The following is a 120,067-nucleotide window of genomic DNA, read 5'->3' as shown; positions in this document are numbered from 1 at the left end:
AATCGGAATGTAATTTTGTAGTTCTTCAGGAGCTGAATGGATTGTTGCCAAAGTGGATTGTTGGTCATCTTCTATATTGAATAGTATTCCTAAATCAGAGTAATCTTGGGTCATATTATCTGGGTTGTCTTCCTTTATGTTTTCATCTGTTGTTTTTATCCTACTCAAAAAATCGGCCACCTTATTCTCCTTACCCTTCAAATATTCAATCTGAAAATCATATTCACCAAGTTTCAATAGCCACCTTTGATGACGTGGTGATAAATCCTTCCCCTTGTACTTTGTTTGTAAAAATTTTATGGGTTGATGATCCGTAAATATGGAAAACTTATTGCCATAGAGATATGGTCTGAAGTATTGGACAGACCACATTATAGCTAAGAATTCCTTATCGGTTGCTGAATAGTTTTGCTCATGCCGACTAAGGGTTCTCGACGCGTAGTAAACAGGATGACCATTTTGGGACAAAACGGCACCTATCGCATAATTAGAAGCGTCAGTGGTTAATTGAAAGGGTTTTCCGAACTCCGGGAATTTTAACACTGGATGTGTACTAATAATGGTTTTTAATTTTTCAAAAGATTCTATGAAATTTGGATCATTCGGATTAATTTTTGTGTTTTTGGTTAGGTATTTTGTCATGGGTTGGGCGATCTTTGCATAATCTTTGATAAACTTTCGGTAATAACCCGTTATTCCCAGAAAGCTCTTTACTTGCTTCTCAGTTTTTGGCAATGGCAAATTTTGAATTATCCTGATTTTTTCAGGGTTTGGTTTCAATCCCTCCTTTGTTATGACGTGTCCTAGGAAATTAGTTTCCCGTTGTACGAAATTACATTTGTCAATTTGCAATTTCAGACCATACTTTCTTAACACTTTGAAAATTTTTCTAATAGCTGCAAGATGCTCTTCCCAAGATGTGCTAAAAACCAAAATATCGTCAAGATATACTATACATATTATATTTATATATTTTCGTAGGACATGATTGATCAAACGTTGAAAGGTTCTAGGCGCGTTTTTCAAACCAAACGGCATTCTAACAAATTCGTAGAGACCTTGTGGAGTAATAAAAGCTGTCTTATGTCTATCTTGTTCCTTAACCGGAATCTGATAGTAACCTTTGGCTAAATCAAACACTGAAAAAAATTGTGCCCTCCCCAGTTTATCGAAAGCTGCTTCTATGTTGGGGATCGGGAATTGGTCATCTTCTGTGACTGCATTTAATGCTCGATAATCAATACATATACGATACTTTTTTTCTCCCGAATTGTCACTTTTCTTTGGTATTACTAATAAAGGGCTTGAATATTTTGACTTACTTTTTCTTATAATGCCCTGCCTTTCCATTTCCTCTATCTGCTTTTTCACTTCCAATTCATGCTTGGGCGGGTATCTATAAAGTTTAGCATTGATAGCTGCATCTGTGTTTGTCTTTATTTCATGCTCAATTTCTGTTGTGCATGTTAATATATCCCCTTCCTTGTAACACACATCCTGAAACTCCTGTACTAATTTCTCAATTTCCATCCGTTCTCCTTTGTTCAAATGATCTAGTTTTAATCTTTTAATATAATCCATTTTGGTTTCTTCTAACGTGCAAACTTCAGTTTCCTCATAAGGATTATTTATAAAAGGTATCCTTTCCCCATTCAATAATATAACTTTCTCCTCCAAGTCTATTACCGTATCTAAATTGCTTAATATATTAACACCAATAATGAAATCATACTTTCTTTTACTCAAATTTCTTACTTTCCATTTGATTTTCCCTTTCACATTTGAAGGCAATTTAATTTTAATTTCATCTGGTAAAGGCGTTTGTATTTCGTAATGAAATGCGTCTCTTCCTGTTATCGTAGTAAAATATATAGGATTTATCTTAATCTTCTCAAACTGATCGAAAGTATCCCTAACTATACTAAATGCAGACCCGGTATCGATTAATGCCACATATTTGGTACCAGTAATCGTGATATTAATTAGGGGTAGTTGTTCCTGGGCTGGTCCAAAAAAAAATTTTCATTATTTTCACTTTGTTTGTTTGATTCTAAATTATTCCTTTCATTTGTCTGTCTTTGGATATTATCCACCTCCATTGGCTCCTCTAAACCTTTTCTTCCTGATGCAACATATCTTCTACTTTGATCCGATGTGATATTATTCCTAAACTGTTGAGATCTGTTATTATTATTTCTATAATTTCCTGAACGGAAATTTTCCTGCCTCTTCTTTATGTGTCCATTGCTAAAATTTTGCTCTCTATTTTGATCGTCATACTGCCTATTGTCAAACTTCGTTTTGTTGTCGTAATTTTGTCTGTTTTCGTATTTCTGTGTTACATTTTGGCCATTTTTGCCATTTTCAATTCTAAACTTATTTAATTTGGGTTTTCTAAATTGCGGTCTGATACATGCATTTTCGAATCTTCTAATTCTCATAATTTTTATTATTTCTTCTAAATTTACTTTATCATAAATTTTATCTAAAAGGACTCCTTGAGTCATTTCTTTCGCAATGTTTACTAGTAAGGACTCGACATTAGATAAATCTATATACGTATCCCTATCATAAAAAATCATTAACTCGTCCTTTTTGCGTTTTAACTTCTGCAATTCACAGGCAAGTTCATTTACGTTATCTACTTTTAGATCATTAATTTTCTTATATATCTCAATCGGTTCAATATCAGGTTTATAAGTTAATTTTAATGTGGATTTTATCAGATCCCAATTGTCCGGCTCTGATAAATTTATAATGGCATCTTTAGCCTCACCTTGTATTTTCTCATAAAATATAATCTTCGTTGCCTCCTTTCTTAATTCCTCATCAACTAAAATATTTAAATAATATTCCACAGTACTCACAAATCCGTTGATTTTTACGTCTCCTTTTCCGGTGAAGGTACTTAAATACCTTGTCTCCTTCAGGACTCGATCCCTGATCGTCACGTGGTGGTTGACTTGCTGAATCTGTTGTTGCTGTTGTTGATAATTTTGCTCCCGTAAATTTACCTCTGCCAATAAGCTCGCCATCCGCTCAATCTGCGCATTTCTTTCCAATAGCTGCTGTTGTAACTCTCCTATTTGCTGTTCCATTTTTCCACTTTCCTCGATTTCTCTTCGATCTAACAATCTCTCGAATCGCCGATTTCTTCTCTCGTTCATTCACTTTACTTTTATTTTGCACTTTTTATTTTATTTGACACCGAATTCTTCTAAAATTCTGGATGTCTTGTTTTGGACTATGCAATACCCGTTTTTCACTGATTTTAGTTATACTAATGGTGTTTTGGTTTTAGCTGACTCACGAATTTTCGAGGTCAGAAGGGAATCTTCTTAAGATTCTCCTTTGGGCAATGCAATTCCCGTTTTGTTATTATTTATTTTCGCCTCCTTCGCGGTTCGCGAAAATTTTTAACAAGGTAAAACACCAAAAAAAACGTTAACCGACTGCGCCAGTTGTGGATTCGAGCGGCAAGTGGATTAAAAAAAAAAAAAAAAAACAAAGGAAAGACACAAGTTCTTACTTTTAAATCGTTTATTGCAACGTTACGTGTCTAATGGCTAATCACGGACTGAGCGAGATGGGCGGATCATGTTTCCCTTTTTATGTTAATTTGAAAAGGAATGAAGTAGAGAATAATGCTGACTATGCGTCTGGCATTGCTGGGTGTAGCATTTCGGTCACGTTGTGGATCAACGTGTTATAATCAACCGTGGGAATATGCGTAACTTGCATCCTTGAAGGCAATCAACTCAGGCTCTTAGCTCACATCAAATGCCATGAATTGGATTTTGGCTGTTGAAATCCGGTTTGTTTCCCCGCAGTTTGCATCTTTTAATGAGTCATTTTCGTGCTATTCCTATTCACTTTCCTCTCATTCAACACACTCACAGGTGCATGCATACTTTCCCGGCGCCAAACTCGTGCGCAGGTACGCCTTATAAACAATGCGCCCACATGCTGCGCCTATGTTGGCCGGCGCCTATTCCAACGGAAATAGTTTCATTGAGGGATGGACCTGCGCTAAGCACCCTGTCCCAGAAAGCCAACATTCTTCTTGCGAGTCAAACGGGCTCAGTTGATGAACTGCAGATTACTCTCATCAGATGCCACCAACGGAGAAGTGACGAGGATCATTCGCTTACATACAGTCCGCGACAAATATTTAAATTCAGTGATGCTCTGTTAGAAATAGTAAAATAATTTTTTTTTTCAATTTTTATAAACTACTGAATTTACAAATAATTTGTTTTCATTACGGAGAGAAACCTTTAGCTATTTTCAATTTTCACCCATATTTATTTGCGAATTACGTTTGCCTTATGTACAAAAATTGAGAAACAACATATATTCAGATAGGAAGTACAAGTAAAGAGGAAAATGTAAAACAAAATTAGCGCTCCATTTTGCTAGACAATGGTCGTTATAAGGGAGAGGGCAACCCATGGAGTTCATGAAAAAGAACGGTTTACGAGTTCCCATTGCATCGATAAAGCTAGAGCTGGGCAGTCGTCAAGGGAGTGCAAGGGCCGAGTCTGGCGGCATGGTCTTCTATTGGTCAGTGGGCAATGCACGTCGCTGTGATCCTATAACATCCGCATCTGTTTGGCTAATAGACTCATGTGTCCTGATTTCTTCTTATTTGATTTAGCACAAATAGTGAGCGTGTGGCACCTGAACTCGGCAACTGAGAAGTAGTGTCAGTCGATTCCATACCCCAAAATCGTCGGTTGGAAAAGACTGTGTCCGCCAGCGATCAGTCAAACAATGAAACTTGTTTTCGTCAGTTCGTCAACCTGCTCGTTCCCCTTTATATTCCTCTATCCGGATAGTTAAATTTTGCCGAGAAGTTGAATTTTACTTCACACGCCGATAAGTCACTCTTTTCGACAGAATATCAGCCTGGAAGATGCTGATATATACTGAAAGAATTTAGGAATCACATATTTTGCTCCAACCCCATAGCCCATTTTTGTTCCGTCGGTGGAAAATACGGTGTCATAATCTTACGGTATGTTGCTGATCTTCCGTCTTGGCTGGAAATTTCGCAGGAAAACCTAACCTAACAACTTGACTTTTACACTGTTTCACACTTCTGGCGACAGAAGGGCTTCGACTAGTTAGTACTGTTGAGCGCCCATTGTTGCCTTGTTTTCGCAATGGGCTTACTCGGTTACCATAACTTTGTAAAATTTTCTTCTTTTAATCTGGACTAGTTGCTATATGGTGTTTTTTTTTATTTTTTTTATTTCCTGATTTAGCTCTCGTGTTGATCTTTCGGTAGGTTAACGTGAATTTCTATGTTTGTTGATTTTTGAAGATTCCGGCACAGACCCACGCATCGGTTAAGGATACGTGCACTTTTGTTAAATGACACGTTAGAGCTTTCAACTTTCCAACTTGCCCGAGTGTTCCCTCTCCATATTTCCTCGTATAAACATATGTCAATATTGACGTCACCATCTAGTCCTTAGCTTCAAAATGAAGCTCCGTCGGACCAACTCCAACGCAGCGAAAAAATCAGCTAAGTTCATTTTCCGCAAAGCCAACTTCGACGCTCTCAACTTGGATGTGCTCTCAATCAAACTGCGATCGCGATAATCAAGCTCTCAGTACTCACAAAATATCTCTTTTGACTTCGTTTCCAGTTACGTCCCTTTTTCTTTCACATGTATATATTCTTATCCAATTTGATTCAGTACGGAGATTTATAAAAATATTTGTCTGAAACATACGCTCCATAAGAAGTTTCTGTCTCTATTAACATTGCTCATTTTAAAGTGCTGGGCTCCTCTGTGGAATCGATGATAAAAAATGCACAAAAGAGATACTTGACATACAATTCTCCCCACTTAACCTCCCCTCTTCCATCAATTTTGCTGATTAATCTGCCAATGCCATAAAACAATGCTGTGTCTTAATATATTTTTACTTTTGTCCGTGTTTACCTCATCGTCCCTTGCCTCTTCAAGGTACAGACTGTTTGGAGTCGCACACCCTTTTCCCTCTTTACTTCTTCCTCGGTTCCTTATTGATAAATCTGACACTAAAATCGGAGCTGGTCCCAATGGGTCTCCTAATCCTTTCCTAGTTAACTATAAACGCACAATTTTCATCAAAAGTATCAAAGAGTGCTACATTCCCCACCTTTGATAAAACGGCCTTATTCTCAAAAGCGATGACCCTACTATAACTGTAAACTACCGTCCAATCTCACTCTTTTCTCTTGCTACAAACGCCTCGAAAGAAATTACAACGATTGGTTGACTACACAATTGTGACTGCATCGCTCTTGACGCTGTACAACACAAATTTTCATACTTCATCTTTCATCTTTGTAGGGTTTTGTGTGAAAAAAAAATCTTATTAAAATCAATTCAATGTCTATCTGCTCGTTTGTCTGCCTGTCTGTCACACCCAATTTATTCGGAGACGTGTGAGGTATCAGACGAAAGGGTCCAATTGGTATTTTTCGAAAATGATCTTATTTCTGAAAAAATTTTATGATCTCTGATCTTATTTCTGAAAAAATCACAGTGATGCATCTATACAAAATCTAGGCCTCAAAATACATACATATCATTCAGATATCTGCTCAAATAAAGTTAATAGTAACATATTACTACATTTTAGAAATTGAACGGACAAACCTCGTTAAATTCATTCTAGAAGTACGAATTAGTATAAATGATAATATAAGACACAATTCTGGAAAGTTTGAATGCAATCCAACTATTACTAAGAAAATTATTGAGGGTCATTGAACTTCGACATGTGTGATGTCATCATCATACTTATAAACTGAACTCACATCACACGCCATCTACTGAATGGCGGCTGCACTAATTTGAGTAGTCTTCAGTAGATGGTGGGCTCCCGATCACTCATCACCTGAAAAGAGTCAGCGCTTTCGAACAATAATTAATATCCTTGTGGAGTTTTGAATTAAACAAAGTAGCCGGTTTCGATCATGGTGTTCTTCAGGGTGGAGGCACGAGACAACGTTTGATGATGTTGCCTCCACCCTGCAATTGAAACCGACCAGCCATAAAAACTTTTTGTGGTTAATGTTCCATACAGACAGTTGTATAGCTACGTTAGTACCAGCAATATTAAACTTTTGTACTTATATATGTAAATACATAACATATGTATGCTTTGGTGCATGCAGTAAAGTGGAAATATTCAATGTATGTTAGGTTCGTATAGAGATATATATGTCCACACCGGTATAGAGTAATAGACAATGTTTGTCTAGGATGAGCATAGTATTTATGTCTTTAATATGTACATATATCAGTTTGGAAATACATGTATGAAGGAATACTTTGAATTTGTAGCTATCTGCGAAAAGACACACTTGCCTAAGAAGTTTCTCACATAAGGTGAACATAAAACCTTTATACCTGGAGCGCTCAGCTTTCAGTATTCCGACTTGTTTGAAATGTATTCTATTTTTACCTGGAGCTGAGCTACAACGACTTAACTGTGGTCAAACCGGGGAGCGGAAATACACGTTCTCCTCGACTTACATGACTCACGACCGATCAGCTTCTCGGCATGCGCTTTGTGACAGCTTTCTTTGACTTTATAATCAACAAAAACCTACCGGTGTTTAACAGGGGCAGTACACCAACCTTATATTTCCACAGCTCTGTGGACTATGGCGGTTGGAAGTAGCTCTTTGCTTACACCCTACTAGCCGACAATGGGGCGTGTGCCCGTGTGTCTGACCAGAGATCCTTCTCTGTAGAAGTCTCCAACCCATACCAGGGCTGCTTGAAGGAGTACAAATCGGTTATCAAGACTACCAAGAAACGGTCCTGGTTGGAACGTTGTCAGAACATTGAAAGCACTAGCGAGTCATTCAGTAAGGTTCTGGCCAAAGAATATCGGAGCTTTTCTTTAAAAGACCTAGCCAGACTCTTCTAGTGAGACCCTAGAGCTGCTGTGTGGACACACGCACCTCCACGCCAAGGAGGAGGACTGTGGCTCACAACCTTGCTTGCAAACCGGTTATAATAGAGAGTAAAATCGGCTAAGCTGTAAACAGCTTCTCTCTTCTCGGATACGCACCACACTCCTGGAGACGCGCGCGTTGTTTTTATACCGAAAGCTAACGGCCGCGGTCATAAGTCCGCAGAGGACTTTCGCCCCATAAGACTCACCCCTTTGATGATAAATACCCTAGAATCCATGCAGAAGACGCTCTTCTCCAAAGCAAATCCACAGAAACCGCTTTTTACGAGGTTATTGGCACGGTTGAGTGGTCGCTACACTACATGCAATAAGCCCCAGCTGCCTTCTTGGATACAGAGGGAGCATTCAACAACATGTTAGTACCAAGGCCATCAAGGAATATCTAACCAGAATAGGATTGGAGGGGTGTCTTATGCATTGGAAAGTATCTATGCTAAGAACAAGGATAATCCAGCCTGATTTGGGAGATAGCTACTTAACCAAACTGTGAGCAGAGCGTCGTCTCGGATTGGTGCCATCTCTCTGACGCTCTGGTGGATAGTGATGAACGAAAATCTATGAATGTTGGACAGGAGCGAAGTTGGAAGTGAAGGTGGTGGCGTATACCGACGACTTGTCGACATTGGTGTTAGGGATGTTTCTTCCTTTTCCAAAGCTCAGATGCAATGTCGTCGCGTCCTGTGGCTTTCCCCAATTTCACTTGTCTTATTGCTTCCTCGACTTCAGTCGCGCTGCCAGGTGGCTCCAAATGTGGTCAATGCTTGTGGAAGGGAAGGATGAATAAATTCTTCCATTGCCGTCTGTTCGAAATATTCTCGCCACCTATCCGTAACGGTTCGTCGGCCGGTAAGCAAAGTACTGTTCTTGCCATTGACGCAACAGTAGTGTTCGATATTCTATGTGCGTTGATATTGACTTTTAATAAATCGATGAAGACCTTTCTCGCTATCCCGAGTGTCCAGTTTATCGTAAGGATCTTTGTAATGGACCGCTCGGGTGACAACGATCCCTTTCTTTGCTTCCCGGTTGGCATTCTTGTAAATTTGCCAATTGGCGAGCATTTTATCGTCGAGAAACCTGTGGTAGAGACGTTTCAGGCGAATCTTCATTTGAATATCGTCATTCCAAAACCAAGTACCTCCATTGATGAACTGCTGTATGGATCGTGTCTTTAACTTGATTCCACGATTCTTCGACATTCGTAATGGTTGGTAATTGCGTAAGTGAGACCACCTTTTTTCTTCTCACGAAATCGCCACAATTTAATGCGCGGCATTCCAGTGCGTTCCTTACGCTCTATTATCGGTTACTTGATTCGGAAGACGGCGATTAACGGTCGATGTTGGGGTACGATGGTCTCATAGGAAATTGCTTTGCTTTAAATCGTGCAAAATTGCACAATTTTGTGATTTTTTTTTTTGACGATTCAGTATATTAAGATATGATATTCGAAGAATATTGTGTAAAATTTTCGTGTAGAAATGTTAAAACATAAGGCAATGGCAGCAATTATTCGTAAGAGTCTCGGAAAAAGGTAGAATTGCGGTACTTTACATAACTCGGTGTTGGATTATCTGATATGAAAAAATCAAAGTCCTTTCATGAGAAGATCGCTTTTCCCAGGTAACGCAAGGAGGGCTTTTCAAAATTTAATTTCTTCACTTTTTCACAACAGATTTTTGCGGACAAAATTCGACTAATTTATTATTGCAAAATAAAAAATATTAACAAATTTGAAGAAACTCTTCAGCTTTATCTCATAATTATGTGCAGAAATAGTTTTCAAAATTTCAAAGGGATCGGCGCAGGAGTTATGAAGGGCACCGACTTTGAAAACGTGAGTTGTGGGAAAAATGTTTTGAAGTTTTTAATACTAAACATTTTGGAATAAAACATTCATAAGCGATAAACGATGCTAGATCCATAAAGGATGTCGCTATTACCCATGATGTTTAAAGCACATTTTTGCTCCTATGTACGACGACTTCTGTCTTCTTTAATCTATTTTTCTGCTCCCGGCTCCCTTCGGCTAATCGAGCCAATTCATGGGTTCAAAGGTCAAAGGTTACTGAAACAAAGAATCTTCATTGAACCTACAGGCTGGGACTTGAGCTGAAACCTTAACGATAGCAGAAGTTCCAATCAAGTGCTTTGGTGCGATTTTTTAAATAAGTTGGTTGTTCAGCTTGAAACCTTCGAAACGTCGCTCCAGGAGGCATTTTCGCTCAGATTTTCGTAGATAGGCTTGATGGCATCCAAAACATACTTGAGAAGAGGGCTATACGTGCGTTGAACCAATCTAATGCATTGGGAGTTGCCACTTTTTGCAATTTGAACCATGTATGAGGCGTAGTTGCTTAAACCGCCGCATCTTGCTTAGTTTTGCTCCAATTCATCTCAAACGCTCTCTCAATATTCTTGAAAGTTTCTCCATTTTGAAAATCAAATAAACAAAATTGCGAAAAAAATTTAAAGTGGCCTAACGGAAACCCTCAGAAATGGCAATGCCAACACCGTATTGGATGTGTGGGTTACCAAAATAGAGAAGTTTATAGCCATTTTCTTCGCTTTCGCGTTCGTAGTTTTTGGCGGGTTTCTTGTAGAGTGGAGATATCATTGCGCCTTTTGCAATGGGCTTTTACGAGTTCCTCAGTCTTTCGAGTAAAGGTGCCAATATCCAGCGTATGGACACGTATTTGTTTGGTCGGACTAATTTACTTACGTCCTGACATCAGTCAATTACCCTTGCCCATTTCTCGATAATCCCAGGGTCTGTCCAGCCACGTCGACTGAGGTGGACACCCTAGCTATTTTCCGAGGCTTTAGAAATTAACACCGTCATATTGTTTTTAACGACATTGGACGCATTTTCTTGGTCGGTTTGTCGCGGGCCCTGTCACCAAGCAAAATCAAGTAGGAGCTAGCATAGTGTAATAACTCCAACTATACTTTATTTTTCTGTTTCGTTAACTTAAATAGCTTTACTTGATTATTTCGTGTGATTCGTGAAATGCAGCAAGGCTTCATTTTCCATTGATTTTCTCTTTCTTTGTATCCAACAAACGGTATGTTACGTTCTTGTAGCAAGAACAAAGCATGTATAATTCCTTTTATCCCCTTTCTAAACCCTTATGTATTTCTTTCAACCGTGTCCGGATTTCAACTTTGTTTGTATATAAATTTTGGGGGGGGGGGGGGCAATAAAATAAAATATGACTCGAGTTTCGTATGCTTATTTATATAATTCAACGTTATTGAGTTAACATTTACAATTTAGGAATAATCAAATAAAACCCGACAATGCGGTGCATTTGATTCTAATTAGACCAAATCTGATGCCAAAATGCCAAAGATCATGCCAAGTTTCAATGATTCTAAGGATCTCCCGTTCTTAACGCAACATTTGAATTTTGTAAATCAGTTGGAATTACTCAAATCAGATCAAAACGCGGCATAACTTAGCTTCATTGACTTAACTGAACGAACCATCAACTGAACGAAAGCCCCAACAACTTTCGCGTAAAATTCACTTCGGGCAATACGATAGGTGTCAATTTTTTCGGCTGCCATGTTTTTAACTCGTCGCGATTACAGTGAAATAAATCGCGGGAAAAAGCAGTTCTCATTCTTTTAAGGTAAATCAATCAATTATTTTGTTAGTCCTAAGATATCAAGTGAAATGTCCGCCGCAATTGTGATGCGAAATCAAGCGATGTGATAGTCTGTTTTGTGGTGTAATCCGATGACAAAAGTTTGTCAGTGTCGGAGGGGGAAATTTTTCCCTCTGAATGGCGCAATCAATGCACCAACAGCCATTTTTCCTTCCGCGCTTTCTTGCCTTGTCTCTCCCGAAGGAATTAATGGGTGCATTGAAATGGGCGCGCTCAGCGCGCAAGGTTATTGTACTTCCAACCTGTGTTGTGCCTGGGACGCTCCGTCAGTTTCCCGCTTTTGGTAAAATCCGCGAAAATGAGTGAAAATGTTCTGGTCATGGAAAATTGACAATCGGAGATGGCCTTGTCGGACGATTTGCCATTGGGTTCGGGTGGCAGAAGAATTTGGCTCTTATTTATGGTCGATTGGTTTTACGGAGGCGTTTCGTTTCTGAAATCTGTTGATGCGTGATCGATTTTGTTTGGGGGAGTAAAACGCTTCGATGGGCAATGGGGGATTGTGCTTGGTGGTTTTTAATTTAGTCGCACGGGGAACCGAGTGAGCGAGTTTACATGACAACATTGTCAAGGCGACATGTCAAGTGATTTCTAACGTCAGTTCCTAACTCGCTTGGGGTGCTTCAAGGCGGATGCTTTCCCCGAGTCCAATGTCCAATTGCGGATAATGCCCCAGCGCAGGTTGTCGACAGCCGACTGTTCACTATTTGAACGAATAGTTGGTTTCCCACAATTACAATTTGAACTGCGCTATTAGCTTCGATGAAAACGCAAAAAATGTCACGCCAACCCGATCGTCTGCAATTGCCGAATAAAACCGCCTCTGATGCGAATGTCACGGGGGCGTTAACGTCAAATTTCCGCTTTGTCCTTTGCTGGAGTGGAAGCCGAAGTATATCTGAAGAAAATCCTGAGAGAAAAGATAATAACATGAAGTGATCGCAGTATTCAATTAGCCCAACTACGCAGGAATGCTGAGCTATTCGGCTCAAAGGAGAAGACATGACTGGCTAGGAGCTGCCGGGGTTGGGTTCGTCTGCACTGGCAAACCTCTTGTTACTGATAAGTTTACCAGGACGCATTTGACATTGTGGTTAGTTCTTTTATCGCTTAATTGGTTCCTGCTTTATTCTAATTTTGGCCTGGGTCATGTGACCGAGGTCCACATCTGGGTGAGAAAGCAAGTCGATGTTATCTACGCGATCGAGGTTTTATGCCGCATTTACGATGCGCATAATGAAGTGTCACTTAGCGTAAGGCACTTAACGTAGCATTTTACGTATACCATTAACGATTGCCGTAAAAACAAATAGTGACAGTGATTCTTTGATTCAAATCATAGTTCATGAAAGTTTGCGGAAAATAGAGATGGGGTGCGACATCGAATTTGCCTATCTACTGGCCCTGTCTGTGTCGTTTATGGGGACACCGCGAAAGAGAATGATGGAACAGTGCGGCAATAGAAATATTCCGTTTCAAAAATACATTTTCAATTATTCTTTAAGGATCTCACGGGATTAGCAGCCATTACGACTGTGGAAGACCCGAGCGGGTCATTACAAGAATCTTTACGACAAGCTGGCGAGAGAGATCTGTATCGACTTGCCAAAAGCCGAAAGGAACGCACACAGAATAGCGAACACTTCTGTTGCGTTAATGACAAGAACCGTACTTTGCTTACCAACCGTCCAGCCGCGACGGATAGATGGCGAGAACACTTTTCGATAGAAATATTTGCTCATCCTCCACTTCCACAATCATTGCCGACATTTGGACTCATCTGGACATTGGGGACTCATCTGAAGTGGTAATTGGCCACGAAACCTTACCAGGGGTATACTGGTACCATGGGAAACGGGATAGCTCCTGGACTCTCATACTTCGTTGTATGTGAGTACAGCTCGGCTATTTGCGGTAGGCCCCCTAGTGGGAGTTTTATGGGGGCTGTGGTTATGCTCAAGCGAGAAGGGACCTTCGGGCCTCGGCGTGGTGTTGCGTTTCAACACGGGTGTCGTACTCCTTAGTTCGGTAGAGATTTAGGTATGTCTTGCATCCACCAGTATGAATACTAAGTCATGCACTTGGTATAGACTGGTACCGTTGTTGCTTGTCACAGCGGGGCTCTGATTGTGGTCACAAAATCAAGCCATGTGTTAAGAAGACCGTAGGATTAAGTCTCCACCACAAGTACCTACGTAAAACACTCAAGGACTTAACTGTCAGCACAACTGAAGTCGAGGAGGCAATAAAATGTATGAAATCGGGGAAACCCACAGGACCTGGCAACATCGCATCTGAGCTCAGGAAAGAGGAGAGCTGGGAGCCAACACTGTGGCTCAGTGAATTCTTTATTCGGGTTATTCAGGAAGGGAGAACACCATTTGTTAGCAAGAAAGTACCACAGTTCCAATATGGAAAAAGAAAGGTAGTCCAGCAGAATATTCAAAATACCGTCCGATCCGATTACTGTCAGATATCATGATGATTTTTGGACGTATTCTTGACAACCGTATTCGCCAAATCGTTAAAATCAAGCCAGATTTGTCAAGAACTGTGAAACTACTGGCACAATACAAGCTGCGCGGTTGCTCATGGAGAAACACCATGAGAAGCATCTCCCTCTTTATATTGCATTTCTGGATCTATAGAAAGTGTTTGACCGTGTACCACACGAACTGATCTGGTATGCTCGAAGACAACACTTAGTTCCAGAAGAACTTATGCGCTGGGTTCACGATCTGAAAAGTAAAGTCTGAAGTGTGGCGGGTGCATCAAAACCGCTTCGTGTTTCTGTTGGTGTTCATCAAGGAAGCGCTCTCGCACCAGTCCTCTTTGTTCTTGTTATGGACACCGTCACACGAGACATCCAGCGCCCCATACACTGCTTTATGCAGTTGATGTTTTCCGAGCATCTAATAGCAAAAATGATCTCGAGCAACATATCCAAAAATGGAATGATCGCCTCATGCAACACGGTCTTAGATTGAATTTGAATAAAACTGAATTTTTGACGACCGATCCCCATGAAACAGGCACAATGACTGTCAGCGGCAGCCCAGAACTGTGCGATATCTCGGGTGAACGCAATCAGCCAATGGAGAACTGCGTTATGAAATTGCTTCATTGACGCAGCATGAAGTGGGGTTCCACACTTGGTGTTTTTTGTGATTGGCGTATTTACGAACGTCTCAAATCTTAAATTTACCGCTATGTCGTCCGTCCTGTCGCTCTTCATGGTTCTGAGTGTTGGCCGACTGTAAAAGTCAATGAACGGCGTCTTGCGGTAATGGAAACGAAGATGTTGCGTCGAACTAGTGGCGTGAGACGTTTAGATCACATCGGAAATGAGGATATCCGCGATCGATATGGAGTTTGCACGATCATGAAAAACTGCGAGAGAGGCGTCTTCAATGGTATGATCACGTAATTCGCGCTAACAATCGAAAGGCTGGCAGAAACAACGTTCAGACGCTGCATGGAGATTTAAAAGCCTCGAGATTGTATCTAGTTCAGGCATTTGATAGGGCCAAATGGAGAAACCGATCATGTCGAGCCGACCCCGCTTGTGAACAGGAAAAAGGCTGAAGAAATTTTCAATTATCCTTTACGGGGCGCTGAACGAATAATTGAAACTTTATATGAAAAACTGCAGGGTCAATATGAAACAGGTTAAGATAATTTTATGCAAACGTTAATTCATTTAAGATTCCAAAAAATGAAGCCAATTCGGAAAATCGATAAAAACACAGCACAGCTATCGTAACGGCTATGCGAATCCTAGAAATATTTTGAATTGCTGTATTTTTTAAACCAAAGTAGGATTTTTTGTAGAGGATCTTTAACATTGCATTAAAAGGTTTCAATTCTGTTCACTAAACAATTGTATGCGTACAACCATGTACACATTACTGCCTTGTTGTGATTGGCTGTTGAATTCACCTCTCTAAACGAAAATTTCACGTAGCGTAAAACCTTGCAATGTTCTACGCCATGCGGTGGACATCGTAATATGATGTAGTAGTTGCCAACGTCGGCTCATATTAAGTGCAATACATTAACTGATTGTGCACATCGCAAATGCGGCATTAGAGGAACGATACCGTTGTTCGTAGAACTTGCTTACTTTCTTCAAACAATGCTGACTAATGCTTGGCAATGATTAAAAGGAAATACATTTTCAATGATAATATGATTTGACGGCTTTTTTGGTTTTCAAATTTCTTTAAGATTTTGATTCGGCGGGTAATACATGAAGTATCTTCATAAATCTGCTTGTCATAAGCCTCTATGAGATGCTTAGCCAATTTACGCGGCATTACTGTCGGTTTGTGGTAATGTGTTCCAGCTCAAACATTGTTCGACAGGTTTAAAACATTGATCTACTGTTCTGCGCCTGGATACCATAGCCCATAATATGTGTCTTTCTCTTAGGATGGCACGTTGTCTAAAACCTTCTCGAAATCGATGAAGATCAGGTGAAGCAAAGATCTGATCTGCTGTTGTCCGGATAACTGAGTGGTTAGAGCGCAAGGCTGTCATACGGAAGGTCGCGGTTCAAATCTCGCTGGTGGCAATGGGATTTGTATCGTGATTTGACGTCGGACACCAGTCGACTCAGCTGTGAATGAGTACCTGAGTCAAATCAGGGTAATAATCTCGGTCGAATGCAATGCTGACTACATTGCCTCCTAGTGTATCCTTACGGTCTTGAATGAAGTGCTCTAAAACACTTCAAGGTCCTGATCCAACATGGATTGTTGCGCCAACGATTATTACTTTTATTAAAGATCTGAACTCCGCACGTCGCTCCAGGATGATGGTATGGAATGGGTGTTTAAGTGTTCAGTGCAGGAGCAACCGGAGCCGAAACCACACCGTTCTCTGTCGATAAAGATTTCAGCTTTCCCTCGCAAGAAGTGGAACTTTACTAATTTTTACACGGTTGGTTAAATATGCCTCACACGACAACGAAATTGGTATTATTTAATTATTTACGGCAGCCACTGTCTCGCTGACTAGGGCAGTAGCAACTTTTCTTTTTTCATCGCGTACACTACGCTGCACTTCCCGCGGTACTAAAGCTCAAACCAAGCCGTCTGCCCCTTCTTGCAGCGGTCAAAGGATTATTCAGAACTTTTTCAAAGTAGAGATGCGCGATTAGTAGATTATGTGATATCACATCGCGTTTGAGGGAAAGTATTATAAAGTAATATCGCAAACATTACCTTTACTACCCTAATCCTACACATGACATAACACCAATATCAAATATTAACCACTTGGCAGCCGATAAATATGTAATCGTTGGCCCAACAATCCATATTGAATCAGGGCCTTGAAGTATGTTAGAGCACTTCATTCAGAATCGTAACGGTACACTACAGAACACTGTAGGAGGCAATGTGTTCAGCATTACGCTCGCCCGAGATTATTACCCTGATTTTGGCTCAGGTACTCATTCACAGCTGAGTCGACTGGTATCCGACGTCAAATCACGATACAAATCCCACTGCCGCCAGCGAGATTTGAACCGCGACCTTCCGTACTACAGCCATGTGCTCTAACGATTCAGCTATCCGGACACGGATGATGTGATATTACACTTTAAAGTGATATCACTTTCCTGATATTAGCCAACTCTACTTGAAGGCGGCCATACACAATCCGGCAGGTCTATAAGATTACGCCTGAACAATCCACAGTCCATCCGGCCAACTATTGGACTGAAAACCCCATACACGTACTGGCCAGTGGAACGGCAACCATCAGTTCAACTCTGGTCGGGAAAAACTTTAAGATGTAAATTTGAAACTTTAAAGATGCGTTTGCAATTCTCGCTCACTACCTCGCCCGCCGATCGTCAGTCGGGCGTTTTAACCCACACACGTACCGGTTTGCCTCTCCACGATCTTGTTACCCTTTTGCGGCGCAGCTAGTTTTGTCAGAGGAAAGAGTATTTGTAATGACGGCCAAATGCTTATCAATATTTTCCAACGAGGTGTTCAAAATGTCAGCCAAACGGTCGGCTAAATAGTTTAACTTTTCGTTAGTATTATTATGGTCAGCAAGACCATTTTTCTCTAACGTATGCCCGAGAAAGGAGTTATCAGAGCTCATCTTGGCATTTATATCACCCATCATGATCACATTTGGGAAGTCTCTCCTGGACTGCATTGAGTTGCATATAGAAAGCCTTCTTTTTATCGGAAGCCTCCGTGCAACACTGCATTGAGATGTTGATTATTCTTTGTCGGAATATTCCAGTTAATACTCTGATATCCGTTCCAAAGACATGAGACACTTCTGCCCGGCTTGTCAAAATACAACAGCACAGTGGTGCAAGAGGGGGAGAGTTCCTGCCCAGAGTAGGAGCATCTTATCCCGCTTAGCGCCTTTTTCGAAGGGCTCTTGCGAGTTCCTCGGTCTTTCCAGTTAGGGTGCTAATATTTAACGTCCAGACACGTACTTGTTTGGCTCGGACTGACTCATGTCCTGACGCCGTCCATGCGTCAAGAACCCTTGTCCATTTTTTGACAGGACTGGGGCCCGTCCTGCCGCGTCGACTGAGGGGGACGTCCTAGCATTTTTCCGAGGCTTGTTGTTTTTAATGACATTGGATTCATTTTCGTGGTCGACTTGTCGCGGGACCTGTCACTGAAAGAGGTCATTTTATTTTTGCTTTAATGAGGATAGTGCAAAGTACGTTGCCTCAAACACTCCTCCTTTACATGGACTTGGGACCAGCATGCTATGTTAATAGTTATGTTATTGTTATATTAACAAAATTTACTGCGAATCCCTCTTTTTCTACCCAGTCCAGTTCCAGTGCGTAAAATTGCAGTATGATAAGTTTTAATAGGAAACATCATTCCTAGAAGTTTGTTGGAAATTCTATTATTATTAATAAAGTTACAGTAAGTCAAAGCTGCCGCTTTGCATCAAATGTCAGCACTACATCGAATTGAATTAAACTAGGGCGGAGGCGGTTTTCACTTGGATCTAATTATATATAAAAGAGTGACTAAAGAGTCTCATCTGCTCTGGGTGGAAACGTTACATACTGTATGTGTTTTTTCCCGAATGCTGTCCGTTGAAAGGAGACTTTTAGCCAGAATAGAAATTTGAAATAAAATAAATCCTATAGAACTAGGTCAGGGAATCGAAAGCGTCCTCTTATAAGAGGTACCCAGTTGGACGAGTTCCACTATTTTTTTCGCAATTCGCAATTGATATTTGGGGAAACCTATTCCCTTCATCAGTGCTGACTGTATCCTCTTCAAGTTGCGTCTTCATGAAGTTTTTAAAAAAACTCATCAGGTGACCGAATGCACTTTATGGCTGGATCCCATCTCTGGAGAAATGTTTTGTTTTCAGCTGCCATTTACTCATGACTATTATCTTGCCGCATCTTCGTCAAAATAATATATGAATTCCTTGCACAGAAATATCTACAAACGTAATGGCTACTGCCAGTGTCTTTCTAATTTATTATGTGTTATATACAACACAGATAACAGTGAAAAGGCAATCGCATGAGTTCTAGTCTAGTCTAGACGTTGCGTTGTAAAAAAATACACTAAAGCGCATTAATGCGTCACTTAGTTCGGTTTAATAACTGATTGCTCCAGTCCAAAATGTTTTCTGATTCACTTTTCCCCAATCTGCAACTGCGGGTGATGTAATTCTATAAGTATCTTGTGAGCATGATTTTGTTCCAATTCTTCGCGTACTTTTTCTAGTGCCATTTCTCTTACTTTTAGGGATAACGTTCAGTCGATACAATACCAGGAAATCCCCAAGCCTTAAGCTTTCTGGCCTAAGATTTTGTTGAAACAGAAGAACTTGTAACTTCGCCTAGCAGCTCCGATGTCAACAGGTTGAATTCACTTTCCAAGTGAACCGTACCGTTGTTCTCTGCAAATTGTTTATGGGTCTACGAAACCCTAACCGCTTCAAAAGCACATTAAATCGAAGTCCCTTTTGCAGCCTCTGTCCCACATTATATAATGGACCATCCACTTCTCGCCGGTCTAAGACAATAATCTCGGAAGTCGTAGAATCAATAGGATTTGAATTGAGACTGGCAACGCCTGTTTAGCGTACGAGTCCCGAGCGTAATCGGCGTGTCTTCACGATAAGAGAACGCGGACGTATTTACGTACGCTCGTACGAGAGCGAGCGTTTCGGCACGAGCGCGTGTTGTGATTGGTTGCCATTGTCCGAGTCATTTTTTAGCCTACTTTCGCTATCCAAGCAAACTACTCACACGTCCAAAGTACGGCTGGCGTGTGTTGTGTGACTATGTGTGTGGCGAAAACAAGCGAACAAGTGTGCGTGCGCGTGTACGGCGAGATGGCGTCAGTCAAGGATTTTGGGTACTGCTCGCTGTTGTACTGGAATGTATTCGAAATCACAACACTTTTTGCAATAAAATGTTTGGCGAAAAAGTTATTTTGAATAAATTGTTCGCAAATGTTTTTGTTTGGGGGAAGAGATTATTTCTTGGACAAAACAGTTGCAATGTCTGTCAGATTTTATAATTTTTTAACATTGACTTGAATTTCATGAAATCGATGTAAACAACGCTTAGTTTGGGAAATTGTCTAAAAAAAAATTAAGAAATCAGTGGGATGTTTTTACCTATTACGTCATACGTGGCGTTGTTTCGTCCCTGATTCACTCAACTCATTAAAATATGCAATCATCAACATTCGCCAATTTCCTCCTGTGCTTAAAAACCGCATACATATATATCTTCAGGTAGGGTAGGCATTAGAAGCCGCTCTGAGGAGCCCAAATAGCAATATGCTACGCTGTTTTAATGCCACAGCTCCTAAGGTCATGATTGCTGTAGGAAGAAGAAGCAAACTCCTGCCAGGCCTTCAGAACCAGCAATTAGCGTTTACGAAGGAGGCGAGTAGCTCTCCAACCTAGAATCAGATCTCTTTTGAGGTTCTCATAGAATTATTTACCTATTGCTCGCAACTACGCTCTAGCTAGAACTGGTCAATCGCAAAGGAAGTCCCTAAGGACTTCTTCCTCTTCTCCTCAATGCGAATAGACTCTCCGCCTTATTTTCACTAATGACGGATATCACTTCTATGGTGCAATCTAACAAAACTCTCGAAGACTGTTTTTGAAAAAAAAAGTCATCAGCACGCGTCGTGTTGTGTGGCGTCGCAACTCGAGCCAAGGAACTTGAGTAACCTGGCAACTGGCAGTTACTCATAAAAATATAAAACTAAAAATTAATTTCCCGCGTGAAATTCGGAGGACGATATTGTTTAGTGCCTTGCTGTACAAATAACTCCACAAAAACCCTGCAAAAAGCTGTTTTGGCTGTTCCGAAGGGAGATTTTCGGAAGAAGTGGATCGCCATCGGCCGATGGAATCCAGTTTCTTTGGAGTCAGGTTTAAATTGTGAGGACCATTTCAATGTGAGCTAACATTTTTTAAACTTTAACTACAATCTTAATTGATAATATACGATTGCGTTAGAATCTTGTGCCATTTCAAATTCTAATCAAGTCACAAGAGAAGAGATACTGTCGAATATCCAACGTGACCAAGGTTCGAATTCCGATCAGTGCAAATCCATTCCGTTCAGGGAAAAATGTCAGAATTTTCTATATAGCTTGTTACTATTGCTGCCAAAACGTAAAGTAACTTGAAGGATTGTCCATTCACGCATAAATTTTTCTAAAAACTGATTGATTACTTGAAAAACCCGATCCCTTCACGACGCCTTGTGAAAATTCAATTTTTAAATCATTAAACCATTTAAACCAAATGAACGTTCCGAAATGTTTTTTTAATGGATATGGTAATTTGGCAGGTGAAACTATTTCAGCCTAAAAAAACATAGTCATTTTCTAAAGAGGGGGAATCTATTGTCGGGTATACCAAGTCTGGCGGCACGATCTCCTATAGACCAGTGCTCCGTTCAAACCGTCGTACAGATTGTACGTATTTTTTACAGACCCAAGAGCTCGCAATCGGATATTGTTATAGGAGGCTCAGATCTTCATTGACTTATTGCAGGTAATGAGCATTCGCGATCTGCAGTTGGTGGCTATCAAAAGTGTGAGTAGATTCCCCCTTTCACAGCTTCCAGCGGTAAGCAAACTGCACCAATCAAGAGATTACCAAGAGCGGATAAGAGCGCCTGTTTCTATGACCGTGAATTCAGAGGAGGGTGACTTTGAGCGTATCGTCCTGACTTTTCAGCGCGTCCCTGCACTGCTCCCCAGCCTGGAGGATGTTGCTATTGGGTATTGGCGGTAATGGCCGCTTGGCTATGAGTCAGACTGACCATATTGCGCGGATTCGGATCTTAAGCGCCATGTACATCCTAGTATTACCAATACAATGGCGTCAGTATCACAGGGAACTTTTTCAAGGGTCAAGTTGGAAAAAATGCGTGGTAGAGCATATTCTTGCGTAAGACCATTATCGATAATGAAAGATCTCAAGAGTGATCTTGCTACTTTCAATTTTACCTTACACATTGGTTACAGTCTTCTAGGTTGATTCCCCTAAATCCCACTAATTTCATCGATACGCCAAATTTTTTCACGATCTTGTAAAGTTTTACCCTGGTTATACTTTCATATGGCGTTTTGAAGCCTACAAAAAGGCCATATTTCAACTGTTTTTCGTCGACTTGGTCGCCTCCATATTTAACCCGTTCGACTGTCACATTCTTGGCCTTGGCGGATTATAATTGTTAAGCTGATGCATTATATGGAGTGTTTCGCCCATGTTTGGTGATGGCAGTATTTGCCTATTGTCTTCAGTTGGCGGAACACGTAAGGTAATAGAGAATATCCTGCAAATGGTACTCAACAAGGTTATGCCTCTATAATTGTTGCACTGAGGAATGTCCCCTTTTTGTATAGGGTGCATAATGTCTAGTTGCAAATCATTAGACGTTCATGTGCTGCCTCAAACCTTGAAAATACGCTGATGAACTGGTTGGTGTAGTTATTTGACCAGTTCGGTTGTAATTTCATCGAATTCTGGCAATTTATTCTTGGTGATGGCAGCATTTGTCCATTATCTTAAGCTGGCGGGACCTCCAACTCGGCGATATTCTGGCTGTTGAGTAGTTCATTAAAATAACGTAACGCTGGAATATTCCCCCCTTTTGTCTCGGCAGGATGATCATCGAGGTGTATATAGCGTCATCCTGCTAACTTGTTGGTAAAATTTGTCTGGAAGGTTTAAATCAAATGCTTGTACGATCATTTCGTGTAATGCTGCTAATTGGATGATCTGTAATTCGTTGCCATTGGCACAGTTATGTAAACGGGCTGTGTCTTTACTTAGTTATTAGAATCTTCAAGTATAATTTTTACATCACACTTGGGGGTAGGTTTCGAGGATTCATTCCTTCGATTCTTTGATCTCCTCTGTAAGGCAGGAACGTTTATGTACATGGTGTTTCGAAATTGCATGCAGCTTTATATTGGGTCAGGAGGTCGTTTGACTTCTCATGGAAAAATGGGCATATCGTTCTCCAAGCATTCTAAGCTTCTTTTATGGCTTCGTGACATATAGTTTTCTCGGAATGAGTTGATACTTTTGTTCTGCATTATTTAACAGTTAAGCGATCGGTTTTTGGTCTGATTTGGAAGGTGGTTTTTTTAAAAACGCAGACAGTGAAAGATCCATTGCCTTTTCCTGAAAAAATCTAATCGTCGGCTTGTCTGTATCAGTTAATTTTAGACCGCCTTACTCATCGGTCAATTGAGTTCCACTACATAGCTTAGCAACGGAATCGTTCTTTTACGTAAATAAACTATTATCACTTCCGTTCTCTGATCAACTTATTCTTAGGTTTTTGATGTTTAAACTTATTAATGGCAGATGAGTAAAATTAAAGTCGGTGCCATTGGAGCGGGGACATCCGGCTATACGAAGTGTCCAAAGCCTTCAACATTACATTTATCAATGCGGCGATCAACCGACTAAAAGTCTCTGTTCTGTTGGGAAGACCCCAAGGTTCATAAACATCTAAGTGAAGTGATTGCCCTTAATCGTAGTATGTGCTAATGCCAATGGAAAATTGTCAACTTTTGTGTCGTTAGCACATGTTGATGATAAAAGCCAACAAATGGCCAACAAATAATTGTTAATATATGTTGACAATCGTGTTTTCATTTTAGGCGGTAAATATTAAAGAGGAACATGTATAATATAGATATTTATTATATTTATTTGCTCTTTTTATATTCTTGGTCATTTGGGAACTCCACGTGGAGTTGGGAGACTTTTCGCAAATTTAATTTTGGGTATATCCGATGAAAACCAATTTCCACGATTTCACAATACTGAGGAGGTGCAAACTTATTGAAGCTGCAAGAACTGCACAATTTCAGGCTTACCAACTTTATTCTTTCTTGAGCACATTGATATCCTTTATTTACAAGAAATACGCTGTTTTTTGGGCAGTGATACTTAAAATTCCTTCAAAATGTCCATGCCACAGTTGTAATTCATGTTTGCTTTTTTATTTATATGCTTTTGAATTTATTAGCCAATTATGTATTCTCTTCAGCAGTATATGTTACCGCACGCTGTTATTATTTCATACTTTATAAGTTGTTATCGGTCTTCCTCTGCTTGTTGTCAAATCATCAATTGAGGGATACCAATCGATTTTTTTTTACCATGTGACCTACATATTTTCATTTTCTTGTGGGTATTTTTTCAATTACTATATGTTAGGAAAATTTGTGTTTATTCGTAGTCATGTATCCTTCTTCTTAGGCTTCACGTCAATCGTTAGACGTAGAACCAATTATGAGATCCATCTTTTCCTTCCTCGTAGCGCTTATTGGGCTGAGTGTAGATCACTACATAGCGAAAACTGAAAGTGGTACGTTTTGAAGTACTTTCAAGTTGATGTGCAATGTCTTACAGCCACACGCTGAGGAAGAAACGAAACAAGATTCAGATGATTTATTTTTAGTTTTAGCATCGCTACGTCAATTGATTTCTTTTGGTCGATCCATAATAACCAACCATTTTTGAAATAATTTTAATCACAGGAAAATATTCAAAGACTTATTACCACCTACATTATTCTAAAAAAATCGATTTGTGATAATTTTGCATTATTTTGTGGCTGCCAGAATTGTGTGACGGTTTTATAGGTACCCTCTACATTTATCGGATTCTGAAACACTACTACGGCTTTTTTATCGTTATAAGTCCCACAGCATCGACTCCACCTTTTGTAACTACGACTTAACCACATAGCCAAATGAAATATTTCCGGAGTCGAGGCACCAATTTTGAACAAATCTTGAACATCCAATCGACCGTTTCTTTTAATGATAACAAACGGTGGAAGGCCTAATTTAGGGTTAATCCTTTTCTCAGCCGTTTCTATACAGTTTGTTTCTCTGAAAATTTAGACACTTCAATGCCAGCATTAAGTTGATGTTATTTCGCGCTAATCTTCTCTGTGTGCTTTTGTATGGATAGTGACTGCCATTGTTACTTGAAAGTTCCAAATTTTCTAACACCTATCTCCGCGGTGTCATCAGAGTACTTTGGGACGAAACAAACTCAAATGAAGAAGTGCAACGGTTGTTCAAAATCGCTTTCTTATTCGGCTCCGTAATAAATCTACCTTGCCGTTGTGCCCATCTTCATAGAATCAAATTTTTCTTCTTCCGACATAATTTTAATTTGATTTTCGTTGATTTTGCTATAAGGTATAACCTAAAAATAAAAGCTTTGAACTATGCTATAGAATACATACACTAAGTAGTACATCATAGCTTAACTGATACCCAAATAAAATGAGAGCGGTAATGAATGGAGCTAAAGGAAAGTATCTGCCAATTCTCTTTAGCCTTATCCCGTTCAATTGTGGTCGCCATTTCTCTTGGTGGCAGGTCTAGCCCGAGTGGAGTTGAGAGGCTCCTAAACTAATATCTACCGTATCAAGCCATCGCTGTTTTTGTCGTCCTTGGTCCGTTTCCCATCGACTTCGATGTTCAGACCTATTTTAGCTAGTGAGTTCTTACCAGGACGGATTGACTAATCATATTTTCTAAATAGCTCTATAATTTCTCTACGGTGAGTGCGACTGCATATCGATCGTCGATGATTCCATTTCGGATCATAGCATGTTATGTACCAGTTACGCTTCCTCAGCCAGGTTATACCGACCATGAAGTAACTTTATGGCACAGTTGACCTTTGGTCAAAAACTTGACTCTATTCATGACCCCAGTTTTGGGCGAGTTGCTCAAGATCAGCTTAGTGTGCAGGGCGCTTCCTTGATGGACATCGTTGGGAACACGACACGATTTTGGTATATCTGTTACATTTTAAAGTTCGGTCTTCAGATCGTCGTAGAGCAATTAGACGCAACGTGCAAACCCCTCTGGTATTAAGTGTTGTCGCAGTGCATACCAGGTGAATTTGCGTAAAACGCCATTTCAAGATCCAGAAATACAATATAGACAAAACGAAGCTTCTCACAAACCTTGACAAACCGGGCTTGGACATTTGAACGATGTCGCTAATGCGGGTTATCAAGAGTGCGCTCAAAAAAATCGAGCGATAATCTGAATATACCGTAGGACTTCCTTTACAGATCTCTCTCGCCTTCTTAAGTGTTCAGTTTATCGTAAAAAAATTTTGTTGTGGGCTGATCGGCTAGCGACCTAAGCTGTTCTTGCTTTACGGTTCGCGTTCTTATAAATTTGTTAAGTGTTCGTTTTCTCAACGAGAAACTTATAATAGAGGCGTTTCTTCTCATGACCTTCATTTGGAAATCGTCATTCCAAAGGCAAGTTGATGAATCACTTATTGTAATGGTCGCCAGTCACGTAAGTGAGATCATTCCTTTTCTTTTTTCACGAAATCGTAATCGAAATCGGTACGCTGTTTTTTTCTATAAAAATGCAATTTTATTGTGAAAAAAAACAGTTACATATTATTCAAAGTATTGCCCATAACTAGCTTCAACTTTTTTCCGTTTTCCCGGGAGAGATCGAATGCCGTTACGATAAAAGTGTTCGTCTCTTAAGGCTTTCCACAAATCAAGCCATTTCTCGGTGACTTCATATAATCGAGACTGCTGATCAGTCGGACCGTGTGTCATCGAAAGGAACAAGTAATGATCCCAAGGCGCATCATCTGGGGAATATAGCGGGTGAAGTAAGACTTCCCATGTAAGTGTCTCTATGTAAGTTTTAACGGGTTTGGCAAGATGAGGCCCAACGTTGTAATGTGGCTCATTTTCGCATATTGCTCGGCTCAGTCGCATCAGTTAAAGTCGATACCGTTCCTCAAAGATGGTTTTGTTCGGTTTCGACAGCTCATATTAGATAACACAGCCCTGGCCCCACCAACCACACAGCTTAACCTTCGCAGCGTTTATATTCGGCCGAACCGACGACGTAGAAACAGGGCCCAGCAGTTTTCATGACTTTCTTTTCTTTGGAGTGCTGTAATAAATTCATTTTTCGTCACCCGTCTCGATGCAATGAAGAAAACCCTCCCTTTTTCCGCTGGAGCAGTTGTTCACAGACGAAAAAACCACGCCCAGCCAGCCGCCCTTGGCTTCAAATCATAAGGAATTCAAGTTTCTTGGAACATTTCCAACACTTACAGTCGTTTGGAAATGGCTTGGCGGGTAACTCCTAATACTGAAGCAAACTATTCCTGCGTTTGGCGCGGATCCCCATTGAGCAATTTCGCGGCCTTCATCCACGTAGATATCACCATCGAAATCATCGTCTTTAAAGCGACGGAACCAATCATTGCGTGTGCTATACTCACATACCACTGATTGTATTCTGTTTTTCCGCTGACATGGCCATTGAGATCACCTGCAATGACGACATAGTCGTTGGGAACATTACGGGTTTTCATATCAAGTAGCTACCAAAAAGGTGTCTTTTTCGGCATTGGGTTGACCTGTCTATGGCGTGTAGGTAGTAAAGAGAGTAAGATCAACTGGTCGTTGATCATTCGTGGGTTGCAATTAATGTTTCCTAGCGGTCAAATGCCTTCAATCTCTGCACTAAACAAGCGTCATTAGATCAAGGAATCGGATATTCCTCACAGCACATCTTGGGTTAATATTCGGTTTCTATAAAAGAGGTTTTTTTGTGGAGTATAGCAGCAGCATACACAGTTCTTTCTTTCGTATTATTTTCTTTCCCATTCCATTTTTATTCCTGGTTACTAAGTTAAATTGAAGACTGGACATAAAACAAAGTTAAGAAGGACTGTATAGTTTTCTACGCCTGCAAGAAACGTTTGTAGGGGAATGAGGTCTTTGGCCGAGGATAGTTCTCTGGATGTACATAGCCGTGTTTCATCCCGCCCTAACGTATGGTTCTATTGTGTGGTGGATGGCGAGCATCAAATAAATTGGAACCAAGTTTAATAGAATTCAAAGAGCCGCGTGTGCAGTTGCTACTTGGGCTTTGCATTCCCGGCAGATGCCCTCAATGCACTCTTAAACCTTTCCATGGACTTCTACATTAAATATGCTGTAGCGTTCAGTGTTGTCAGGCTATGTGGATCCGGATACTGTACTTCGGGACTTCTGGGCATCCCCAGCGGATTGCAGCGGAAGACCCGCGAAGTGTTCCGAGGTTACAACACAGTATTCTTCATCAAAGAAGCTCTATGGTGTCGGTGCGTGAGGTTTCTCGGATACGGACAGTGACCAGCATATTCCAAGCGGAGGTACTGCCGACTCTGGAGACCTGTAGATGGCCGGGTCATGATTTGAGTCCCAAGCGTAATATAGTCATTTCGATCGATAGCCTAGCGACCATAAGGGATTTATACTTAGTGGCTACAGACTGGTCGAGGAGTGTAGTGACGGCACTGAACAGATTGGGCTGCTCGTTCAGAGTCACCCTCTTCTGTGTTTCCTTTCAGAGGAACATAGAGGGGAAGGCGCGGGTCGATGGACTGGCCAGGCGGAGCTCAACTATTGGCAGCTCATGTGTGTCCTGCTAGCGACTGCGAAGGATGGAATCTACTCAATCGAGCTCATTATCTGTGTTAAGTTAAGGAGAATCTCGCCTTCCTACAACAAAATCCGATCGAGGGAGCTTTTGGGCTAGATGCGTGCACAAAGGCTTACAGGATTATGGTGGTTTGCTACTGTATTGGCCTATAGGGAAGCTACATCATCAGAGTTGGCATAACCTAAAATTTGCACTGCCGAAATTGTGGAGAGGGAGGAGAAACTTTCAGGCACTTTCTTTGCCATTGCCCATTTCTAGCTAGAGCCAGGCTATGGACGCTAGGTAAACAATCCTTTGGGGACTTGAAGGGGATCTCAGATTCTAGGCAGGGGAAGTTCCTTTCCTAAGCCGACTAGTTATACTCCCCGCGGCTTTCCCGCAGCAGTCACGTTCTTACGAGCTCATTTGATCGAAATGGCGCATCATATCCTTACTTGGGCCCCTCGATGATCACTTAAGTTTCATTAGCATCGTGCTTAATGCTGTGTAAGCAAACTTAGGCCAGGGGGGGCAAGCACAACGATGAAAACAGACACCCAAGACGTAGTCGACAACACAGTCGAGAGGCAGCGTCTCGACCAACCAATTCGGTCATCGCATTCTCGAATGAAGAAATTGATTGAATCTTCCACATTGTATTAAGCGGTGGATTTATCGATATCTTGTGTGACATGTGCAGTAAAAATCTTTTTTCTAATTTATTCTATTGGGCATGCATAGCCGAATCGAAGACCTCGACTGAATATTTCGAATTGCACTTTTTTTTCGAAAAGTCGGTGGGTACCTTGCGCTGTGGTACATCAGCACAAAACTCGGAATGGTACAATTCTACCGCTGGAGTGAACGCCGCCATCGTAATGTGTGTGTAAACATCTACAGCGACACAACGGCACACAATCCGCCACCTCGTCGAATGTCGACATTCTTCGCGCGCATCGTTGCTCGTCGTGCAGCGATTTGACAATCATCTGTCTTTCGATGACTTCGACATTTTTTCACTACGGCGTCAAAAGTCGGATCCAAATCAAACAAATTGCAGATTTCCGCAAGGAAAAGTTTTGACAAAGTGTTGGAAAAGTGAAAACAGAGAAATAAAGTCGGAATCGCGATCGTGGCGTGAATTCGCCTGCGTGCGCTACGTGCCCGGGCGTCGTGGGACACGGCAAGGAAAACTCGAAGAAATCTCGCCTTCGCTGGCCCCAAGTAAAAATTCGTGTGTGCTGGAATCTGTGGAATTTCGCTGGCGACGACGAGTGGCGCGCATTTTCTTACGCCAGCCGCGCTGAGTGCTGTGAAATTCCGTAAAGTTAACTGTTTTTTCCGCGGACGGCGCGCGAACGAGTGTAAAAGTTTTTGACCTCTCCACTCCGGATCCAGTCCAACGGTGGCCGCATGAAAGTTGAGGAAAACAGGTAAATTGCGCGATATCGCGCTGCTGGCGGTGTTTTGTTGTTCCGCCAAGTGTGCGCGTAGCGTAGTCGCGGTTTTGTTCGCTGTGTCAAGTGCATAGCGGTGGAAGTTTTCTTGGAATCCGGGCAGATGGGCGCGGGCGGGAGCGGCGACCGCGGCTCGAGTACAGTCACAAAAAGCCACACAAAGCCGCCGTTTGTTATGCATCGCGTTCGTCCTTCGCTTACCTTGTGTCGTTGTATCTTGCGAAGTTATGAATGGCGAACGCGCGACGCGGTCGTAGTTCCCAAGACGAGACCAGATTTCTTTGTCGTCTCGCGAGAGATTCTTCGTCGACATTCCATTTCTAGGTTTTCATTTTTCACGAGTCGTGGCGTCGACAGCAGATACGGCTTGGCCAGAGTTTTGTGTTTAATGACCTTGACGAGACGTCAGCGTCGAACTGTCAAATGGTGGGTTGTCGATGGCCCAGGAGGCTAGTTCCCTCTAGTCAATTTCTGGCGAGGTTGCCCACTATTTGTGGCTGCAGTTACGTAATTACTAACGTGTCGTGTGATGCGGAGTCGAGTGGAACCAGCGAAGATTCCAGAGCACCACGACGCGCTGCACTTTGTGGCTTGGAACTGGAGAGCGGCCACATTCCAATCACTTTGCACAATTCACTAAAATACGCTAGCCGAACTCGGTGTTTGCTTATTGGTCCCATTCAAAATGCACGTCGAAAACTGCCACATCCAAGCTGATTTCACTTGACAATGTGAGCAATTGCGACTGATACCAAGCCAAACACCTTCCGGTTATCAGTCCCCTAATGGATCATGTGAAGGCAAACGCGATGAAACTGGGGCATTTTCCAATCCCACAAGAATTCAGATCAAAGTGTAAATGAAGCATTAATAAATGAGCAAATTCGTAGTAACATAATTTAGTTCACCGTGATACAAATATCACGTTAAATCCTTGCTTTGTCGGGAACATGTTGGACAGGTTGTGGTTAATAAAAAAAATACAATTTTGCAACAAATAACGATTGTAAATATTTAGGATTGAATGGCTCTTTCCTGCTTTCACTTTTCTATGTATCCGGCCATTCCACTAAGCAGAAATCAACATTTTTCTCTTAACACGTTGAGACCGCGTACCGACCTAAGTCATCGTGTCGTGGAAGTTTTTAATGAAGGACGGGCATCGACCGGGAATGACTTTGCATCATTCATTCCCTGACATATTTAAGTGGGCGTAGTTCCCTTCTTTGAAGTAGTCGCATCTTAGACAACATTTTCGATTAATTTTTATTTCGCTTTTCAAAAGGCTACTTGTCCGTTTCGACATATAAATGCGTTCATATTATTATTTTTCGGAAAGGAGGTACTCTCGAATTATTATTCCAGGAGAGCAGGTTATAACTGAGGCAGAAAGAAATCATGCTAATGTTGCTCACTTCAGCATGTTGTGGATCGAAGATTGTCTTGATTTCTTACATGTTGTGCAATCTGCTTAAGTCTGGAGTACCAACTTGGCATGACAGGGTTTCATTTTGGGCTCTGGTTTTGTAAGTCTTATCGTTGAGTTCACTAGTGACGCAGCGAACACTATTCTATTCCCATCCACCTCTCTTGGCTGGTTTAGTACTTCAGGGATAGCTTCGGAGAATTTCCTTGCGTCAATTGTTGTTGGATATTCGGACGGAGATTGAGGGAGGTCGATGATATAAAGTTCCATTATTTTCCAATTTCATATTGCTGGTACTAAGGAATCCGTAGCGGCTAATGTTCTCGATTCCATGGCGTTGAAATATCGGAATGCTACTGATATTTGGAACAATGAGTTTTACTCAGGCGGCACTTCTCCTAATAATTTATTTTCTTCAGCTTTTTGAAGATCTGGCCATGTCTTTCCCATACTTTATTCTTTACAGAGAACCACATTTTTGTGTCGCGAAAGTCTTGGCTTATAAGAAAAAGTGTCTTTGTCATGCCCTTTCCATACCTCAGCTGTGTGCGCAGAGGCAGCTTGGCCTTTTCCCGGGGGCGAGCTAGTTTTTGCTCTCTAGAGTTGACAGATGTGTCTCTTACCTTAACATTGGTGATATTTGTGAAGTCCGATTTGATCGGTCATAAGATGGGGGTGGGGAGGGAACCATTTTAAAGGTGGACATGGGTCCGAGCCATGAAACAATTGATTTTTCTTCAGGCTTGCTTGACCTAAGTTCGACAAGTATACCACCGGTTTAAGATTTCTCATCTACCTTAGCGCCTCCTGGTTGGCCGCTGTTTGGTTTTCTTGAAAAACTCCTGCAGGTGTCGCCGAACTTAAAAGGTTCTTTTTGCATTTTCGACACTGCTTGCTTCATTTGACTACCGTCTCAAGACAGACTTCTTTTTATTTTATCGGTTGCCTATACTCTTTTTGGCGAATTGAGACCGCCAGCCTTACGGACTGGACTTGTTTTTCCTTTCTTCAACTCTCCAACGATTTTATAGAAGCTTGGCTTTTGTGGGATATGGTCTAGGAGATCCTCTATCTTCATTGTGTCATTTTTAAAGTCCATTTATATACTATTATATAAAAAAGTTCGTAGAATAGAACTGAAAACGGGGCTTTATAGTTGTAAAAATTACTTTATTTTGCTGTGTGATCTTCATTAACTTCAATACACTTATTATAACGATTCTCTAATTTAATGATCCCATCTCCGTAGTCGTATGCCAGTTAACTAACAGCTCTTTAGCTAATTTTTGCTCACGAACTCACTTCGGTGCCGAAGATTCGGTGGGCGCCACTCCTGAGCCTCTTGTGTTGATACAGGATCATGGTGATATATCCAGGTCCCATACACGGTGATGAATTGACGCACAAATTCTTTTTTATTTTTTCTAAAACGCTTCAAATGTTGCTGAGAAGGTCCCGGTCCATTGTTAGAGAATGTCGCATCCATTGCACGCACAGCTTTCTGAAACCCACAATTTCACTTAAGATATGGCTTACACTGCCCGCTGAGATGCCTACGGCCTGCCTTTCTGTGTCACATGACGATTACCCACAACCATATCCTGTACTCTTTTTACTGTTTCCTGAAATTTGTGCACTTTTTGGGAATCCCGCTCGTGGATATCGTCTTCAATACTTGTAAGACCTCTTTTAAATTCATCATCCACTTGTAAACCATTGTTTTTGAAGGAACATATTATCAGGTTGTCCACAAAGTTTTCGCACAAATATTAATGTGACAATTAAAAAGCAATTAGCAGACAAACCAAAACAGCAGGTACAACATGTGATATCCCAATGGAAAGGTCAGAGTCCTAACTATAAAATGCATGGTAAATTATCCTTGAAGGATCAGTGTTGTGAAGGATATTCAAGGATAAACATGGAATTCGACAAAGTACATTTTCGTCATTGCATTTTGTACGAGTTTCAAATGGGGACGAAGGTGCCGAAGGCGATTGAAAATTTGTCGAAGGTATTCGGTGAAGGAAAGGTAAAGCGCAGGACAGTTTACGATTGGTTCGAAAAATTCTACAGCGGAGACCTGACACTTGAAGATGAACCTCGCTCAGGAAGACCCTATACGATTGACGACGATATCCTGCGCAACAAACTGGAAGCGAATCCTTTTCTTTCGACACGTGTGCTTGCAGAGGATCTCGGTGTATCAAAATCAGGAGTAGCAGTAGCCATTACGCGTCTTGGATATGTTTTGAAGAGCACAAAGTGGGTACCGCACGAACTGACTGAGCGAAATCTGGCCGATAGAGTGAGAATTTGCTCCGCTAACCTTTTACGGAACGAAAACGACCCTTTTTTGAATCGATTGGTAACTGGCGATGAGAAATGGATTGTGTACGAAAACGTAGCGAAGAAACGAGCCTACACTCATCGAGATCAACCGGGTCCATCGGTAGCAAAGCCGTCTATTCATCAGCAGAAGCGAATGCTCAGTATATGGTGGGACGTTCGTGGCCCCATACACTACGAGCTTTTGGGACCAAACGAGACCATTACCGCCGATAAGTACTGCGAGCAGCTCGACAGATTAAACACCCAGCTACGTTCGAAACGACCAGCATTGGTCAACAGGCGAAATATTGTCTTTCATCATGATAACGCCCGGCCGCATACATCTTTAACTACTCAGCGAAAATTGAGTGAGCTTGGCTGGGAAGTTTTGAGTCATCCTGCGTATAGTCCCGACCTTGCTCCTTCTGATTACCATTTGTTCAGGTCCCTCCAACATTTTCTGGATGGTAAAAAAATGACTTCTGAAGCTGACCTCCAAAGTGCACTTCGCATGTACTTTGAGGGGAAGGGGGAAGAGTTTTATAGAGGGGGGATTTTGAAGTTGCCCGATAGATGGAGGGAAGTCGTATCTAATGGAGGCAATTATATATTAGATTAAATAATTAAAGGTTTTTATAAACTTATCTGCTGAATTCTGTCTTTGATTTGTGCGAAAACTTTGTGGACAACCTGATAAATAACACATGTATGGTTTCCATTGTTGCAAAATGCACTGGCATGCCAACTTAGAATGGCTAAACAAAAAGAGATTTGCCAGATCGAGTTGAAATTCAGAGAATGCTTTAATGACAGAACTGTGGTCAGTACTCTAGTTTTGATATCAACGGATAGATAGCGTTCCGCGAACTTAATATTTCGCTGGATGATGGTCACAGCTTTAATTTTTTTCAAGATCGATATGTACTTGTCGGACATATTCTTTTTCACCGCCTTCGTTTCTTGATGAGTTCCATCCAACTGATTGATGACCTCATCCATATTTCTTCCCCTACTAGCGGCGGATCAAATTTCGCCTCCTTTTCTCGTTGCTTTTTTCCGACCTATCTTTTGTCGGTCACCAGAGCATTTACTTTGCTATTCTCCCTCTTATTATCAGTACCTCTTATTATATATTATAGAGGCCGCGCATACGTTTGCGCATTGAGTAAGAACAAGGGTTTTGTAAACGAACAAAACCAATTGGCTCCCAGTGTTATTTCTTTGATATCCGGAGGCGTAAAATACATCTGTAATTATGCGCTAAAAACGTTTGCCATTTTTTGGGGATCCTATCTTTCATAAAATCTACACTCAAATGAGTGGGAGAAGAAAACCGTGTGAATTAACTGTGCAGGGACGTTCTTAATATTTGCCCGTACCCTCTTGATTGCCGATTTTTAAGGTTTTGCGTGAAAGAAAACCTAATTAAAATCGATTCAATGTTTATCTGTCCGTCTGTCACACGAGATTTACTCCGAAGCGGCTGGAGCAATCACAAAGTTTTGTGAGAATATGTGGTTTGTGTAGTGACATAATTTTGTGTTGGAGTTGAAGGGGGATTCCTCATATATGCGAAAATGGGGAACAATATTTTCTTTTCACAGAATATGATCATATAGGGTATCAAACGAAAGGGTTCAATTAGTATTTTTGAAACTGGTCTTCTAGTAAAACCAGAAAGTGAAACAGATCTCGTTCTCAGAACCTATACAACCGGAGAATTTGAAAAAAAATCACAGTAGGGCATCGATGCAAAATCTAGACCTCAAGATAAATCTCATTACGGTATTTGCTCAAATAAAGTTAATAATAGCATATAAGTATATCTTAGAAATTTACCCGAACCCCCCGTCAAGTTCATTCTAGAAAAATTTAAAATTTGGCACAAGTAAAAGTGATAATGTAAGAAACAATTCTTGAACGTTTGAAGACAATCCAACTATTGCTAATAAAGTTATAGAAGGTCGAACTTTTGTATTCCTTGTGAATTCATTGTATTCCAATGGTTCTGAGTAGTTGGCGGGCCGCATTAATTTGAATAGTAACTCGCACCGCTTGAGTAGATGGCAGGCTCATTACTAAACAAAAAGTAAATGTATTAGCTGAGGCTAGTCTAAGGGCGAATCTAGCGCTTTGGAACAATAATTCATACCCTTGTCGGGTTTTGAATTAAACAAAAATAGAGCAAAATGACACCTGCGGCTTGTTTCGGTCACACTAGTCCTCAGGGAGGAGGCGCAAGGCAGTGTTTGGTGAGATCGCAACCATCCTGCGGTCGAAACCGGCCAGGCGTAAAAGTTTTTTGCGGGTAGTGTTCCATCCAGATGGATATATATCTACGTTAGTATCTCAGCGGTATTCGACTTTTGTACTTATATATGCACATGTAGTGTATATATATATGTACACATGAGTATGTGTTAATGGACGATGTTTGCTCAGGATGAGGATAATATTTATGGCTTCAATATGTACATACATCTGAAAGTTTGGAAATACATATATGGAGGAATATTTTGGATTTGTAGCTATCTGCCAAAAAAGAAACGCGCATAGAAAGTTTCTCACATAAGATCAACACAAAACCTTTATACCTGAAGTGCCCAGCTTCTGGTATCCCGATTTATTTTTTTTTTATAGAAAGCAAATTTTAATTCCATTTATTTGTTGAAATTCTTTTGAAAAATGTCAAGTTCACTTCCTATATTGCTTATAATCGAAACCAAAGTTGGTCCATCCTGAGATTTTCTATCACCAAGTTTTTCCGTGTTGTGTTATATGAAACTGAATTCATATTTATTGGTAATATTTTGTGGACGAACTATTGTTCGTACCCTTGTGGCACCAGCAGCTCATCTATTTGTTTTAGTGAGCTCTAATTATTCTACTGCCGAAGGACGGTATTGTAGGTGACGTGTTTTTTTCTTTTTAAGGCCTAAATTCGAGTTCTGGTGGGCATAACACGTAAGAGTGGGATTGTAACTTTTACACTTGGCATATAAAATATTTGCATATTTTTCGACGATGTGGACCGTGCAGAACAAAATCTTAAGGTGGTCTTCCAAGTTCCGGTATACCTGTCAGTCGCGCTTGATAGTCCCCGGCCGCCTGTTCAACTGAAAACAGCATCCACCTGCCTGCCAGCCGAATGGGCACCATAGTTCAACTCTGGCTGTGAAAGACATTGACACGCAAATTTAAGACATTTTTGTTTTGGAGCATTCAGAGAAAATTTTTACCGGCGATGAAGATCCAGATAAAATTCTAGTTCACTACTACTCGACTGTCCGGCCGCCTAAACAATTTAAACTAATTGGCCAACTAGGCTCCACGTTCCGGCCGCCGGTCAACTGCGGACTGTTCAGGCGTAACTGACAGGAATTAAAACGTAACACTGTCCCGATTTCGATATTTCACACCCGTGCACTGAAGAAGAGACCAAGTTGTTCCCGAAATATCGATATTTGCTTAATAAAAGTCACTACTAGCGACGGAGACAGTGTTGCGTTTTAATTCCTTAAACCTTTTCGCTGGAAACACCGCGAATCACGCATTGATTATTGTAACTGACAGGCTTGCTGGATCGCGGATGGCAGGCATTATTAAAATTGGTTCATAGTCTGCCTGTTGCAAGCAATTCACCGCAACCTATTGAGTCGAATTTTATCCACAACCATGGTATGGTCATGGTATCGCTGATAGATTTCGTCGTTTTGTAGGCTATGGAATTGTTCATGTAGGAGGCCAACAATTCTTCGCAATTTTTCTTGCTAAGAAACCCAAACTGCGACGAACACATGAGGATTGAGAAGATCATTGTCTTGTACAGGAAAAGCTTTGACTATGGTGAAGCGTTTAGAGCGCTACAGTTTTTGTAAGCTGAAATAGGCTGACCATAGATGCAAAAGGAAAGTGTAAAATGTTTTTCACCGAATATAGTTACATTGACAGATACATATTAAACGCATTACAATATTTTTCCCTTCTGGTCTGTTACTTTGAAAATTCCTTTTAGAAAGCAAACATTATGGTTCAGACGATCGTTCGGTTAACGAGAAATATTTGAATGCAAACAAAAACTTTCTTTTGCTTTGTCGCAGCGACTCTGCAATACACAGAAGTGGCAGTCAATAGTGCGATGTAGAAACGCTAAACTGGAATTTGCCAAAAGTAAATTCAATGGACTACGAAGTGGGAAAAAATTGTTTTCTCGGATTTAATAAAAATGAGTTTAGACCGGCCTGGCTCTTTCGTCTGTTACTACCATGACATAAGAAACGAAGATGTTCATATGACGAAAATTAATTTTGGAGAGGGAAGTGTTAACTCCTTGCTTTGCCCTCCCAAAAATGATTTCTGTTATGTGCCATGAATTGCTCGAAGGCCCAGACAATTTGCAAAAAGCGCAGGCGAAAGACGATGGAAAATTTTAAATTATTACTCACACTTTGTCAGAGCCTGAGAAATGTGATCAAAGGGGATGCGCTACCCTGTTTGTATTTGCTGAATTAGCGGATTCGAGTGTTCTTTCGTTTTCTCGAAGAACTTTTCCATCAAATTGAAACATTCACATTCAAGTCGGTGCAATATCTTATTATTCGGCGTTGAAATGTTATTCATTTCTAGCCATGAGGTGGGGGTTCCCGTAGGTGGTCCGTAACAAATAATAGGCCTTATCAGAATTTCATAGAACGTCACTTTCACTGACCTATTTTTTTGCGAAGAATAGATATCCTACCAACTGCGCCTCGGGTTTTAAGCGAGCTTCAGGTAGGGATTAAACTTGCGCAGTTCGTGAAACTAATTCCCAAGTAGGTTCGGGGTTTCGTCCAAGGCAGAGGCAACTTATCAGACGTTGGCTCTCCTCTGCCTTAGGAGCATCGTGACTAAAAAAAGCGACAAAGCGGTATTTGCTCCCTTGTATAAATTCAAAAACACGACATGTGTATGAATTATATTCAGGATAAAACCGCCTAGCAACTAAATTTACTCCATTTATCTTAAAGGCCCAAGATGGAAATACTTGCAAAGAAGTGCCAAGTATTTTTCCATTGTTTTGACGGCCTTTTAGGGACGAAGTTAGACGTGATGGTTAGCATATCATTAACATATTGAATTATCTCCGGTCTATTCTCACCACCACGCGTCGGCCATGGCAAAGTATAAAGTTGGTCCTGAAAAGAACCTTTGCAATACGTCTGATATTACCGGCAAGAGATTGGAGATTTCATTTCCCACGTTAACAAAGAAGAGCCTATTTTCGAAAAAGCTTATCGCAACTCTAGCAATGGGAATTGGGAAGTTGTTTTCGATAAGCTTGTCCTTCAGAGTCTAAAGCCTTTTCCCGATCCGATGCACAGTCTACGGTTGGTTCATTCTTGAAGTTAAGTTTAGAGACAGCTATATTGTGAAGACAGCTCAGTGTGTTTATGATTGAATCCGAACTGATGGTTGGGAATATTTTAAGATCACAGCGTTGGGTCGAGTTGTTGATGCTGTCAAAAAGTCTTCCCAAGTTGGACTGAACATTTTTTGGCTTGGCGGAAATTCCTTCTTTCGGATTGCAACTATTTTTGCTACTATCCATGTAGACGGAAAATAATTTAATAATAATTAATGCAATTATTAAAAACACCTAATAGAAGTTTTAGAGAGGTTATGAGTAAACTTCTAATGATAAAATTGGTAACCTTTGTTTTACCGTTGTGGGCTAAGACGGCAATTTCCAGAAGACTCAGTCAATGTTGTGAATTTTCTGATTTGACTGAGGTGTTCGTAGTCGGAAAAATCAATTATTGGAGTGTTCCAAGAGGACGTTTTTGATTGTTGCTTCAGCAATCAAGGCTTGTGTTTACCTATCAGTTTGCTTATAATGCTCAAACTTATTCAACCTGGGACTTATGTTTCCAATTTTCGAGTTAATTCTCTTTATTGCGGAAATTAGTCGGATAATTGCACTCAAGTAACAACAATGCTTTGCATTCTGAATTAAGTTTGTTTCCATATTTGGTAAAAGTCGGTTCCTACGCCATATTTGTGTGACTTGCATACGAGTTATATTCGAACTCATCAACTAATATCAGCTTGCTATTTCTGTATGTGAAGGAAGCAGTAGCCAAAATGATAGCTTTGTTAATTTCTTTGTTCGCCAAGTTGCGGTTATGGCGAGTTTTTTTTTCAAATTCAGCTTAGGCGCTAGGTCTGACTTTGTATTTGTATCGGTTTGGTGTGTTGCTGGTGATGTTTTACAGAACTGCATCTGAAAACATTGTTCGATTTCGTTAGACAACAAGAAGTGGATTGGATACTCTGCTTTGTCGATGTGTCTTTCAAACCCATTTCAATATTGAATAGTTTTCGTGGATCCATTTTAACAGCGTTCCCAAATTTATATTGGCTGTCTTGTCACTCTAGGAGATGTGGCTAAAGTTGAATCGCCACCGAGAAGAGGTAATTCGATTTTAACTGGAGATTGCCCAAGATAATGAGTTCAATTGATAAATATTTTCGAACACGTTTCGGTGACATGACAGTTTTTTCATCGTAAGTATGCATATGCTGTTCGTATTCTTTCGCTTATTTAAATCACAGCTGAAATCTGCACCGTGTTTATCATATCTATAACCATGAACTTCTCTATCTATAAAAACTCAAAATGGAAAGCAACCAACTATATATAAGCGAAAGACGCATTCCAATCAGGGAATTCCCATAATTATTTGACTCATTAAGTTATAGAACACAAATTATATACAATCTGCTCTCCAGACGTTATCTACGATTCAGTTCAACTGCGTATTTCAGATGAAATTTACTTTTTTTGTTTATCTAAGGCTTGTCGCCCCACAATTAAACTTGTTCATCATTATCTGATGTCACTTTTCCATCGAATGTTTATTTTGCGTTATCTGAATTGAAATATATTTATCTGTTGAATTTTCTGGGTCAATTGCTAAAATATCTTTCCACTTGCTTCAGATAGCGATAAGTTTCCACAATTCAACAAAACATGATTCGTTACACTCATTTGTCAAAAAAGTTGCGAAACACTGTACCAGTTCAAGATACTGAGGAATGTGGTAAACATAATTTAGATACGAGGAAATTTCCCCGAAGAAAGTATAACTAAAGCGGTTACAGCTACCGTCGACGTCACTCAGTTAGCTCATTTGCTTTGGCATAATTGAATATACACCGCCGTACGCTTTACGCAAACCGTTTCGTACGAAGCATACAAATCGCAATCAAGTTTTTTTTTCACCCAGCATATCCGCACATACCACTTCACTATCTTAGCCGCTTAGTCATGCGGAATGCATAACGACGACCTTGCTTTGTTGACAAGTGTGCAAGAGGTGGGAATATTGGTCAGCAGTAACATAAACATTCCAATCTTAGAAAATTGCTGATAAGGCTTTTTATTTGCATGATATTCGTGAATCATCCACGCCGAAAGTGCGTTACTTGTCTATGCACTGATAGCGCTCTTGTCGCTGATAAAGCGTTTGAATATTGCGTTCCAAAGTCGTGTGGATGCTTTGACTGGGTAGAATCAATTCGAACTTTGTACTTTGGCTTTATTAATGCAGAACATTGTCTTTTGTGTTTCTTCTATAATTGCTGCCAAGTCGTATTCAGCGTTGTCGGTCATATGCATGTCGTTAAAACGAATTTGTTTTCATGGCTTTTCAGTGAATATGCCGCGCATCTTCAAGTTTATTCGAGGTTTTTGTGAAATGGTGCACCACTGAATCATTTTGTTTCCTTAAATACAAACGAAATGCAATAAAACGATTCTTAAGTCGGTCCAAAATAATTACCTGAACATTCACACTCAGGGGATTATGATATTACACCCTCCTGAATTCAACAGAAATCTATGGGGAAGGCAGTAATAACTTGAATTTTCAGGCATGTTCCTTCTGAAAAAGTTGCTGTTCCGACATGAGATTCAATTTTTTCAACTACCTGACCTCAGGTAGCTCGTCACAAACTTGGCAATTTGTAACATTAACCCGTTCAGCGTTCAGAAAGGATTTTCAAGCATTCGACTTTGAAAAGTACTTAATTTACAGAATTGCTGCTAAGTCTTTGGGATAAATTCTCAACGATGTGTGCAGAATTACTACCCACACAAGCGCACTCACTCAAGTCACCCATTAACAGCCGAAATGAACTTGATGGGCAACTCATTAGTCCAGAAATTAGTGGGCAATGGGCAGGACATGGCATCATTGTTAGGCATTGTGTATTTAGTGAAAGACGTGTTATTGAAACCTTTTCACCTTGGAGTGTTCTAAAAGAGTTAGTGTTAACATAGATTGTGTTAAGAGGAATTCTGCAATATAACCGTATCTTTTTTATAATTTCAGATTTTAAATCTTTCGAAACGAGTCTTTGTAAAAGAGGTCTCGCATCATCACTAAAAAATAAAATGGATAACTACTAAAAATAAACCAATCTCCAACGCAACAGGGCGGAACAACCACATCAACACAATTGACACACGACGAATAGAACCTACCAATGGAACCATGAATTTATGTTAAATTTTTATTATTTTCTTTACTGAAACTAAAACGAAAATACAACATAGACCAAGCAGCAGCAATTCAACGTTAACAGATCATAGTAAAACACATCAGCAATACTTCGTTCGCATTATTCAACAAACTCAAAACTCTTCGTCCGTATTTTCTCTCTCATATTTCATAAAAATTTTATAAATTCATCGAATAACTACGTTGCAGAGCCAGTTAACAGACATTGAATCATAATATCCAAAAAAAGAGCGATAATGTTTGGTTTAAAAATTTCACGTGATTTGTTTGGTTTGCCTTGGAACCTTAAGGCACCAATACAAAATGAATAGGAAAAGAGCGCGCCATCATTTGAATATAGGCCCGCGTATAAACCGGCGCCAATATTATTCACCCAACAAATCCAATTTCTCTGGAATTGGATTCATCCTGTACCACGAATGACATCAATTATAAATTACAAGAAGGTAAGTTTTCTTATTTTTAACGTAGAGTTTAAACTAATACGTAGAAAAAATCCTAATGAACATTAGTTTGAAAGATTTGTGTACATCGTTTGGTTTTCAAGGTAGCAAGAGAGTAAAATCCAGAAACTTTCAAATTCAGACAGTTTAAAATCGGTTGATATCAAGGTTATCTGAAAAATATGGCTTGGGTTTTCATTACTTCCATTACTAACGAAAAATAACATGTTACAAGTGACCACAAAATTTTTCCATTTACATTGGAAGCGTTTGTTTGTCAGCGGTGCAGTCTTGCAGATAATTGAGTTTAAGCTGACTAAAATGTAACTACAAACCTCTGAAGTGGTTGTGGACCTTAGAGTCGTTAAGATAGTTTCATTTTAGTAAATAGACAAAAATCGATGACAATATCCCACGATTTTTATTGGAACGTACTCTGATAATATCATTTTTTCTGCAAGTAGTCCTTGCTCTGGGACATTCTAATATTTTTTTTCATGTAGCGAAACCCGAAATCTTTTTTATATTTGCATAAAGTTTGTTAACCACTTCCGAGTTCGTTGCGCAAATATGTCCCCGTCCTGTTATCGCAGTAATTTTTTTTTTTACAAAAAGGTCATCGCATCTATAATGTTTCTCAAATATTGAGTTGGTGTTTCTGGATTTAACTTTAAGAATCCCGTTGTAGTCATCGTAAAATATCCATTTCCCACATTATCCTGTCCCGAGAACTTTGACTACTCTACCAATAGGTCCAATTTTTCTTCCTGCCTAGTACTACAAGTTCAAATTCCGTAAAATCACATAGTCAATCAAAAGTTGCGAGAAAAAATCCAACAATTCGGACATTCAAAATTGTACAATTTGAACATTCAAAATTGATCAAATTCTGGCATTCAAAAAAAAAACATTTTTTTTTTTTCAAAATTATCAACAAATTCCCTCATTCCACTTGTGTGTTGTAAGTTTATCCGTTGCAAATCTTTCGAAATGACGCTCCCGAAATATCCTGCTCGGAATACTGTAACAAACAATACACAATTTCTTTTCGCACACAGGTATGAAGTACCCCCAGCTTGTATCAACGCGTGCAGTGAACGCCATCTCTGATTGGTTAGTATCTCGATTGGAGCAATTAGGCGTTGAGGCACCTCTCATATATTCTAGACTTCTCTTATCTCTTTTGCATTCGTCTGTTCAAATAAACGATCCAATTGAATTCAGCAATTTAGAAGTAATTCAGATGCCACTACTTAATTTGTAAAAAAAATGCTAATTTGATTCTTTTTATTTCATGTGTGGATTTTTCTTTGATGTCTACGCAGAGATATTTTGCTAATCAAAAAGGCAGCAAACGTTTTCCTCCTTGCGATACTGAAACAATTAAGAAATTCACTGCAGTTCAATGCTTACTAGATGCAGTCTCAACAGAGCAAGAGGTACGTATCGCTATTTAAATGCGGATTTTTATGTAGAAGAAAAATTTAGGAAGGAAATCTATTTGTCTGCACTAATGTTGAACTACCAATATTTTGATAGATTGAAAGTATAATTTCTCACTGTTTTATTGTCCTACTTCAAACGATTTCGGTAAAGCCACTGAAACATTTAGACAAAATAATGAACTTTAATTTCCCTCCTTATTCACTAATAATTCGTAGAGATGAGGGCGGGAATTTGTAAATTTTGATCTACTCGTTAAGGTGAGGAGGTGCTCTACTAGTTCCAACTGATTCCCTCCTGTGTTTGTTATTCTCTAGAAGTTCTGGCTCTTTCGATCCACCGTCCCTTCTACAGTATTAATTTGTTATTCCTGTTTCCTTTCGATAGGTTTTCCATTACCACCCTCCTGGAGGAATAGAGATTTTACTTCTATGTAACACATCATTCAATAAGTCTCCGGTCTCACAAAGAAAAACAATTTTTTTTTTAGAAATTTGACTTTGTTAATCCACATACTCTCCTTCAAGAATGGTACATTGCGTCCAACGTTCCTGTAATGTTTAATACCTTTTTTGTCAAACGATTTGTCTTTGCTCAAAATAGGTCTCAGTCTCGGCCGGCAATCGCTTCTTCATTTGAGTAGAATTTTTTCCCTGGAGCATCTTTTTGAGCCAGTCATTGCTGGGAGTACGGTGGGCGGGGAAGCAATTCGAAGTGTAATTTGTTAATTTTCACCATCGTTTTCATCGATTTGTGCCGCGGCGCATTTTCCTGGTGAAACAGCACCTTTTGTCTTTTGCATGTGAAGCCGTCTTTTCTTTATTTCTTCACTCAATCGATCCAATAATATCATGTGACATTCCATATATTGATAGTTTTACCTTCGTGAAGATATTCGATGAACCATATATAATGCGCGTCTCAAAATGTAGCTCCAAATATGCTGTGAACCCTCAACGCGCTGTTGCGTTTGGTCCGGTGTGAGCGAACATGGCACTCACTTCGAAAGCAACTTATACATGCCCAAATTTTGGTCTGAAATTTTAAATACATTACGTTCTGATACCTATGAACTGTAAGCTATCACACACAACTTCACTTTTCGGTCTTCCGAAACTATTTTGTGGACTTCTTTTATGTTTTTTTTTTTCGAAACAATCATCGATTTTGGGCGACCAAAGCATCCAGCATCATCGGTGTTTGTACGGCCGCGGTTGAGTTTAGCATACTAGTCAAAAATAGTTGATTTCCCTAGTGCAGTCTCCTAAAAGTTAACCGAGCTATTTTTAGGTTCGAAAGTACTTTTCGCCATTAAAAAACAAATGTTTTATCACCACTCGGAATTCGTTATTATCCATTTTTGTGACAATAACAAACATTGTTTCACTAAATCCCCTGTAATGTGTAAACTAATGCCTGGAATCACATGAGATTTTGACACGTATCGTTCGAAGGTGAATTCTATCCAGAAATCATATGAGTCTATCAAGAGTGGTGCCACCTATGTCTCAGACCGGGAACTTATTGGGTGATGTGCTATAATCGTCTTTAATGTTAGGTCCGCATTTATTCTGCCCCCGCAAAATATCGTCGACAAATGTGGTTATTGCATGTAACAATAATAATAATCGATGGCGTAACAATCCATATTGGACCAGGGCCTTGAAGTGTACTAAAACACTTCATTCAAGACCGTAACGGTACACTACAGTACACTGTAGGAGGCAATGTGGTTAGCATTGCGTTCTCTTGAAATTATTACACTGCTTTGACTCAGGTACTCATTCACAGCAGAGGCGACCGGTATCCGACATCCAGTCACGATCATAAATCTCTCTGCCATCAGTGAGATTTGAATCGCGATCTTCCACTATGACAGCCCAGCGCTCTAATCATTTGAGCCATTCGGACGGTTATTCCATGTAGCTCTACCTAAATATACAGTATATCGACCTAGAGTTGTCACAGTCCATTTATTGCAGCGCCCGTCCCTTCTGCTGTTTTAAATCTAGCAATGTACTATAATAATACTAAGAGTATCAGCAGAATTTGAACAGTTCCATGAAGGATTATTGTGCCCCATTCAAGGTTATAGTCTGCCAATCTGTACTCCGTGTACTATAGTGTGGTGATGGTGGTTGCCACTCCAAAGATCCCAGTTCTGCTTAACTACTGTGATTTCGTCTTATAAAAGTTAAGTTGCTTTTCATCCAAGGCTCGGTTTGTAATTTTGTTAGCAGCTTTACTATGCTCGTATGCCACTTGTGCTCAAATGCTTGCATGTTGCATACTTCGCTTCCTTTGTTCATTGCCACGTGTAGCGATAACAATTGCAACAATATCTATGGCTAAGGGTTCATAGATCTTAATTTAGCTTTGTGTCCAAAATAATTTCAAAATATTTGGTTACGTTTGATAGTTAAGCTTTTCACTCAAAAAGGTTGGGGATTTCAGTTCATTCAGGGTTCTCTTTTTTATAAACGGCAGGAGAGTGGTCCTGTTGGGGCTTGTTGTAAGATTCTACCATTCACAACACCTAAATGTAACTTGCACAATCAGCTCTGAGAACGTTTGCAGCAATTTTCTCGAATATGTACAATGTCCCACGATCGAGATGATAAGATTCGCCTTGTGGGCATCTCTTGCATATGGCGCAGGAGGGAGCCTTAACACCCAGATATGTTGAGCGAATCAATTTTCCAGCAATGCTAGAAGTCTAGTGTTTTCTATGTCGTGCTTCCTGGCGGTTGATATTGACCGAAGGAGTCTGCTATGTCCATCAGGAATACCTTAGCCGTCTGTGTGTTCATTGCAGTATCAATGTTTGGAACTAGCTATTGAAAATTGCCACTCCCCATGCACCTCAAACGATTTCAAAAAAAAGTACTGACAAGAAAGGAGGTTAGATTTATTAACTGTTATGGTTTAGGCTGCGTTGCATCTTTCTGTCCTTGCTAAAAAGGAAATCCTACCCCACCTCTAAGCCGTCTATGTGTAGCCCTTGATTGCTGTTCTATAAATGGAATGCGAGGTAGAATCTATCTAGACCAGTTGATTTATACGATCCAAATGAATTTATTGTTCATTTTGCTGTATTCAGTGTCCTTATCCGCGTTATTTTGTCTAAATTTCTCCACTTATTCTTATTTTACAATAAAAAAATTTTCTAGAAGTATTTCCAAAGTATTCTTTCCAGTTTTTGTATGTTCCGCCAGGAGCGAATGGAAGCTTGAATAAAATTATGTTGACAGCAACCTACATAATTTTTATCCCGATTTGCAAATGCTTGGGGAAATGGCTTCGTCGACTTTGTGCGGTGGCCTTGGGCTCTGGTAGGTGAAGTTTAAAATGCAGAAGGGCGGGCTTTGTGAAAAATACTTAAAAAAAAATGAACCCTCAAATGTTGCATGCCTCATTCTATTTCTCGCGGTCCGTCCGCGAAAAGGTCGCGATTTATTTATTAGTGGCTATCAAATAGAAGTTTAAAGTTTTAGCAGAATAGCCGGTGATCATAAGCATACTGCTTTCCGGGATTATTAGAAATTCACAGCTGTCTGATATGATGCGCATATCTTAAAAATTGAAAAAGCAAATGTAGCCTGATCTGCCGAAAACGCGGATAATAAGAATGACTTAAACGTCCGTGGATTTCTCACAATTATCCTCAATGGTGAACCCGTAGAACCCGAACCCATTAAGAAAGGAAGGAAGGAGAAATGGTTCCCCCGGACCACTGAATGAACTGAGGTCTTCATAATGTTCACTCCATAACTGGTTTTTTTCCTTACGACCGTGATTGACAGTTTAAATATGAACTACCATAGATTTTGTAGAATCTCGCTAGGCATGAAGTCCCAAGGGGCAGTAAATTTATTGGCTCAGTGGAACCGTCATGTTTCAAAAATGATGGGCCTATACTTGGTAATCAATGAATATAAAGAACGTTGTTGGTGCGAGCTAATTTTAAGTATTTCTAGATACGAGAGACTCAAGAAAAACTGCTTATCCAGACGATATACTTCCAATCATCCTTCATTCTTCCTGCCAAGGTTTTTCGAGCTGATGCCATCAATATAGAGTAATAAATATAAGACTAACCCCTGTTTGTTGAACTTAAGGACCCCTACTCATGAAGGACAAAAAAAACACAAGCAGAGAACGAGAAGCGAGAGACGAATGCATGGCAACGAATACCTCTCTCTCTAACTGGGAGGTCACAAGGCATGCCATGTTTATTCAGTTAACAAGTTACACAATCTATTAACAACCTGCAAGATGTCAGGCAGAATCAAGTGCTTTCTTCTAGTTTCACTATCGTGTGGCGTTTTATAAAAACATTCTACTCTGAAAAATAAGTTGCGAAAAATAATTCTGTACTTATTTTACAACCCCAGAGACGTTCTGAAAAACTACATAATAGTAACATAGGATTCGATAGATAGTGCAAAAATTAATCTTAAGGCAGGATAGCATCAGGGCCGTAGAAAAAAATCCATACCGAGAGTGAAAATTCGGGGGTAAAAACTATACGGCCCTTTTTCATTTAAGCTTCTGTTGCGGCTCTTTTAAAAAATATCTAAACTTACGTTTCTGAGCGCCCTTCCATTCAGTAGTCAAAGTTCTTCATTAGCAGCATTACCAGACACACAGCTTGAATTATCTGCGTGATTGCTGTTCTCATGACTGCGCTGTGCTGAAAGTTTGTTTGCATTACCTTCAGAATTCGTCGGCGTTTTCATAAAAGGGACAACTGACGGTTTCGTCCAGGCCAGAGGCAACACATCTGACCTCAGCCTCACCTCTGCCCTGTTTCCTTATATTTCTGAAGCCCAATTGAGATAAGCTTTAAGATTTTAATGTAAGCGTTTGGAGTCAATTACACTCCTTGCTTTTCAGGCCCCCGATCTGAGTATTCACTCATCTACTAAATTTTTGTGAACCGCTAGGGCTTCAGATGTTGATAATCGGTATCCAGAGCACTATTTTGTTGAGCTAAGTTTGTCAACTTCCAAATGGCACCATCATACAAAATGTCAAACGGAGTCGTGGTCTTCAGCTATTCCTGTGCCATTGTTACCCACTGAGGTCCTCCACCTACCAGTGTAAGTACACTTTGGATTTATCGATTACGATTTGTCTTAGGATACGTCGTGGGCAACCACGAAGTATCCCCTACCATAGCAATGTAGGTAGTCGCAGGAGACGCTTTGTCTTAATTTTTTAAGCCTTTTAAGTTTCAAAATTTGTTCTTGTTTGCACCAAACACTAACACTGCTCATAGGAAATTTCACTCCCGAGTGCGAATAGTTGCTATTTACTCCTTCATCTCTGGTGCGTTGATTTGTTATTTTCGGAAATGCAATAACAGAGCAACATGAGCTGGTTTCAGATGTTCAATTTTTCTGTGTTTCCTTTAGGAAAATCTCGATTGAAAAATAGTCAGATTCAGGTGTTGATATCTGTCCTGAAGGTAATACGACATAAAAATAATTTTCATGAGAATAGTATAAACGTTTAGAATTTTTCAAAGTAGCACCCTTTCGTATCTACACACTGGTGCCAATGAGTTTTCCAGTTTTCGTACGATTTGAGGGATACCTGGACCGGAATGTTGTTTAGCTTCTTTGTCACCGCTTGTTAAACCGCCTCCACCGAGCCCAGAGCGTCGATTTTATTCTTGAGAATAGAAAAGTCTGGGTTGCAGAGAGGCTGCGGCAGCGTTTCCCACCTTTGCTGAGCAAGATGCTCCACTACGCTGTACTCCTCGGCTCGTTGTCATGGTACAGCCTCCAATTGTTACCAATGGCTGGGCTGACGTTTTTACAGCCTTGTGAGGACTTCTAAGTCAAAAAACTGCATTATCTGTTTGTTTGTTTCTTTGTTGCTGATCGAAAGACATCTGGAATGGTGTGGTCGTTGTTCGCTCTTTCTTTATCTTCTCTTTATCTTGAAACAGCTGATGCCACTCCAAAAAACTATAGCAGTATCATTGTCATCACCATCAACGGCGCAACAACCGGTATCCGGTCTAGGCTTGCCTTAATAAGGAACTCCAGACATCCCGGTTTTGCGCCGAGGTCCACCAATTCGATGTCCCTAAAAGCTGTCTGGTGTCCTGACCTACGCCATCGCTCCATCATTATAGGCTCCGTTAATCTTGTTGTGAGTCTCTTTGTTTGTTCGTATCGCTGCTTCAGTAAACGTTCGATGATTCTCTGTAATGAAGCGTTTCGACAGAGGTGCTGATTTCTCTGCTGCTGCTGATTTCTCCCAGCGTTCCCAATATTTCACTGATCGTGCACGTGAAGATCCTATCTCCTCTGCCTGTTTGCGCGGGGTCTTTCCAGTCCTAATACTTTCGAAACGGATCCTGTATAATATATTTTACAAAAATATGGTATCTCCATTGGACTTTTTAATAGGAATATGATAATAACTCTCGATATCCATCACAATAATACAAATAGTTAATCTGTCCATTAGGTGGGTTCGTCTTTCTGGAAGCATGAAATTTTATTGTAAGGGCAATGACTGATTGATATTTTTGGACATTTCTCTCCCTCTTCCAATAATTATTCGCACGAGGACAATGTAACATTGCTAATTAATTAATAATAATAATTAATTTGAATCAAATTGTATCCTGCATTCCTAGAAGCTTCGAATATTATTTTATCATTGAAAGAATTTCATTAGCTCTCAGTATTTGCCTTAATCTCCAATTCACACATTAGCAGAGAATATAAATTCGTATCGTCAGCGTTCTGCTGACACGTAGTTGTCTGGTGCTGGCCATTTGTTACTATCTTAATATGAGCATTCATAAATACTTGAATAACTGCCAAAACTAATATTACTAGATTGCTTAAATAATACTGAATCTAACAAGCCCCAGAAGGATGGAACTAACAGCATCAAATAAAACTGGAAGTTGTAATCCGTTAAAACTAAAAATCCATGAATGTTTCTAAGTTTCGTATTTGTCTTTTTTTCTTTCAGATTTCACGTATTGAAAATTTAGTAGATGAACTATTTGAAAAGCTTATTGATTTAGAAAAGCAATCCAACGAGGAAGATTCGCCTGTACATCATCAATTGCCAGCATCAATTAAATCGTTGGACATAGAGGATCCAAGGAAACGATATTATCGTGCTTTCCCTGCACTTTCAAAAGAGATGGAAGATTCGGTTTGGCGATCTAAATCGAACGATAAGTCATTAACATGGCCAACTGGAAATTCAGGAACGTCTAGTGCTAATATGGTTGCGTTAAATAATACAGCTGGGGTGAAAAGGAAAAATAAACGACGACGAAATCAATGTGAGTTGTTATTTTACTTTTAGAGTTATGTGTTTTTATCGAGGAAGGTATTCTTTATTTTCGATACTCTTTCCGCAAATGTTTCTTCTCAATATTCCTGCAACATTGCACTTTGGTTAGATAATATGAACATAACATATTGCAATTGAAAAAAGGGATTTAAAATGGAATTGAGGATATTTTCTTGCCCCTTGTTATAATAATTTTCATTCGTGACCTTACTTGTATCTCTAGAAAATTTACTTTCTAATTACCTGAACCCTCCACTAATTCATGACAACTCTCATATTCTAGCAATGAACAAAACACGCGCGGCCAGTGCTCGTAAAAATTCATACGGTGGAAATTCATCGCCAACTTGGGATACAGATTTCGAGGGTAATTGGGAGATGGGCACGGACCTTATAAAAGAGTTTCTAATGTCACAAAAAAATCGCAATCGTAGCATATCAGAAAGTGATGCTACAAGTTTTCGTTACGAGAAAAATTCAGAGAAGCGTATGAAGCCCGCAACAAACGAGTGCATTAAAAGTGCTAAAATTTCAAATTTAAATGGAAAGCCAATAAAAAACAGTGTTGCTGATAATTTAAACAAATCTTCGAATTTATCCTGCTCCTCACGTCGTTCAAGTGAATTGGTTAATAAAAGTGGGATGCCCGGCAATATAATTGCTACAAAAGATGCTAATGAAGCTGTCGTGGAGAACGAAGACGTTATGCATGCATACCTCCCGTATGAGGAACTAATTTCTTTTAAAGAATTCGATAATTTCTCTAAAATGGCCCGCCGATTATATCAAGATGAAGCTGCCTTTAACATTGAGAAACCGTCAGTGAAAGCATTGCAACAGCAGCAAAATGATTTCGCAAAATTCGAGGCGAAATTCAATAGCGACGTTGAGGCGTTGTGGAAAGATAACAAGAATAATGAAAACTCAGAAATGGCATCTGCAGCTCGTGATGTGAAAAGCCAACGAAACATTGATAATTTCTGGACAAATTATTACAATCATCACTACAATAAGAACAATATTGGTGATAAAAGCATTCGTTCATTCGTTGATAAAAGTAAAGCTGAAACAAGCGGCGTTTTCTATTCACTACCACATAATTTTGGAAAGTTAGCGAACGATAATGACAGGAGCATTGAGAAGGTCCAAGATGACGATTTACCATCAGTTGGTGTGTTTTTGAACGATTCAATTTGGTCAGATAACAGGAAGGATTACAATGAAGATGATAGTTTCTATGGAAATTGTTGGGCGCCGAAAAGCAGTGAGAAGGTGAGTAATTGTTCTTAGAATTAATTTTAATATAGATTAGTCTTAAAATGTCAAAGAAACCGAATAAGTATTTGAGTTGGGTCGAGGAAGGATTTGATTAGATAAGAATGAATCCGCCTAATGCATTCATTATCTGGCATTCCCTCCATTACAATTCGAATTTAAAATTCTATGAAATTTGCTTGTTTTGGATTTGATTCTTGAAATAATCAAATTTTTAACAGGTTCAATAATTTCATGGTATTAAGCAGTAATCGGATCTTTACTTCATGATCCTTTGGCAATTTCTTTCCCCGAATTATTTTTACGGTTTTGTTTGTAAAACAAAAAATCGGTTCAATGTCAGTTTTCTCCGAAACGGCTTTACCGATTGACACGAAATTTGGTGAGAATGTGGGAGCTGCATGCAATGAGTTACATGATGTTGGGCATTCAATGAAAGGCTTCGATTCGTACTTTTCAATGCCGGTGTTAGTGTCGACATTTCTTGGAAAGGCAGAGAGTAACGGACCCATTCTCAGAAACTACCCAACTGAAAAATCTGAAAAAAATAATGAAGCTGCTTCTATACCACGTCCAGGCCTTAAAACACTCGATATTTACTCAAATTGAGGTAATAATAATATATTACTGTTTTTCGGAAATTGATTAGAAACCCACCTTAGGTGTATCGTGGAGTTCTAAAATTGCACTAAGATGAAACATGTTATCCCCAAGTTTGATCAAATTTTCGGCACAAAGTAATAGTCGTTCGAGGGTAAACCTGAACTGAATGGAAGGTTCGAAATGTGGAGCCAAGTTTCATCTTCAGTAACAATCCGGTCCGAAATATCTTCTTCGTTCTTTCTATAGGGGTTCTCGGGCTGTTTCTGAAGGCCTAGGATCATCATCGGACGAATCTGTCTTATTTAAAATAGAAGCCCGTGGTATTCCCTAAGCGAGAGACCCCATAAATCGATGACATCTTTTCCAAAATGATTTCAGGAGTTTTTCCTTGCTTGGTAAGGAACTTGCTCATGGCGTGATTCTCGATTTTCCACATACTTGGACTTTTTTTTCCGATCGAGTTGTTTCATCCACGATCAATCACTGAATACAAGTATAGATATTAACACATTTCTTGTTGTTAATGTTAAATATCATTTAATGTGGTTCAGGGAGGTTTATTGACACATTTCTTCAATATGATATCTCGTAAGTGATATCTTTTAGCCTGTAGCATGTAATGTATTCGTTTTTCGGCATTTTCCATAGTTTCGGCTAATGTTTCGGCCTAAATGGCGGCTAGTTCGTGATTTCGTTCTTTATCTCTTCTAGGGTTTTCTGATTATTGATATAAACCTTTGATTTCAAATAGCTCTAAAAAAGAAGTACGGAGGTCTTAAATCATCAACATCGCAATTTTTCGACATTAAAAGTCCAGGGAACAATGCCTTCAAAAATCGATTATGCGTCGATCTGTGTATGGTGGATCGTTGTCCTGTTGCATCAAACAATCGATTATAGCGCGATGACGCACCTGATTGATGGTCATCGCTTGGCCAGATTCATTTTCGAAAAAAGAACGGCCCAAACAGTAACTTTTTGGTCATAAAGTGGGAGGTACCTCTTCAACGTTTTGAGGATCTTCGTCACTTTCAATCATATCGATAATTTTTTGGACCCATTCCAATCGACGTTACAAAGTTTTTGTGTCAACGGAATTTTGTATGGTAACAAATTCAAATTAACACGCAATATGCGAAATTTAGTGAAAGTAATACCCAACAACGTCAAAAGACTTTTTGGAGATGTTTTTGGATATCTCTCAATATTGGCCCGTACGGCTGCGGTATTTTACCCCCGATCGCCTGAGTCGCTCTTGATTCGGGCGGTTGGGATTGTTATCATCTGTGCATCATCTGTTAAAAATTTTTCATCCAAATGTTTAATAGTGTTCGCAGATAGCGCGCTTTTTGCTTTTTCTTATTTACGCACATTGAATTTTCATAACTAAATGGTTTGTTTGTGAATTTCAACATTCCAAATGGGGCAAATGTATACTCAAATCACCTTACATAGGAAATATTCAAAGTCGGTCTTACCTGTAGCGCCGAGCTTTTGATTATCTTCTTGTTCTTCTTTCCCCCTTTATTTTATTTCTTTGTTTTTTTCCTTCACTTTCTTTCTCCTTCTTTTCCTCAATTTGCTTACTTTCCTTTTCCTCCCACTCTACTTTTCACTTTCTCTTTTTTCTCTTCTCTACATCCTTTTCTCCTTCGTCTTTTTCCCTTTCGTCTCTATTCTTCCATTTCCCCTCTCTTCCTCTTTTTCTCTTTCATCTTCCTTCTTCCATTTCCCCTCTCTTCTTCCGTTTCCTCTTTCTTCCTTTTCCTTTCCTCTCTTATTCCTTTTCCTCTTTCTTCCTTTTCCTTACCTCTCTTTTTCTTTTCCTCTCTATTCTTCCTTTTCCTCTCTCATCTTCCTTTTCCTCTCATCTTCCTTATCCTCTCTCATCTTCCTTATCCTCTCTCTTCTTCCTTATCCTCTCTCATCTTCCTTATCCTCTCTCTTCTTCCTTATCCTCTTTCTTCTTCCTTATCCTCTCTCTTCTTCCTTATCCTCTCTCTTCTTCCTTATCCTCTCTCTTCTTCCTTATCCCCTCATTGTTCCTTTTCCTCTCTTCTCTTCCTTTTCTTTTCCTCATCCTTTCCTCTTCCCTTGTTCCTTTTCCCTCCCCCTTTCTTATCTTGTTCTTCTCCTTTCGTCCTTTTTTTCTTCTCTCTTTACATTTACTCTTCTTTCTTTACTGGGCCTTTCTCCTCGTTTTTCCCGTTCCTTTTCGCCTTCTTTCCTTTTTGTTCTTTTCTCCCTCTTTTCCCCTTCACTCCTTCCTCTTCCCCTTATCTACTCCTTTTCTGCTTCTCTCCTCCCTTTTCCCCTTCTTTACTTTTTCTTCTTTCTTTCTTCCTCTTTCCCCCTTTTTTCGTCTGTCCCCTTTTCTGCGTCAATGTTCTTTCCCTCGCCTGTCTCCTTTCCCTCGTCTGCCTCCTTTCCCTCGTCTGCCTCCTTTCCCTCGTCTGCCTCCTTTCCCTCGTCTGCCTCCTTTCCCTCGTTTGTCTCCGTTCCCTCGCCTGTCCCCTTATTCTCGTCTGTCCCTTTATCCTTGTCTGTCCCCTTATCCTCGTCTGTCCCCTTATCCTAGTCTGTCCCCTTATCTTCGTCTGTCCCCTTATCCTCGTTTGTCCCCTTATCCTCGTCTCTCCCCTTTTCTTCTCCTTCCCCTTTTCTTCTCCTTCCCCTTTCTTTCTTCTGTGCTCTTTCCATCGTGTGTCCCGTTTTCAATTTTTGCTCCGTTCTCATCTTCCTCCCCCTTTCCATCTTTTGTCTCCCTTTGCTCTTATTCCTTCTCCCCGATACTGGACGACGATTGATGGTCGTGTTGACAGTCGTACGCATTTTTACTCCTTGAATCTGGTCAAGTTTGTATGACTTTTCCTTTCACTCAAATCCCTTCTATTATGAGAAAATATTTGAGAAAAAAATCATTCATGTTCAATTCATGTATTTTTAATAATAAATACAAGCTTTAAAAATCAATTTCTACATAATTGTTGTTTGTTGTTGTGAGCACTTCCATTCTAGTAATTTTACTCTTTTGTCTAAAGATGTACTACGCAAAGTGGACCATTTGCACTCATCGGCAGAGCGAAAACATAGAATTAACAATTGATTTGCAAATAAAATATGTTTCAGTCCATCGTGATTCAATTACTCAGTTTTTTTCTATCAATTTAAGTATATTTTTACCTGGGCAATTATTATTTGGCGAATTTCTTTTTATCGTATTCTCACAGGGTGACGTTTGTGACGGCAAAGACTTCCCGAATCCATTTAACATCTCCAAATGGTCTGAATGTTCATTCGAGACACCGTTCATTCCATCAAACACATCTACGAGCACGGAAGCGGTCACCGGGAAAAGTCTGTACGGATCAACATACAAACATCCAATAGTTGCAGCCACAAATAAAGCGATCGGAAGTAACACCATGTTTCAACAGCAGCAGCACCATCACTCACAAAGTCAACTATCCCAACCGATATCTCTACCCGACTACTACGGGTCGTCGTTGAGCTGCTTCGAAAAGAATCGTTCATTGTCACCAACAAATGTGTCGGTGATGGTGTCACAACATCAGCAAGCACTTTCCACGTCCACAACTTCCACCACCACCACACGTACCGTAAGTCTTACTAATCATTCAAAAACTAGTGGGTTTATAGAATATTCCATTGTGAAATCCTCGTCGTCATTTTTTCAACTAAATTCAATTGGTATATTCGATCGAACCACAAATGCAAATCAACCGCGCAATACAATGCCACAAGCATCAGCAGGGTCACAGCCAGCTGCAGGATTCGGGGAGGGAGCGGCAGCATCATTGAATGATTCGTCGGCGTCATCGACACCTCCTCTTGATGACGATGAGAATTTGCTTACTTCATACCGCACGCATTTTCGTCCTATCAAGCAAAATTATGCGGATGGCTATCAATTTGATATTTCGGGTAATTTAGACGAGGTTGAGTTTGAGCGTTCCAAGTCGGGCGGTTTATATTTGGAATCGGAAAGATATTTTGAATATACACGCTTTGATACCTTCCTATCCGACGAGGATTCTACGTCATCATCGTCAATATGTTCATTTGGCGATGAGAACAGGCTTAAAGATGTGGAAGAGGCTATTAGACCGAGAGGGTTATATCCATTGAAGTTCCGTATGAAGCAGGTCGACAAACAGTGCCAGACAGATGATCTGGACCAGGCAGCAGAAACAGGGAATCAGGCTGATCTTATTCTAATTGCCAAAAAGCGTAACATCAATCACCATGATAAGGTTGATTGCGCAGATTGTGCCGTTGATGAAGCGGATTATTCGACCGACAGCGATGGTTACTTTAATGAGGAAACCAGCATCGATTTGGATCAATGGAGTATGGCGGAAATAGGGAAGAAATGTGCAGATAATAATAACAGCCATACATTGTGGGGCATGTGTCCGGCCTGCACTAAGGAGAATAAATGCGTGCCCGCCAACCGTTTGCTGAAAGATGAACTTATTGTGGAGGCGGATGAAATCATGTCGGATTTGAAATATATGCAAGATTTGTATATTTGTAGTGATTGGGAGAATGAGGACGATGACGAAACTGATAGTGAGCTTGAAGCCCTTAAAAATGATGATGATGATGAGAGCGGCGGGTTTGGTAATGAGAATTCACTCGATGATGACGAAGACGACTACGATAATAAAGAGCAAGAGCAAATCTTTTACAACATTACCAAACTGATTTCGGATCTGCTAAAGCCGGAGAATGCAAAATCATTGGTTAATGTGCTGAGCGCAAGTGCCGCCAATCAGAATAAAAACATCTTCAAAGGAATGTGTTCCGAAGATGAGTTGGCCGACAATGGCAATGCATCCTTATTCGATTATCAGAAGAATGTAATTTGGAAGAATGTGAACAATAATAACGAGAAGTACATCGGAGGGTTGTGGAGCAATGATGAGAATATAATTTGGAAACGTGAAATGAAGTCATGGAACAATTGGCCCCGATTAAATGACAATAAGACTACGGCGTTTCTTGAAAAATTGAACTGGAAGCATGCAAACTTGGCAGCGATCTGGAAAGGTAGCTCAACAACTGGGGCTGATGAAAATGAAATTAAGTCATGTTCACCGTCATCTGATAAGTGTGAAGGGAAGCATCCTGTCGAGCCCGTCTCTGGAACAATAATGACCTCTTTCTCGGAAAAATTAAATTGGAAACATGCGAATTTGGCAGCACTCTGGAGCAATGAATCAACCGCGGAGCAAACGGAAAAGGAGAGTAAGTCGTCTTCGTCATCGTCGAATGGAAAATTTCAAAAGAATGATACAATCACTGCTTCTCCAAAAGATCCGCAGGAGCAGTCTGATGAACATATCGAATCAAACATGGCAATGCTAATGAATATGAATAACCGAAATTTGCGAAATCCAATATCATGGAACATATCGTCTTCAAAACGCTACACCGACTCCACTGATTTAGTGCCACACCGGAAAAATTCCCACCAAATCATCGATCAGTCAGCGAATTCTGAGACGGCATCACAGGCTATCGTGAATCGGCCCGATCGCAAGCGAAGGCATTCCGCCTCGCAAAACATGAGCTGTAACGGTAGCTGCACCAGCGATATTGGCAACATGACATTAGAATGGTGTGGTGGCATCAATCGTCAAATGTCCGCAAAGATCGGCGACTGTAATAAAGTTGAAATAAAAACTAAATGGAAAGCCGATTCGAATAAGCTATCGGATATGATGCATGCCGATGATTCTTTGTCGTCGTCGTCACTATCGCCGGAAACGACAATAATTACATGTAAATATTGGACTACAATGGATACGACCCTGGCTTCACCGTACATTTTGGACAAGAGCTCTCACTACGATGGAATTGGCGCAATGGCATTGAATCCTTCATCTATATTGCGGCATGTGGCGGTGGTCTCGCGACCGCTAACACGTTGAATTTGCTGACAATTGTTTTTAAAACTCATACACACACAAAAAGATACACATTTTGCATACAAGTAAACACGATATGTATAGTTATATTATCATTTATTATTTTTCATTTGCTTCATTTGTTGTTTCTATTTTTAAAAGAGTTGAAAAAAAAATCTATTTTTCTGTTGAGTAAAATAATTCTAAAGGAGATCGAGATCTATGCCACTATCCTCCGTCCCTGTAATTTGTTTGATTAAAAACATATACTCACTTTTCAATTACTTGATTCCCGTTTTAGTTACATTTTGCTATTCCTAGATGGACATTAATACACAATTGTGGACATTTGTCGGTTTGAAAATCTTTCCATATGCATAAGTTGATTAGAGAGTTTGAAAGTTTTAAAACTCATGAGAATAATTTGAAAGAAAGAGTAGTTCAGAGTCATCCCTGGTTAGTTTGATTTCGTTAAAATCACAACAGAAAAACGTAAAGTAGCTGTGGGGAAAAGAGCAGGATGATTCGTACGCGATTTATATGTTATTGTATCTACCCCAATAGATTTTACGTCCATAATTGTTTTGTTGAGATCCAGTTGATCTGGTCGGTGGTATCTAGGACATAGCAACGTGCGCTTCATTCCTACTTTCCTTGACCTTTCTTTTTAATTGTGTTAATCTCGCCTCAGAGTTTTTTTATATTTTGCATATATTCTATTGTTTTTACACACGTGCATGTGTTAGATTTCGCAAGCTAAACAGCATGTGTCTTCAACGCACGCATTAACCATTTTGTTTTCGAAATTTGCTACCATTATGAGTGCATGCAAGTGCGTTAAGTTAAGCGGGAAAAAAGGAAACACTGAGAAGGCAAATTATCCACTAATTTCTATGATTTATCAACTTCTCCACGTCAAGTTTCTATTTTGCAATCTAAGTATGTATATCAGTAAACAGATAATTTACTGCTTCAAAATAGCTGAGATTCGTTTTGTTTTCTTTTCCTAAATTATAAATGCGATCGAGATGCTTTGAATGGTGACTTAGGCAGGTAACAACCACAACCATAACCATTAGAGCAGCTACTCGACAAAAGTACTTCTCAAGATTTCGGTTATTTAAGAGCGATGTGTCGTGGTTGCACGAATTTCAGCTATTTGTAAAAATGCACTTGAATAATCAAGCCTTTATCAAAGAAGAAAAAAACATTATTGGTGTAAGTTTTGATGTAATTAAGAAAATTTATTCTCTAGAAAAAAAAAACACATTTATTCCGCTGAAAGAAATAGTTTTTGATTTTTGAGTTGCCATTATTTAGCGTTCATTTAATATTTCATGTAAATAGATAAAAAATATTCGCGAAAATAATTGTCTCGTGTTGTATTCTATTCTTTTATAAGTGCATTCTGTATCCCACTTTTTTTGAACATTCTTAATTCTCTCCTTTTTTAGATAAAATACTAATGAAAAACCAAATATTATTTGCTCTGGTGATTAGAAACCTGTTCAAATCTATTCATATAAAAATATAAACGTAACCTTCTACTTCTTTTAATTTACGGAAAACACGAAACATTTTTTAGTTGTCGAACAATTCTATATTGTACACGATCGAGAAATATATTTGGTAAAGTAAAATTGATATTTTACTTCATTATAATATTCGTTTTCTCAGAAATAAAGAAGCGACGCTTTCGAGAAAGCATTATTTAAGAAAAAATTGAAGTAACAGCGGAACCTAAGCCTTATAAAACATTGTAACTGTCAATAGACCATTTTGATTTAGATTATTTAAAAAGATAAAAAAAAAGTATAGATAAATATTTGTAAAAAGTTATAAAAGAGATTAAATGCTACAAGAAACCGTAAAATTATGACATCTAAAACCACAAGAACACTCATTGGAGAAAAAATTTCTGTGACAGCATTAAAATCAACTGAAAATAGAAGTACTTGTTAAAACTGGAACCATTTGGCTTGATTTTTATTTTTTTCGTAGTTGATTTTATCTTTTCGAAATTGGACTTTGAAGCTAAAGAAGAAAAGAAATGTCCGAGAAAGATACAATGTTATGTAAATATGAAATGCAGAAGAGTATATTGACTAAGAGTCCTTAAAGTTTTTAGCTTCAAAGTTTTATTTTTGTTTTATGACATCTATAAAAACATGTAGAGATTTTTACACTACAAAATCGAGCGTTTGTTTTGGAAGGTGATGGCTGAATAGAGTATCTATCGGTTTGTTTTTAATTGAGGTACAAACTTGATTTCATCGCTATTTGGATCGGGTATGTAATACTATGAATGTAGTTGACAGCACGGTTTATATTAATTTTCAATATTGGTTTGTAAATAGCACACTAACAAGAATAACAGTGTATGTTCTGCCAAATTTTTTACAATTTTCACTTTTAGATAATTTAAGAACAATTTAGCAAATTTTCATTTATCCAAAAGAATTTTTGTTTAGTGATTGAGGATGGTATGCAAAATAGCACTGATTGAAGCCAAATTACCACAATATTTTTGTGCGTAAGTCAGAGTGGTCTGTTTTTTAAGGAAACAAACTGCCGAAATTCTTCAGCAATCCCAGCAATTTTATTTGATGTGGCAACAGTGGAGAAGCAACACCACTTCAAATCAGTGGATAGTTTTTATTCACACGCCTTACGTAGTCAAATTCATGACAACTTTACGATCATAATAGAATGGCACAAAAATCAATTAAAACAGTGGAAAAATCTTATTCCAAAATATTTGTCAAAGAAATAACTTTATTTTCAAGTTTTATTAATTCTACACATATTAGAGAATCACACTCTGCAAACAAATCAAAAAGTAACAAAAGTGAGCTTGTGTAACTAAAACGATTTGTCTGATTATATCCAAATCATTCTCAGAAAATTTTCAATTTTAAATACGGATTTAATTGATGCATTTGTTAACTTAACTCATTTCTTGGGGTAAAGTTTTTATGTGGGTCAAAAGCAAGAAGACTACATACAGGAGGAGCAAATCGAGTTTCTAGGCAGCACGGAATGTCATTGGATATACCCTGTTAGATTCGAGGGGGATAACTGGCGCGTGGTTAATAATATAGTCTGCCGGTGGCGCGTAGATGATTTTCTTCTTCTTTCACCATCTCATGTGGTGGCAAGCTGTGTTCAAAACCAATGTGGGCGCACACTAATCCATTGCATCACATATACGACACTAACAACAAATTTTTCATGCGCAATTGATTGAAAAATGTCAAACATGTGCAATGCTTTTCTTCTACCATACAAATTCAAACAATATGGCGGGAGACGAATCTTCTGTAAGAAGTCTACTCTATACTAGAAACGAAGAGTAGCTATCGATGAAAATGTAAACTTTTTCGAAATTTTTATTTAATCCTCTCCTTTAGCTTCAAGTCATTTCGCCCACCAATCTCTTAACATTAAGAATTAAGAATTCGTGTGGCCTAAATCTTGAGGTACAATTGAGGACGGGAATATGAACCGACAATTTAATTTCATGCAATGGGTCTCTATGGTGCAATATACGAGGGGGAACAAAAAATACAGGAAATTAGTCAAAACTTCTTTATATGCCAAATTTTGACCATCTTTAAAGTATTCTCCATTAACCACAACGAATTTCTCCAAACAATATTTCCATTGTTCAAAACAGTTTTCAAATTCTCTTATCGGGATGTTCTTTGCCTTCTAACGATTTTTGTTTAGCTCCTGCACAGTTTCGGGAAGCTTTCTTTTCATGTCCTTTTTTAGTTTGCGGAACGAAAAGAAATCACAAGGCTAGATCTGGTGAATACGGGGTGGACAATCGGTGTTTGCCGTTTTTGGTCAAAAACTGCAATACAGAGAGAGACCGGTGTGGGCCGGCGCGTTGTCATGATGGAAGAACCAGCCGCCTGTGCGCCTGAGATCTGTCCTTTTCTTTCTTTCTTCTTCATCAATTTTTTTCAAAACCTCCAAATATAACTCCTGGTTGACAGTTTTATCCGGAAGAACGCTCTCTACGTGCACAACACCTTTGTAATCAAAGAAACAAATGAGCATTGTCTTGAATTTTGATATCTTTTGGCGAGCTTTTTTGGAACAAAGAGAACCAGCGAGTGACAAATTTGATTGCAGCCTTCTCATGTGCAAATCTTTCGATAAAATCCGGCGAGGGTCTTCACAAGCGAGGGCATTCGTCACTTCTTGACGTTGGAGGGCGTCCTGAATGGGGTTGGTTTTCAACTGATATTTCTCCATTTTTAAAACGTGAAAACCATTCATAGACTCTGGTTTTAAGCAGGAAACACAGCAGCGGAATGAATATCTGCGTGCGCAGTGAGAGAGCTGTCAAATGGAGTTCACTACTAGGACTTGTATCAAGCAATATATAACAAATCCGTTGCAATACGGCACGCAAAAAAGTTCGGTAAACACTTCACGTAATTTGCAATTTGGCGACGCTTTTCGTTTTCGACACTTATTTTTGAATATACTCAATTTGAATGAATTCGTTTTGAGAACTGCGAAAGCACTATTTGCGTTTCAAATGCTAATTATTAATGTCCCGTCGCTTCCATTCATAAAAATAGAATTTAAGCCGGAGGTATGTGCAGTCCTAGCTGCATCAATTGTATGATTTTAATAACACGCAGGTCTATTGTCCGCGCGGCATTCCATCGCAATTAGCGTATGCATCTGAAATAATAAAAACTTGTTGTTTCTTTTTCGTTGGGGTGAATATTTATTCTTGCAAACACCGCATAATTTCACTCAGATAGCGTATGAAACTTCCTATATTTTATGTTAGGAAATTCATACAATTATTCGAATGACGTGGAAAGTCAGCAAACTGTTATCCCAATGTATCGCGCCGTCGTGATGCTTTGATTGTAAGTTGAGAACGCAAACGAGGTATCGCCACGTTGTCTCGCTCAGTCACGTTCAGTCTATCTCCTAGTTTTCATTTTATCTGCGCATTCTAGAAGATAAAATATAAGTAAAAAATATCCCCAGTACGTATACAGTCTCCAGATGCTGCTCCGCTTTTGCGTTGCGGGTAATATAACAGTTGTCAACCTCCTTTACCTAGCAAATATTAATTCGCCAGTTTTCGTTATTGTCGCGGACATTGAAAATTCACCGCTCTTTACACACTACTCGTTACAGTTATTGATGTTTTCCAAGCACCTCGTAATAAAGCTAATCCCGAGCAACTCATCCACACTTGGAATGGTTGTCTCATGCTGTGCAATCTACGACTAAATCTGAAGAAAACAGAGTTTCTGACCACCGATCTGTCTATAATTAAGCGACCCAAGAGCATCGGATTAATGCTGTTGTGTGTTAATGTCGAACTAAGTCATGAAATTGCGCAACCGGAATGAAATGGAATTTTTTTACGGTAGACGCATTAACGAACGCTTTAAATCCAAAATCAATCGCAATATCGTTCGTTCCTTCACTCTTTATGAAGTCAGGTATGTGGCAGCCACCAAAGGCAATGAACTCCGCCCCGTAGGATAGACATATCCGATGCAACGTTGCACCCAAGCCACAGAAGCATACTCGATAGTATGGCTCTGTCGTTCGCGCTGATAACCCACTAGTCAAGTTCGATTATTAAACCTCTTCACTCCTTTCAGAACAAGTTTACGATCGATAGTGGTGAGCCTAGAAGCGGCTTCTACTCGAGTTAAATAATTCATAGAACACTTTATGCCTTCATAATTCATTATCTTTTTTTGCCCAGCTAGGATCACCTAGATGTGGGTGATTTGAATTAATAATTCGTGTTGTGTCGGCGTTGCTTCTTTGCAATAATTTTTTTCAAGACCTCCAAGTTACGCATCATTTCACGAAAATCTTTCTTCCTCTTCCTATATTCCATCTTTTCAATTTGTTATGCGTCAGATTTTGAGAATACGATTTCCCCAGCGCAATTGCATCTGCTTCTATCCGTTGTTTTATTTGTTGCTTCGTTATCTGTGTGGTAGTTTGTCAATGTTTCGTCAATGATTAGATGCTGTAGAGCTAATCCGTGTAGAGTCTTGCAGAATTTATTTAAGTGGCTAGTGCAATTGCGGAGCAGTTTAGGCGTAGTAAACAGTTGTAAATTATGCGTTGAACCACGAGCTCGTCGACGTTTTTAATTAGTTGTTGGCATATATGGCACACGACTTGGGCTAGTTTTTTTCTAGCAGAACGTCTGCCTCAGTTGATGTGTCTGTGGCCTCACTTATTACATGTGGTCGCACTTTCTGATCCCCTAATACAATTTGGTGGAAACTTCTAACGACTTCACCAGCTGTAGCCTCACTTTTGGCGCTAATTTAACAAATCATATATATATCATTATACATTCTAAAGGGCCAAACTTGAGAACACCCACACAAAAACTCTTTATGTAAGTTTGCATGCGCTTGTAAATCCGGGCGAGTGCCCGGTTTTGACACAAATCAATAGGGAATTCGCCGCAAGCGTGTAGAAACTTCTTAATGTTATTAGGGAGAACCTTGCATTTGGGACCCTCACAGCTGTGAACATAAGGATAAAAGGAAAATAGCCGATGCATGGAGTCGCCTTAGCAAAACTTGTCTGTCTTGCTTGCCTGTTGTGTGGATGGCGATGTATGATTCCCCAAAAACAAGCCAAACTTTTGTAGGAGTTTGGTTGGAAGGGCTAAGCGGATGGACTCACCATAATGATTAATAACAATACGAAATTAATTTTCCCTTTCTTTAATAAATACGGAAGCCGTCACTTTTGAGTGATTGCAGCGCATTGAAATCGAATAAGGCAGGTTGTCTATTTATTGAAATGCTTACTGTCCTGCTTCAATATACTCTTAGTTTGTTGCATGCTACAAACTTTTTCCACTTTACTAAACAAGCCTTGGAGTCCTGGAGTGGAGAATACTAACAAGCATCTAGAGTAAGCCCTGGTGCTCAACGACTACATAATTTTTTTCCACTGAAATAAATCAACAACTTTGGCCTCGACACTTCTTTTTCAAAGAGCAGAAGACATGAAAACATCATCAAACTAGCAACTTCCACTGAAGACTAAACGTTGACATTTGACATCCCACAGTACTCAACACATCTTTTTTATAACTTAGAAATACTGAATCGGACACGAATAAGCTCAGAAATCACTCAAAGTGCCGAATAATTAATGCAACACCAACTAAAGTCAAATTATCGCTTGAAGTCAAACTTTCCATTATCGCTAGTCTTATAGGGATTGCCTGCCAGTCGGTTTCTCAGGGCTACTCTACATGAATACCTAAACGTTGCTGCTTCTTTTACCAGACTATAGAGTGCATTGCCAATATCCTTCAAGTTTATATTGGTGCTTCCTTTTTTTAGAGTGGCTTTTTCTCAAAGCACAACTTGGCATTTGTTGCAAAATTTTCGTTACAGTGCTCGCAACTGAATTTATTTAGTTGTTTCTTTGGGGTCCATGTTTCATAAGTTGTCAGGGAGCGCCCTACTTTTGACCCTCTCGTTCTTAATTTATTTGAACCGTGGACATCACACTTTTCAATATTTATCACTATCGGTTTGGAAGTTTGCAGTTTCTGTGGAATATCCGCTAAGAGGGGCACGGCTTATGGACTGTCCACATTTCCATTGTTTTTACGATAAAATACTAATTAATGAAAATTTGATTATTAAGTTCCTAAGATTAAGCTTCCCATGTAATCTTCTTACTGACATTTGCGAGGGCTAGCGAACCTAAGCTCGAGTGATCTGAAATGAATGATCAGTCAACAATCTTGAATATAAAAATTTTATTGGTTATATGGCGTGGTATAGTCGATACATTTTGCGGACATTATGTCAGAAAAATTATATCCGACATATGATGTCTGACGGCCAATGCACCGTTTTGAGAAATTCGCCTCCAATCTTTCCAGCATGATTCGGTCAAGAGGTTGATTTCTTTTCGGATTGCTTCTTCAATCCGTCGGTGGTGTTTTTTTTTTAATTCGTGGGAAAGCTCTGTTCTAAAGCCTAATGTTCCGTGGTTGCAACTTAAAGCGAAATACTATGAAGCAAACAATCAAAACCTACGTAACGCAAGTTTTATGTTGATGGTATTAACTTACTAATTAGTGTCGCTCGTCAGGGCAGAGGCAAACAAGGCCATAAAGTTGTTTGTTCCAAATATATTAACTCAAATGGGCAAAAATTATATCGACTGAAAACTACCTTAACTGGTTTGAGCCCAGACATAATTTTTTTTTGTTTAAAACGTAACGAGGTTTCGAATCCACTTGATGTTTGATAATTAAGAGCAGCTGATTACCACATGACGTGTGAATAACTCGTTTTGGATACTCTTTTGAAATTCAAAGATCGCTGACGGTTTCGTCCTGGACACGGGTAACTCCGTAGACGATGCCTCACTTCTGACCTGGAAGCAGTATGACCAAAAGCGATTGCAAGTGCGTAATTTATGGTTGCTCCTTCCTCTAGTAATCCGAGAATTTCAGAATTTTGTAGTTTATGGCGTACCTTTCGTAACAGACGGAATGTAATATTTGCAACGCTTCTTGATTAGAAGGTCTTCAATAACCTTGGATGGTGTCGGGGTTGGCTCGTGGTCAGTATCATTTTGTTGATGACCATTGTTGCTTATGGCTTTTGACATGTTGAAAATTTCCCTTGTCTCAGACGCTAATGAATGAAGTATACAGTAATGGACCAGACTGGCTACACACTTCAATGGGTCGTAGTTTTGAGGACAATTTACTAAATGAAATGGTTATTGTTCTAATCTCACATTCACGGCAGCATTAACTCTATAGAACACATGGAATGACTAATCTATACAATATTTCATACTCAGGCGTCATAGGAATCTCTCCCAGATTTTTTTTATCAAAACTTTAGCATTTCCATTATAAAAACGTGAAGTAGAATCAAAGGAGAACTCTTGACATTTTTATCATTTTCCTCTTTTTAATATTGGTTGTCTCAGGGATAGTTCCATCCCCGAAAGGCACTGAAGAATAGTGATCAGAGTCAGCCAAAATGGGCGCTTTTCTAGGGGAAAGTGGGACAATTGAAATGACAGTTGTAGACTCAAAATATTCTGAAAGTCACCCCCTCCGCCATCGCCTCCATAGGCAGCCAGTTCGATCGTTTTCTCTCTTGCCTCCTGCTTTCAATTTTTCATGAGCTTATTTTAAGGTAGCCATTGTGGAATTAATAGTGTTCGAACAAAAATGAAAAGTTACACATGGGATTAGTGAGGAAATTGATTATCTTTGTATGACGATATCTGACTATTTATCAAACATTTACATATGTTCATATGATGATTCCATTGCCATAGTAGAACACAAATCTTCTTTTAATTTCCAGTGATTGGTTCATTTAGTTCGAATAGTTCCCGACGAAAAACACTTGATTTGGTCGTTACTATTAGCAGTAGATTTAGGAGTTGTCTTTTGGATGTTTGTAACAGGAGTAGCGCTGAATGCATCTCAAAGTACAGAACTCCTTTGCCGGCCCATCGATTTGATAGCTTGGTTTTTTTAACGCAACTCGGCTTAAAATGAAATTTGTGATGGCGCATTGTTCTTTTGCAACTGGTTTCTGTGTGGATGAACTAATTTCCCAATATCAAAAGTGACTCATTGCAAAAATTAATCGAATTGTGCAAATGTTAATTCAATGTTTAATTTTGGTTCTTGTGGAATCCAAATATTTAAGATGTTTTATGTTTGGCTGCCATTTTTTTAATTTGCAATGAGAGGAACTGAGCAAGTAATCGATTTGATGTGTAGAAATGGATGCATTTTCTTTAATGGTGCTGACACTTTTATCAAGAGTCCTTCCTTTTCTAAAACATTCAATATAACGTACTGGAAACCCGTTAGGTGATACCTCTCCATGCCACTGTGAGCATTGTAGTTGCTGCCAAGTGCATGAATAGTTTAGGATTTTTTATTTCCTGAATCTCAATTAGTTTATAGGTGTGATACCAATAAAATATTTTCCGCTGAACTATTCACAGGCAGATTTCAGTTTGACGTGCTGATTTTCGTTGATTAAAGAATTCAGCTTCTTTCCTATGTTATCAAAATCTGGGAAAGGTAGAATTCAATTTCCACAATTTCATGCTAGCCTCGAAACTGCTGAAGCTACTAAGAATTTTGATATTTGCGCAGTTAAACCGTTCACCAATATATCATGTATTCCAGATAATGATACGAACACAAAGCCTGTCTAACAGACAAAACAGATAGTAAACTTATCAACTTTCGTCTACTCAAAACCTTTAAAATAATTTCACTGGCATTTTCTTTCTAGTGCTGCAAATTCTGTATTTCATTCCCACGATCAAGGCCTTATGTATGGTCGTGATACGTGATCATTCCTTGGTTGACATTACATTCACAGTTTTATCTATAAAAATATATTTTCACTTTCATCAGCCAAAATAGGAATTTTGATTTCATAATTGACTTGATTTCCATTTAGTTTTGTTTTGTTTTCTGTTTGAATCCTAATTCTTAAGTTCAAGGTACACTTTCACTTTGGGCGAACTTTCCGCCAGCTAATTTTCTGTTAGTCACCACTGTTCTGCAGAGGAGGAGGAGAATATCTTCCCCTAGATCTAAATATTACACAGGTTCACAGTACATTGCGATGGTTTGATGTTAGTTTTCGGCTGAAACACTAGTTTAAGGTCGCCACATTTTTTGTCGCACACAACCTCTTGAAAATGTTACATCAGACTCATGATTGCGATAAGTGAAACTCAAAATATTTGCTTTGAAATTTGCAAGGTGTCATGTGCTTTTGATTGTGAAAGATTTCTTATCACTCTAGAATTTATATGATACTTTGTCGAAGACTTATCTAAGAAGAGTCTACTGAGAATTATTTTCTGCGTTTCAGAGCGCCTTTTATTACAGAGATTAGTCGGTGAATTCGGTCATTGGTGCTACGATTCCGCTCTTTATTAGATGATACGATAGTCGAATTGGTTGAGAGTTGATTGCACACCCTGGTTCGAATTCTACGTAGTTTCGTTATGGAGAAGGAAAAAGTCTACCCGGCTAACGTCGGGCCTGTAGGAAGGTTAGGGAATTTTTGCAATGCTACTTCTTCTCAGTCAGGTGATCGGCAACCACGAAGTAGATATGAGATGGCGGCAATTTCTGGTCGCATTCGACTGACCCGCCGCTTCAAGCTTTATAATGCTTTCATGTTAAAAACACCCTTCTTGTCAAAAATAACAATCAGAAATGCTTTGAATCTGGACTTTGACATGCGATCCTTCTTTTAACACGGCTATTGCGGAGTGTGCTATTCGCTGCTTTGCTGTTTTGTTTTAGGTTCATACTCGAAAATCCGAGTTTCATTTCCGTTAAAGATTCAATGGATCGCAAAAGATCTTTTGAAACGGCCTCACGAGGTTGTTTCCGATCATCAGTCAACACTTTCGGGAAGAGCAAATCTTTCTCGTCGATGATTTTGTGCACAAGCGTTTTATCGATTCCCGGCGTTACCCCGATCATACAAACACTTAAACGCCAGTTCATGTTCAACAGATTTCGCAAACGTTCCTCTTTGTCTTCGGTTTTGGAGGCTGACGAGTGATCTGCTGGGATTCGTCCTCAACGTTCCCTCGACTTTCTTTTAACTTAGCTTGTGATAAGTCTTCACTGCCGTACACTTCCCAAAGCAATTTCAGCGTCTAATAGATTTTCCAAAGCAAGCACAAAACTTGATTGAGCTTACATACACTTGTTCTTGCACGTCTACTCGGTGGATCACATCTCTACTAAATACAACAACCGTCAAATAGGGCACTTTCAAGGTCAAGCTCCCCCACTAACAATTCCATTCGATACGAGAGATGATATGAGATCTCGATTAGTAGTTGTCGAGGCCATTTTTCATTGCAGTACCTAAAGTTGGAGCCAGCAAATCAGATCCGGTTACTTTCTAATTTTTCCACACCAGTTTGTTGTGTTTGGTTTTTGGGAAACATCAGTGGGGAAGCGTCTTGCAGTAATTATTAACATTCCTTTCAATCTCACGTTGCGTTTTATCAAATTCTAGGTAAATATTTTCGCCAAACTTTCTATTGAATAGGATCCACAGAGCAATCTTACACGGTCAGTCTTTCATCAGCCTGTCATAAGTCAATCCATCAAAAATGGAGTCATGAAAAACTAATGGGCTGATAATTAGGATCATAAGAAAGTAGAATATCTTGCTTGCAATTAAACATTCAAACAATTCAGTAGTCATGTTTCGACTAACAACATAATGACAGCTCCTCTACACTCAGCCTGCCATCAGGCCAAGTAAAATGACAGATTATATTTAAAAATTTAAATATTCGTCGGTCAGGTTCATCTCACTCTGATTGATGCTGTAAGCGTATCGCTTGCTCAGTATTAGGTTTGATGATAATGAAACTGAAGCACAGTTACATTGAAAATAGAGGAAAAAGATCAACAACAACAAATAAACTGTGAATGCCCTATATTTCAAGGAGTGAAAAGGAGGTAAACATGCCAATATTTCACGTTTTCTGTAGCGCGTCTTTGTTTTAACATTTTCCATAACACTTTCGGGACTGAGTGTAATTATGCGGTGTCTCCAACGATTAATTATTTGAAATAACAAAAAACTTGTTGTTTCGTTTTCGTTGGTGTAAATATTTATTCTTGCAAATACCGATATTTTGGGAACCACTTGTTCCCTTCATCAGTGCTAACAAGTCCCTTGTGGGACACCAACGAAAAAGAAACAACAAGTTTTTTATTATTTCAAACTTTCGGGACATTTTTTTGTCCTACGTTCCTTTAGTTCACATTTGAATATTTCTCTTCTTCCACTTGTGCCAAAACTATTCCTTATCAAAAATACAAATGAAGATAACATATAACGATTCCGAGCTAAATTTTCCATTTTTTACGTGACGGAATTAAAGGTTATTCCTTTCTTAGGTACAACGTGCTTTATAAGCAAATGCCGTATTTCGGGAAAAACTGATTCGGGAAATTCGGAATTTGTTCGACAAATTATTTTGTGGCCAATAAAGGAGGAACGTTCTTTAATTCCATCACTTGAAATACTTTCATTTACGCTCTTTAAGAAAATTGCTGAATATTCACCGTTAATACAGATAGAATTACACTAGGCTAATGACCTTTATGATTTGACTGTATATCTCAAACTAGTTTCCCGGAAACATTGAAAGTTATTTGGTAGAGGAAGATTTGAAATTTGCTAAATTGTTTTCATTTCAATTGGATGTGGTAATAAAATATACTAATCGATGCAGACGAACAATTAAATCACGCATCTTATCAGCTGTTGACTGAGTAAAGGAGAAAAGAAAGAATACAATAGAAGAAAATAAGGCAAATACTTGAGAACCTTCTAATTATTGCATGGTAACTAAACGAACCGTCCTCTATTGAACCATTTAACCGAGGTTGTCTAATTTTCTTATTTCTATAAATCAGCAATAAATTCCGGCTAAGCGTTATGATTTGTCGACAATCTATGTTCGTGAATATTTTGAATTGAAATCAAATCTTACACCATTAATGTTAAATGTAAATATGTAATTAGTTTTCTTGAGTATAACTACTGATTAATACACTTAGCCTAAGAAAAATTGCATAAATATTGTGCAACTCTTTAAAAAAGCGAAACTAAGTTGATTAGCAGATAATCGTATTTATTTATGATTTTTTTTTTATTTTATTTTTGTCTTAACTTATGTAAATATACGTTGTTTTGTTGGTATAAACATTAGGAATATGTACAGCCGTATCAAATTATCAACCCTCCGGATGATATCCTGTTTAAGTAATTCTTTTAAGTTCCATATTTATAGAACTTCTGTTTAATGTGACCACAATTGGATGTTGAATAGAGTGAAAAGTAATTTAAAATGTGAACAATTGCTAATAACTATCAAAAATATAGTTTTATCGCAACGAAAGCTTTCATTGGGAAAGTAAATATTATGAAGCTATGAACACTGAGTCGAAACTTGAAACTTACATCAGGTCGAGTGACATGATTCAATATTCCCAAAAAAGGCAAATCTAAATGCTTCTTTAATCTAATTTATCGTTGGTTTGATTTAAGTGCAACGACAATCAGCGCATTATGCTACAAAATTAGTTTTTGATAACTGGATAAATGATTGTCGTCAAATTACCTTAATCGAAACAAAAAAAAACGAAATTATCACAAGAACTCCTTTAGCTGTTTTTTGTTTGCACATATTCGTATGTTCCTGCAGTTTTTACCTTCTTTAAATACAAACTTTACCTACAAAAATATTTTATTGTATATCTATAAAATCTATAGCTAAACATGAGTAGGTACACGCAACAGAACTCGGATAAACAAAAGGAAAAAAAAAACATAATTATATTTGACAAAGTAAATATATATTTTAAAAGTTAAGATGAATATAAATTAGTTGTTAATCGAAATCATTTAATCCATAAAACAAAAGAAACAAACAAAGAAAAAAGAATAAAAAAAAATATGAAAACTTATTTATATACAATATTTTTTAATTTAAAATCTGCTATATTTTTTTATCGTTTATTTGCGAACAACTGTGATTAAAATATTATAAATTGTGTACACTGTAAAATATTTAACCAATTAATTTAGTCTCAAATGAACGAAAATGTTCATAGTGCATGAAATCAGATACCTGTTCAATCGTTCAGCATTTTATAGAGACTCGTATTAACATTCAAAAGCAAAAAAAAAAATTAAGAGTATACAGAAAGCCCCATGTGCAGAGAGGCAGTAATGAATCGTTCTCCGTAATGAAAGCATGAGTTTTAAAAAAAGTCGACGCATGGTTTAATTCAGTCTTATTTAAGTCAAAAGTTTCAAAAGACGGATTCTGTTCAGCGCGAAATTCAGAAAAACATGTCTCGAAATTTGAATGCTCATATGATAACGAGTGTTTTTGCGAGTAGTCCACCCTAAAAAGTTTAAAAACATGAAGTAACTGATATCGCGTAAAGATTGCTTTAGAACTCTTCCCCCCTCCAAAATCTTGTCTATTCACTCGAAGTACTATTTGCTTTCAGATGTTTTTAAGTTTACAGACAGGGACAGGTTACAGACAAGTTAAATCTAGAATTTGAATTGAAACCACAAAAATATAATTCATTAAGAAATCACCACGCCGCCCTAGATGTGACGCTGGCATTGAATTGGAAATTGGATACTTGAAACTCTCTCCAAAAGTTTGGTTCTGCAAAAACTGGTATCTGTTTCTAGTGGCATAGCTCTATCAACAACACATTGATCGCCTCAAAATTTAGACGGAAATCGAACATCAGTACCAGTGTATTATCCTTCCTTGTAAACTTTTTTGTTTCTGCCACTGGTGCCAATTTCACAGTTGTTTTCTAACGAGTTTTGGATGTAGACTGTTTCACTTCTATATGTGAATAATAATTTTCTTTTACCCTACCTTTTGTTCACAATGCTTCGTACTCATCTGTTAATTAAATTCCAACCCTGTTAGGTTTTTCCCCTCCGTTCAGTTTATCTTTTTTTCGTACGTCGTCCACTTAATTCGATAGATAATTTCGGGTGCGGTGTAGACACTAGCGGAAGCTCTATGGGAGTCTGAACTTCTTTTTCGATCAACGTTTGGAGATTACCGTATCGCTAATCCAAAACACCTCACGCCTTTTCATAATTTTCTCCGTATACACCCGGATGCTGTACAACTAATTTCGCATCTCCATCCAGTTTACTTTGCAGCATAATCAATTTTTTGCTTTTCAAATTTTGGATACATCGTAAATCGAATTGAAAATGCTGCTCAAGTCTCCACTAAACGGGGGTAGCCCCCATACCGGTGAGTAGGGCCTAGACGATACCAGGGATTCCAAGATGGCCAGTCCTCAGCTAGGTGTCTCACCGTCCCATAATTACATCCATATTGCTGAAACTTGATTGCGCCGCTCCAATTACGGGAATTTGCACCATTGTGGACTCTTCAGGTCCTCCAACCCCACGGGATTCTGCTCAGCTTCGTTTTGACTGTTACCTTTACCTTCTGGAACCTATTCAAGTAATCTCGATGGGCCTGGACTGTCCCTGACTACATCTTCGGCATTGACATCACCTTTTCCTTTGGTGATGTCCTAGTATATTCGAGATATAAAAGCTTTTGCCTTCTTATCATTAGTGAGGAGGGTTCTGTCTGAGGAAAAAACGGTTATTTTCAAAGATGGTATATCTGAAGAATTTATTTCCAGGCCGCTTCAAACCAATCTCGATTCCTCTTCTCCTACTGAGTTTCACTAAATTCTCCCTTAAGAACTCCACCTTATCCAGCTGTTCCTTTTGGGTGGTGATCAACGCCTGAAACTCCATTCAGAGCAAGTACAAGGAGGGACTATTGGATCCGATGATTGAGCGGTTAGATATGAACTCCAAATAGACAAAAGTATCAAAAGCCAACAGTTGGACCATTCCTCTAGGCAAATTAGCTTCCACTATTTGGAAGCGCAGGCACAATAACCAGGAGCTAAACTCAGATTCCCGATAGAATTCACCAGCGTGGACCATAGCAAACTATAAATTTCTTAAACTCTTATACAATTTGGGAGCATAAGCACAGTAATCACGGAATTAAATCAAACTCCATACACAAATCAGTAGCAACAGTTTGCAGGGTACTTAAGAGACCTGTGCAGCAGGAATAGGAGCGGAAAGAAGCCTCTTTTCTGTTCATTAAGTTTTCAAAGCATTCTTTGATGCGTAGCGGCACAGAAGCAAAGATAAGCAACCATCAAATGATGATAAATTTCGAGCGTTCAGAAGAAAACTCCCTAAATCTGTTGTCTATTGCTGGCCAGTCGAAATGCTTTTGACTTTTTGGCAGCCCCTCGTTCAAAGATCCAATCCACTTTATTATTCATGCATAGTATTCTTCTCAAAATTGAATAACGTACAAATATTAGTCTCCTTTCATTTGGAATACTATTGAATAGGAGAAGTTTCCTTTGTGTTCTGAATGCTAGTGACTTCTATTTCTGACAAGGCGGAGTACTAATTATCCTTTTTTACATTCAAAGGCAGCTTCTGATAAAATTTTGAGATCAAGTCAAATTCCATTCCAATTGATCGTAGTATCAACTCAATTTTTCATTTAAGTATTTCTTAATTATGAAATAAACAACATGAAACTGGCTAGAACTCCATTAGAATATTATTTGTGAATATAACGCAAAAATAGCAAAAATGGCGCATTTGACCATCAATATTCAGTGCTGACTATATTTTTTTGTCAAAACAAAATTCTTTCATTGCATTTTTCAATTGAAACACGTGAATTTCTTCTCATTCTAGACGAATGGTGCCTTTCAGTTGCTTAACTCAGTGTACACCCTGCCGTTTTAATATATTTTCTAAACACCGATTCTCTGTAAATTGGCTTGGGATCGCGAGATCTAGAAGGTCACATGTCTTTTCCGACTTTGGTTAATGGAAAAGTATGCATTGGAAGGACGCTAGCACTTTATTTCATCGAATTAGCAATCTTTGAAAAGAATTTCGCATAAATTTGTAGATTAATTCTGCTTATTATTCAATCTATATGAAACTCGTAATTTCCATTGAATGCAACCCATCAAAGCATCATGCTACCACTGAAATTTTGAATCATGCTAACGTCATCATTTTTCTCTGAATTGGGTCAGTTGTATGGAGTACGTTCAATTTTATTTTTTCTTTCCCAAAAATAAATTACCTCCATCCATCAAGCCCCCTACGTTATATATTTTTATGTGTGAACACTGAATTTTCCGCCTTATGATTGTATATTCACGGTGATTTTTTCCACGTCTTAGGCTGTTTGAAATATCCGCTTGTGGAGAAAGTACCACCTGAAAACAGGAAATTGCCTTCAATTTAAATTTAATTCGTATTGACATATAAAACGGATATAGCGTAATGTTATTTTTCTAATTTCATGATGATATATTCCCCGATTGGAAGAATGACTTTGATGTTTCGTAATTTGGTCAATAATAGTGGCAATTTGCACTAAACTTTCCATATTCATCGAATCACATTTGTAAGTGGAAAAATAGATCCCTAAGATAAAGTTGAATACCGCTTCTCAATCGTTTTTTATTTACTCTCTAAGTTCTCTACTACAGTGTTATTAAAATACGTTAATACATTTGCTTCCCTTTATGGAACTGTATCGAAATACAGCCTTAGCTTCGCACATTGCTGAGCACATGTGACATTCCATTCGTGAATTAAAACATTTTTGAACATTGTTTTGGGTGTAATGCTATGCTCTCTTACTTTGTGCTTTGGAGTACCCCAAAGGTGTTCGATGGGGTTCAGATCTGGGGACTGGGTCAGCCAATCTAACAAGGCAATGCTATTCTTTCTAGACCACCCATTGTGGTCGCTGATTTGTAATAGGATGAGTTATCTTGTTAGAATTTAACTCAATTCGGTGTTATCGAAAATGTTCGTTAACGGAGTCATCAAGTCAGTTTCAAACACATTTATATATTTTTCACTCTTCAGCCGACCTTCAGAAAAGACTAGTTCACTGATGCCACTAACAACCATATATTTTAACAGCAGAAAACTATTTCCTCCGTGTATGACAGTAGACATCTCGCAATCTGGATAATATTCTTCACCAACATTATGTCTCACGAAGGTCTCACTTTCGACGACGAAAAAACGAAAATTACTTATTTCCGAATTTGGTCATAATTTTCTTGATTGCAGATAGAATATTTAAGAAGGCGACCGCGTTTTCTTTTCACTTTTGATCTAACCTGTCTCATTGAACGTTTTAATAGCAGACTGAACTGGTTATTTTTTCGCAAATTTCCTGTAATATTGTGTTTCCTCCATTCTACACATTTGGCCACCATCCAGTTAGTGTTTTCGACGCTCCTGTGACCGACCCTTCTAAAACAGTCCAGAGGTGTTTGGTGTGGTTAGGTGTGGATATTGGAGAGGACAGTCTAATATTTTTGTCCCGCACTCCTGGATCATTGCCCTGTCGAATGACAATATCTGAAGCATTAACCGTTAAACCTTCCATGATATCAAACAAATGATCCTGTAGAACCTTAGTATCGGGGTCCGTTGTCATTCTCCCTTCAATATTCTCCAATTTCATAGCTGCTAAAACCATTCACGGCCATCCGATCCAAAACGCTTTATTTTGGTCCAATTCAGTCATATAGCTTTCCCGCAGTCATTTTCCGCTCAGGTTTTCTACTATTTTTGAGAACATCAATCGCAATTTCTGGTGTTTCTCTGTTAGCAAGATTTCTTAACTTTTGCAGGCCTTCTCAGACTAGCATTTCGCAGTGTTGCTCGCACAGTTTCTGAGAATATTTCCAGTTTGTCAATGTCTTGAAGGCTGTGGCGTATTTCTACTGCATTTCGGTATTTGTCGCTTCTTATATCCCTCACCAGCTCCTGCTCTAAGACTTAGCTCTGGATCCGCCTTGGATGGATTTGGATTTTTTACAGGCAAATCGGAGATTTGTTGTCGAATTTTGCTTACCACCCCTATAAAGGTTCCAACTTCTATTGTAATCTGCCAATGCGTTTCACCACTATGCAGCATATCTTTAATTTCCTTACCTTTAAATTTATGTAACATTTTTAATTTGACACCTTTCTAAAAAGCAAACACCGCTGTCGACCAACAGTCTTTACTCTATGCGAGAAACTCACAAAATTGATCACGCGATCATTCGTCACACAATCTAAAATTCTTAGTTCTGACTTAACTCAGGAAGATGTTGGTAATGGTCAGTTTGTCAGCTTGATTCGATCTAAAACTCTGTTCAAGCGCGACGATGGTCCTTTTAATTTTTGAGAACAAAAATTTCAATTCAAATCAACATATTCCATTGAATGCTGCATACCGTAATAAATACTAATTTTGTTTTAGCCATGGGGGGAGGGGGCTTGAATCCGCATCGATTTTATAATAAACCGAACCAATTGGGGAATCCTTTTAGAGAAACGCCCATTTTTCGTAAATTAGGACTAGGGCAGAAGTAACTATTCAAACGTTGACTCGTCTCGGCCCTGCCAGCAACATGACCAAAAGGTCCAAGGTGTTCGCTCCCTTATATGGTGTGGGTGATAATCATACTCAGGACGAAAAGTATCTAGCTCAAGCCAAACCTGACCGAATCAAAAATAACACTCTGAGGCCGCATCGGCTTGATCACAGACCGAACTCATTAAATAGATATATGCTCATTGGAATTCATTTTATAGGAATGCATGCATTTCTTCTAAATTCCCTCAAACTTCGATGCACTTATTCCAATGTTCCTCCAATCATTTTACACAATCCATGTAGTGATTTTTCAAAAGCTATGCAAAATATTGTTCCAAAGCTGCAATAGCTTCCACGAAAAAATTGTTCCAAGTTTCTGGCGAGGTAGCAGTGACTGGGAGCCAAATCTGGTGAATACAGTGGCTGTTCAGGCAATTCGAACTTTAATATATTCAATTTAGTCATCGACAAAACACTAGTGTGAAGGCGGGTATTGTCTTGATGAAACCAGGTCTTTTCTCGTGATTATTTTTTCATTCAGTTGATGCAAAGAGTTTCAATAATACTCAGAGTTAATTGTCTTACCTTTCTGAAAATAATCAATTGACAAAATCCTGGTTGTATTCTGGAAAACTGTTCGCCTAAATTTAGTACTTTTGATATTTTCGCCGCTGTTAAATGAGGAAAAAAGAATCAAGGAACACTTGTCATAAACGGCAAATATTTGTAATTCTAATTATACTCTTTCGTAAAAAGTATAATTTTTCTATTTAGTTCTTTTGATAGTGGCTCATATTTTTGTATTTTGTATAGCCTCTGAACTTCTTCAATTTACTTTGAAAAACGAACCAATTTTATCTTATTCACTTTGACTTTTCTTCCAAAGCTTTTCCAATCCGTAACTTCTCAACCGCTTATTTATCACTGACTACAAATCCTCGATAGGATTAAGATCCGGTGGTTGAACTGGCTACTTTAGCGTGCCTATATTGTTATTCTATAGCCATTTGTTTCTTATGTTAACAGTGTTTTAGGATTATCATCCTGTATAAAAGTCGTGTCTTCAGTTTTACAACCATCGATACTCGGAAGAAGAAAACCCTCCAACATTTTTATATAGTCCATAGCATGCATTTTCCTTCCCTACTTGTTCTCTTTAAAAGATCCCCAAATTATCAAGGATGCTCGAATGACTCAAGTGCTTAGAGCGCTGAGTTGTCGTAGCGGAAGGTGGGGGTTCAAATCTCACTGGTGGCAGAGGAATTTGTTTTCGTGATTGGATGTCGGATACCATTCGACTCAGCTGTGAATGAGTACCTGAGTCAAATCAGGTTTATAATCTCGGGTGGGCGCAATGCTGATCACATTGCCTCCTGCAGTATACCCTGAATGAATAAAGTACTCTAACATACTGCAAGGCCCTGATCCAATTGGGTTGTTACGAGGGGTCTCCTCTAAATTCAAAAATTTCCATATTGTCCTCACGTTGCCCTAATATTGCCCAAATCTTCTCATCAAATCCTAACCGATTAATTTTGATCTCATAGGACCATATTACGGCTTTCCTATGAGCAATAGTCTAATTTCAATGTCGTTTGGCAAAGGCCAATTGACCTGTTTCATGATGCTCTCGTAAATGCTAATGACTCCCGTTCTGTCAGTACCCAAATTGAAGTGTAATGAAATCACGGCACAGTCAGTCATATCAGGCTACCGTCTTGCAATTAGTTTAGTACCTGGAGCTTATCACTATTTTGGCATTTACGACCATCCCGTTTTCCTCAGACCTATTACTCGTTTGCAAGGAGGATGGAAATACCTCTCGAGCCTAAAAACTTATAATTGGTGTGGAGTCTTAACAGAAAAATTGTTGAATTCCCAGTATAGACAGTTACGGTCAAAGCACTAGCTCATTTCATTATAAACTCGTCGTCTATAAACTTTTATTTTCTTTTCAAACCATCAAATATCCAGTTTTTTGATAAAACATTCTATTATTATTTGGTAAATTAAATTCAATTTAACATCGGGGATTTAAAATTCAAGTGGACATAAGAATAACGCATCTTTACTTCCTGTGGTAGAAAAAGAAACAAAATGGTGGAATCTCACTCGCAATAACCTTTATTAGATAGTATAGTAACCATATGATAACCTGCCTATTAACTTTCAAAATCCCCCCGTATAATTTATTGCAGTTACTGAATTTCGTACGCCTATTTTTAGCTTGGCATTCCACAAATTTTCAACCCGTTTTAAGGTCTGCCTCTGAACTGGCCAGTCTAGATATTCAATATATTCTTCTAAAATCCAGTTCTTAACCGACCCGGTCGTAGGTTTAGCGTCGCTGTCATGCATGAATATCCAATTGACTGCCGAAAGCATATGATTCTTTTCTCGTCTTTAATATATTAGAATAGACGTGCTTATATATCTACCATCTATTCTTAGTAATATCTCGTGCCAAGGAAACGCTCCTCAAACCTTCACATTGCCTCCATCATATTTAACTGTCTTAAATTCTTAACTTTTCCTTTCCTTTTCCAAAAATTAAAAGCGCGCATATATATTTTGTCGTTGACCTGTTCAAAAGTTGAGCATCATTTAGACATCATGTTTGAAACAAAACCTTATTAGAATCGATCCAATGTCTGTAAGTACAGTAAGTGGTGCCATATTGTGTTGAGATTAAGGGGGTTCCCCATACATGTGTTCGCAGAATATGGTCATGTGGGGCATCAAATAAACGGAATTAATTAGTACTTTTCGAAATTCTTACTTTCGATACTTGGGGAAGCACACGGGAGTAAGGGCTCAAAATTTCCTAAAAAATGCATGATGTTTTAGAAGTTTTAATCTAATTTCTATTAATTCTCGTTTGGAACTCACGGTCAGTCAACAAAGGCTATTTATTTAATTGAACAATCTTTAATCACTTAAAAAGTAATTGAACCTAATTTCTTATTTCAGAAAACTTCACAATAATGAAAATAAAAAATATTAAAAATGAGCTTGGACGCAGAATGACAGCAATTGTTTTTCTTATGTCATTCTGCCCCCAACTCATGTCACATTTTCACCGTCTGGTTTCCAGTTCTAGAAATGTGTGGAGAGCGCCGGTGGCCGGTCAGAACATTCGAAATAAATTTCGAATGCCGCGAATCCTGCCGCGCCACAATGTTGCAGCTGTTTAAAAGTTAAAGATCCATATGTGGGTACACATTCTAAAAGGTAAAGGAAAAATGTAAAAAGGTCCACATGCAAGTAGGGATGATCTTATAATTTTTGGTTTAATGGCCACCAATTATCAAGAGTTAGAGGGTGGTGCGGTCCCTATATTTGTCAGCGAGTTTTTTAATTAGCCTCGATGCAAAATTCCCTCCATCTGTGTTCATCAATTTTGACGCATCCTTTCGCAATATTTCCAAGCTCTTCCATGCGTCCATCTTGTGTGGCTTATTCACTTGTCGTATCAGCTTCAGATTTGACCTCGTCACAAACTGACCCTCCTCGATGACGTGCATCGCTACCGACGAACGCACCGTGTTGGTTCCACGTCTTTCTTCCTTCTCTATTTCCTTTAAATGTTCTTGGAACCTACCCATGATGAGGCGTTTTGTTTAGCCAATGTAGACCATCTCGCAACAATTGCAGTTGATTTTGTAAATTCCACTTTTTTCCTCTTCCGTTAATTTCCTAAAAAATTCATGATGTTGCAACTGTACAAAATCTAAGCCCCAAAGTACATCCCGTTTCGATATACGCTCAAATGAAGTTAATAGCATATTACCATATTTTAGAAATTTACCCGAAAACCCCCTTAAGTACGGAATTATGGTATCCCCGTAAGTAATACTTTAATACATAATTTTGGAAAGTTTGAAAAAAATCCAACTATTATTAACAAAGTTATAGAAGGTCAAAGTTGTGTATTTCACGAGAATTTATCGCAATCTAAGATATGTATGACGTCATGATCATATAAAGTTAGTTTGAAGTTTTGAAAAACATGTTTTTGAGGTAAACGTGTTCAAAATTTCAGAAGATGTTTGCAACCATTCGGAATGTGAAAACTTATTAAGTTTAAATGCAGTCTTTTGATTTAAACAATAAAACTTTAAATGTCTCGAGTAGTCTCCGTGTTTAATCAGGTAGAAATATAATACAAAACATGGCTTTTTACTTAAATTAAAATAATAAAACTTGTTGTTTCTTTTTCGTTGGTGTGGGTATTTATTCTTGCAAATACCGATATATACAAGTTTCACTTGTTTGCACTGATGAAGGGAACAAGTGGTTCCCGAAATATCGGTATTTGCAAGAATAAATACCCACACCAACGAAAAAGAAACAACAAGTTTTATTATTTTAATTAATTAATCGTTGGAAACACCGCATAATTTCACTTTGATGGCTTTTTACATTTAACACATCACTTTTAATTATTTACAATAAACTTAAAATGAACATCTGTTTGACAAAATTAAAGGACCTGCTCGGGGGCGAGTTTGAAACTTTTCATTCGATTGTTGAATTATAGATTAAATGAATGAGACAGGTTTTTGGGTAAAGAAAACATTCGCCACCCATGAACGATTGTAAACTAACTCAAAAATTCAATTATTATTCTACAATTTTTCTAGTCAAATACCAAGGCCTACTCCGCCACGGAGAACGCCGGTGGTGGCATCTGTCAGTCGAATTAACAACATTCGAAATTTATTTCCCTTAACCCTGCTGCGCCACAAAACAAAAACAAGATCAAGCGAATAGAACAATAAATTATCGAACAATCTCAGAAAGTTTCCGGAAACACGTCGTGTCACAAATACAATTTATATGAAAAATGTACTGTTTTGTGTTTTCTTGTTAGTAGTGGCTTCTATGAAACTTCCTGACTTCCTTTCACAAAAAAAAAATTAAAAAAAGTTATTCCGAGTTTTGATATGAAATTTTGAGGGACGATTCTTGAGACTATATTCTATCGAATTATTAAATAAAGAAAAATAGCAAAAAAAAATCTGACCGTGAAAAGTCCCCTTCATTGTTTTTCGTTCTTCGCGGTGAGCAATTTTAAAAAATAAAAAGAACTTTATTGTGGACAAAAACGATTTGGTAATATTGCCGGTACATGAGGGAACTCTATTACAGCGATTTGCTGCAAAGGTAATATATCTACTAAATGATTTTTTGGAGTACGATTCATTATTTTTTGCCATTCGCGGCAACTAAAAGGTCATAATTGCGACTGAAAGAAACGGGAGACTTCAGGCTTAAGAATTGGAGACAAGGTTTTCTAGATTGAGTATGATTTCGGAGCTTCCAATTATAATTAGGAAAAATATGAACTATCCATCTGAAATAGGTTATAGGACTACTGGAGAAACTTACACTTAAAATTCAATCATGTCATGCGCTTGGGTTTCGCGTATAGTTGATCGCATATTTGTTTAGTTATTTCTTAGAAATTTCCATAAAGCCCATTATCCACCACCAAAAAAAGAAATAGTTCATCACAAATGGCAACGCAATCTCATGCTAATTCTTTGCAGGTAGACTTCAGCTAAAGCATATAGCCATATCTACCCTTTCCTCACACTCCTCACAGCTGACTCTACAAGGATGCTGAACGATTGTGCAGATTTTCACTTTCCTACCATACCACCATTATGAATTCTTTAGCAAATTTTATGTTTAATATTTTGATGTGTGCAGATTTCAGCAGCAATATAAAATTAGATATTACTACCTAAGGAGCAAGTCTAGCTCCCGAAAAAAAAGTAAAAAATACAAAATCTATGTTTATGCGAAAAAAAAAATCTATCCTTGTAAGGCAGATCGAAGAGTATAGAAAATATTTTGTACATATATACTATATATAGACGTCGTCTTACGAATTATGTTATTTTTAGTTGAATATGGAATGTATATTTGCGTGTCCCAAGAAAAACTGCTTTTGAAATTGGCTGGAAAGCTCTATAACTTCGCTAATTACCACTATGCATGGTCATAGTTTTATTTTATCGAAAAAATGTCAAAGTATTTATTACTAAACACACAGTCCCATATATGCAGCAACTACACATTTACGAAATGCAAACACTAATCATCCTCAATTGACTCCTCTACAAATCAAAACTTTGCAATTCGGTCGATTTCAAGTTAAAAATAAAGATATCAACCTAATTTTCTAAGCACTCGTATCTAAGGAGATTTAATCGTAATATCATTTATTACATGCATAATAAAAATTATAGTGAAATTTTAGTTAGGACATTGTATGTAAATAAATTTTATGACTATTAGTATTCCTATTTTTCTCGAAGGCTCTAGGGAGCCGAACGCATTATAAGTAATTTGGAATCCAAGGTCTTGAGTTGAAAACTCTTGACAAAGAAATTATGCAGTTTCTTTCTCTATATTAAAGTGAAAATATCTTAAAAAAAAACTTTTTTGTTGTCATGTTGATCAAGTCCAAGGTTTAGAAAATGTACATTTGTTTCCCCAGACTCTAAACCTCGGCTAATAATTGTGTACATTAAATTCGAAAAACAAATAAAATTTAATCTAGTAAAGTATGCAATACTATGAACAGAGCGAAAAGCTGATAATAACGAGACGTACCAAATATTTATTTCCAATGGTACTCTCCCAACGCACCTTTATTGATTGTAACGGAAGTAATCATTTGCAGAATAGTTGCTTATTTTATATCTCGGTTCTACCATTGCGTCATTTGTCTGGATGCGTAGCACGAAGTAAATGGTATTACTAGAATATAACAACAATTCAAGATAAACATTTCAAAATACTCTGATGAAATTCATTAAACGCTTCTTGAGTCGGTAAAAAAATTAAGTTTGCATATAATCAACATATTTAAAAATGATGTAATCAAATTTTCATATAAATAATAATAAAAGAAAATGAAATGAGAAAAAAAAACATGATAAGGAATATAATTCAATTTTAAACACCGATTGAATCGGTAAAGTGTAAATTCGCAGATGAAAACAAATAAAAAGAAATTTAAGTAGTGAGAGGAGACTAAATGCATTTCCATACGATGCATGGAAACAAGAGCATTCGGCGAAGGTGTTTTGTGCCTTTATTCTGAAGATAAGCTAGAGTTTGAGTTTATTCATTTAAGAAAATGCATGTATTAATTCAGCATAACTATAAAAAAATTAGATGACGATAAAGAAAAGTCAGCAGAAGTCATAATGATGTTTTAACAAAACCCCGGAATGCCAGGAGCATGCCTGCAGTTCAAAAAATTTTTCTCGAATTTATCGAAACGGTAAGTTCACTTTAGAAAAATACCGGGATGTATTTGGTTTTTGGCAGCCATGGCTCCGGTTTTGTTAAATCATCATAGATTGATTTAAATTAGCGATTATTATAAAAGTGGCAATTGTTATATACAACAAGAGCATAAAGAAGTAAAAAAAAAAACAAAAAAAAAATATGAAGCATAACATGCGGACGGGCAGTTCTCAAAACATGTTCTGCCCAGGAAAATGACTTGAAATATAAATCAAGATGAAAGTGAACGATAAAATAATTAAAGAAATGATAACATGACAATTTAACAAATATGTCCCGGGAAACGTGAAAATGAAAAACCAACAAGGCCAGACCTTAAGGAATTGACTGTATGCATGGAATCAAATAAATCCTTTTTTTGAGCAATTCAAAATAAATTCTTACCTGCGCCATTGTCGTACCTTTTCGCATTGAGCATATGAAACGCTAAAACCAAAACATTGATATACATTTATGCAAAGTACAAAACGTAATGTACATAAAAATTTACTTAAACTTTGCTTTAGAAATTGCTCTGCATGCAGTCAGTATCTAACCATCCAACAGAGTAAAAAAAAATAAGAAAGTGAAACAAGACAAACAAGCAAACACGAAATGAAAGAATAATTATTATTTTGAAGAGAGATAATGATGGCGATAAATTGAAATTGTTTGTGTTCTCAGTTCTTCCTGCATTCATTGAAGTAAAAAATTATCTTTTTGGCAAAACATATTGACAACTTTAGATAGTCTATTCAAAACTAAAACCAAATTCAACATTAAAAATGCTAAATTTTACGTTGAAGTGAAATTAAACATGTTATAGACACTCTATTAAGTAAAATCAAATAAAAACAAATGATTCAACAAATTGTAACTTATACCAAAAAGTATTTGAAACTACAATAAAGGTACTACCTTCTGGGAAGATAACTGAGAATTTAATGTGTTTTCATTCGTTGCATAAGGGTGAAGTTCTTTTCCAGTGATAAATGTTCAACTTAATTTTTCGTTAAAAATGTTTAACCTTTGTTCCGCCTGTTTTTCATTCGAATCCAGGCTTACATGGTTTGAATTACCCAAGTTTTTAAGGTTTTGTGTGGAACGAAGTATTAAAATCGACTCGATTTGTCTATCTGCCACACGCTCCAGTTACAACTATTAACATGCAGTTTGGTGGAAATATTGGAACTATGGAACCCCACATATGAATTGAAAGGCATTATTCTATGTACGTTGGGTTACATGCAAAAGAGGGTTTATTTTTTTCACCAAATATAGCCATGTAAGACATACTAAATGCAGGCCTGACGAGAGGGGGATGGGAAGGGGGTGACTCCCTCGGGTCTGGGGTTTTCTTGGGGGCCCGGCATAGTAAAGTCTTTATTTCGGGCTAAATGGATATTTTGGTAATATAGGAGGCACCCTTTGCCAAAACATGCAAAAGTGACTATACAGAAATTGTGGGGATAAAGGGCCATTCTCCAAGGAGCGCGAAAAACTCATTGCTGTTCGAAGGAATTAACGGTTCAATAATAGCCACATTATTCCTAGTGCCGGTTACCAGGATTTGTATCCCTAAATCACTTCCGAAAATGTCTCTACAGAAATCTTTTAATTGACGTGGGGATCGTGGATTAAACAGGTGTGCTAAAATGTGTAGTGATCGCGGCTTTGCAATATATCGTAGGTCTAATTTCACCAAAATGTACAGGAGCAACAAAAAACATAATATTCCAAGTTAGAATTATATCTACAATGAAACATTCTACTGTGTTTTGCAAAGTACACTTTTGAACTTTTCTAAAAAGTTATTTATATTTTGTTTTCTTTAAGGGGGTCATCCTGCGTGTCGGATCCGCGGAATCGATTTTTTTGGCATCAATTGTGTCTAGATATAGTGTAGTCGTTCGGAAACTATAGTGTTAAACACGTGGTAAGTCACATGCCAGATTTATGTCGATCGTCATAATAAAGCGCGCATTTACCGGTCCGAATGACTTTCGAATAACTCTCGAAACTGCATGTTGAAAATCGACTGCCACCTTAGCCCAAAATCTATCCAACGAAATTCTTTGAAATTTTCACAACTTATTCTGAACATATTTCTACGGTCCGCAAACTAGGATAATTGCGATTCATTCAGTAATTTTGGTTTTATTCATTGAAGAAGCCTTGAAAAAACACCAAAATTCACAAAAAAAGTTTAACATCGCATCAAAAATGTAGCTTTATATTTTTTAATAATCCTAGTTTTAGGACTGTAGTTAAGTCTGTACGTTAAAATGCGGTTTACTTTTTTTTTCCTTTAAGATGATCGCAGCGCCCTCTAGCGTGACAACAGAAAAACACCTTTTTTGGAGATGGGTGTAGAAATTACTCTGTATTTCAATAACGGACCATGCGATCGGGCTGGAAAAATTACTATGCACGCTCAAGATATTAATAAATCTATGGTGAATTCATATTTGTATCTTTATCCAGTTCTTCACAAAACATTTCTAAAAAATGCCAAAAAACGGCCTTCACACGAGATAACCCCCTCAATAGAGAAAATTCGTACAAAAAAGGAGCTAACTGGTTTCCATTCTTCCCATATCAATACGGAGTTAGCTTAATTTCTCCGACCATTAAAAAAAAGAATCAAGTACATAATTAAATTCAATTCAGAATGCAAGTAAATATTCAAGTAATTCAGGTAATATAATACATCTTTTTCTTTAGCCTTTGTCCCGTTCACAAGCAGGGTCGGCTCGTCGTGATGGGTTTCGCCATTTGGCTCTATCGAATGCCTGGATGCTATATCGAGGCTTTTAAATTCCCATCCAGCAAGCCACCGTTGTTTTTGGCTTTTTTTTCGTTTACCATCCACTACCATGTTCAGACCAATCTTCGCAAGTGAATTCTCGTGAGCGCGGATTACGTGACCATACCATCAAAGACGCCTCTTGCAATTTTTCCAAGATCGGTGCAACCTCATAACGATCAGGGATATCCTCATTTCGAATATGATCAAAACGTGTCACGCCACTAGTCCAAAGCAACATCTTCGTCTCCATTACCGTAAGACGCCGTTCATTGTCTTTTATAGTCGGCCAACACTCGGAACTATAGAGAGCGACAGGATAGATGACATTGCGGTAAATTTTAGATTTGAGACGTTTGTTGATACGTCGATCACAAAGAACACCAGTTGTGGACCGCCAGTTCATCCAGGTTGCGTTAATGCTTGAAGCAATTTCATGTGTCCAGATGGCTCAAGTGGTTAGAGCGTTGGTCTGTCGTAGCGGAAGGTCGCGTTTCAATACTCACTGGTAGCAGAGGGGTTTGTTATCGTGACTGGATGTCGGATACCAGTTGACTCAGCTGTGAATGAGTACCTGAGTCAATTCGGGGTAATAATCTCGGGCAAGCGCAATGCTGACCACATTGCCTCCTACAGTGTACTGTAATGTACGGTTCGGTCTTGAATGAAGTGCTATAACACACTTCAAGGCCCTGGTCCAATATGGATTGTTGCGCCAACGACTATTATTATTAATTTCATAACAAAGTTCTCCATTGGTTGATAGCGTTGATCCGAGGTATTTAAATCGCTCAGTTCTGGGCAGATCACTGCCACTGTCAGTCATTGTGTCTGTTTCCTGGGATCCCCATGGGTCGTCAAAAATTCTGTTTTATTCAATTTCAATCTGAGACCGTGTTGCATGAAGCGATCATTTCATTTCTGTAGAAGTTGCTCGAGATCATTTTTGCTATGTGATGCTAGGAAAACATCATCTGCATAAAGCAGTGTATAGGGCGCTGGACCTTGAATGTCCTGTGTGATGGTGTCCATAACAAGAACAAAGAGGAGTGGTGAGTGGGTACTTCCTTGATGAACACCAACAGAGACACGAAACGGTTTTGATACATCCGCCATACTTCGAACTTTACTTTTCGGATTGTGGTAGAGCAATTGAACCCAGTGCATGGGTTCTTCTGGCACTAAGTATTATCTTAGAACATACCAGATGAGATCGTGTGGCACGCTTTCTCTAGATCCAGAAATTCAATGTAAAGAGCGTGATGCTTCTCACGGTGTTTCTCCATGAGTACCCGCGCAGCGTGTATTGCGTCAGTAGTTTCGCAGTTTTTGATAGGTCCGGCCTGATTCACGGTTATTTTAACGATTTCGCGAATACGGTTGTCATGAATGCGTTCAGAAATCTTCATGGTGTAGGAAAGTAACCGGATCGGACGGTAATTTGAATATTCTGCTGGACTACCTTTCTTTTTCCATGTTGGAACTGTAGTACTTTCTTGCCTGTCAGATGGTGTTCTACCTTCCCGAATAATCCGATTAAATAATTCACTGAGCCACAGTGCTAGGTCCCAGCTCTTCGCTTTCCAGAGCTCAGATGCGATGCCTCCTCGACTTCAGTTGCGCTGACAGATGGAATTGCTCCCAATGTCGGCAATGATTGTGAAAGTGGAGGATGAGCAAATTCTTCTGTTGAAATCTGCTCGAAGTATTCTCGTCATCTATCAGTCATGGCTCAACGGTTAGTAAGCAAAGTACCGTTCTTGTCATTAATGCAACAGAAGTGTTCGATATAGTGTGTGCATTCGTTTCGGCTTTTGGCAAGTCGATACAGATCTCTCTCGCCATCCCGAGTGTCCAGTTTATCGTGAAGATTTTTGTAATGGTCCGCTCCGAAGACAGCGACCGTTTTCTTTGCTTCCTGCTTGACATTCTTATAAATTTGCCAATTGGCGAGGGTTTTATCATCAAGAAGCTTGTGGTAGAGGCATTTCTATTCACGGACCTTCATTTCAACATCGTCATTCCAAAGCCAAGTATTTCGGTTTTTGTGTCCCTCATGCTATTTTATCGGTGGCTTAATTCGCGGGAAGGGAATCAACGGCCGATGTTAAGGTGCGATGGTTTCATAGGGAATGGCTTTGCAATCAGTGACGGTGGTAAAATCTCAGCGTCTTATGAGAATATAATCAATTTGCGTTTTGTTGTTCCCACTATAAAATGTAGGAAGATGAGACAATTTTTTGATGAACCATGTGTTCATAAGTACAAGGTCATGGGTGTCCGCAAAATCGATTATAGGCCCGCCACTCTCATTGCGCACTCCAAACCCCTTTCCACCTTGGTCGACCTGTCTGCAGTGCGTACGTGGTGAAGAAATGAATAGGTTGATCAGCGGATAAAATGGTGAGCTTCATCAACCGATCATCAAATCATTCGACTTCTTTAATGGCATGACGAAAACCTTCTGAGATGGCATGCCAATACCAAATTGAGTGTATGGGCTACGAAAATAGAGAAGTTTACAGCCATTTTTACCGCGTTCGCGTTCAATGTCGCAGCTTTTGGCACCAGACCATCGGGTTTCTTGCAGAGCGCAGATATCAGTGTGCCTTTTCCGAAGGGCTCTTGCGAGTTCCTCGGTCTTTCCAGTTAGAGTGCCAACATTTAGCGTGCAGACAAATATTTGTTTTGTTCGGACTAATTTACTAACGTCCTGATGCCGTCCAAGCGTCTCGATAGCTATAGTATTTACACAATTTTGGCGTAGTACATAAAAAAAGGAAAAATATTTATTAATAATGCTTTATGAACGATCCTTTTACTTTAAAAACGGCCTGGATACGAAACGGTGTGCTTTCAAATAGTTTCCGACACTATTCTTGAGAAAGTTAATTTGAATTTTAAAAACGCGCTTTGATCATTATAAACTCGATTTTTCAGAATGCCCCCCGAATTTTCTATAGTGCTTGGATCCGGTGATTGTGGTGGCCACTTCAGCATGGAAGTTTTCTCATTCCTTAAGAATTCTAGTGTTTTTTGGCTTTATGTTTGGGGTCGTTACTATACTCTCAACATTTCGACCTCACTTTTGCAAACTTCCCATGTATGGCGACTTAATTATGTTGATATACATACCACTTCCATCGATTCAATACAGCGCAGCTGCACCTTCTACACAAAAACATCCCCAAAATAATAACTTTTCGCTGGCAAATTTAATTGTAAGTATTACGTCGCAGTCTCTTGTTGGTGTTTTGAACTGTTTATATACATATTTTAGTCTACCAGGCCCAAACAAGTTGATTTTGGACTCATCTGTCTAAATAACTTTCTCCCAGTCCCGTCTTGTCCAGTTTTCATATTTTTTGGTTAACACATGCCGAATTTCTTATGCCTCTCAGTCAAACGTGGCTTTTATATTCGTTTGCTCACATGAACACGCCAGCGGTTGATTTCTCTAAGAGCCGTACGTTTGGAGATAGTCACATAGTAGGACGTTAACAGCTCTTGTTACACTTCGCGAGCTCTTGGTGATGGATACCTTGCTGTGGCTCCTGGAGGACAAAAAAGTCTTCGCGCAAGCATTTGCGGACGATCTAGCCGTAATAATTACCGGCAAGTTTGCGGACACAGTATGTGACCGCTTGAATGCAACTCTGCATGTAATCCACAGCTGGTGCCTCCGCAATGGACTCACGGTGAACGCTAGGAAGACTGGACTAGTTATGTTCACTAGGAACATCAGGTGGGGTAGTTATACGCTACCCACCTTAGCAGGGGCGGAAATCCAGCTGGCACAAACAGTCAAGCACTTAGGAGTACATTTCGACTCCAAGTTAACGTGGAAGCATCATATCCAGGAACAATATCAGAAATCCTGCAGATTGCTCTGGTGCTGTAGGAATGCGATAGGTAAGACCTGGGGACTTTCACCTAAACGGATACACTGGATGTATACATACATAATAAAACCCATTTTGAGGTATGCATGCATCGTCTGGTGGCCAAGACTGAACTTTGCTAACAGCAGGAAGCTGCTAACGCAGATTCAGAGACTTGGTTGCCTAAATATTACTGGAGTAATGAGTACTACGCCGACTGCGGCACTTGAAGCTATCCTAAATTTACCCCCAATTCACTTGGAGGTGAAACGGAAAGCGGCCAACGACGCATATAGGCTCGATACCATTGGGGCGTGGAAAGGCGGCCAATCCAACGGGCATGCGTCTATCTGGAAATTTGTTGAAAAACATCCGGTAGCCCTGATGCCGACCGATCATATGGTTTCCAGATTCGTCTTTGAAAAGACATATACTGTCGTAATCACCGAAAGAGAAGAATGGTCGACAAGTGGCCATGAGTCTGTGGCGCGGCAGGATTCGCAGCATTCGAAATTTATTTCGAATGTTGCGAGTGCGAGCGAATAGATGGTGCGGATCTATCCACTTTGCGTAGCACGCCAATGGAGTGGAAGATCTCAGAAAAGTGTGCGATGAGTAATTTTGTTTTTTGAGACCTGTCACTAAAATTTAATTATTCAGTGGGACTTGAAAAAGGACTAGAAAAGTTTTAGATATCAAGTTGGGAATTGAGCAGAGAAGTCTTTTTGAATTCGTTGAATTAAAAAGAATGTTAAGTGTACATTAATGAAAACAACATATGAATTGTTAATTTAAAAATATCTTAAATATTTATATGGATTGTTGAAATGAGAAGTGGTGTTAATTACTTAACGGATTATTAAAATAAAAAAGTAATTGGATTACTTAATTGGTGACCCCGGAACTTCCTAACGCACAACCACCAGTTCAACTACCTCAACTTCAACAACGCCAATTCCAAGAACCCCAACGACGCCTCCTAGTCCCAGCACAACAACCACGGTCAAGCCTCCTCCGAATTGCCGCCACTTCGATGGACCCTCGTTCATCGGAGGAATCGTCCTTACCATTGGCCTGCTAGCCATCTCCTTCGTGGCCTACAAATTCTACAAGACTCCAAAGACTACTTCAAACGGAAACTGGATTACGTCCAAGAACAAATCGAGAAGATCGATATGCTCCAAATGCAGAAGTCTCAATTCCTCAAGGCTGTGCACGAGGTGTCATATAATTGAAAAACTCAAGCACATCATCATCCCCATCAACAAACCTTCTCTACACAGTGTACTGCGCGACACACGTCGGGACATCACCATCAGATTACTCGGCTATCGGAATAAGAAGACCCCACGACGAAATACATACCAAATGTAACCGCTGCAACTTAACGACCTGAGGAAATTCTCTTTAGTTTTACTTTAAAATGCTCGCGTGGCACGCATGTATTTTTCACTCTTCTTTAAGCGTAATGAGTTTGTCCCAACTTTTTGTATAAATAATAATTAAAAAAAATTGAAATCGCTGCAAGAGACGGCGTGCAAGTGTTTAACATCGCGAGTCCTCCATTCTCATTGGTGGTGTTTTTGGTCTGCGCTGGATAGCGTCCGCTTCGTTTTTTCTCGTTTAGTGCGTGCATTTGTGGGTGCGGCCTGCCGTGTCGGTGTAAAGTTCACCGCGTTTCAGAATAAACTCACCGCGTTTGCATTTCAATCTCGTACTTTTCGTGAAACAAGATGTCTTTTGACAATAGGGACGCGGCGGGCCCATCGAACCCGCAAGTGACCGCCCTCGCCGTACGCGTTCCTCCGTTTTGGCGGCGGAACCCCGAACTGTGGTTCGTACATCTGGAAGCACAGTTCCAAATGTCCGGCATCACATCGGACGCGACCCGCTTCAACTACGCGGTGGTCGGCCTGGACGAAGAGTCCATACTTCTGGTGTCCGACGTGGTGAAGTCGACATCGTATGTGCAGCTCAAGAGCGAGTTGATCAGGCGCCTGTCGGCAAGCGAGTCGGCAAAATTAGACCACTTGCTGGCAGGTTTAACCTTAGGTGATCGAACTCCCAGCCAATTGCTTCGTGAAATGAGGCAATTGGGTGGGAGTAAGATCGGCGAAGACCTGATCAAGTCGCTCTGGCTGCGTCGGCTCCCGGAGGGCACCCAGGCGATCCTCGCTTGCGTCTCCGGTTCCTTGGAGGAACTGGCAGCGACGGCCGACCAGGTTCAGGAGGTGTACGTACGCCCAACCTTGGCGGCCGTTCAACCACCGTCGGATGAGGTGGGTGAATTGAGGCGCGAGATTGCTACATTAACAGCCAGTATGGCCGAGATGAGGGCGACGTTGGACGCTCAGCGTTCGGGCGCCAGATCGCGAGCACGCTCGCGGTCTGCCATCCGAAAAGGGCGATCAGGTAGCAGGTCGTCAAGACAGTCCACGGACCCAGGGATTTGCTGGTACCACCGCAGATTCGGGGATAAAGCGACAAGATGTACGCTACCGTGTAGATTCTCTCCTACCGCAAAAAACTAGGTCCGCGGGGGGTCTTGGCGGCGGCCACCCAGAACGCAGCGCCACGTCGCCTAACTATTTTCGACCCTCTCAGCAGGCGCAACTACCTCGTCGACACGGGTGCGGAGGTTTCGGTTCTTCCCGTACCCCAGCATCATCAACTTTTCCCTCAACCGCTCAAACTTGCGGCAGCAAATTCCTCCCGCATCAATACTTACGGATATAGGCAAGTGGACGTGAGTCTTGGCTTGCGTAGGACGTTTTCGTGGCGTTTCATCCTGGCGGATGTCAGCTTCCCCATACTAGGCGCAGACTTCCTGTGTCACTATGGATTGCTGGTGGACTTGCAAAACAAGTCTCTTATAGATTCCACGACCAACCTTAATACGTCGGGACATATGGTATCTCACCCAGGCAATAATCTTTCCGTTCTTTTAGAAGACATTACCGACTCTCGTGTTCGGGCACTTCTCCAAAAGTTCAGCCAGATTACTACCAACTGTAGTCTCTCCAAACCAGTGAAGCACAATGTGCAGCACCACATTATCACTACTGGTTCCCCGATCTTCTCGAAGGTGCGTCCTCTTCCTTCTCAGAAACTGGCAATTGCACGGAAAGAGTTTGAACAACTCGTTCAACAGGGTATCTGCAGGCCCTCAAACAGCTGTTGGTCTTCCCCACTGCATATGGTCCCTAAGCCAAACGGCGAATGGCGCCCATGTGGGGATTACAGAAGACTAAATGCACAGACTGTTCCTGACCGATATCCAATTCCACTCATCCACGACTTTGCGCATCACCTCGCGAATTGCCGCATCTTTTCGACCTTGGACTTAACCAAGGCTTATCACCAAATTCCAGTAGCTCCTGAAGACATTCCAAAGACGGCAATATGCACACCCTTTGGACTCTTCGAGTTCACCCGGATGACTTTCGGATTGTGCAACGCGGCGCAAACCTTTCAAAGGTTCATTCACTCAGTTCTGCGAAACCTCGAATTCTGTTTCGTATATTTGGATGATGTTTTGGTCGCTTCTTCCACTGAGTCTGAGCACTTAGCCCATCTCGAGTGCATTTTTCAACGTCTCCTTGAGGCCGGTTTAGTCCTAAACGTTGAGAAATGCAAATTCCTTCAACAACAGGTGAGATTCCTCGGCCATTTCATTTCCCCTGAAGGAATACAGCCCGACCCAGACAAGGTGCAAGCGATATCAAGCTTCCCGCGTCCAAAGACAGTGAGGGAGTTGAGGAGGTTCTTGGGCATGCTGAACTTCTACCGTCGTTTCCTGCCCAAGGCCGCCCATCTCCAGTCCATTTTGAACGCGTACTTGTCTGGCCCCAAAACTAAGGACACACGAGAGATCGTGTGGTCTGAAGAGGCTATCTGCGCGTTTGACAAATCTCGTCAACAACTGGCTGACGCTACGCTCTTGGCATTCCCTCTGCAAGATGCACCCCTAGCCGTTTTTGTTGATGCCTCTGACAACGCAGTAGGTGCTGCCCTTCACCAAAAGGTGGACCAAGTTTGGCAGCCGTTGAGCTTCTTCTCGAAGCAGTTGAATCCCGCTCAACGGAACTACAGCACCTACGATCGCGAACTGCTCGCCGCATACCTGTCCATCAAATACTTCCGTTTCTCCCTAGAAGGCAGGCCGTTCACAGTGTTCACGGACCATAAGCCTCTCACGTTCGCTTTGAAACAGAAGCCCGACAAAGCGTCCCCTCGTCAGCTTCGACACCTGAGCTTCATAAGCCAGTTTACGTCGGACATCCAGCACGTGTCCGGGAAGGACAACATTGTTGCTGACGCTTTGTCTCGTGTCTCCGAAGTTAACATCCCCGCCTCACTCGATTTCTCGGCTATTGCCAAGGCGCAAGTGGATGACGCAGCACTTCAGAGCCTCAAGTCCAACCCCAAATACAAATTTCGGGAGTTGCCCATCTTCGGCTCAAGCCTCTCGCTCTGCTGCGAAGACTCGGAAAAGGGACCTCGGCCATACATTCCGGCCACATTTCGCAAGGAAGTGTTCCACGCAGTTCACGACTTGGCGCACCCCGGCATCAGGACAACAAACCGGTTAGTCACCGGAAAATACTTCTGGCCCTCCATGAACAAGGATATTAATTCCTGGGCCAGAGAGTGCATCGCATGCCAAAAATGTAAGGTCTCCAGGCATGTTAGGAAAGAAGTGGGCTCATTCCCCCGCACTACCAAGCGTTTCCACACTATACACCTCGACATAATAGGGCCTTTGCGAGACTCGCACAGTTATAAGTATTGCCTCACAATCATCGACAGGTTCACGCGGTGGCCTGAGGCAATACCTCTGAAAGACATTACGGCGCAATCATGTGCTGAAGCCCTCTGTCGAGAGTGGATACCTCGCTTTGGCGTCCCTGCAGTGGTCATCACTGACCAGGGAATGCAATTTGAGTCCACCCTTTTCTCCGAGTTAGGCAAACTCCTTGGTTTTAAACGCCAGCGGACTACGGCATACCACCCACAATCCAATGGGATGTTGGAACGTTGGCACCGGACGCTGAAAGCCGCCATTATGGCACGCGACGACCCGTCCTGGACGCAAGTCTTGCCTCTCGTCCTACTCGGCCTTCGAACAACTCGCCGAGAGGAGTTTGCTGCCAGCCCCGCGGAGCTGGTTTACGGGGAGAACCCGAGACTCCCAAGCGATCCGGTCTTCGACAAGAGATCGGGTCTCACGGAGTCGGGGTTGGTGCGTCTGCTGAGAGACAATCTCCGACGCATCAAAGCGCCACCACCCACTCGACACTCGTCCATACCTGCCTGTTCGCCCAAGGAGCTGGACACTTGCACGCACGTGCTGATCAGGACGGATGCCGTCCGGAAGCCGCTGCAGCCTCCATATGAGGGCCCGTACCGCGTTCTCGAGCGGGGAGAACATTTCTTCCAGCTCGAGATCGGTGGTCACAAGAAGGCGGTCTCTTTGTCCAGGCTGAAACCCGCGTGCGCCCCGAAGCAACGTCGTGTCCGCTTTGTGGATTAACGGCGAACGAAGTTCGGGGATCAGTCGCTGAAACCCCTAGGTTTCATCTGGGGGCGGAGTGATGTGGCGCGGCAGGATTCGCAGCATTCGAAATTTATTTCGAATGTTGCGAGTGCGAGCGAATAGATGGTGCGGATCTATCCACTTTGCGTAGCACGCCAATGGAGTGGAAGATCTCAGAAAAGTGTGCGATGAGTAATTTTGTTTTTTGAGACCTGTCACTAAAATTTAATTATTCAGTGGGACTTGAAAAAGGACTAGAAAAGTTTTAGATATCAAGTTGGGAATTGAGCAGAGAAGTCTTTTTGAATTCGTTGAATTAAAAAGAATGTTAAGTGTACATTAATGAAAACAACATATGAATTGTTAATTTAAAAATATCTTAAATATTTATATGGATTGTTGAAATGAGAAGTGGTGTTAATTACTTAACGGATTATTAAAATAAAAAAGTAATTGGATTACTTAAAGTCTTTTCAGATAACAGACCTAATAATCTTCACCGACGGGTCAGTCATGGAGGATGGATCAGGTGCAGGGGCGTTCTCGGAGAATCCGATTATAGAACTGGCCCAACCTCTCGGAAAAATGACGACCATATTCCAGGCGGAGATATATGCCATTTCATTGGCAGCAGAAGAATGTCTGCGACAGAAATGGAGGGGTCGCACCATTCGAATCTGTTCCGACAGTCGGGCGGCATTATCAACGCTAAATGGCAACAACATATCAAGCAAGTTGGTGTGGAGTTGCCATCAGGTGCTGCTGAAACTTGGCCGACTGAACGAAACATTCCTGATGTGGGTGCCGGGGCACTCTAACATCGCCGGCAATGAGGAGGCTGACAGACTAGCTCGCCGAGGGTCTGGATCCACAATGGTGGGGCCAGAACCAGCTCTTGGAATCCGACCATCTACTGTCAAGTCTACTCTGAAGAGTGAAATTGCAAGGATTCACGCAACCGAGTGGAAAAATTTGGACTCTTGCCGGCAAGCGAAAATCCTTGTGAAGGAGCCTAGGGCCACTAGAGCGGCATTTTTGTTGTCTCTTAAGAAGTCGGACATGAAAACCCTAGACACTGCCCCTTAAACTACCATATGGAAAAGATTGGGGTAGTGGTTTCGGCTGTGTGCAGCCAATGTGAGGAGGAGGAGGAGACGGCCCTGCACTTTTTATGCAGCTGCCCGGCATCCGCAGATCTCAGACGAAGACACCTTGGCAAGGTTTTCTTCAATGAAGAATCTGCTCACTCTCTGCCTCTGGAGAATGTTCTCAGATTCGCTAAAGCCTGCGAACACCGTAGGCGGGAAGCCATTGAATATGCAACTACGGGGATAGTACAATGGGCCTAATAATGGCCTAAGTGTTCGGGACTGCGGCTCCCCCCAGTTAACTAAACTAACTAACTACACTTCGCGAGGATTTTTTTGCTTCTTCTGAAACAATTAAACGCCGACAAGATCGGTTTTCGTCCACTACGAGCTAGTGGATGCCTCTTTGCCAGTCGTCAGGCATTGATTCGCTGTCCCACACCTTCAGCACAAGTTGATGAACCACTTGGTATAACTGGTCGCTTCCATATTTAACCAATTCGGCTGTAATTGCATCGGCTCCTGGCGACTTATGATTTTTAAGCCGATGAATTGCACAGACTGTTTCTTCTACACTTGGTGGTGGCAGTATTTGTCCGTCGTCTTCAGTTGGCGGCACCTCCAATTCGCTGATGTTCTGGTTGTTCAGTAGCTCATTAAAGTACTCAACCCATCGCTTCAATATGCCTATTCTGTCGGAAATCAGATTTTCCTCTTTGTCTCTGTATAAGGCTTCATCCTGCTGACTTGTTGCTAAAAATTGCGTGCCCGGTGCGGTTGCTCCCTGCACTTTTCTAGTTCACAGACTTGTTGGTTGGTGGAAACCGGTCCCTGTCCAACGCATCTCCTGTAACACTGTTACATCAGCCCTATATTGGGACATGGTATTGGCTAGCTGCTCAGGAGCCTCATCTCTATACAGGGAGCGCACGTTCCATGAGAAAATGCATAAATCGTTATTCCTTTTTCGTTGCCGGGTTCGTCGTTGTGTTATCCATCCAGTGCGAGGCTCCTGTCGTGGTTTCGTAACAAGTTGTTTTCCGTGTAGGGTTGTCAGCCCTACCCAACCCCCAACCTGCAGGACTAGTTGGTACAATTTGTCTGGTTTTTAGGCGCAGGAGACTCGCCTTCATCCTTCTCCGTCTGCAGCTTTTCGTTAAGAAAGAGCTCTCAGCGGTCACTACGTGGAGGTGGAGATAGGGTTTGGTAGTAGAGCTGTTGGTGTTGGTTCAGCACGCGTTTGCCAGGTTTTATGCTCCATCGTGGGTACCAATCCACGTTTTGCCCTGGGGCCTATACTACCCTTTGACCACGGCCATTACCGAAACGTAATTGGAAACCATTTCGTTAGGATTGAAATCTGGAAATGTCTGGGGATGGTCATGGAAGTTATCTTGTATTTAACACACAATAGCAAAGTCCAAGCGATAATTTGCTAAAAGTTATCGAAATGTTAGACTGAAGTGTTTACTTTCAGAAGCAGAAAGAAGAAAGTTCCGGAAATGAAAGTATCCCACGCGAAAATGTTTTTCCTGACTTGAGATAGAGAAATTTACACTTTGTTTTCAGTAATCCTGCAATGCAGAAGTCAAATATGAGATGAAGCACGCTCCGATTTTTTGATAAATATTTATTAGTTGGCCATTGCTATAAATGAAATGTTGCTATTGCTATCTTACCTAACGTCAGTACTTGCTTATGTACAAAGCATGCTCTTGTGCAATTCAAACAGCACACGTTCCTAATTTATGGATTTTTCAAATATTTTGTTAAAAGAGAGCGAGTTACAGATATATATTGTGCTTTGCATATACTGAGGTACATACATATACATATAAAGGCATCATCACGCCTGGAATGGGGTAGTTGTGAAGCAGGACAATTACGCCCTTCGAGGTTGGATGATGGATGCAGACACAGTACATTGATACGTGATACGACACTTAATCGAGAGTTTTAATTTGATTTTACGGTTAATGTTTTGAAATTTGGTGTTTTTACGCCTTCGTTGGAACCCGGTGACTTTGGCAGTAGCTCGCACCTTAATAAACTAGGGTGGACACCAACAATATCTAAAGAAGCATTGCATGGACGCCTTAGATTCAATCCACTAAAAGTTACTCCATAGGTAAAAAGGACAATTTGGGTGCGAAGTTATGCAACGTGCCTACCTTCCGCTGCATAGAGTCCCCCAAAATGTGGTTTGCCACTTATCTACGTAATCGCTTCGAACCAATCGAACATTTAGGAGAGTTTGAAAACTTGGATCAGCATCAATCAGTTCAGTTCTAAAACTTACGTAAAACTATAGTGAAATATTGTACAGACATGATAAGGTAACCTAGTCACAAAGTGCTTAAAGAATAGATTTAGGAATAATTGAGGTGCAGCCGGTTTACATGCCGGCTGCACTGTAGGATGATGCATCACTTATGCGACGGCTTAATGTGGTTTTTTTGTTCAAAGTTCCATTGGGATTCCTGTTGTGAGGATACATGTTCAGAGGCGGAATGTTTGGGTTCTCTATTCGCGTTGGTGACGACACGAGAGGCCGCGGTGAGCTTCGAGATAGTGTTCCAATGACCTCATGGGGCTCTTGGTATCCTGAGTCCAAGTCATCGTGATATGAGTCCATTAGTGGAGTTGGATCCTCGTAGTCGTAGTCCACAAATCCATTATTGTCGAATGACTGGAAAGAGTCAGTTGGAAATTGTTGTAATGACTCAATAGTTTATTTTGATTTTCTAGAAAAAAAAACTCTCTCTTGAATGGTCTCTTAATGGGTTACAAATCTTGAATAGATATAAACGCATAGCATGTATCTACCTTAACTGGGACTCGTTTCAAAGTATCTCGCCCCGATGGTTTGGCCGTTTGTGGTTTAGCTTTATAATCGACAACCTCATAGTGTGATTCCTGTGCCGGGAACTCTGAAACAAAGTGCCTTGTGCCATGTGGTGTTAACGTAGCCCACAACAGCCTATTGTCATTGGCCAGTTGTTGCTGCAAGGAGTCTCGGTTCGATGCACAGGGATACAACATGCCGCCCGACAGGAAGGGATTCGATTTCGACGGTTCCCCTAGGGCAGGCATCGATGACTGCTTCAAATTCGATTCATGATACGAAAAGCTGTAACTGCAAACAGTTGTACACAATTAACTTAATGTCCTTCACTTGTAATTACTTTTCACCCCATTAAAAAAAGAAATACTTACTCGCGACACTTCATCAGGATTACGGCGAGTAGAGTGCCGAGAACAAGGACTCCGACGCAGGATGAAATCAATACGAATAGCCACGTGTTGGCCATTGTGATGTGGCCTCCTTTGCCAGCCAATTCAATGAACTCGATGCCCCCCTCGCGAGGACGTGGATTAGGCTCGCACATGAAGGCCGCGAAGCAAGGTTGCGACTCATTCCCGGAAAGGGCGACGATAGCACTGCGCGGTAGTAGAAATGATGGCAAGGGTGGTGGAGGCATCGATAAGATCATGTCCGGCGGTGGACCAACCACTCCGCAATTCGTGCAGGCCATTCTGCCTGGTTAGGGTTTGTTTTGTGCGTGATTTCTGCAAGTAAAATGGAAATAGGAGTAGCCAGTTAAAAATAGGTAAACAATTTGCATACAGGCGATGAGGGGGCTCAGACAGGGACGCAATTTACAAGGCCTTAGTTCGTGCTTTTGAACTAATTACATTTCGTGTTGGCTCATTTCATCTGGGCATTATTTCATTTTTTTGCATATCAGTGAGTGTTGTTAACGAGTTTATGTTGAAATATATTTTATTGGATATTCTTCACAATATATAACTGTCCATTAGTGTGAACTACATTATTAAAGTATTATAATTTAGGCGACTTTTTTTGATATTAATGTTATAAACGAAGAAAACACGCACAAGAATCTTAGAAGGGCTACAAACACTTAAAGGATCTAAGCACATATTAAAGAGTTTAAATTAGGTTTGTATTTTTGCGAAAAATGAAAGGATAGGACCCTTTGAACTGTATTCAGGTCGCTCTTTGAGGAAGCTCACCAAAAATTGTACTCCTTACCTTCTAGAGGCCTTTTTCGCAAACTTTAATGCGTAATTTTAAAGAAATCATTAACAGAGGTAACATAATTCATATATATAAGTCCGCATTGGAAGCTGAAGGAATCAACTTGAATTTATATTGTATAATATGATATGATTAACCGTGCTACAGTTACAAAGCCTTTAAACCGTGTTACACTGAAGTCAGACCAAAGAAAAATAAGAAAAGATGAAACTTAGTTTAATTTGATGGAGGCAGCTGCAGCTTCAAGCTCTCAGGCCTTTTCTTAGGCCCATTGTATTGTCTGTACCTTATTTAAGGACGAAATTTATGAGCAATGTCACGACCGTCTGGTACAGTATAAAATCCGGTTCAATAGGTTGCGGTAGGTGGGTCACTTAATACGTATGGGTGACGAAAGTCTATAAAGAAAATATCTATGGTAGAAAAAGAAGAAGTGACAGACCCTGCCTGAGATGGAGCGTTGACGTAGGTTAGGACGCTAGACAGCTATCAGGGATATCGAATTGGTGGACCTCTGCGTCAAACTGGGATGTCTGGAGTTCCTCACTAAGGTAAGCTTAGATCCTATACCGGTTGCGGGCGCTGTCGATGGTGATGATGATGATCGTATATTCCTCCAAATTCGCCTGTTCAACGACTTTCCTGCGGCATCACAAACATTTTTTCCATGTGGGAGTTTAACGATTATTGTCCTGTTAAAATGTTTATCAGATCTTCCATGTCCCACTTTTTAAGCATAAAAAAAATGCCTCTCCAAAGGCCCTGGATTTTCGCCTGCTGGCCGGAATTGATAGGGGATGGCCGGATGCTAAATGCTTGCCATAGCCTTGGCGAACGAGTCTGTCAGCCTCCTCATTACCAGCAATATTCAAGTGTCCTGACTTGGGTGATCAAAGGGTAATGTGGGTCCTAAGGCGATACACATGATGCAGCATAAAACCTGGGAAAAGCCTGCTGAACCACCACCAACAGCTTACTACCAAAACCTATCTCTAAATCGACGTGGTGGTCGGATCTTTTTTTTAAATGAAAAACTGCAGTTGGGGAAGGATGAAGGCCAGTCTCCCGGTCCTAGAAATGGGTAAATTGTATCAACTGGTCATCCAGGTTCGGTGTTGGCTAGGACTGATAACCCTACACCGAAAACCGGAGTTACAAAGCCGCGAAAGGAGCATCGGGCTCGGAAGGAAACGTGTGTTAACCTCACAGAAAAGGAGCCGCCAAGCAGCTAACCGCGTTGCAAGAGATGCACTGGACGGAGACCGGTTTCCTGTTGAAGAGCCACTGCACCATATATTATAGTGGTCATCCAGTAAACCGTGTACTCGGACTATGTTTTCTAGTCAGCCAAAAGTGAAACCTGCTGTTATCAGCTTTGAAAATATACGTTTGCGAGGCGAATTTCGAAATATAAGCCTCATTAGTGTTCACGCCCCTGCAGAGGAGACTGCAGAATCGGAGAAGGATACCTTCTATGGAGCAATAGAACGAGCCCTAGAAACCTGTCCCAGCATGATATAAAAATTATATTCGGATATTTTTACAGCCGAGTTGAGATGGAGTCCGTGTTCAGGGGACACGCTGACTACCACGCTTACATAGAAACACCAACGATAACGCACTGCGGGACTGAAAGTCCTGGGGGTTTAACGTGAGCACCTGCCGTGTAGGCATAATCCCACGGTCCTCTTCGAACACGGATTGATTTTGGGACCACAATCAGAGCCCTGCCATGCAAGCACAGCGGTCCTGGTTTATACTGAGTGCAGGCTCAGCATTCATACCAGTGGATGTGAGGCCTATCTACTGAGTGCAGGCTCAGCATTCATACCAGTGTATGTGAGGCCTATCTCTCTGCCGCAACTAAGGAGTACGGTACCCGAGTTGTACAGCGCAACTCCACGCCCGCGATGTAGGCATAACCACAACCATCATGAAACTCCCACTAGGGGCAAACCGCAAATAACCGGGCCGAGAACACATCCTCCAGGAATTCTCCTGGAGCATATGCTCTCAGAGGGCCATCCCGGTTCCCATGGTACCAGATAACCTCCGGTGAGGCTTTGTGGCAGAGCCACTTCAGATGAGTCCCTTGCAGACTCGGGTCTGATCGCCCTCCTCGAGTACGTGGGGACGGAACTCGCACTGCGGGACTGTGAAGCCCATGGTGTTTTACGTAGGTACCTGTGGTGAGACTTAATCCTACAATCCTCCTCAGACACGGATTGATTTTGTGACCACAATCAGAGCCCCGCTGAGACAGGCAACAACGGTACCAGTCTATACCAAGTGCATGGCTTAGCATTCATAGTGGTGGATGCAAGAATTACCTAAATCTTTACTGAACTATGGGGCACCCGTGTTGAAACGCAACACCACGCCGAGGCCCGAAGGTCTCTTCTCGCTTGAGCACAACCACAACCACCATGAAATTCCCACTAGGGGGCCTATCGCCAGGAATTCTCCCGAAATATGAGAGTCCAGGGGCTATCCCGGTTCCCATGGTACCAGTATATCCCTGGTAAGGTTTCATGACCAATTTGCCACTTCAGATGAGTCCCCGTGCACACTCGGGTCTGATCGCCCTAATTAGGCCTTTGGAGCATTCGCCTACTGAATCACGGCCGGCAAACGAAAGTGATTACAGCGTCTCCCGGTGCCACCACAATAGAGGTTCTCCTCGGCTACTTGGTATTGGTTTGGCCGATAGGGTTGCAGCCCCATTTTCCTCGCCGCCACCTCTGAGCAAGGCACTGCGGGCCTGTTGGAAGTAGGTGCTTGGATCACACACGGACCTTTCCAGATGGGACCACTTTTCACCAAATTGACCACGTGTTGATTAAACGCCGCCACCTCTCAGCTTTGATGAATTTCAGAACATATAGAGGTACTAATATAGACTCAGATCACTATCTCATTGGTACAGTGCTCCAGGCCCGAATTACAACTGTCTAGAATTCCCTCTGACAAAGAGGTGAGACTGAATACTGAAGCCATCCACAACAAAGCCTTAACACCTACATATAAGGGGGAAATGGATGCCGCAATGACCGCAGCTAACCTATGTCCCGCAGATAAAGCATGCTGCCACCAACAAGCATGGAAGTCGCAAGGACTGGTTAAATATGGAGACGACCAATTACATCAAGCGGTTCACCAATTTATGCTCAAGATATGGGGTAGCGAATCAACGCATGATGACAGGCAACGATGCATTATCTGTCCCATACATAAAAAGGAGTTTAGCAAATATAGAAGTATCGCGTTTCTAAGCACCTTCTATAAGATATTCTCGGCTATCTTGCCAGGCCGAAAAGTACCACCCACCCAGAATGTCATCGGCCCATACCAAAGAAACTTCACTCCAGGCACATGAGTACCAAAATAAATTTTCTCTCTGCGGCAGGCTATGGGAAAAATTTTGAACTAAAATCGGGTTGTCTGAAGTTGCTTACTAATCTCTGATCTACTACTGATAGATCGGATATTGGTTGTTGCGCCGTTGAGGATGAAGCTTCAATGGAAACTGACAGAACTCCACACTAACTGACCTAATATGGTGTCGCTATTTAGTCTGGCAACGGAATAGGTTCGAATGGTGTGATCCCGCCATTGGTGTCACAAACATTCTTCAACGGCCAATGAAATGGCATACTTCTAGTCCTGAAATATAGTCGTCATTTCTCCGAGGGGCGAAGCCAGTTCCATCATCCGATTTTTAAACTACACCCTCGCACCCAATCCGTCTTCCATGGCTGATTGGTTGGTGAAGATTATTAAGTTTATAATCTCAAAAGATACGTCGCCATTTGTTACGATAACGTCTGGAAAGCATATTATCAGCAGGCTTGATATTTGCTCAGGCATTTTTAGATTATATTATTAACATACGACTAGCCTTTCCACGGGCCAATTGTATCAAGTTTATATGTGCAGTTAGCTGCTTTCTGTTTTCCTCCAAATGAATGGGGGGTCAATTTAGGATAGCTTCGTATGCCACGGTTAGCATAGTACTCATCGCTCAAGTAATACTTAAGCAAACGAGCCTTTGAATCTGCGCTACCAGCTTCCTCCTGTTAGCAAAGTTCAGTCCTGGCCACCAGACCATTCATGCATACATCAAAATGGGGTTTCTTATAGATGTCTGTATCCAATGAAGCCTTTTCTTCTTTTTTTCAGCCTTCGTCCCGTCGTCGTGATCGGTTTCACCATTTAGTTCTATCAAATGCCTAATCTGGATACAATCGTGAGGCTTTCAAATCACCATTGAGTGTATCAGGCACCGTTATTTCAGCCGACCTTTTGGTCGCTTGTCATCGACTTCGGTGTATAGACCAATCTTAGCCATACCATCGAAGACACGTCTCTCGCAGTTTTTCCACGATCGGTGCAACACCATATTGATCGGTGATATCTTCATTTCGGATGTGATCAAAATGTGTCACGCCACTAACCCAACACAACATCTTCGTCTCCATTACCGCAATACGCCATTCATTGTCTTTTATAGTCGGCTCAGAACGATAGTGAACGACTGGACGGACGACATTGCGATAAATTTTAGATTTGAGACGTTCGTTGACACGTCGACCACAAAGGGCACAAGTTGTGGAATGCCACTCCCTGCAGGTTGCGTTAAACAATTTCATAACGCAGTTCTCCATTGGCGGATAGTGTTGACCCGAGGCATTTAAATCGCTCAGTTCTGGGCAGGTCATTGTCGCTGACAGTGATTGTGCCTCTTTCATGGGGATCGGTAGTCAAAAATTCAGTTTTATTCAAATTCAATTTTAGACCGTGTTGCATGAGGTGATCATTCCATTTTTGGACAAGTTGCTCGAGATCATTTTTGCAATTAGATGCTAGGAATACATTATCTGGATAAAGCAGTGTATAGGGCGCTGGACAATGGATGTCCCGTGTGGCGGTGTCCATAACAAGAACAAAGAGGAATGGTGAGAGGGCGCTTCCTTGATGAACACTAACAGAGACACGAAGTGGTTCTGATACACCCTCCACACTTCGAATTTTACTTTTCGGATTGTGGTGGAGCAATTGTACTCAGCGTACGAGTTCTTCTGGCACTAAGTTTGTCGAAGAGCATACCAGATGAGTTCGTGTGGCAAACGGTCGAACGCTTTCTCCAGATCAAGAAATGCAATGAAAAGAGGGCGATGCTTCTCACGGTGTTTCTTCATGAGGTACCACCCAGCGTGTATTGTGTCATTAGTCCCGCAGTTTTTGACAAATCCGGTTTGATTCACGGTTGTTTGAACGATTTCGCGAATATGGTTGTAAAGAATGGGGTCAAAAATCTTCATAGTATGGGGAAGAAAATGGATCGGACGGTAATTTGAACATTCTGTTGAACTATCTTTCTTTTTCTATATTGGGACTGTGGTACTTTCTTGCCAGTCAGGTGGTGTTCTCAAAAATCCCGATTAAAAAATTCACTGATTCGGGTTGCGGCTCTTTGCTTTCCAGAGCTCAGATGCGATGTCGTCAGGTCTTGTGACTTTCCCCGATTTTATTCATTTTATTCCTTCCTCAACTTCAGTTGCGCTGACAGGTGGAACTGCTCCAAATGTCGGCAATGATTGTGGAAGTGGAGGATGAACAGAGTTTTCAGTTGAAATCTGTTCGAAATATTCTCGCCATCTATCCGTCGCGGCTCGACAGTCGGTAAGCAAAGTACCTTTGTTGACATTAGCGCAACAGAAGTGTTTGATACAGATCTCTCTCGTCATCCCGAGTGTCTAGTTTATCGTAAAGATTTTTATAATGGACCCCTCAAGTGACAGCGATCGCTTTCTTTGCTTCTCGGTTGGCATTCTCATAAATTTGCCAATTGGCGAGCGTTTTATCATCGAGAAACTTTCGGTGAAGGCGTTTCTATTCATTTCAACATCGTCATTCCAAAGCCAAGTATCCAGGTTGATGTACCGTTTACCTGGCTTGGTGACAGTGGTAAAATGTCGGTGTCTTATGAGAACATAGTCGATTTGCTTTTTGCTATTCTCACTATAAAATGTAGGAAAATTAGACAATCGTTTGATGAGCCATGTATTCATGAGTACAAGATCATGAGTGTCCGTAAAATCGATTATATGCTCGCCACCCTCATTGCCCGCTCCAAACCCCTTTCCCTATGAAACCTGTTACCTTCTGCCTTTTCACCCACATGACCATTAAGGTTGCCGGCAATGATAATATAGTCATGAGCAGGCACGTTGCAGGTCTTTCATAAAGAAGTTGCCAGAAGAAGAATCTTTCTCAGCATCAGGTTGACCTATCTGTGGTGCGTATTCGGTGAACTTTACTATGATAATGTCGCAATACCCCCCATTTGAAGTACCATTAATTTTAAGGGGAGGTGGCTGCTACAATTTTTCAACGGGTTTTGGGAGAAAAGATCTCTTCTCCATTCCTACTCTACTTTTCGGCTGAGGCGATGGGCTTCGAAGTTAAACCCTACCGGTTTGGCATGAAAATAGCCCCGATTTAGGGCGCCATAATTTTTTAAGCGGGGACGCCTGCTGCGATTTTTTAACATGGGTTAGAGACCTTCCCGCTCCTCTTGATTATCCCCGCTTAACCTCCTTAACGTAGTAGGGTTGAAAATTAAAACACTACCACAACGATATAAGAAAAACGCACTTTGAAGGAGGCTGACCATCACGAGGTTTCACCAGGTGAAGGGAGTACTGCCCCTTCCCCCTGCATAAAGTCCTTACCCCCTGCGAAGATCGGGTTGAAATTTCAACCTTAACCACCATTCTTATCATGATCACTTGAATGGTGAAGGAGTTGATCAGACACAGGACTATCTAGTAGACTAACGAGGCAATTTGGAAAATTATACCCTGTTCCTGGTCTTTTAGTCATACAATATAAAACTAAAGTGGTTTTGACCCCTAGACGGAAAAAGAAAGCTTGATCTTGCCTTTATCAATTTATCCGATGAAGCAGTATGCGGATAGCAGGTATGGTCCCCGTCGATATATATATGTTGGAGTACGAGCATCGATGCCTCTATGACCCGGTGAATTTCATATCTATCAATGGCAATTAGTCTGGGCTCAATTTTTTCTGGGGTGGCAAAAGAGATGGGATGATTCAACTAAGGGACGCTGAATCTACAGAATTATCCCAGATCTTTCAAGGTGTATTAAATGATGACATGGAAAGTATTAGCTATGGTCTAATGCAATTCCTAAACAGGCATGGAGGGAATCGCGCATATCTGTATCGTTTCTGGTATGTGACTCCTCATATTGTCCCGGGTAACTTTTAAATGGTCGAGACTTGCCGCACACAGGGCGGAGTTGGAAGTTGTCACCGGGACACTATTTTCACCCGAGGATATCTTAGAATATATGCTAGGCTCAGAAATAACTTGGAGTGAAAAAATTCGGTGATTTAGAATGTGCTGAGGAAAGAGAAGCACCGAAGGAAGGTGATGAATATCAACATGAACTGCAGTTAGTAACTGATCCTACCTCTTGATGTTATACCGTAATGGCAGTTTCGTGAAGTACGCGAAAGAAAAGGAGTTGTTTTAGTGAGTGAAAGTCTTATAGAATTGTGTTGCAGGAGCCAACGGTAGTGTTTGAAACTTTTCACCTTCTCACGACTAAAGAAAGACTGATAGACAATAAGCTGAGTTTAATGAGGTTTCATTTAACACAAAACCTGGCAAAACTATGCGAACCTTATGTACTTATTTGAGCGTTTACATAGAATCACTTAAGTGATAAAATATTGTGCTCCTGTTGACACAAGGCACTAACATAGTTTTCTCCTTCCCACTCCTTTTTCCTTCCTCCTTATTGTCATTTCATTTCTAATGAGATTGTGCTACAGTGTCAATATCATCACAATAAATGATGGTCTATAGCAGCGGGATTAACACAAAGATGAACATAAACACCCATGACAGAATAGGAATTCGAACCCGGGTCAACGAGATAGAGAGGCGAACGCTCAAAGAACTGGACCTTCGTACCGTCAAATGGAGAGAAAGACGTGCGAGTTAAGGATAGTGAGTTTCGAGATAACCTGAATCGTTAAAGCAAATTATTTTATTGATGTCGTTTATTTTTTATGAAGCATTAATTAATTAAACTGCAGCAGTTTTTCTGCGGATTTTTTAAAGCAATTTAAGGCATTTTCAATGGAAAAGTGTTCCGCTTTTGAAACAATTTTTATTCGCTCAAACACTGGCGGAAGTAAAATTTTTAAAAAGAATTTTCCTTCATCTGGAAATGTTGGAAAATTTAGTTTTATAAATTCTTGCGAAAAAGGTCATAATCAATTCAACTTTACGTTCTTTTTAAGACCGGAGGTATCGCCGGAACAAAGACGTAATTTCTACCTGAATTTCGACCTAATATAAATTTCACTTCGCGATATCGATTTTTCACCAATCAACTGGATCCTTGAATAGCGACATGACTGACCTGAACTATCCTTATTACCATACCACATATACCGAATTGTACTCAAGCACTAGCCACAAATTAACCGATATTTATAACTACTTGACGAACATGAAATAATTTACAATTAACGCTTTTCCATTAACTCAAACTCACCTTTCTATTTGTGCGTTGACGTAGTAGCACTTACGAGGGATGAAAAACTAACTCACGACATCTGCCGGGATTCGTTCCTGCAAGTGTTTTGCAACGTCCCTAATTATCGCTGTAATGTTCGGATGTCCTGCGCATGTCATCCACACATATTGCTCCAGACTCCAGAGTCGTGTACGGTGCGGTGTAAAATGTAAACAGAGGAGTGATTTTATTGATTGTTTGATGTATCCTTTTCGTATTCAAGCGTATGCAGGCGTACGGATTTACGGATTTTTGGGGGAATAGGTTCTGGGATGAAATTACGAACGACGGCGTTCTGAAGAGAATTAGGATAATTTGGTACAGGTGAAATTAAGATGCATGAGGGGATGTTCTTCATCTGCTTATGGGGATCTCATCAGGCATATTGATTAATCCTCTCAGTGATGGGGAGGTACTGTGCACTTTTAAATATATCGAATTCGGAATGTCCTTACTCCGAGGCATTATTATACATATGGGAGGAATCGCTGCTCCCAATCCTAAGCAGTGGCAATTCCAGACGACGTACTGACATCTCGCAATCTGACTCTATCATTAATGGGCTTACACGCTAGGTTGCATTTTATCTGCATTTGCCTTCAAGGAAGGATAGGATTACTTTAAAAAGAGATTGCGGGTATTATTGTCAATTATTATTGTTGATTTAATTTTACTTTATTTGCTTATTTGTGAAGGAAATTGCACACAAGCGCAAAATTGACGAGAAAAACTACGGTTTTGTCGTTAATTCCACCACAACCGATCCTTTTGTAATTTATTACATTTTCATTTTCAAAATCATTGTAATTTATTACAAGACCTCTGACATTTGACTCTCATGAAAAACATTGTCCTTTAAAAAAGTGACAACAAAAAAAGCTTTGTAGACCCCAGCAGATCGTCTAACATTTAAATCCAACTCTCGTAATGGGAGTGCTCTTGTTTTTTACTGACCTTTGCGCTGAACTCAATTCACCCAAGGGAATATAATCATGCTTTTGAAAGGAACGTTTTACTTACTGAAAATCAAAACCTTATTAAAATTGGTTTACTGTCTGTTTGTCAATTTGTCTGCCAAACGCACTTTTCCAGGAAATGTTGATGTCTACTGAAACGAAGTTAACACTGAAGCCATCTACAGCACAACCCTTTGCAACACCTACAAGGGTAAAATGGATGCCGTAATAACCGTAGTCAACAGAAAGCGGAGACTCATCGCGAATGCCGTCAAGCGGAAGCGACTTCACAGAAGGAAAAAGTATGCCTGGGAGAACCAATAAGTCTGCGAACTCGAAAAGTGCAGGAAGCAACCGCACTAGACGTGGAAGTACTACCAACAAGTGAGTAGTATGAAGCCTTATACACCTTGATGCTCATCTTGCCGAAACAAAGCGGGAAATTTGATTTCCGACATAATGGGCATAATGGAGCGATGGGTTGAGTATTTTGATAAACCGCTCAGCAACCAAAATATCGGTGAGTTGAAGGCTCCGCCAACTGAAGACGACGGACAAATACTGCCAACACCAAGCATGGGAGAAATTGCCTGTGTAATCCATCGGATTAAAAACCATAAGTCACCAGAAGGCGATGGAATTACAGCCGAATTGGTTAAATGTGTAGGCGACCAACTACATTACGCGGTTCATCAACGTGTTTAACATCGAATCAATGCTTGACGACTGGCAACGAGGCACTATCTGTTTCATATATAAAAAGAGGATATCACGCAATGAGATGAGATATATGAGATAAAATATTCTCCGCTATTTCGTTAGGCCGGATAGGCCCATATACCCACAACATCATTGGCCCATACCAAAGAGGCTTCACTCCAGTGACAAGGGATAGAAAAACTGCTGAAATATGGCCATCGGGGCTGCCTGGTCTGATTATGCTTCAGGTTAAAGTTGCATAATTGGGCAAGTCCTCACACGACCTCCTCGTAGTGGCCGCTGGAAATCGTCATCGGACGGGCCAAGAGTGTGTAGGGCCGGGCTGTGAGTAAGCTCATCCAACTGGCGAGAATCTACTTGTCTGTTGGTCAGGTGTTAGGGGCAAGTAGATCTAGCAGGGGGATGGACCGAAGCGACAGCCCGGAGATCATCCTCCCTGCACCAGAGAAGGTGCTAATAAGACCACAAGCCAAGGTGGAACAGCATACGTCGAGGGCTTCGTGTCCAATGGGAACTTGGTCTTTAGTATGCGAACTCTGAATACCTTGTGCACCTTCAGTTTCAAATAACACCCTTACTCTGGTGGCCGGGCAAGCCAGGGTGGACATTCTTCTCGGACTACTCGTGGGACCAAGGCGTGGACTCAATTTTTAAAAAACAAAAAACGACGATAGAAGCGGAGGGGGACGGAGGACGAGCTGCTGGCCTCCAGCCAGGAGACAGTAGCCGTCGAGAGCAGTACACTCGGTGCCAGATAGACTAGTGGCTAGCCGTCAAACTGGGTGTAGTGAGTACCAGACATAGTACTCCTAACCTGAAACCCTCAATGTCGGGAAATCCCTCGAAAGTGAAAACCGCCAAGAACGTCGGTTGCCGGAAAAGTGGCGTCCTGCTCATGAGCCAGTACTAGAGGGCCATGCATATTCTCAGCGAGATTGCTAAGAATAAGGAGGCCGGTACTGTCGACGAGCGGGATGAAAAATATCTCGCTAAATACCAGGCGTTTGTTGAGGAATACAATAGCAAACGCTTGGCAGACGAGCAGAAAGCGAAGCCCACCGCTCTGAAACGCATTCGATCTTAAGACGAGGTCGAGCAAGATAAAAAGCGGAGCGGGCGTAAAGCTTAAGGTCATCCCTTAAGACGCGATTCCCAGGAGACCGGTCGCTCGCATTTGGTTGCCGAAGATCCGCATGGATAAGGACAAGCTCGTCCAATTCCTGCGCCCTCAAAACTCCGGAACTCCCATGGACAACTGAGTTGTTATCAAGGAGGAGAAAGCTCAGACAAACAGCCAACCTTTGCTACTCCGTATAAAAGAAGAGTGCCTGGATGCACTGAAAAAGGCCGACTATAAAGTGCGGTTCGGAGTCGGAATGCAAAGGTGAAAGCGTTCCGTTCTGCAAAACCGGACGACGACCTAGATCCAATCGACGCCGCCAATGAGCTGGTGGAGGAGACGACGGTCAACGGTCAGACGGGGACTAACGAACCTCCCCCCCCCCCCCCCCGCAAGCATATCATGCTGAGGGTAACGCAGATAAATCTGTAGCATTCGAAGTGCGTCTCGGCTAATTCCTTTTAGAGGAAGACATCGACATCGCACTAATGCAGGAGTCCTGGGTCGGAGGCGACCGAACCATCAAAGGGCTCCAAAGCAAATATTTTAATTTATTCCACAGGACAGGAGGCGCTGATCAGGATAGACCTAGAGCATGTATTCTCGCGAGGAAGAGTTTGCACGCTTTTCTGTGTCCGGACCTGAAGTCCAGCGACCTGGTCGTGGTCAAGCTGGAGCAGGCGGGGGCAGAGAATGTGTATATTTTCTCGGCCTACATGGCTCACGACCGATCAGCTTCGCTAGAAGAACTACAACATCTAACGAACACCTTAGCAACAAAGAAAGCCAACCTGTTGATAGATTGCGACGCCAATGCAGTGCGGAAATCAACGAGAGAGATGAGTCATTCTTTGATTTTATTATTACTTCAAACCTATCGGTGTGTAACAGGGGCAGTACACTAACTTTCCATTTCCCCTGCTCGGAGAACTGTGGCGGTTGGGAGGAGGTCCTTGATATCACCCTAATAACCGACAATGGGATTCTTAGGGTGAAGGATTGGAGAGTGTCTGACTGTTCTCTGATCACAATTGGATACTTTTCAGTCTAGATCTCGCCGCACAGGTCTCCAAACCCTTCAGAGACCCCAGGAAGATCGACTGGAGAAAGTTTGGTCAAGTAATTAAGAAGAAACTCTTTGCTGCACACGAATTGGAGTTAAAGGTCGGGCTCTGGAAAAGGCATTTTATACCGCCTTTGAAGTCTCGTGCGCTACTAAGTACAGCAAAAAGACACTGCCACCGTGGTGGAATGAAGATCTCTCCAGCCTCCCTGCTACAGGCAAAAATATTGGCAGCCATACAACGACTGCCTGAAGAAGTACAAGTCGACTATCAGGACCGCCAAGAGGCGGTGTTGGTTTGACTATTGTCATAACATCGAAAGCACCAGTGAATCCGCGAGGCTCAGTAAGATTCTGTCCAAAGAACATAAGAACTCATCCTTTCTTAAAAAGTCGGAACTGCAGCTGCTGGTTCAAACGCACTTTCCCTCCAGCGAAGAGGACTGTGAGTCGGAACCTTGCTTGGAGGGTTTGCGAGACTATCAAATCGGTAATTACCGAGGATAGGATCGGCTGGGCTATAAACAGCTTCTCCGCATACAAATCTCTAGGCCTTGATGGCATAATGCCAGTCATGCTACAGAAGCAGCAGGAAAGGGTTGTACCGTGGCTTGTTGAGATTTACCGGAGCTGCATCTCTTTAGGATACGTACCGCAGTCCTGGAGGCGCGCACGAGTGGTTTTCATACCCAAAACGGACAGACGCGGTCGTGAGTCTGCGAAGGACTTTCGACTAATCAGCCTGATCTCTTTCGTGCTGAAGACCCTAGGGCGCGTCCTGGACATTCACTTAAGGACGATTATGGAGAGAACGCCTTTCTCGAAGCCCCTGCATGCTTACCTCAAAGGAAAATCCACAGAAACGGAAATGGACGAAATTTTACGTACATTGGACAGCAGCGGGGTGCAGGTGGTGGCGTACGTCGACGACTTGATATTAGTATCAGGGATGTTTCTGTCCATTATGAGCGACATCATGGGAGGAGCGTTGCGAAAGGTGTGCCTGTAGGCCGCAAGATACGGACTCAGCATAAACCCAACAAAAACGCAACTGATGCTATTCACCACCAAGACAAGGGTATCTGAATTCTATCTACCATGGCTGAATGAACAAAGATTGGTTCTTTCCTCTAATGTAAATTATTTGCGCTGGGTGGAATTCTGGATCCAAAGCTAAATTGGAGATTGAACATAGAATTGAGGGTTAAGAAGACCTGTATAGCCTTTTATGCCTGGAAGAGAACCTTTGCAAAAAAATGGGGTTTACAGCCGAGGATGGTTCTCTGGATGTACACCGCTGTAGTGTGTCCGATTCCAACATACGGCTCTATTGTATGGTTGCCGGCTTTGAGATAAAAATACAATAGGATGAAGCTTAATAGGATTCAAAGAACCGCGTGTGCAGGTGCTACTGGGGTTCTGCAGTCCTGCCCGGCAGATGCTCTCAATGTACTCCTGCATCTCCTCCCCCTAGACCTCCACATTAAATATGTTGCAGCGTGCAGTGCCGTCAAACTACGTGAGTCCGGATGCTGGGCAGCGAAGTCTTACGGTCACAGCAGCATTCTAGATGAAATATCTCGGTAAATCTGGGCATCCCCCACGGAATATGCCACATGCAAGTTGAACTTCACGAGAAACTTTGCTGTAGACCTTCCAACTAGGGCAAAGTGGAAGACCGGCAGCGTGTTGCAAGATTATGATGCAGTATTCTTTACGGACGGAGTCTACTCGCACTACCTAGCAACCGCGGGCCTAAGATGGCGAAAGCTTACGAGCTGTGCCAAGTCAAAGAGAATTTGGCCCGCTTATAATATAGTCCGTTCACGTTCAAGATTACGACGGTTTGCACGGGGCACTGACCCATAGGGGACCATGCCGCCAGGCTCGGCATACCCTACAATACTCATTACCGAAGTTGCGGAGAAGGAATGGAAACCCTCTTTCTCTGCGATTGCCGAGCTCTAGCTAGAGTCAGGCTACGGACACTGAGTAAACCATCCTTTTGGGACCTCAGAGAGATTTCTAGCTGCAGGTTGGGAGAGCTGCTTTCCTTCGTGAATGCTACGGGCTGGCTCTGAAGATCCGAGCCGGCTAGATTCTGCCTCTCTGCTCACATAACAGCAGTCACGGTCTTATGAGTTTGTGGCATCAAAATGGCGCACCACAGCGCTAATTGGGCTCCTCGGAACGGCCACTGCACCATCAATTCATTGAGGTCAAGGCTGCCTATGACAGCATAGCCAGGATAAAATTTTACACGGTCATAAGAGAATTCGGTAGCCCACGACGAAAGTGATGATTGACTAGGCTGACTCTGACCAATGTGTGAGGCCAGATAAAAGCAGCAGCATCACTCTCGAGACCATTCAACATCAACAACGGTCTAAGATAAGGGGACGCTCCATCATGCGTCCTCTTCAACCAGGCCTTGGAAAAAGTGATTCTCAAAGGAGATGTGAATGCAAGAGGCACCATCCTCTTCAAGCCCACCAACTACTGGCCTACGCTGACGATGTTCACTTTATTGGAAGAACAACCTAAGATGTACAGTCTACCTTCATCCAGATTGACCAGGGGCCGCGGGCTCTCGGGCTGCACATCAATGAAGGCAAGACGAAGTAGAGATAAGAGACTACAACTTTGAGACCATTGAAAATTTCTGCTATTTAGGGTTGAAAAACACAGACAGGAACGATGGCGTAGGTCAGGACGACAGATGGGATATCAAATTGGTGGAACTCAGGGCAAACCCGGGGTGTCTGGAGTTCCTTACTAAGGCAGTCCTAGACCGGACACTGGTTGTTGCGCCGTTGATGATGATGAAGAATTTCTAAAGAGAACCCTCTACTTCATGTAGGTGTGCTTCAGATCGGGTAATTATGAACCACCGGGAAGTTGTTGCGTTCTTTCCCGTGCACATTATTATTCACAAAATTCAAACATGGACCTCAAAATTTTGATCAAAACCTCCTCCTCCCACTAAATAATTAATTACAAGTGAAGTCTACTTTCCCTTTCTACCCAATAAACCGTTAAATAAATATAATAACTTAATTTGGTGGCCATTAAGCATATGCTGATTGGTGAGCAATTTTCTCCAAAAAAAGATAGAAAGACAGATAAGGTGTTAATGAATTCATAATGGTTGACCTTGCTTAAATTACTGCTACCAATCGATGGAGGACGCTTCAGATGAATTAATTTTCATAGTTTGGAGCAAATATAACAATTTCCGCCTGGCACATGGTCAAAATTTAAAATGAATGAATAAAACAAAATGTCTGTGTTGTCCATTCTTCCTTACTTTCACTGTTTGCTCCATTGACGTGAATGAAGGAGGAACCTACGTTAAAGCT

General features: G+C 40.4%; 2 protein-coding genes across 7 annotated transcripts; one reads left to right on the top strand and one right to left on the bottom strand.

The window, feature by feature from the left end:
- The first annotated feature begins 11,519 nt into the window (after window positions 1-11,519).
- On the top strand, window positions 11,520-79,777 carry LOC119657441. 4 transcript variants are annotated; one of them, XM_038064350.1, is made up of 8 exons: window positions 29,944-30,081; window positions 42,235-42,548; window positions 42,613-42,869; window positions 43,925-44,100; window positions 44,192-44,305; window positions 51,309-51,630; window positions 51,925-52,913; window positions 56,750-79,777. In XM_038064350.1, the coding sequence occupies exons 4-8, from the start codon at window positions 43,927-43,929 to the stop codon at window positions 59,474-59,476; spliced, it is 4,326 nt and encodes a 1,441-aa protein (XP_037920278.1). In that variant the 5' UTR covers window positions 29,944-30,081; window positions 42,235-42,548; window positions 42,613-42,869; window positions 43,925-43,926; the 3' UTR covers window positions 59,477-79,777. The 4 variants fall into 4 exon arrangements, with proteins under 4 accessions (XP_037920277.1, XP_037920278.1, XP_037920279.1 ...); XM_038064349.1 differs by lacking the exon at window positions 29,944-30,081 and adding an exon at window positions 11,520-11,621 and having other exon boundaries at window positions 42,235-42,869; XM_038064351.1 differs by lacking the exon at window positions 43,925-44,100 and having other exon boundaries at window positions 42,235-42,869.
- A 22,115-nt stretch (window positions 79,778-101,892) lies between these two features.
- On the bottom strand, window positions 101,893-112,955 carry LOC119658338. Of its 3 annotated transcripts, none has more exons than XM_038065683.1 (4): window positions 112,829-112,955; window positions 103,388-103,741; window positions 102,998-103,307; window positions 101,893-102,860 (listed from the first exon to the last, which is right to left on the bottom strand). In XM_038065683.1, exons 2-4 carry the CDS (start codon window positions 103,705-103,707, stop codon window positions 102,567-102,569), a joined length of 924 nt encoding a protein of 307 aa, XP_037921611.1. In that variant the 5' UTR covers window positions 103,708-103,741; window positions 112,829-112,955; the 3' UTR covers window positions 101,893-102,566. The 3 variants fall into 3 exon arrangements, with proteins under 3 accessions (XP_037921611.1, XP_037921612.1, XP_037921613.1); XM_038065684.1 differs by lacking the exon at window positions 112,829-112,955 and adding an exon at window positions 112,694-112,828; XM_038065685.1 differs by lacking the exon at window positions 112,829-112,955 and adding an exon at window positions 112,609-112,713.
- Between the last annotated feature and the right edge of the window lie 7,112 nt (window positions 112,956-120,067).

The sequence above is a fragment of the Hermetia illucens genome, chromosome 5 (genome assembly GCF_905115235.1).
Source record: "Hermetia illucens chromosome 5, iHerIll2.2.curated.20191125, whole genome shotgun sequence".
Taxonomy (NCBI): domain Eukaryota; kingdom Metazoa; phylum Arthropoda; class Insecta; order Diptera; family Stratiomyidae; genus Hermetia; species Hermetia illucens.
Note: the sequence above shows the minus strand (reverse complement) of the source record. Positions and strands in the feature narration are given on the sequence as shown.

Excerpts from the sequence above, each read along its gene's own strand:
- LOC119657441 (XM_038064349.1), top strand. The coding sequence starts at position 43,927 with ATGAAGTACCCCCAGCTTGTATCAACGCGTGCAGTGAACGCCATCTCT. Across the intron at positions 44,101-44,191 it reads TTGAATTCAGCAATTTAGAA|AGATATTTTGCTAATCAAAA; the intron begins GTAATTCAGATG and ends ATGTCTACGCAG. Across the intron at positions 52,914-56,749 it reads CGCCGAAAAGCAGTGAGAAG|GGTGACGTTTGTGACGGCAA; the intron begins GTGAGTAATTGT and ends GTATTCTCACAG.
- LOC119658338 (XM_038065683.1), bottom strand. The coding sequence starts at position 103,707 with ATGGCCTGCACGAATTGCGGAGTGGTTGGTCCACCGCCGGACATGATC. Across the intron at positions 103,308-103,387 it reads ATCCTGATGAAGTGTCGCGA|TTACAGCTTTTCGTATCATG; the intron begins GTAAGTATTTCT and ends AACTGTTTGCAG. Across the intron at positions 102,861-102,997 it reads TGAAACGAGTCCCAGTTAAG|TCATTCGACAATAATGGATT; the intron begins GTAGATACATGC and ends GACTCTTTCCAG.